Source organism: Schistocerca serialis, chromosome 3 (genome assembly GCF_023864345.2).
Source record: "Schistocerca serialis cubense isolate TAMUIC-IGC-003099 chromosome 3, iqSchSeri2.2, whole genome shotgun sequence".
NCBI classification, from domain to species: domain Eukaryota; kingdom Metazoa; phylum Arthropoda; class Insecta; order Orthoptera; family Acrididae; genus Schistocerca; species Schistocerca serialis.
The window spans coordinates 138,148,359-138,292,537 of record NC_064640.1 but is presented as its reverse complement, the minus strand read 5'-3'; positions in this window follow the sequence as shown (position 1 = coordinate 138,292,537).

Here is a 144,179-nt window from a genome sequence, read left to right as displayed (position 1 = left end):
TGTCGAACATGATCGTTTTGGTGACCCAGGTATTATGGTGGGGGGAGGCATAATGTTGCACATACGAACAGACGTCCAAATCTCTGAACACGGTACACTCACCTGTCGATATTATTGTTGCACTGTACTCCTTTCCCATGAGCGTCTCTTCAGGGCTGCATTCGGACCTGATTCCTTTATTTTCTTTTTTTGTGTGCGACAATGCGCGACCAAACAGGAGAGCGCAGGAACTCTTGGAACGACAGGATGCTCGATAATGGACTGACCTGCTCGTTTCCCCGACTTAAAACTCATCTAATACGTGTGGGATGCAGTGCGGAGAGATATTTCAGCACATCCACGTGCACCAATGATTATCCAGCAGCTGTCAAACATTTTGGTGGAGGAATGCAACGTCTTATTGAGCTGCGAATACATAGAAAGAAAGATCCTTTATCATTTAGCTACAATATAGCAGGTCAGCAACTGGAAGCAGTTAATTCCATAAATTATCTGGGAGTACGTATTAGGAGTGATTTAAAATGGAATGATCATACGAAGTTGATCGTCGGTAAAGCAGATGCCAGACTGAGGTTCATTGGAAGAATCCTAAGGAAATGCAATCCGAAAACAAAGGAAGTAGGTTACAGTACGCTTGTTCGCCCACTGCTTGAATACTGCTCAGCAGTGTGGGATCCGTACCAGATAGGGTTGATAGAAGAGATAGAGAAGATCGAACGAAGAGCAGCGCGCTTCGTTACAGGATCATTTAGTAATCGCGAAAGCGTTACTGAGATGATAGATAAACTCCAGTGGAAGACTCTGCAGGAGAGACGCTCAGTAGCTCGGTACGGGCTTCTGTTGAAGTTTCGAGAACATACCTTCACCGAGGAGTCAAGCAGTATATTGCTCCCTCCTACGTATATCTCACGAAGAGACCATGAGGATAAAATCAGAGAGATTAGAGCCCATACAGAGGCATACCGACAATCCTTCTTTCCACGAACAATACGAGACTGGAATAGAAGGGAGAACCGATAGAGGTACTCAAGGTACCCTCCGCCACACACCGACATGTGGCTTTCGGAGTATGGATGTAGATGTAGATGTAGGTGTAGCCAGCATGAGAGCACGTTGCAAAGTGTGCATTGCTGTTCGTGGTTATCACACACCCTGTTAATAACTATGTCCCGCCTTATTTAATCTCCAGGGGGGCCCTCAAAAATCGTGATGGCTTCAGTATAATTATTAACTTTGAATAAAAGTGTCATTTCTGTGGACGAGCGGTCCTAGGCGCTTCAGTCCGGAACCGCGCTGCTGCTACGGTCGCAGGTTCGAATCTTGCCTCGGGCATGGATCTGCGTAATGTGCTTAGGTTGGTTAGGTTTAAGTAGTTCTAAGTCTAGGGAACTGATGACCTCAGATGTTAAGTCTCATAGTGCTTGGAGCCATTTTTTTGTCATTTCTGTTCGGCTAATTGCATGTCTCTTTCAGTTACTGTCTGTATTACACTGAAGTAGTTCTTTCTATGTATGATCCAAGTTTCATCCAGCTATGTTACTTGACAGTGACGCATCATGTGACAGTTACTTTCGTTCTTAAGTTTTGCACAGCAGTATGTAACGGTGAGTCAGATTTCGAAAACAGATGTTAAATTACGAAACATATCCAGGGATAGGTATGGACTCTGATCATAACGTATTGGCTATTGAAAGACTGTAATCATAATTTTCTGGATGCAAACTGCTGATTAAAACGGAAGAAATTGCAGAAAGGTAGGAACTAAAGGACATGGGATAAGAATAAATTGCAACAACCGGAGATTATTAAGAGTTTGAGATGCCGTATTAGGCAAGAATTGACTGAAACACGGGAAAGGAGTGCATTAGAAAACGAATGGGTAGCTGAGAAAGATGAGACAGTGAAGGCAGCAGAGGACAGAATAGACAAAAGATACTGCCAAATAGAAATCCTTGGATAACACGCGAGACACTGAGTATAATAGACGAAAGGAGAAATTATAAAAATATTGAAAATGGAGCCTGCATAAGCGAATACAATTGTCTGAAAATTTCGATTAACAGAAGCACACATGACTATGGAAAAGATTGAAGCCGCCTATAGAAAACTGGAGACCTTTGGAGAAAAGGTACTTGTACGAATATAACAAGGTCAGATGTCAAGCTAGTATTAGGCCAAGAGGGTGAAACTGAAAGGTAGAAGGGCAATACAAGGAAACGAAATTGAAGAGAATATTATAGAAAAGAAAGAGGACGTATCTATGAGTGGAATGGGAGATACGATGCTACGAGACGAGTTTGAGAAAGCACTGAAAAATCTACATCAAAGCGAGACACCCAGAGTGGATGATATTCCCTAAGAGTTATCGAGATATTTGGAAAACCAACTATGACAACATTTCCTCATGATATGCAAGGGATATAAACAGGCAAAATTCTCTCATACTTAAGGAAGAATGTAATAATTCCCATTTTAAAGAAGGTAGATGTTGACAGGTGTCAATATTGGCGAACAAGCAGCTTAATAAGTCATGGAGGCAAACTGTTGGCACGAATTATTTTGCAAATAAATGGAAAGGTTGGCAGAAACCAATGTCAAGTAGATCGTGTTCGATTCCGCTGAAGTGTAAGAATATGTGATGTAATATTGACCCTACGACTTATCTTAGAAGATACAGTAAAGAGATGCAAACCTATGTCTATAGTTCTTGGAGATTAAGAGGAAGGCTTTTTACAACGTGGACTAGAATATACTCTTTGCAGTTCTGTAAATAGCAGGGATAAAATACAGATGGCGAAAATTTATCTGCAACTTGCATACAAATCGGATTACCGTTACACAATTCGAAGGACACTAAAGGGAAGTAGAAGCTAAGAAGGGCGTGAATCAGGGCTGTAACCTATCCACGATGTTATTCAGTCCTTAGATTGAACAAACGGTAAAGAAAACCAAGAAGAAATTTGGCAAGCGGATTAAGGTTCAAGGCGAAGTCTTCGCGGTTTGCCGATGATATTGTATTTCGGTGAGAGACGACAAACGAATTGGAAGATCATGTGAACGGAATGGGCATTGGCTTGAAAAGAGGTTATACAATGAATATCGACACAAGTAAAGCAAGGGTAACTGAAAGTAGTCGAATGAAATCAGACGATTCTGTAGGAATTAGATTTGTAGCAGTGGGCCTAGATGAGTAGAGAGGATATAAAATATAGACTAGCAACAGCAAGAAAATTTTTGCTGAAAACTAGGAATCCCGTTATCATCGAATATAAAATTAAGTGTTGGAATGTCTATTCTGGATATATTTATATTTAGTGTAGTTTTGTACGAAAGTAAAATGTGGACGATACTCATTTCAAACAATATTAGAATATAAACCACTAGTTTTCATTTATTAATTTCATCACATATTTTTTTTCCTTGACGATGGATAGAACATGACAACGAACACAATCAAATGTTTGGAATGTGGGAACAACACATGTCGCAACTGAATACTTCGCGAGAACTTCGTAAATTCTCTGTATAATTAATCAATTGAATCTGGACAGAAGTGACAACATCTCCTTTCCTGGCTGTATTGCGTGTAAAAGAGAGTTCCCCCTGAACACGACAATGAACTGTTGACATCCACTATCGAAAGAACATTACATAATGCAAAGCACCTTTAATTTGTTAAGGAAATGCTACAATTGTCTAAACACAATAATCATAAAACATTAGCACTTCCTTCCAGAAACAAACTGAAGGCCGAGTCGCAGTGGTATAGTTTAGTGCGAAGTGATGAATCGATGTTCCCGTAAATTTGAAACCGCTGGAAAAGAATTTGTGCAAAAGCCACAGAAGCTGCTAGTGACCCCAGATATATTAGAAAAACAAAACTTTGATGGCGGTCATGCCAGGTTTATGAGAATTTATTCGTTCTGTGGTATTAGGCCAATAATACGAAGTGATTGCACAATGACTGCTGGAATGCATAAATGCATTTTGCAAGATGTTAAACTACTCTACATTGCTGTGGCTATTAAGAAGATCTTTGATAAAAATAAATTTCAGTTGTTGACTGGCGATCCCAAGGCCTGTATTTAACACCCACTGAAAATCAGTGGAATAGCATCGACCAAGGTGTTGATCCCTCAAGAACTAAATAGGTTGCTGAACTCTAGGAGCAAGTCCAAAAAAGTTGATATTCGGCTTCGGAAGGTGAGTACAATCGTTAAGTGAATTTCACGAATGGAGAATATCGAGTAGTGTAGAATAATGAAGAATTCCCTGTTTCTTCCTAGTGTGAAACAGGATAATTGCGTTAGATGGGTCTGTTGTTATATTGCAAAGCAATGGGCTTACATTTTGGTGCAGCTTGGTTTAATGTAAATAATTATGTGAATGATGGAAAACAAGATAAATATCTCTTAAAATTTATTTTAAAATTTACAAATTGCTACTTACAAAAGATTCTAAGATGAATCTCTGTTATTTTTGCTTTAAAATTAATAATTCTGTTTGACCGCCACTGCCTGAGCTGGACGTTACGAGTACTGAAAGAACGTGTTGTACGGAAGACTTTTCTTAGTTGAAATTAGATAAAGTTGTAAATCTTAATGACTTATTAAAATTTTGAATTACTTGTCGATTGTGCTCCATGTCTTGACGACCAGCTCCATGGCTTGACGATCAACGAATCGTGTTAGTATTAGATAGAATATTCGACGAGATAACGCGCTCTTTCCTTGCATTGGTCTCATTTCTAGGAAACGGCCTTTCCTAAAATTCTTCATTACAATCACCATCAAAGCGACGGAAATTGGTGTTGTACGTTCCACGAGCAGAGCTATAAAGGTGAGTGATACAACGGTGCGATATATTTATTAGGGATAATTTGCCTACAAAAAGTCGTCGCTACAATGAAGTCGCGTCCGCTCTACGATATAATTGCCGCGCTGCCGCATTTAATAGCAAGCCTAAACGACGCCGAAACGGAGATGAGAAAAGCGCGAACGATTTATTTCGGGAAAGACTGTACAGTGGGGGACGATATCAAAACAATAAAAAAGACACAAAACGTGTGTCCTTTCCAATTACCTGACTTGGAAATTCCGTACGAAACACAGTAATTTTTATCCCCTATACTTACAGGAGTCCTCTCATCATTCTCCACGATTCCTCTTGTCTTTTTCTTCAATCTTATAAGAAATGCAGCCAAGAAATAAGAAAGAAGGGAAAGCGAAACGTGTGTTTAATGGAGGACGTGATACAATTTCACATTATATTCTCTTAGATGATGTAACATTTCTTGATATGGTGGTCTTCCTTTCTTTTTCTCATTTTTATTGCAGTCATTTCACAGCGTCGACGGGGCACCAAAATTGGCCGGTATAACTAACCAATACAGGCCCGCGGCATTACCAAAACTACAGCAAGTCGTAATAGCTGACCAGTTCTTTACTTACATACCTTCTATAGGATGGCTTGCGGCCGAGCAGGCGTCGCCGAGAAAAAATTTCCTCTGCCGATTGCAAATAACGACCTCACCTGATGTTTTGTTTGATTCCGTACGAGTGTAGATGTTTCTATGACACAGAAAGAAGACGAGAAGGACCGATTTAGAAACGGAAGAATTCCTCTTGTTGGAAAAGCTTGAAACGTAGAAATATGATACTCTCACTTGGAAAAAACTCGAGCTGTGTGACGCTTTAAATGTTGTTACATAAGTCTTTTTATAAGACTAATCAATCGTTGAACTAAACGTTTAACACCATTCATACGATTAATTAACACAGTGAGTGTTTGAGATCTCGTGAATAAAGACCAATGGTATTTTGTCACTATAGCATGTGGATTTTGTCAGAGTCCAATGTGATCGTTTTACGACCACGGTATTGAGTAAAACAATGTACCATACGTGTAAGGAACATTTTCCATGCAGTGAAAAAAAGGTGTTAACAGAAAATGCAAATGTTGAAACCGATGTTTCGACAATGAAAGTTAAATGGCACTAGAAATTTCAGTAGCTGCCCCCGTGTCTGCTATCTCTGATTCGGCTTGACGTAGAGTTTCTTTATCCGGAGGAACCCGGATTCTAATGGAAAGGTGTTTAAATATCGGAATTCGGTGGACAAGAGGGGTTACGGATGAAGTGACGAAGTGGGGAATGATAGCTCATAGTTGCTGATCAGCCGAACTCTTCCGTTAGCTCATAGCTTCTCCCAAGCGTCATTTCGAATTCCACAATTCCTTGTGGTCCCACTGTCAACTACAAAATATATCCTGAAAATTCTCCATGGTCCTTTAAAACGGAGCAGGCAACACTCCGACGTAGATTTTAGGCCCTCCCTTCATTCCTTCTCGTACTAATGCATAGTAACATAAACATAACTTTAACATGCACTCCTCTAAAGTACATATCTATTCTTCCGTTCTATCAAATATAATCTCTGTTGAATTAAAGATGTTTCCATCAGGACATTGCTCACTGAACAACGCCTTTGCACCATCGAAAATGTATAGTATGGACGAAGAGTGGCTTGACCTTGATTTATAAGATGTATCGATCGCAGTTGACCCAAAAGGTAGCTCCAAGAGTGAAAAATCAACACCTCGATAACAGTGCGAAATAGTTTTCACGGATATGCATGGCACATTTTTAAATATGAAACGTGAAATTGCCGGTGTGATTCATTTTGCACCAATAGCTGAACAGCATTTATGGAGCGTAGCGTTCGTTAGACATATTTACTGAATTTTTAAGTTAGATTTTTGCAAAACTGGAAAATAATATTGTCTATTATATGGTCTGCAGAAGAGCGAGGAACACTTTTCGAGTAATCGAAGTATAAATGTGCATAGAAACCTCATCGGCATGACAGAGAACCTTCATATATTTATGGAAACTCCTTTGCGACAGTCTGTGGTGTTACCACGCTGCGGATTCGTTGCATTATTCATAATTAACTTTTTGATTCTCGTGGAAAGCCATAGCTGCATAGTTCATATTATTTCTACTATCGTTGATCGTTACGCGGAAAGCTTAAGAGATAGAATTATTCCCCCTTTGCAGGAGAAGAAAACGTTTTGTAGCGCACATTTATGGAGGACATAGCCTATCAGCACATAACATGCCATGTCTAGCAACATATTACTGACATTTCACGATAACCGTGTCCTTCATCGTTCTTTCCCGTACGAATGACCTCCAAACCACACACGAAGTGACTTCAGCACTGCGGCTGCTGGAAATCACAGGTGAACTATGTAGGTCACTTGCGATGTTGAAAAAAGCTATCCCCCACCATGTGAGACGCCTAAAAATTTAAATCTTATTCACGCATAAAAACTTAAACCTATTCAGTGCTACACGGAGCGTTGCTCCTAGTCTTAAGGTTTTCCTCACAACAGATGGCCGTCGCAATTAACATTTGTGTCTTACAACTACCCGCGTAGTGAACTGTAATTCGCCGCTATAAAACTGTTCGTTTAATTGAAGGCTACTTGACAGAAACAGTGAGGCAATAAATTTTTCCATCATAAGAAAGGTCATACCTTTTTGCGTATTTCTGTGAAAGTCACATCGTTCCACTGGCAATAATTTCTTAATTACTGACGTCTCGCTTCTACCGTTAATTTGGGATCACCAGGTATATTTCCTTGGAACCAGTTTACGGGAACAGGTTTCCTAGCAGATTCAACCGGTATTTTTTTCGCACGTACCTCACTTCTTGGACTGTGCCCACTAATTAATGCTGTTAGCGAGGGATAGCACGTTCTGCTAAGACTTGCATTCGGGAAGACAATGGTTCAAATTCTTGGCCGGCCATCAATATTCAGGTCATTTATAGTTTCTCTAAAATCACTTAAGCGGTAGATGTCTTTCCTCAAACCGAGTTTGCGCTCCGTCTCCAGACGATCTTACGTCTACATTTGATATTACTGTGGGTGGGGTGAAAACGATCCACGCTGTATAAAGTGAACATTAATAAAACAGACAAACTGCAGGGACGGATTTCTGACAGAAAATGGAGGAAAAAAAGTCCTATGAACATGTCGTGTCACCGCCAGACATCACACTTGCTAGGTGGTAGCCTTTAAATCGGCCGCGGTCCGTTAGTATGCGTCGGACCCGCGTGTCGCCACTATCAGTGATTGCAGACCGAGCCCCGCCACACGGCAGGTCTAGCCTAGAGACACTCTCTGACACTCGCCCCAGTTGTACAGCCGACTTTGCTAGCGATCGTTCACTGTCTACATACGCTCTCATTTGCAGAGACGAAGGTTTAGCATTGCCTTCAGCTACGTCATATGCTACGACCTAGCAAGGCGCCATATTCAGTTACTATTCTGAACAGATAATATTGTGAATCATGTACCGTCAAGAGCGACGTTCATCATTAATGGATTAAAGTTACGTATCAAACTAATTACGTCCGCTTTCTGAATTCTCATTCCTTGTCATGTTCCAGACCTCGCGTCAGTATAGTTCTTCCCTCCTCACGCCAGCCTGCGTGACCTAAAACGCGTGCCTTTCGGCCTCCAATCGTAACACGGTGTTGGCTCTTCTGCAACACAACAGAACATGTATCCGGAAATGCATCGTTGCCACGGTAGATGGCACTGACGAGTGACAGTTCCTCTGACCACGTACCGTGTGTTCCTCGTGTGTTGCAGGCTGTGTGATTGACGCAGCGTACTGTAAGCAGCAGGATGGTCCGGTATTCATGTCGAGAACAAGCCGAGATGGTGTTTGTGTACGGCGAAACGGGCGGAAACGGTCGAGAGGCAGAACCGGGTCCGCCAAGTTTGGTGTACGCACAGCGCGCCCCCTCCTGCACGCTCGTCTGTCTGAAACGGCCCTTGATCTCACAACTGCCCAAAGAGGGCTTGAAATGTTGTCCTATGTGCTTGGTGTCTGTGATGGTATAGCCGTGCTGCCTCCCGACCGCTTCCATCTGCTTGGCCGTACATATACACCATCTCGGCTTGTTCCCGACATTCTGCTGTTTACAGTACATTGCGTTAATGACAAAGCCTGCAACACACAAGAAAGACACGGCGCGTGGTCTGAGGAACTATTCATTCGTCAGCGCCATCTACCGTGGTAACGATGCATTTCCGGACACGTTATCATAGGACCAATTTTCCTCCATTTTCAGTTATGCATCCGTCCCCGCAGTTTGTAGGCTTTATTGTCGTTTTTAGCCGGCCGTAGTGGCCGAGCGGTTCTAGGCGCTACAGTCTGGAACCGCGCGACCGCTACGGTTGCAGGTTCGAATCCTGCCTCGGGCATGGATGTGTGTGATGTCATTAGGTTAGTTAGGTTTAACTAGTTCTAAGTTCTAGGGAACTGATGACCTCAGAAGTTAAGTCCCATAGTGCTCAGAGCCATTTTTTGTCGTTTTTATTAATGTTCACCCTGTATATCACACATGGAAAATAACAATGCTGTGTTGTGAATAGTTGTAAGGTTTTGTTGTCTTTTGCTCGTACACGTTAGCTGCTCTAAGCAGATTTACGATTTACGAATATATAGGAAAAAATATGAACGAGAATAGTAAGCGAGTAATAAACTGTGCCACAGAGACAGTTTCTTTCGCTGTATGAATTAATAGCCGTATACTCCCAAATGGTTGAAATGGCTCTGAGCACTATGGGACATAACTTCTGAGGTTATCTGTCGCCTAGAACTTAGAACTACTTAAACCTAACTAACCTAAGGACATCACACACATCCATGCCCGAGGCAGGATTCGAACCTGCGACCGTAGCGGTCCCGCGGTTCCAGACTGTAGCGCCTAGAACCGCCCGGCCATCGTATACTCCCAGCTAGGACCACTGTGAGCAGGCAAGTGCCCACGACCCTCAGTACCTTGCGTTAGAGATCACCTACCTATCACACAACCATAATCGTAGTACAGGTACTTATTTACCTAATACCCTAGCAGTACTCATCCGTAGAACAATAATAGTCTCCAGCTCGTTCCCCGGTGCTGCTGTTCACTTCTGGAGCAATCTACATTGCGTTCTATGCACAATTCAGTAACGTCTTGCATTTAACTTCAGACCGAACAGCCTTGGAAGCCCAACGGTACTGCCGACCGCCGTGTCATCCTCAACCAACAGACGTCACTGGTCGCAGATATAGAGCGGCATGTCGCCAACACACCGCTCTCCCGGCCGTTGTTAATTTTCCGGACCGGAACCGCTACTTCTCAGTCAAATAGCTCCTCGGTTGGCCACACAAGAGCTTAGTGCCCCCGCTTGCCAACAGCGCTCGGAAGACCCGGGCTGTGACTCATCCAGTTGCTAACCAGGCAAAACAGCGCTTACCTTCAGTGGGAACAGGAGTTACCACTGCCGTGAGGCCGTTGGCTAACCCCTTGCATTTCAGAAGAAGCTGAAACAGTTCCTTTTATGCACTTATTTCTATTTCTCTTCGATACAATCACAGAACACGATTACGACGATTACCGGTTTCGGCCATGTATTGACCACCTTCAGAATGATTGAAGAAATGGGGAATGTATTACTTGAAACTTCAGTGATTGTAAACACGTTCTGTGATCATGTCTTAAAAAACAAAAAGAACAGTGTAATACGTCAGTCCTTTTCTCCATAGGCAGAATGTTTTTCGCATAACACTTTCGTTTGTCATCGTCCTTAAAAAAACCTCACTCCCTCTCCGCCGAATATTAGCTTACACGACGAAATTTCTCTGTTTAATAGTGAAGCAACGCTCTTGTCTTCAACTACACTTCATTTTCTTTTTCTTTCTGTCACTCACATCGTTATTTGCTTTCCACAACTTGCGAGGTGCCGGAGTGGAGAAGAGTTTGCACCTCTTTAATTCAGACGAATTTTTGCAGGAGAACGAGACATGCACTCGACCCCCTCCTTATCTACCACCTAATTAATTATGCACACAACGGTAACGGAAGAAACTGATGGTGGACCCTGCTAGTTGGTAAAATAAGGAGTGCACACTCACAATAATTTAACAAAAATCGTAATCTGCTCAGAAGAAAAGAGAACTTTATCATAATAAACAAGAGGAAATGGGATTCTGCATATATCTACGAAATGATATGCGGCTTAAATACTACAATGAGATTTATTATACATCAGAACATAAATGCACATGATTATCGACACTAACAGTAGGTTAAAGGATGGGGTATACTGAAATATTATAAGAGTTGGTTCGAGAACAAGGGGCTCCTACTCTCAGTGATGCAATAGATTGACGATAATGACTGGAGGCCCTAATGAATCAAATATTAAGCCTCCGACTATATAGCAGTATCGCAATTAGTAGTGAGAGCTCAAATGGACTGACATGGAGAAACGAGCAATGTGTACTTGTAGCAAAGTGGGCGTGCGTGCTGCTGAGGGATTCAGTATAAAATTGACAAGGTCCTACAATGCCGGAGCCGCAAAATACTGTACCAGTAATGAAAACTGCAGCACGTCGTCGGGAGGCAGCGTCCTGATGATGTAGACGCCGACTTCTGTCGTGCAGCAACTCTGTGTCAACCCCTGGCCTCGAAGGCTGTCCGAGAACTCTAAGTTCTTCCGAAAAAGAGCGACCACGTCGCAAGACTGTCCGACTCCGAGGAAGATCAGATCCCGAATTCCACTCTGTGATGCGATGCAAGAGCGAAGCCAGCATTGCTCAACTCCCTACTCTCCTCGAAAAACCGCGAATCAGCATTCAGTGCAGATTCCAAAATTCCCCCACACTGTCTCGGAACATCATTCGCGCCAAAAGCGACCGTTCCCTCCAATTTCGAGCAGGGCTCTATGACGTCATCTAGCCTCAGTTTAAGTTGACCAATCATGCCTCTGCTATTCAGCAGAGGACACAATCTGCCATTTGACCGGCTACGAAAACAACCTGCCTAGAACACCGACCATCCGGCGCCAGACAGCCCCACCCAGCAGGGCACGGTCCACAAGTATTCTCAGAATCAGGAGGACAATGCATTCAGTCGGTGCCAGGAATCTTCGTTTCGGACGCGCCGGAACGGTAAACACATAAACTGCGGCGACACTCAGACGTCTCGCAGGTCGTTTCACCCTGCAGGCAATAGGCGAAACTCGACCGACGTCAGTCGTTCCGCCAGGCGCTTAAGCCTATTGTACGAACCGCTCAGAATTCAGAGAAGTGCAGCCCCCAACCGGAAATGCTGTGTGCCACGTCCTGCGATGCTTGCCTCGCAGAGGCCACCCAGGGAACTAACCAAACATCTATAGGAATCAAGTGAAAAGTATTTTTTGAGCTCTCAGTACAAATACCCTCATTACAATAACCTTATGCGGTCTGTCACTACCGTACAATGACATATAACATTAATAAAATTGATGAAAATGAAAGGAGACATGCAAAAGAGGGCATGGAACCTCTCGAACTTCGACGATGCTCCTCTCTCTCTCTCTCTCTCTCTCTCTCTCTCTCTCTCTCTCTCTCTCTCTCTCTCTCTCTCATTCCCCTTCTCTCTCTTTCCCCATGTCCACTGCTGCTATACCTATTAGTATATTTATTATTTTCGCCGTTTCTAAGTGTTATATTCCATACTAAATACATGACCTACTTTAACACATCTGTCATAATGAAAGTAATTATGAAATATGTAGAGTACCTGTAAGAGAGCGTCTTATCGCTCTAACCTTGCCAGGATAAATAAATTAGTAAACAGAAAAATAAAATAAAAATCATCATCTTGTACCAGTCCCGAGCACCAGCCAGTCCAAAAAATAGCCAGTTGAAAATTTCAGATTACTGTCAGGATATGACGCTGTCGTCAGTTTAAAACTATGGAGGGAAAGAAGCACACCAAGAGAGTAACCCACAAGCATGATATTTGTTTTTGTATTTATCGTTTCATCCCCCACCTGCACATGGAGGAACAAGCATATTGCTTTCTTATGGCTGAATGTTGTTAAAAATATATACAAACAGTTTTTTTACAGTTACAGTGATTAATATCATAGGATTAAAATACAACAAAAAGATTTGTTTTGATGATTTGATATTAAAACAGGTATGGCGATTGTATGGCTGCCTCTAAGAAGATGATGCTACTTCTGGCAAGTCCTTTAAGATCAACTCCCTTTAAACGCAGTGAGCCTGGTAAGGGAGGATGGAAGGATGAGGGGCAATAGGGCAACATAGATACACGGATCGCTATGTCTGGAGTGATCGTTAGGGAGGAGGGGGGCGGGGGGGGGGGGGAGGGGGGAATTGGCTATGATCTGGGAAGTGCGAATGTGAGTGCAAGCTGGAACATGAAGAAGCGTGCGTGGGTCGGAGGTTGAGAGAGGTATTCAAACGTTGATCTGAGGAAAGTACATGGAGACCAGGGCTATAGCTGTTTGGATGAGTAGATGTGAGGACGGATTTCTAGGCCATGAAGAGGGAGCCTGCTGACCTTTCTTTAGAATAGGGTTGGAAGGTGTGAAGGTGGAGGGAGAGTCTGTTCAAATGGCTCTGAGCACTATGGGACTTAACATCTGTGGTCATCAGTCCCCTAGAACTTAGAACTACTTAAACCTAACTAACCTAAGGACATCACACACATCCATGCCCGAGGCAGGATTCGAACCTGCGACCGTAGCGGTCACGCGGTTCCAGACTGAAGCGCCTAGAACCGCACGGCCACAACGGCCGGCGGAGAGTCTGTCATTTGTTGGCAGTGGTCTGGGAGTTAACGAGGTCAGCCCGCTTGCTCTGGCTGGCCTTGTGTTGGGGACTCAGTGCCACCTCGTGTATCAGTGCCTGAGTTCTGCCCCACCTGGGAGCAGCCAGTTCTTGCAGTTTTATCTGATAAGTCGTATGTTCTTCCACCACAGCTTATTCCTGTTATTGTCTGACCTCCTTATAGATGCTATCGTGTGATGTTTTTGGATCATGAAAAAGAGTAGGCTCCAAAACAAGAGTGGATTCAATATTGTGAGATTTACTCCATTTTTCATTGTCAGTACGGAACTTTCAACTGTAGTGCATTTTGCAAAATAAGTCCTTGTGGTTCTATTCAGTAGCATCATTTTACGACCTACTTCAGTCTGTTGCAATCATTGACCTCACATCAAGAGCGAGGAAAGAGAAGATTCAAGGCCTGGATGCAATTAATGTTTAGATAGGTTAAATACTGACCCACCAAATGGTTTCTTACCTCGTGATACCTCAAAGTGAAAGTTAGTTACAGGGCAGGATACATTGATATATGGGCGAGAGTCGAATTAGTTATCCTTAGGAAAGGAGAGGTAGGAGATAAAAGATAAGATAACTTGTGAAAAGGCTACCAGAGTGCCGTTTCTACGAACGCACTTACCTCGCTGTTGAATCACAGAGTCAAGATGGTGTTGTTGGTTTGGGTGTACGGCAGTCAGGTCTTTAGCCTGAACCCAAATCTATTATGAGACGAATATACAGAGCCAAGTACGAATAGGAAAACGCCTGGATTAGTATGACTGACAATAAGCTTTAACGGTTAAACCTCACAATAATCCCTGTAGTACCTCCATCCAGTCGTGAAGAGAAGACGAAATTCCTTTTACTCGTTGGCCGTACTATGTTAGTGAAAGGCTACCTATTCCTTTGCGAGGACCTGCCTTTGGGTGATGCACATGTCACGTTGCCATCAGTGACACATAATATAACTTATTTTAACGCTGACAGAAATGCGATCCTTGGTTCGAACGAGCTCTTGCTTGCCAGTTAGGTAGACTTAAACATACATATTTTGTCAGAACCATTTTCTTAAACGGTAGGAGCGGCCTAGGTCATCCAATAATAATTTACGTGTTCAATCAGTCACTTATAGTTAAATAACCTACATTTAACTTCCCTTTTTGTGGAATGTTTTCTAATTCAAAATTTTTTTAACCATCGGCGCCCCTTGTGACGTCATTTGTGGCACTTCTAGTTGCCGCAGGGCTCATGAACTCGTCAACAGGTGGCGCAACTTTTGAATAACGTCTCACTTCTCATCGGGGAATAGTCAGTTGAGAAAACAGCGACCTATGAAGACCATTTCTCCTTCTACCTCCACTAAAGGTAAAACCGAAGGGTTAGGCAAGTGAGAAAAAGTCCTATGTATGTTACTCCACTGACTAGAAGTTTATGTTACACACTTTTAGACGAACTAAGTGTAGATGATGGTAAGCATTTCAGTTGCCTTCGAAGTCGAAATTTCCATTTTACGATTTGCTTGTTTACATACATGAAGATGACATGGAATAAATATAGAACGAAACAAGTGTTTTTCAGCAGAAGCATAACTGGTCCTCATACTGAGGAAATTCTTCCCATATTCGTTACTACATTTGTCATAATGTAACCTTTTAATAATATATATAGTTTTGTGTGTTGCTGTCCTTAGCGTTAGTTAATTTAAGTTAGATTAAGTAGTGTGTAAACCTAGGGACCGATGACCTCAGCAGTTTGGTCCCACAGAACTTACCACAAATTTCCACTTTTTTCCTCTCTCTCTTGTTTTTGTAGTCATCAGACTTTCTACCTGTTTGATTACCCCTGACACTTCCTGTTCCAATTTTTTCCTCTTTATTTGCTATTTGCTCTTATACATCTGTTTCATCAAAAAATGACTCATTTCATCGCTAAATAGTAATAAATTTCTAACAAAATTCGAGTCGAGAGGCTACAAAAGGTAGTACTAAGAACCAAAATTATAGTTGTCTGGCTTGTGAAGAAACATTGAAACTTCCTAAAGAACATGCATAAAAACTACTGTAAACTGTGAAATGAAACAATATTCAGTGGATAATTCTCGGAGATAGACAGGGCACAATAAATTGCAGTGGAAAGAACATTTTGCCCTACTTAATTCTCCGGTTTGACTATAGAATTAAATTAACAACTAAATATTTTTTCAGTTGAGTGAGTAAAATGCGATATGGTACACGCTCGAGGGCCTATTTAAGCAGCGCAATCCAAACAGAATTACAGTTCTCGGCCACTCTTCGTCTTCAAAACGTTGTCTGAAGACAAATGAGCTGTGTTGATAACTTTCAACATACTTTACCACTGCCGATAAAGGCACCTCAACTGGTAACAGCTCACCACTATAAACGATCGCTGACGACATGTCACCGTAAAAGAATGGCCCAAGTACACACCGGTATTCAGCGGGTCCGCGATAATAGAAGCTACAGCAGTAATCTAACTTCTTAAAAAAAAAAATGCCAAGAGTTACCACTCAGTAAGTGTTGACAGTAGCACTGAGGACGTGAATGAAGTGCGAAGTTAAATGTTCGGAAGTTATTATCAAACATTTTAAGTTAATCAAGCACTAAATCAGGATACAAAGTTTTCGGCTGTGAGCAGAAGGCGAACGCGGAGAGAAATACTGCACAACATTCAATAAATAAATGAAAAGAGAATTTTTTCCTTTATTAGTCTGGAAGCCTCTCTTGGGATGGGGCCATTTTAGAAACGACGGGCTTTTTGTAATGGTGAAGCAGGCAGCGTGAATTATGAGAAGCTGTGGATCTGGCCGCAACAGTGGCACTCTGTTCGATGGGAGAGCAGGCGGCGCTTGAAATAAGACAGGTACACAGAACGTGATATATTAAGCCGCCACTGTCAGCCTGCCTAATGGCAATAAGCGCCGCCTCCGTCTAGCTCTTAAAAACGTCGTTGATTCCATTTGTAATGAAACGTCTCCGGTTTCTGAATCGATTAAAGCTTCCTTAAAACTCCGGTCTCTGTCTGTGACATCGCTCCAAACTTTTGCATTCGATCTACAAAAAGACGCAGTTTTGGGTTTGCGAGAACAGAGAGTCGATACGTGGTCTGGAGTCACAGTATGCTGAAATAACTTCATAACTCTGCTGGAAACTGAACACAATCTGCTGTTTCAGTCATTACAGTTTAGTGACTAAATGACTTGTTGAGTGAGTCTTTCACTCTGCAGCAGAGAGTGTGCTGTTTTGAAACTTCCTGAGAGATTATACACTATCTGATCAAAAGTATCCGGACACCCCTAAGTAACGTCGAATTGACCTCTAGATGTCACGATAGGAAGACCCGCCAGTATAAAAGGAGGCAGGGTGTACTAAGTTGTCAGTAGAGAAGCAGTAATAGCACAATCTGTCCATCAGGAGAGGTCACTGACCTCGAACGCCGACTAGTCATTGCACAGGGTGACTATTACTGAACTATATGGAAAAAAAACTAACGTGTGTACACACTTTATTCAACATGGCCGGCCGGGGTGGCCGAGCGGTTCTAGGCGCTACAGTCTGGAACCACGTGACCGCTACAGTCGCAGGTTCGAATCCTGCCTCGGTCATGGATGTGTGTGATGTCCTTAGGTTAGTTAGGTTTAAGTAGTTCTAAGTTCTAGGGGACTGATGACCTCAGAAGTTAAATCCCATAGTGCTCAGAGCCATTTGAGCCATTTTTATTCAGCATGTAAACGTCACTGCAGATATTCAGATTTAGGTTATGACGTGTCCGATATGGCTGCCATCATTGGCGATGATGTGGCGCAAACGTATAGCGAACTTCTGCATGACTCTCTGAAGTGTCGGTACGTCGATGCTGTCGATGACCTCTTGAATGGCTGTTTTCAGCTCAGCAATAGTGTAAGATGGCAAGAACTATGCCCCTTACATGAAGTCATTAAAGATCACCTAACTCACGTTGAGCGAACAGTAGGGCTGAATAAAAATGACTGACAAGGCACAATGCATCTTGTAGAGGGTATAGTATGGATGTATTGGAATAATTAATGTTGGGTGATGGTTTTAAAGTAATTCACACGACATGAAAAACTTTGTGGAAATGCATCGATTTACTGGAGGTTAGTTTAGCCCAGGCAAGTATACAGAGTTGACCGCGGCGCGCGGCTGGGGAGCAGTGAAGGGAAGCAACAATTGGCAGCTTAGGGCGGCTCAAACTCTTGAGAAAGCGGTAAAGTGGCACGGCCTCCAGCCTCCTTAAGATGAGTGACAGTGAGTAGGTGGTTGAGCCCATGCTGGTGTACCGGGAACTTGTACACCTGTTGATAAATGTCCGTCGTCCCATTTTCAGTGAAACATGCGAGAAAGCCGCGCAAAGCTGCGGTGGAGCAGTCAACAGAGGTCAAAATATGCGTGTTCGTGACTACAGCAACTTCACGCTGAATTCACGGTCCGCAGAGTCTGAAGTAAATCAGGTGAAGAGCGACAGCATGAAATACGCCGTCCTCCGATGGGGACGTAGGACCAAGTAATCTGAAGTACTCTCCTGGGAGTCAGAATTCCGGAAAGCTTGGTGTTTGTGCAGACGCTAACCTTGATGGGTAGCCTGGAAGGAGCTGTATAGCAGAAGTTGAGAGGAAGGGGAATTTGTTCACTTCCCAGAGCAGGCATTGGTCAGCGCTGGGAAGCGACGCATAATTGACACGACTTGCGCTGCAATTGGCGTAAGTGATTTTGCTGGAGGGAAAACCAAGGTGAAGAGCAGACTGTGAGAAGTCTCCATAGAGGTCTTCTGTTCCCAGCGTGCTTAGGGTGTGGACGTGGCGTTCTTTACTCAGCTTGCCTGAGAAAGAGTGAGCATCTCTGCAGTTTAGGACTTAGCAAATGGAACGATTGAGCTTGGAGATAGAAAGTTTTGGTTCCGCTATGTACTGAGCAAGATAGCTAGGAGTGAATAGACGAGTGCAGCCTTGCAGCACCACGAGGTCGGCTGATGTCTACACAACGACGCCACTCCGCCACGCTGTATTCGGTGATATTGCACCTGCTTCAGCCACTGATTAATTTGTTGGATCACGTCGGCAAAGATTCCATGAGGGTTTCATGGGCCATGTACTGTAGAATTCTTCTCGCACTTCGCATTACGCCTGGGTCAGTCGAAAGGAATTACTTTTGAGTTATCGAGCTTTACTCCACGCAAACGCCGGCCGGTGTGGCCGTGCGGTTCTAAGCGCATCAGTTTGGAACCGCGTGACCGCTACGGTCGCAGGTTCGAATCCTGCCTCGGGCATGGATGTGTGTGATGTCCTTAGGTTAGTTAGGTTTAAGTAGTTCTAAGTTCTAAGGGACTGATGATCTCAGTAGTTAAGTCCCATAGTGCTCAGAGCCATTTGAACCATTTGAATCCACGCAAACGCAATTTATTACCACTGCCTGGCAGGAGAGTCATGTAATGTGATGATTGAAGGTCGTGAGTTAAAATAAATTTGTGATAATTGACTGCATCTGTTTTCAATCAAGTAGTTGAAATCCCAAGTCACTTTCTTAATTAATTTTATGTTCAACATTTGCATCTGGTGTTCAATAGCTGCACATAACATCAATGTGCACCCCTTTTTAATTAAAAGTGATCAATTCTGAATCAATTAATGTCAACACTGCCACCGCAGTTCAATCAGGAGTCACAGGGCCTTATTACTTTCTTTGCGTTATCCAATATTGCGGCAGTTTTGCACTCTCTGTTGACCTGTTAGTCAATTAGCTGGGGTGAACACACGCCAAAACCAGATGACGGGTGGGGTGTTACAATAGTTTTGGGGTTATTTCTGTACACCTTGTCTTTAGTATAACCCCACAAAAAGAAGTCGCTTGTGTTCAGATCCGAAGAATATGCGGGCCAATCGAGGCCCATGCAAGTGGCCTCTGGGTACCCCAGAGCCAGAATGCGGTCTCCAAAGTGCTCCTCCAGGACATCGCTCTCCTGCTACGGGTGGGGTCGAGCTCCGTCTTGCATGAACCACATCTTGTCGAATAATGAGGATGAAATCATCTTTCAAAACCTTCACGTACCGTTTGGTGTCATCAAGAAATATCGCCCCGATTATTTCGTGACTGGACATTGCACCCGCTGAGAGTGAAGAGACTTCTCGATAGCGATATGCGGATTCTGAGTCTCGTAAATGCGCCAATTTTGGTTGCTGACGAATCCATCCAAATGAAAGTGGCCGCCAACAACTAGGCGCTTGCGTATGCGCATACTAATTCCTATCATGCTCCGCGTCCAACCGTCCAGTTTGAACCTCGTAACTCAAACCGTTCAGAAGTTATGACTATTACATTTCGTACAACTCAATAACTGTCACCCTATATGTAAACCTGAGTGACAAATATATCAGGGACACGCCAGCCCTTCTAAAGCTGTCCAAGTCGACTGGTATGGTAGTGAAGTGGAAAAGCCAAGGGACAACCACAACAAACCTAGACCAGACAGACCTTATGTGCTGACGGATAGGGACCTTCGAGCATTCCGGTGGGTAGCTGTAAAAAATTGCATGAAATTACCAAAGGAATCACTCGTGAGTTCCAGATTGGTACGAGTTGTCCAGCTAGTACAGGTCCTGTACGTAGAGAGTTAAAAAGAGTGGGGTATAATAGCCAAGCAGCTCACCAGAAGGAACAAATTTTTGTTGTCAGTGCTAAGCGAGGCTTCAGGCACTGTAAGGAGCGACGCCACTGAACAGTACACGACTGGAAACGAGTGATTTGTAATGATGAATCACACTATACCTTGTGACAATCCTGGTGGGGGTGTCTGCATTTGGCAGATGCCAGAAGAATGTTATGTGCCATCATGCGTAGTGCCAACAATGAACTATGGAGGAGATGGTGTTACGATAAGGGGGTGTTTTTCGTGGTTGGGGTGTGGTCTCCTTGTTGCGCTTTAGGAGACACAAATACAGAAGGTATGTTAAGGTATTGTGTACTGTCTACAGTAAAGGAACAGCTCGGAGGTAATACTTGTAGTAAAATCAGCACTTGTGAGGTAGTGGTTTATGGATAAAACATCCTTGAAATACACTGTTCTGCCCCGTGTCCCTACCTGAGCCCAATGGAACACCTTTGGGCCGGCGGAGTGGTCGAGCGGTTCTAGGCGCTACAGTCTGGAACCGCGCGACCGCTAAGGTCGCAGGTTCGAATCCTGCCTCTGGCATGGATGTGTGTGATGCCCTTATGTTAGTTGCGTTTAAGTAGTTCTAAGTTCTAGGGGAATGATGACCTCAGAAGTTAATTCCCATAGTGCTCAGAGCCATTTGAACCAACACCTTTGGGATGAGTTAGAACGTTGTCTTCGCTTCAGGCCCCAGCGCCCAACATCAGTATCTTCTCTGGTGTCGGCTCTTCAGGAAGAAAGGGCTGCCATTCGTGCACAGTGATTCGTACACCTCACTGGAACTGTCCCCAGTGTAGCTGAATTCGTCATGAAGACGACGGGTGGACACATCTCATATTATTGTCCATTTGTAGATGTCTGGATGGATTTGATCAGACAGTGTAACTGTGTGTCAGAATGACACTCGAACCTGAAACTTTGCCTTTAGTCAGTACTGCTCTAATTGAATGAGCTCTCCAGGTACGCGCCACTTCATAGTGAAAGATTTATTCTGGAAAGAATCGGATAGGCTCTGACGGAGCCATTTCTCCACAACATCCTTCCTTCCAGCAATAATCCAACACAGGGAGCAGGAGAGCCTCTTTGGAGTTTGGAAAGTGGAGGAGAGGTATTGACAGAAGTGAAAGGGTACGACGTGAGTAGTGCCTGGATAGCTTATCTGGTGAGAAAGGAAAATGTTCCGAGATTTTCGAGGGATATAAGGAGAGGAGGCAGTTTTTTTTTTTCGGACGCAACGACAATATTCTGTGCTCAGCTCGGGTTTGATCGTTGATTACACAGAATTTGTTTTTGTGTACACGGAGTGTTTCCAACGAGAAAGTAAATACTGACCGAAAGAAATATTTAAGTTGTCTGAGCTCTGTAATTATGGAAACGTGGTTCTGCCTTGAGCAACCACACGTCATTCTCGTTTAACATCCAAACGTATTTTGGAGAAGTTTCTCCATCATCAGTGAATTCATTTATTCTCTATCAGATAACACGTAAAGAGATAACAGTTTTGATGTTATGGTAATTACATTTATAAGATTTTTAACAGATAAATACCCACAGAAAATATACGTGCTGATGGTTATGCGCCTGTCTGACATTTGAAGTAAAGCTGATATTTTGCTCCAGTTTGTCATCTGTAATTAATCAGCGTTTTTCAATGTTATGCTGCACGTATTTGGCAAAATGTTAGGCCTAAAACAAAACTATTGCTTTTTTCACTTGGCTGATGTTAGATTATAGTAGTCCTTCTACATGTGACACTTCTCTGAAACATGTCTGGGTGTTCAACAAGAAGAATTTGTCTTTGTCCAAGACACAACCATACTTCCATAATTGTATATTAGTAAGCAAACAGGAACAAAATAAGAGTTTCAACAACAGGTCGTTTTCGGTTTCTTCATACTTTAAAAGATTTTGTTTGGAACAGGAACACTGAACACATGATCACTGAACACAGAATGAAACAGAAGAGTTCTCTTGAATAGTTTAGAGCAGAGACAGCCAAGAATTCTGTATGTGTGCAGTGCTCTCGCTCGCATGCAGAGCTCTGTCCCCCGACTGCACTTTTCTCCCCCAAGTACGCCACGTAGTCTGATCCAAAGCTGAGGGAAGAGGAGCAAAGTACGACAGCGCCGCATTTAAATGGCAATGGCAGTGTTGTCATGTAAGAAACACTGAACGTCTTGCATGCAGCTTGATTTCATATTTCGTGTTTCACAACAACATATATCAGAAAGAAAACAAATTTTCAGTATTATTTAATTATTTTTGAGTGCTGGTACAAAATGTCGGCATACGGATAGCCACAGATAATGGCACAGGTTTTCGTCACTCTGGTTGCCACGTTTCATAATCGAAAAAAGCTCTTCACACACATACGTTGATCGATACATTGTATCACGCTTGCAGCATCGTTATGGAGAGGTGCAAAATCTTCCTAAGGGAAACAACGTAGACCTCTTGGACAATTCTGTCGTTAAAGAATGTGTACGTTACACAGATTACATTTTAGATCGATAAGTGCCATTTGCAAAAGCAGAGGGGCGCTTTCAACTGAAACAGCAAACGGTCTCCAAATCAGCTCAAAACCGGATGTAGGACTGGCAGTGTCCTCAAAACGTTTAGAAAACTACCCTTTTAATTCCTTCAAGATTGCAGCGAATTCTTCAAACCTCGCGTTTTCTTAATAACGGTGAGTTTATGGATATGGACCGCGTTTTTTGTCAGAATTTGTCCCTTCCACAATGCGATTTTCTTTTTAAATGCATCGTCATCAAATCAGAAGTTAGTTATTTCTCACCTTCCAATGGGCAATGTGCAGTCAACTCCACTCAAAATGCAAGTTCAGCGATCCGTTATCGATGTTCTAGTTTTTGTTCCTGATTTCATTTTTCCTTTAGAAGTTGATAAATAGCGGGTTTAAAATTGCAAAATTGTTTCAGGCGTACTTCTTGAGTTAACGAACGCACTTTTTAGTAATACACAAAGTCTCCTACTCTTCGTTCAGTTCCATCAAAAACTGTTACAATTGACAGTATAATAATGTGTACGACTTTTATAAAATTTACTATTCGAACTACCAGTTTCTTCATGTGTCCCATGATTGTATATTTAGCACAATATGCTTCTTGATGTGCAGTACGATGAATGCCGTACGAATAGTTTGTCAATCAGATAATGACATGATTATTAGAAACATGCACCAAAATAGCTGCTTATAGTTATTAATCTTTATTCACGACAGATTGTTTTGGGATTTATCGTCATTGTCCAGTACGTCTAGACTGATGTTACATCCATAATACGTCGATAGTGAACTGTCTTATAATTGTCACTGTTTTGATAACGTAAGCATATCGAAAATAAAACGTTAATTATGGGAAGACAGTAGTTTGACGGTCCCACATTTACAACGCTGTATGTTTACAAAGATTATGCATAATCGGACATACGTCATCCTGCTGACTCTAAAGAAAAAAAAAAAACGTTGACAATGTCGTTTGTAAATCATTGTACTTTTTTGCTCTTTCATCGTCGTACTAAATCTTAAAATTCCTTCTGCATGCTGCTGTAATGACGTTCCTTAACAAATCTGGGTTACCCATCAATTATACGACTGTATAATAGATACTGATAATTCTCATCCTTCTTTTTTGTGATTACCAATCATTTTAAAAGGTTGTGACGACACATTGCTAGGCTGCCTCCTTCATACCATGAACCAACGACTTTGAAAGTAAAATTTTGTCAATCGTTCTGACTAAAAACACTAAGAAGTTCTGGACTTATGTAGGATCCGTAAGCGGTTCGAAATGATGTATTCAGTCACTCGGTGGCCATAACGTGACCGAAACGGAAAATGACACCCAAGGAAGTGTAATAGGACCGTTACTGTTTACAGTGCATGTAAATGATATGCTAGAGTGCGTCGGAAGCTCTTTAAGGCTGTTCGCAGACGCTGCGGCTGCCTATAAGAAGGTAGCAACGCCAGGGTACAGTACCGATTTGCAGGACGTATAGAGGATTGATTATTGGTACAGGGATTGGCTGTTGAGCCTGAACGCAAATAAATGTAACGCATTGCGCAGATACAGGAAAAGAAACCCACTACTGAACAACTATACTATCGATGACAAATTTCGGGAAACAGTAACCACCGTAAAATATCTAGAAGTACCTACACGGAATGACCTTAAGTGAAACGGCCACATAAAACAAATGGTAGTAGAAATAGATGCGGGACTGAGGTTCGTAGGAAGAATCTGAATAAAATGTAATTTATCCACTAAGGAAGTGACTTGCAAGGCGCTTGTTCGACCGATTCTTGAGTATTGTTCGTGAATCTTGGACCATTACCAGGTAGGACTGATAGAAGAGGTAGAGAAGGTCCAACGAAGAGCGGCGCGTTAAGTTGCGGGATCGTTAAGTCGGCGCGTGAGCGTTCCACAAATGCTCAAAAAATTACAGTGGGAAACACTGCCAGAGAGGCTTTGTGGATCATAGAGAGATTTACTATTGAAATTTCGAGTCCTCCCACCTACGACTGGCGAAATGACCGCTACGAGAAAATTCAAGAAATTAGATTCAAATGGTTCAAATGGCTCTAAGCACTATGGAACTAAACATCTGAGGTCATCAGTCCCCTAGACTTAGAACTAACCTAAGGACATCACACACATTCATGCCCGAGGCAGGATTCGAACCTGCGACCGTAGCAGCAGCGCGGTTCCGGGCTGAAGCGCCTAGAACCGCTCTGCCACAGCGGCCGGCCAAGAAATTAGAGATAGCACGGAGATTTGCCGATATTCATTCTTCCCACTCCATACTCGCCATTCCGGAATGGTACAGGAAAGGGGCATCAGTTAGAGGCACCAGAAGTAACCCACGCCACACACCGTCACATGGCTTGTGGAGTATTGATGTAGACGTAGATAAACAGCGCTGACATCACGATTCTGCTGAACTGAAGAAAGTTGTGCCGGCTGAGAAATGTCTCGCCGCACTGCAAAATGAAATGTACTGTGTCGAGTACTTCCGTGCAGCGCCGAAGCCGAGACGCACCGAGCGTTGCCAAAATAGGCCGAGCCTCGGAACGCACAAGTACAGTTTTGTACACATGTGGTCGACCATGGTTTAGAGGATACGAGTTAATACAGGAGAACATATCCAACCTCGCGACACACAAGGTCACCACTTCTCCGTGAAATTGGTTCAGGAAGATAGCGAAGAGGAAGTGGAACTGCCACACACCCAATGTAAATTACACATATTGAATGGATATTTAGCTTAAGCTGTGTTTCCCTTAACACTTTCCACACTGAGCCGTTTAGACACGTTTGGCCCTGCGGACTGGCACTTTTCAAGCAGTGTCATGGGCTTTTTATAGAAGATACGAAGATAATGCAAGGAGAGTAAACCATTCACACTACAGTTTGAAACTTCTCTTTCTAATGCTTTATACATTTTTTTCCTGACCGTAAATGATATTTTTTTTAGAATTTTGAAACTCGAATGTTTTCCAAAAAAAATGAAAATTCAGACTTCTAAAACTCATTATGTTTAATGTTTGAAGGAAATAAGCATGTACAAAAGAACATATGTTATTGAAAAAACAAGTGTATACAAGAGAAGTTCAATACAGAAGTGCAGATTTTTTATATCAAGCGTAATTTATTTGGGTATGGTACTCTTTGAAACAGTCGGGTACGCAGAGACCCACATTACATTGCTTACACCACCATCGTGTTTCTTTTCTAACTCTTTTCCCAGTTTCTTTTTTCCCTTTATCTGAACACGCTTTATAGTGCAATATAATAGAGAAAAGCAAGTACTTTTCAGGTATCTTTACTACTGATCACCGTTGCCACATAGACTTCCTTTTCATAGACTTCTTATTCATTTCATAAATTTTTAGTCCTGCATACCTGTTTGTTTCAACGTTTTTTTTATCATCTCACTGTCGAAAAACGCTGGGAATCATTCAAATTCGCTACAGGTTTGATCCATTTACAAAGTTACACCATTAGCACTATTGAACACTGGTGAATCAGGCTGGTTGCCAACTCAAATAACAGTACTAGAACCCTCATCTTCATCTATCCATAAATAAATAAATAAATAAATACACATATAAATCGCTATAAACATATCAAAATAATTTGAATCAATATTTGATTCTATAGTAACTTTAATATTATTTCGTAACGATATTTTTCGATATTACAGGTCCGTACCTGAACTGTTGGAGGTTTCAGAAAATACGTCTAAAGGTTCGTATTCAATATGCACGTCAGAGTTGTCCTCCTCTGATCCGGACGAACAACCAAAAATATTCCATGCTGCTTACACAACACAAACACGCAAAGTGCACTAGGTCCAAATCGGAAGTTATGTGACTATGCCCGTGAAAGCCGATCGTGTGTTGCCTACGCTCAAGCTACATGCTCATAGTGACTTTGTTTGAAAGTAAATGAACTACTCTTGCCGTCAGTTCAATTGACGAAACGTACAGCGTACGTTTTCGCATTACAAACGCGCGATATACAAAGCAACGTACGGCACATGGATTCAATCCAAAGAGGTACATTTACTAGGACGTAATGCGTACGGGCTTAGTGTAGAAAGCGTTAACTGAAGGACAGAAGAAGAAATGACAGAAATGTCTGAATAACTTCCAATCAGAAACAAGAAATATCTTTAGTTGCGTAACAGAGATTTCTAGATAGTAAATAGTTGTAATATTTCTAGATACTACACAGCTGATTAGTATCTGCTGAGAATATTCTTCTTGTTTGCCAACTCCAGTTCCAAACCACACGTATAGTAACTTTTAACTTCACTGTACGAAAGAAAATACTTAAAATGTTGGCTGTCGGCATCTTTCTTGCTACACCCTAACATTACAAAATTTCTGTTAAACTTCCTGTTACAGTCTCCTATTCGCTAAATAACACATTTAGAATTTCATAGCGAAGGGATGTATCATTGTAGGTCGAGCTGCAACAAAAGCTTCTAGGCGTTTCAGCTGCATCAACTTGTGAGATTTTGCAACATTATCATCAGCACATTCTCTTTCCCATCTTTTCAGAGATGAGAAGAGAGAGTAAGCTATTTTAATAAATGCTATTCGTTTAAATACATCAAGTCTGCAAAAAATTGTATAAATTCATTCTGAAGTAACTTTTTTCAGAAAGCACACACTTTGCAGCCACATTTCCTTTAACAATAAACGTATTGTGTGTACTCTGTACACTTTATGACCGCGGTCATCCCATTAATAAAACTGTTTCTATTAAATACATATCTTAACAGCATATTCGGTTGCTCATGTTCAGGTCTGTTTTCTGCAGTACACGTGATAGATTTACGTAGTTTTCCATCTACAACTAATAAGAATTTTTAGGTTTCTATACTTTTTATGAAATGCCAACTTAGGTCTAAAACAGAATCATTTGTGTTTGAACTATTTTCTATCATTATTATGATTTTTTTAGTTATTACTGCTATTTTCTTGTTATTATTTCTGCTAAACTATTGTTTTAATTATGTTTACTTCCCTTTCCCTCGTTTGAACTAATATTTTTGTATTTGTTTGCGAAAATAAGCTAGTTGTAAATAAGCTGACATAAAAATCTTTTCCCAAGCTCACGAAGTTACAAATTTCAGCTCGCAAGAAAGCACATTTCCTCACGCTATTACAAAAATCGTAGTACAAGCGACAAAGATAGAAATAAAAGTAATTCAGATGTCAATCTCACAGATATAGCAACGAGTGAATAGACGTAGCCGGCCAGTGTGGCCGAGCGGCTCTAGGCGCTTCAGTCTGTAACCGCGCGACCGCTACGGTCGCAGGTTCGAATCCTGCCTCGGGCATGGATGTGTGTGATGTCCTTAGCGTAGTTAGGTTTAAGTGGTTCTAAGTTCTAGGGGACTGATTACCTCAGATGTTAAGTCCCATAGTACTCAGAGCCATTTGAATAGAAGTAGTAAGCAAACAACCAGAATTCAGTGATAAAATATCTCAAACACCAGTAGTTCGATTTCAGACTTAAGTTTCCGTCTGATAGAAAGTGGGTATACTGGTAAACATAGCCTCATCATGAAGTTTGCTTTGAACACCACAGAGCTTTTTTTTATTTTTTATTTTTTTCCTAGGCATTGTCTTATTAGGAGCGATATGCAGTTGCCTTCATCCGACCTTCGAACTGACTTATCCAGCTTGTTGCTGTGGATCCTACAGTTTAACACAAACTACGAACTTCTGGGTAGCTTGTCATTTTTGACATTAACACGTAATTTCCAGATGTATAAGAAGCCGTGACTGATAGAAAAAATCTCGAACGAACCTTAGCCCCACTCCCTTTGTATTTGTCTGCCATTTTTCGACGGAGCCATCTAGAGCTCCGTAGGAAATACAGCAACCTAAAATAATCTTCGTAAGTTGGCAATAAGAAACAGTGTACAGCTACATCTTCTACTGCAGAAGACAGCCAGCAACATGTACAACCAAAATTGCTGTAGTGTGTGTATGTATTTGTAGAAACATTTTTGGGAATTTGATAAGCGTAATGTCAACAAGTTTGTATTTTGTTCAGTGTTGCTCACGTTTACAATAAAATAAACAGAATACCAATGCAGATGATGTAGATAATATTACCGAAACAAATACGAGAAATAGGCAACAACAAAAATTATCTTTTTCTCGAGACGGAATCCACAAAACATATTTAGGACTTATACAATCTCTTTGTATGGGACAAGTTAAAATTGCGACGATCATGAAGACAGAGAAAGACGGAATTCACAGAACAATGCCGATCCGAGCGCGTTTAAGCGCTAGCGTATTGTGGGCGCTAGTGGAGCCTGGAGACAAACGCCGTGGGCTGCCAGACACAGGCGCCCCAACCTCATCGACCAGAGGACTAAAAGCAGGCTGTAAATTTTATGACCCTGTGGGCATGTAGATGTGTGTTGATCCTGGGAAAAGTCTTCAGTCAAATGGATTTTTACTGTTGGACAGTTTTAGTGGAGAATGTTTATAAATGAACGTGAGGTCGGGAAGACGGACGTCGCCTAACACGACGACCAATTTTACAAATAAGAGATGACTTCAAAAAGAAATTTACACATTATTATGGCAGGCCAAGTAGCTTTTATTGAATTCTGCACTAAATGTCAAAGCTATACAGATATATGACATTGTTTTACAAAATAATTACCAAGTCTCCGTAAACAACTATCTGAACAGTCTACAAATCGATCAATTCCTCAACGACAGAAATCCGTTCCTTGGACGTGGAGCCATTCGAGAATGCTGTGTCAACGTACTCATTTTTGGAAAAATCTCTTTCCCTCCAGATGTTCTTCCGGCTTGCCGAAAAGATGGAAATCGTGTGATACAACATCTGGACTTCCCGATCAGCATCGCCCACGCCTAGACTGCCTGTGACAAATTGTAGGCACCATTTTACTACGGTTGGATGCGACGCAGCATTTGGTCCACATACTGCCAGAATTTCATGTTAAATGGGTGTAAAATTTAGACATTTTATCCACAAGAATCGTATGGGGTGTTCAAAAAGTTTCTCCGCAGTGCCATATGATTGTTAGCCGCTCGTGCCGTATGCAGCAGTGAATATACCGAAATGAAACTCAGTGAACTACAATTTATTAATTTATTGAATATTCATTTTCACTTACAAATTTTCACATTGAATGTTGAAAGTGTCGTCCCTCCCCCCCCCCCCCCCCCCCTCCCCCCGGTTGTTGAATACACAATTCTAATCATGTTTCCAAACACAAGCTGTAACATTTCTTCTGTAACAGAAGCAGTGAAAGTGGATATTACAGCTTTCAATTCATCGATGGATTTTGGACGGTTTTTAAAGACAGTTGCTTTCGCTGCACCCCAGAAGAAAAAGTCAGGTGGTGTTCGGTCAGGTGATCGTGGAGGTCAAAGTCCCTGTGAAATTATGCGATCACCAAAAACATCAGCAAGCAGTGACATTGAAATGCGAGCTGTATGCGCGATTGCACCATCTTATTGAAAATAACCGTGCCGTATTTCACTTAAGACAAGTTCTCCTATGAATGGGTACAGAATATCACTGCAGTATCGTTGTGCGTTTATTGTTTCGTTGAAAAGTACGGGAGTCACAATCCGACGTCTAGAAATTGCAATCCAAACTCCTATTTTCACAGAATGAAGTGGTTCCTCATGAATACACAATGGATTTGCAGTACTTCACATACGAGAATTTTGCGAGTTCATCTACGCGGATAAATGAAACCACGCCTCATCAGTGAAAAACGTTTCATTAAGAATATCCCTTCCATTTTGTTGAACGACATTTCTGAGCCATTGACAATAATACAGTCTCTTGCCATGATCAGTATTTTTCAGATCTTGCACGACTGTCACTTTGTATAGGAAAGTTATAATTTTTTCCTTACAGCTGTGTGAGCCGTTCCGACACTAACATCGACTTTCTGGGCGAGTTTTCTTACTGACTTGTTCGGACTCATGGACATTTTATCGGAAATATCGAGTAGTTTATCCTTATACAAAACGCTAGGTCGACCACTTCTCGGTGCATCTGTCACTGAACCCGTACTTCGAAATTTATTAATCAAATCTCGCATAGTATCGCGATGTGGGTGTGTTGTCTCCGGGAAAACTGAATTAAATGTTTGACGTACTGAAACTGTGTATTTACCGCCAGCTTTAAACACTTGTTCGACTAAAAACACACATTCTTCAATCGTTAGCATTTTAACAATGACAAAAACGAAACAAACCAACAAAGGAACTAAACTTAAACGTTCACGCCAGTACGTAACGACACACACCAACGATACTACTGACGCTGGCTGAGATAAACGAAACAGTGGGATGTTGGGAGAGTCCACTTGAAGGGAAGTAACCCAGGCAGGCGAACAATCATACGGTACGCGCGGCTAACAATCATACGGCACTGCGGAGAGACTTTTTGAACACCCCGTACTATCCGACATATGTCAGCTTTGGAGTACGTTTCCAGTTATCCATTTCAACCTCACACTACGTGCACCTGTCATCCGTACCGCACCAGAACTGGTTCTGCAGAAAACGGGAACATGTATTCTATTCTGACAATGCCTCACTCTTGTTGCGCAGTGTTCTTATCGTGCGACAGTATATGTAACTTATACACGAAAGATATTCGCAGTTGCGAATATGGACAAACTTCAGCTGTGTGATGGAATGGAGATAATGAAAATTTGCGTCGGACAGGAACTCGAACCTGGATTTCCCGCGTATCGCGAACGGTCGCTTTACCGTTGGACTATCTGAACACGCGCCACGGGCAGTTCCAAACTTCCATATTTCGTCAGCCACGTGTCTACAAACTGCACTCGTACATGAATTATGTATATTCCCATACAAGGAAGACATTTTAATGGATAGTCGCTTGCCCTGTGTTGGGGGATAAAGATGATATTGCAGTGACTGTGTTATTCAGATGTATTGTTTTATTTATATTTATACGTCAAGTTCCGTAGGACCAAATTTAGGAGCCAATCTCCAAGGTCATGGAACGTGTCAGTACACGAAAATACAACATAAAAGTAATAACAGATAAAAATAAATGTTTATGAACCCTAAAAAAAGTCAGTCCATAAGTTTAAGTAAACGCAATCAACAATACAATAAGAATCAGCTTAATTTTTCAAGGAACTCCTCGACAGAATAGAAGGAGTGACCCAAGAGGAAACTCTTCAGTTTCGATTTGAACGCGCGTGGATTACTGCTAAGAGTTTTGAATTCGAATGGTATCTTATTGAAAATGGATGCAGCAGTATATTGCACACCTTTTTGCACAAGAGTTAAGGAAGTCCGATCTAAATGCAAGTTTGATTTGTGCCGAGTATTAACCGAGTGAAAGCTGCTTATTCTTGGGAATAAGCTAATATCGTTAACAAGAAATGACAGTAAGGAATATATATATTGAGAGGCCAATGCCAGAATACCCAGACTCATGAACAGGGGCCGACAAGAGGTTCGTGAACTTACACCACTTCTTGCCCGAGCCGCCCGTTTCCGAGCCAAAAATATTCTTTTAGAATGGGAAGAGTTATCCCAAAATATAATACCATACGACACAAGTGAGTGAAAATAAGCAAAGTATACTAATTTTCGTGTCGAACGATCATTCACTTCTGATACCGGTCGAATAGTAAAAATGGCAGTATTCAGTCTTTGAACAAGGTCCTGAACGTGGGCTTTCCACGACAGCTTACTATCTATCTGAACACCTAGAAATTTGAACTGTTCAGTTTCACTAATTATATACCCGTTCTGTCAGGTTTTGTTGAAATGTGTGTTAGAAACTGTAAAGACTGAGTCTTACTGTGATTTAGCGTTAGTTTATTTTTACAAGCCATGCACTTAGATCATGTACTGCACTATTTGAAACCGAGCCAATGTTGCACACAGCATCCTTTATTACCAAGCTAGTGTCGTCAGCAAACAGAAATATTTTAAAGTTACCCATAATACTAGAGAGCATATCATTTGTATAAATAAGGAACAGGAGTGGCCCCTACACTGATCCTTGGGCACCCCCTACTTGACAGTACCCCACACAGACCCCACATCACAGCCGTTATCAACATTGTGAATAATAATGACCTTTTGCTGCCTGTTGCTAAAGTAAGAGGTGAACCAGTTGTGAGCTACTCCCCGTATCCCGTAATGGCCCAACATCTGGAGCAATATTTTGTGATCAACACAATCAAATGCCTTAGTTAAATCAACAAATTATGCCAAGTGTTGAAACCTTTTGTTTAGCCCATCCAGTAACTCACAGAGAAAAGAGAATATAGCAGGTATAACGCAATGTTCCTTTAGACATGCATGCATGCATCGTACTTCTGAACAACACAGGCACTGCGATATCGTATCGTGTGAAACTTATTTCCGAAAACTGCCTGTTGGTTTTTGTCTCGTGTTCTTCAGCCGACGTTCGTCTGATGATTTTTCCCACGTTTCGCCAGTACGAGTGGCTGGCATTGTCAAAGTTTTGCCCTTCATTGCTGGCGGTGGACTGGAGCCGAGCTCGCGATCGCAGACTATATGTACCTGGCGCGCCAACGTCCAAGTGCTTCTCTGCGGTCATTTCCGGTGCGGAGAAGCCCTCGCACGTTGGCGCGCCAGGTAAATGTAATCTGCTGCCGCGAGCTCGGCTCCAGTCCGCCGCCAGTAATGAATGGCGAAACTTTGACAATGCCAGCCACTCGTACTGGCGAAACGTCAGAAAAATCGTCAGACGAACTTCGGCCGAGAACCCGAGACAGAAACCAACAGGCAGTTTGTCAACAAGTGGCCACGAAAGCCTTAATAATTTTGTATGATTTCCGAAAGTTCCGCGTAATTTCATTAGTAGGAGTACTAATGAAAGCAGTCCAGCAAATTCCATACACGCCCTATGTGAGATGTGACTAGACGTGACTAGAACACCACGCGCGTTAGGTTGATGAATTTTGCTCGAGATTTAAGATATGCATGTGAGCTCTGATGGGATCGCAGGCATCACTGATATACGAGGGGCGTTTGAAAAGTCCGTACAAAAACGAAAACTACTTACTTGTTTGGGGTAAACTTTTCTTATTTTTCGACATACTCTGCTTTTAGACTTATACACTTCGTCGAACGCTGTTTTAATTTGTTGATCCCTTCTGAATAATAGGAATTGTCCAAGTCTGCAAAATAGCTGTTAATTGCTGAAATCACCTCGTTTGACTAAAATCTTTGTCCCGCAAGCCATTTCTTCAAATTGGAGAATAAATAGTAGTCAGAGGGAGCTAAGTCTGGAGAATAGGGGGGATGTGAAACGAGTTGGATCCTATTTCCTTTAATTTTGCGACCACAACTGCTGAGGTGTGTGCTGATGCATTGTCGTGATGGAAAAGGACTTTTTTGCGGTCCAATCTCCGGCGTTTTTCTTGCAGCTCGGTTTTGAAGCGGTCCAATAACAATGAATAATATTCGCCTGTAATATTTTTCCCCTATTCCAGATAGTCGATGAGTATTATCCCTTGCGAATCCCTAAAGACAGTCGCCATAACCTTTGCGGCCGAAGGAATGGTCTTCGCCTTTTTTGGTGCAGATTCTCCCTTGGTAACCCATTGTTTAGATTGTTCTTTGGTCTCAGGAGTACAGTAATGTGTCCATGTTTCATCCACAGTGACGAAACGACGCTTACAGTCCTGCGGATTCTTGCTGCACAGCTGCAAACCATCCTGGCAACACTTCACACGATTCCGTTTTTGGTCAAGCGTGAGCAATCGCGGAACCCATCTTGCGGATAGCTTTCTCATGTCCAAATGTTTATGCAAAATATTATGTACCCGTTCATTCGAGATGCCCACAGCACTATCAATCTCACGCGCCTTAACTCTTCTGTCATCCATCACCGTATCATGGATTTTATCAATGAGTTTTGGAGTCGTAACCCCCACAGGGCTTCCAGAACGTTCAGCATCACTTGTGCCCATATGGCCACTCCGAAAATTTTGTAACCACTTATAAACTGTTCTAATCGAAGGTGCAGAGTCACCGTAATGTTTATCAAGTTTCTCTTTACTCTCTTGAGGCGTTTTGCCTTTCGTAAAGTAATGTTTAATCGCCACACGAAATTCTTTTTCGTCCATTTTTTGGCAATCACTCGACTTCCTTGATTCACACTAATGCCAAGCACAAAGAAATAGACCAATATGGTTGATACTTGGTGTGCGGTCTTTCCAAAGATGCTACTAACTAAACATGACCTCGATACGCACCGGACTTTGCACAGACTTTTCAAACGCCCTCGTACTTCCTATGAGTTTTGTGCGAGTCAGAGGTGTTGATATGCGCCACCTGCTCCAAACGTCGACCGGAAATACCACCTCATGACAGCCGCATATCACAACGCGCAGCAGACATTACCGTCACCACCCGATAGTACAACGCACTACTTCAATTGAAGTTATCAGGGATAAAATTCAGGGAACGAAAGACTATCTACAACCTGTAAAGATAACGTAATGCAGTCCTAAGAGTCAGGGAACCCGAAAGGAGGGCAGTAATTCGGAAGAGTGAGAGCCAGGGTAGTAGCTACCCCTCGTTATTCAGTCTGTCTTTTGAGCAAGCAAAAAAGAAAATGAGGAGAAATTTGGAAAGGCAAATAATAAAGCGACGCTGAAGTAAGTCGGTTAGGGAATGAGACACTGAAAGCAGTAGACAAATTTTTCTGTTTGTGCAGCAAACTTCACCCACCCAGTCTCTTTATTGTGACCACCACTTATGTTCGACATCAAAATTCAGTAACCACTTATACACGGCAGGTGGCGACGCTAGCAGTGGAGGGTATATAAAATGTGCCGGGGGGACGCGGAAAATAGTGCAGCCTTGTTGTAATGCGGAAACGGAGCTATTTATTTTACTTTCAAAAGGGCATATTCATTAGTTTTCGGGCCAAGGGTGAAAGCATTTCCGAACTGAGTACGCTCGTTAACTGTTCGTATGCCACCGTGGTTAAAGTATAAAGCCGGCCGCTGTGACCGAGCGGTTCTAGGCGCTTAAAACCGGAACCGCGCTGCTGCTACGGTCGCAGGTTCGAATCCTGCCTTGGGCATGGATCTACATCTACATCTACATTGATACTCCGCAAGCCACCCAACGGTGTGTGGCGGAGGGCACTTTACGTGCCACTGTCATTACCTCCCTTTCCTGTTCCAGTCGCGTATGGTTCGCGGGAAGAACGACTGTCTGAAAGCCTCCGTGCGCGCTCTAATCTCTCTAATTTTACATTCGTGATCTCCTCGGGAAGTATAAGTAGGGGGAAGCAATATATTCGATACCTCATCCAGAAACGCACCCTCTCGAAACCTGGCGAGCAAGCTACACCGCGATGCAGAGCGCCTCTCTTGCAGAGTCTGCCACTTGAGTTTATTAAACATCTCCGTAACGCTATCACGGTTACCAAATAACCCAGTGACGAAACGCGCCGCTCTTCTTTGGATCTTCTCTATCTCCTCCGTCAACCCGACCTGGTACGGATCCCACACTGATGAGCAATACTCAAGTATAGGTCGAACGAGTGTTTTGTAAGCCACCTCCTTTGTTGATGGACTACATTTTCATGTGTGTGATGACCTTAGGTTAGTTAGATTTAAGTAAGTTCTAGGAGACTGATGACCTCAGCTGTCAAGTCCCATAGTGCTTAGAGCCATTTGAACCATTTGAAAGTATAAAGTGAATTGTAAAATGGCGCAATACAAAACATGCGACGAGGCAATTCTGGTGCACCACAGGCCATAGATGACAGGGGTGAATGGCGACTGTAGAGATGTGTATGGGCGAATAGACGTGCAAATGAGTAACTAACCGCCCACATGAACGATGGGACTGTGAACAGTGCCTCCTCAACGTCCGTTCAGCGAACGTTGCTGCGTATGAGCTTCCGTGACAGGTGTCTGGTTCATGCAGCCATGCTGACTGCTGTTCACCGGTGTTAAAGACAGGAATTTGCAACTGGACATCCACTGAGTGGCGAAAGGTGGCCTTTTCAGATGAATCACGTTTCATGCTTCATTGGAGAAATTGCAGCTGGCGTGTACGGCGTGAAACATTGAGAACAACATCCTGCAACAATCGTCGGAAGGGCCCAGGCCGGATGAGGGAGCGTTATGGCTTGAAGAATATTGTCGTCGCATTCCCTGGGTGATCTCGTCATTCTGGAACGCACAATGGATCAACACAAGTATGCATTTATCCTTAGGGGGCCATGTCCACCCCTATTTGCAGTTCACTTTTCCTACTCACGAAGGCATCTTCCAGTACGACAACGTCACGAGCCACACTCGCAGTATACGTCCGTGGTTCGAACAGCACCAGGATTGAATTAAAACCCAACCGGGAATGAGTTCGACCATCTCGATCGAGCTGATCGCACCATGGATCCTCAGCCGAGAAACCTAGCACCGCCGCCCACGGCTCTAGACTCGACAAGGCTCCACATTACTGTCGGTACCTTTCAGAAACTCATCGACACTCTTCCTTCACGTCTCGCAGCGGGTCGTGCTGCAAAAGATGTTTATTCAGTGTTTTGACAGATGGTCACATTAATGTGACAGGGCAGTGTAACTCGTAACGTCAGAAATAAAGCAGATATAAGATACGGACAGGCAATCGTATGACAATTTACCTGTACAAGAGATACAGGGTGAGAATTATTGAACTATATAAAATTAAATTATCATAATTTCTGAACGGTTTGCGTTAGGATGTTCAAAATGCACGGTTGGCCGCGGGGCATGATGCGAATTAGTATGCGCATGCGCACGTTTGGTTCAGCGACGAAGCACACTTACATTTGGATTGGTTCGTCAATAAGCAAAATTGGCTCATTTGGGGGACTGTGCATCCGCATTTCACAATCGAGAAGTCTCTTCATTCTCAGTGGATGACTGTGTGGTGTTTAATGTCCAGTCACGGAATAATCGGTGCGATACTCCTTGACGGCACGGTGACTACCGAACGGTGCGTGAAAGATTTGGAGGATGATTTCATCCCCATTATCCAAAGTGATCCTGATTTCGACAAGATATGGTTCATGCAAGACGGAGCTCGACCCCATGGAAACAGGAGAGTGTTTAATGTCCTGGAAGAGCACTCTCGGGACCGCATTCTGGCTCTAGGGTACCCAGCGGACACTGGTATAGGTCTCGATTGGCCCGCATGTTCTCCGTATCAGAACACATGCGACTCCATTTTTGTGGGGCGATATTAGAGGCAAGGTGTACGCCAACAACCTCAAAAGCATCGCTGAGCTGAAAACAGCTATTCATGAGGTGATCGATAGCATCGATGTTCTGACACTTCAGCGGGTCATGCAGAATTTCGCTGCGCCACATCATCGCCAATGACGGCTGGTATAGCGAACATGCCATAACCTAAAATCGATTATCTGTAGTGACGTTCACATGTTGAATAAAGTGTGTGCACGCCGTAGTTTGTAACTAATTTACGTTTTTTTTCCATATAGTTCAATAATTGTCACCTTGTAAATGATAACACCGAATATAAATTTAAGTTCCTGGAAATCTTTTCTGGAAATATTTGTTTGGAATGAAGCCTTTATAGCAGTGAAACGTGGACGATAAGCAGTAGAGATCAACCGAGCTTCTATAGAGTGATGCTACAAAAGAATGCCGAAGTTTAGAAGGACACACCGGGTAACTAATGAAAAAATACTGAAAAAATCGAGAGGAAAAGAAATATATGACGTAACTTTTCTAAACGAAGGTATTAATGAGAAACATTCTGAGGCATGGTGGAATGGTTAACTTATTAATGGAGGGAAGCGTCAGTGGTAAAAATTGTAGAGGCAGACCATGGGCCGGCCGGTGTGGCCGAACGGTTATAGACGCATCAGTCTGGAACCGCGCGACCGCCACGGTTGCAGGTTCGAATCCTGCCTCGGGCATGGATGTGTGTGATGTCCTTAGGTTACTTAGGTTTAAGTAGTTCTAAGTCTAGGGGACTGATGACCTCAGATGTTAAGTCCCATAGTGCTCAGAGCCATTTGAACCAATTTTTCGAGCGGATCATGGTTTGACTGCAGTAAGCTAATTAAGAGGCAGTAAGACGTAATGGTTATGCAGATACGAAAAGGCTTGCACAAGATAGACTAACGTAGACAATTGCTTCAAATTGTGTCATAGTGCTCGTCGGAATGAGGACTACAATAACAGCACAAGTGCACTTTCTCAGAATTTTTCTTTCGAATGTTACGGCTTTGGCTCATAGTTTTATCGTCTAAGGCCTAGGTAAAGGTACCCTGTACCGTGAACGGAAGGAGGAATTATTTTATTAAATGTTAAAGTCTTTAACATCTGAACTACGGTGAAGGTAGTTTATCTAGTACTGGACTGATTTAGAGGAATAACCTAGTAAAATTTAACAACTGTCTAAACCTTAAGTCAACAGTTAATTAAAAATTAAAAATTCAAGAAAACAAAATAAAAAAATCACTAAAAAAACACCAAAATGTTTCCTTACAGACATTGGTCTCGTAGAAAAGTTAGCAAATGCTGTACTGGGTAATTTCCGGGGCGCGACTATCGGTGAGTGCTGGTCGTCATTGTTAACGACAGTGCCGGTTTGCCAGTGTTCGTGGGACTGCGGCTATTCTGTAGCCTGTAGATAAAGGACTTGGCTTCCTCTAATCCGGCTAACGGGTGATGGGCTGTCACGACTAGCTGGTCATCAAAGGCGAGTATGTTTCCCTCAGAATTGCTGGCATCTCCTAGTACCCTACGTGGCAGAACTCCTGAGGGTGTCGGCAGACGGCAGCACCTCACAGTATGACTATGAGCGTACGCAAGCAATGGCCAGTCCCGTGCCTGCTTTCTTCTCTGCAGGCTGATTGGCCAGAACCTCTGCATGTGAAAAGATTGTCGTGGAGTTGCGAGAAGATAGCAAAATATAGATGTCGGTCGGTGACCCTGGTAGGATAAAAGACACGAGTCTGAGGCCTCTGGGGCGAAGGTGGTGTGGAGGCGTATTTCGAAAGTTCGTTGTCAGGGAGCTGTAAGGTTGTTGCTCTACACGTAGAAAATTCAGAAGTGTTCGAAAGCGCTTTCCCTTTCACGCGTGCGGGAAACTTCTTACTCTATTGCTGATTTTCGAGGAGGGTGTAAATGTTGGCGAGCGTACACGGGCTGTTAAGTAAGAGGGTGCCGCGCGAGATTAGCCGAGCGGTCTCAGGCGCTGCAGTCATGGACTGTGCGGCTTGTCCCGGTGGAGGTTCCAGCCCTCCCTCGGGCATGGGTGAGTGTGTGTGTGTGTGTCCTTAGGATAATTTACGTTTAGTAGTGTGTGAGCTTAGGGACTGATCACCTTAGCAGTTAAGTTCCATAAGATTTCACACACACAAGTAAGAGGGCGCGTAATGGAGGGAGTGGCAACTGGTTATCTGGAGACAGTGACTAACGAAAAAGTTAACTCGGCGAGGGTTATTAGAAGAAGGCTGTGTTCCTGTGTTGTTTAAAGAAGAGATGGGAGAAATCTGTTGGTGATGGTGTAATGACTGATTGTGGTGCTTGTTGTCCAATCCAATGGTCAGATATGGGAGCTTTTGAAGGTAGTCGGATGGCTTCAGGGCATTGAATTGTGGCATAGCGAAAGGAACTGTTTTAATTCTGTCTCGCGGGTCTAACTGAGGCAGGCGGCCCTTATTTGGCTTTATAGCGTAGGTGCAGCAGGATGTAGAAATTATCAAGGTCCGCTAACAAACGTCTGGGAGGGAGTCTACGGAGACATACGACACGTGATTGGTCTCGCGCATCGAACGGTCCTAAGAATTGTTGGACTCTGGCCGCGGCCGCGATGAGTTCAAATATCTCTGAGCACTATGGGACTTAACTTCTGAGGTCATCACTCCCCTAGAACTTAGAACTACTTAAACCTAACTAACCTGAGGACATCACACACATCCATGCCCGAGGCAGGATTCGAACCTGAGACCGTAGCAGTCGCGCGGTTCCAGACTGTAGCGCCTAGAACCGCTCGGCCACCCCGCCCGGCGCAGCGATGGGAATTCACCAGACGCAGCAGTAGCTCCGAGACGGCAGACGAGAAGGAACGTGCGAATATCGAAATTAAATAAGTCAAGAATACTGATTAGAAAAATCTGCTATGGATGAAAGAATAAACAAATGGGAAGAGCGTAATGAATATTGTATTTGCATCTAAAAAAAATGTAAAAATAACGTACTACAACGTGGTAAGGAAACGAAAATGTCTCTACCCAACCAAATATCTAGCAAAATGTTATGATTCAGGTAGACTAGAAGTGTTAGAACAGTTACGTACAATAAGAACAGTTACGTACAATAAGAAGTTCTGAACCCTAGAAATACATAAAAACATCGAAATAATGAGAAGGAAATTAAGGAAGATATTTTATTACAGTTTTACAGAATTAATTACAACACGATAACGTAACAGATCTTCAAGTATTTCTACAGACGGAAACTGACAACGAGTTGGATCTGAGAAGTTAAAAAAGATTTTGAAATGCACTACTTAAAAGAAGTACGGAAAGAAATGTTTTATTGAAGAAAATATTAAAATGAAAACGATTCCAAGAGATAAGCAGTACGGGAAAGGGGATGATCTCAGGAATAAGAATAATTGTGGCGAAAAGATGATGGAGTACTGCAGGAAACTAGAACAGTAAAAGACAAAGAAATAAAATGGCCTGTCAGGCCATAACGAAAAGAAAAACTGTATTTACAATATACATTCCTATGCCAGCAGCTGGCGCGTGCTATCCTGTTCGTATATTTAACAGCAAGTGTCACATTCAAGTTCACATTTTATTGTACTAATTAATTAACATTCGATTGGAATATAACACGATTAACCAGCGACAAACTGAAATGACCATTGTGCAACTAGCTCCCAAATGTGGAGATGGAGCATTTTAACAATCCACTGATTACATAGTTTGCTTCTCAACATGAGACAAAACAAATCAATCTCCACACAACAGTGGCATAAAACAAATCAACCATAACGCTCTGTGCTGCACTGGCATTCGAACATGGACCCCTCCAGTAATCGTACATGGATCCCACCACTAGCAGCTCAGTCACCCATCCGAACCTTTCTCACAGACTGATTAAGAACTTTAACTTGTTACTGGGATCATTCTTACTTTTAATGCTGTTCATAATTTTCAAGCAACTTAAATTCGAAGAGTGTAAAGAAATGCTTTCAATGGTCCCTCTCAAGTAGAATAAATTGCGTGAATATATTTGAGAAAAATATAAAATCTAGTTTCAGCATAATTTTGAATCTAAAAATGGACGGTATGTGAATCACAATTATTGGTTTTTCCATAATATATGATCAAGTTTGTTTGTAATGGTAGAGTTGAATAAATTACATGAATATTTTTGAGAAAAATATAAAATCTCGTTTCAGCATAAATTTGAAAGTGAAAGACAGTATGTGACTCACAGACACTGGTTTTAACGTAATGTAGGATCTAGTTTGTCTGTAACGGTACAAAATGTGATCTCAGCATGTTGAAAATGGAAATGACTAATCAGATTGTACAGATAGTGATAGTAGTGAATCTGTCAGAAGTTTTCTATATAATCCACCATAACCGAGACGCCTGAAAAATTTTCACAATAAATGCCAAAAGTTGCTACGACAAATATTAGACAAGCTGAAAGACAGCCTCTTATAGCTCATTGAGAATATGTAATAATTCACATCAAGTACTAAAGCAAATCTGAATATATCGGCGATCTCAGATAAATGAGGTACATCCAATGGCAATACAATATTTCAATATCTTTAAAACTACAAATGTTAATATTTCACTTAGAATAAACTTTTTCGTAATTAACCTGTGAATTAACAACTTTTAAACACTACATGCAATTTCAACATATAATATCACAGATGATATCGTTGCACTATAGCTATCATCCATGAAAACTACATGAGGCGTAGCGCCTTCGCATCGCTCCTGTCACTTGTTAGGACGATATCGTTATAGGCATGAGTCATCGACAGATGTCACCAGCTGACATGGACCAGAGTTACAGAGCTGCACGTAGTTGTACTATTAGGCGGCAGAGGTCACCAGTTGGTGGACAGTGCTAGCAGTCATAGTCAAAACAATGTTGTAAAGTTATGTTTGATTAATATTTAAATGTATTTGCATAATTACAATTGTTTTATATGTGTAGTAATTAGCAGTGTGAGTGTTGTATGAGTGAAGAAGAACAGAATTAAATGAAAATTGTTTTGTTTATTCACGAAGTACCAGTTAAACTATACAGGGGATTTACTATAGATAAATGGTACTAATAAATCGTGAGTAGAACACAAATTAATCGGTAATTTCAGAAGGAGTAATTTTATATTTGATACTTTCAAAATTTATTTATTTACCAATTGCCATAGAAAGAAATGTTTTACTATGATTGGTCATTGAAGTAAAGCGCGGGTTAGCGCGGGATAATACTGCAACCTGATGTGCTGTTTGTGATATCAGCCAATCAGAAAAATGCAGGCTCGCGCCAATCTATGCTGGGAACAAAGCCTTTGGTGTGATCTAAGTCAGTCGGGGCTGAGGGTTCGAACTAGTAACATGTCATTGAAAGCAGCTCCGACGAAAGTACTGTAAAATCGCGGAAAAATGCTAATTACAAGTTCGCGAAGTAGCACAAAGTGTATTTAAGTGAACGGTATAGTGGAATTCGTGTGGAATTTCGGACGGAATATAAAAATTATTGCTTTTGAGTGTTAGTTAAAACCGTGTGGCGTGTTTTGCTATCTAAGACTGGAACAGGTATTACGTGCAGAGCAGAGTGCACAACATTTGAGCGAGCATTTTCATAACTAAACGATCCAGTGAACTCTATTAACTTCGGTAACGGGTGTAAATACCATAAACTGGCTACGTGTGTGATTGTGGTGTGTGTGTGATCTTTACATTGTGTTGCCACTTAGTACGGACTTGGCAGTATTAACTGTGCTCTTTATCGTAAAAATACATCTGAAAATTTACATTGCCAAGTTAAAACTTTTATTTCAGTACTAGCCACATCCCGTTTACCGGACAATTCTATGTATGTTGCGACCTGCAGTAGACAGTAGTGGTCTAGTATTTTCTACTACAGCTTTTAGCTAGGCAAATGAACATTGCTGGACACTGGTAGGGTGGTAAAAAGTAACGTGCTGCGCCGCATACACATCTGAATTTATTTTATTTCATGATTTATTACATTTTTTGTATGTTTTCATTCTACAAATGTTTGTCAGAACATCGTATCCTCCACAATTACACGGTAAATAAATACTGCATGAACTGTTTATATTTTCCCGGTAATCTCATTTAAATGTTGATTGCAAGTGTTATTAAAAAACTGCACTAATTTAAAAGAGGTCAGTTGCCTGTGTTAGCAGACATCACAGTTGCAAAGAGAACCAAAATACACTTCTGCTAAATAGGCCTAAATAATGTATATGGCCAATCTGTTGTCATTTATCATGAGTGCACTTGCAAAAGAATACTGGCTTATTTATTTATGAAACTACAATTACTTATGTTTATTGTAAATGATCTTAGCGTAAACGAATGTTTATAATATCCCTTTATTTATATATTGTTGTAATATATTAGTTTAGTCCAGGAAGTGGTCAAGCGAATCAAATGGCCTGTGTAGAGCTAAGAATGATGTATTTTGGTGGGCTTCTCCAATCGAGGAGCAGACAGTAGCGGAACACTATGGGAGTCAAGAGGAGACTGAGACTTTTCGAGTGAGGAGCTCAAGGGAGAGACTGTGGATACTTTTACGCGAGTTCTGGAAGAAGACAAGCCTATCTAGAGTACATGCGCGATTCTTCCATCTAGGTGATTGATTCTGGCTGGTGAACAGCCACTACTGTACTCTAAGACATGAAATGTATTTGGAGTTGCGAATATAGAGTACCATTAGCTGTATAATGGAACGGCGACAATTTGTGCCACACCGGGTCTCTAATTTTGAATTCAAGCTAATTGCGAGCAGTCTCATTACGGTTATCCGAGTACAGCTCACGACCAGACCCAAACTTCCATATGTCGTCAATAATGTGTCTACAACCTGTGCTTGTGCATCCATTATGTATATTTCTGTACAGGGGAGATATTTTATTTGAAAGTAGCTTGCCCAGTGTCGGTGGATAAATACGATGTTGTAATGCCTGTATTACTCCAAATTACCATACAATGCTCGTTTGGACATGCATGGATGACCAAAGGGACACTGCATGGTAATTCGAAATAATACAGGCACTGCTGTATCGTACAACACTCCGCTTAGATTATGCAACTGAGGACAGGCAGAGTAAGGGTTACTATTCTTTGTATTGTGCATGTTAATTTGTGAATCATCGCGTTCAACCATGAACTGTTTTGAGGTGGTGAATATTTCGTGTATTGTGATTATGAAATGGACTTAGTTTTCGTGTATGTATGATGACTGTTTAGTTTTGGATTTTGCTACCATTATCGTGACTGTCTCAACTTAACTTTATTGTGTTTCAGAAAAGTATTTATGTCTGTATTATAATTGAAGGGCTTATTTCAATAGTGGTACAAGTCAATTACCTCCACTTTTCTGCCTATAATGCTTCTGAAATTAATGATCCAAACAAACAGAAAGTTTCATCTCTAGCAAGAAGCCATGTGGTTGAATATTTCTGGTATCTCAACTACAGATTTTTCAGGGCTCATTTAACTTTAGGACTCTGTATTTCAGAATGAGCAAAAATGGACTTGTACCACAATTGAAATAAGCCCTAAAATTGATTATCGTAGGACCACTTCCCGTTTATTTGAGATGACCTTTCTTGAATAAACATTTTTCAGCATAATTCTCTGTCGTCTACATCAGCTACAGACGTTAGACTAGAATCCTTGTTACTAAATTAATCATTTGTCTTTTATTTCATATTTCTGTGTGTTTTATTAATTCGCAGTTCTAGCCAATGCGCAAACTATTTGACTGCAGGATAACAGCTACTGGTTATTATTTGCAGCAAATTAGCTGTGTGGCATGAAAGCAGACGTGCACGGCTCGATGCTATGACTACATCAGGCTACTCTTTTCAAACAGAGCTGTGCATAGCTCAAGTACCTACAGTACGAGTAACCACAGGTAAAGACGCAACTAGTTTACTCTTATAGGATGTTGTGTGGAAGAGCAGCTACATACCTGTAACCGTCAGCTATAGTCGCAAGGTCGCACATACAATGCACCCATACTTCATTAATTGGCACAAATTCAATTAATTATAGAGCTACAATCCCCTGAGTAGTGGGAAGAATTAATAAATGTGTGTGGCTACAGCAATTTGTAGTTTAAATCGATATTCATAACGGTCACAATCAAGCCAACCTAAAAAGATTCTGTTTAAAGAAAGACTGACATTTACAGGCTCTGGTATCGAGAAATGGTTTTAACTTTTTACGAAGTTTCCGTAGTTAAAAACTAGTCTCCTTGGGAAGGCACTTGCGTTCACTAAAGTTACTAATTTCATTTGCGGTTCCTGGTTTTTTTCCAGTGGTTTGCTATGGGGAAAAATTGTTCCATGAGGTGAGAATTGTTATGAGTTAGTCATATACTCTGTTTGACATTACGTGCTCGCTTGAAATCCATCTTCGTGGCTGATGGTTCAGAAGAGCTGCTTTGCAAATGGAGGGTACAGGTGCGACCCCAGACCCACCAAAAAGTTTCCCTTGATGCAAGAAAAGGAAGGGATTCACACGTAACGACAGCTAAGGTTCTACTTGCAGAAAAAGTACCCACTATGTTTGTGCAAGTTAACGAGAAGTGTATAGAGCAATTTCTGACGATACGCCGCTACAGTACAGCCATTCAAAGTCATAACAGAGACTGAAACTACGCTCACAGGCGTTATTTCGGCCGGAACTCACTGGAACAAGTCAGCACCGGAGATTTTAAACAGTACACGTGTATTAAATCGCAACGTAACTATACTGTATCGCTGCACGACACCAGTGAATGTGACAATGGGGGACCAACGCGATACAAGGGGTAGGGGTCGAGGTACTGTACGTGTTTTATTGTTTTGATTATAAGACATTATGTTTTAAAAACCTAAATTTCAGAAAAGTATTTCGTAAGCAAACGATTTCTCATTGTAAGTTTTATCACAAGTTTTAAAAAATCGAAACTTGTGATTTTCATGGCTGGGGCAGGGGTGAGGGAGGGGTTGATCGTTGAAAAGGTTCATTCTGGCACCTAAAATTTTAGAAATTAAGCACTGTCACCGTTAATTTCATATTCTTTTGAAGCGTGAACTAGTGGTGTCATGACACAAGGAGAAGATATAAGAATTTATTTGCTATGGGTTTGAAATCTGGTGTACAACCTGTTATGTGGTGCTCTATAAGCGCATTTTGGTCTTGGAATTACCGATAACGTTGATATTCATTATGATCGTTTACAGGCAGTTTCAATCATTCACTGTTGGATAGAGGTTTCCTCCAGACTTATCCACACGTTACAGTCTTCAGTTGGATACAATCATGTCACCCGTACATGATCTGTAATGCCTTCTAACCACTTTCCATTACGACCTCGTTTCGGTCTTTTTCTATCTTTTTGGAACCCAATGAAGAATTTTCTTGGTCCTTCTATTGCCCATTCGCTTTGCTACATTTTCTTCCTGCCCTCATTCGATACTCTTTACATTCATAATCACGTCCAACCTCTTCCCAAATCCAGTTTTCCCGTCTCTCCCGTAATTCCCAACACGCCTCTCTCCATTTCAAGTTCATTGACTCTGTTTCCGACAGATCATCGCATGAAAAGTCCAAACTCATTGCTCTAACTCAAGATGGTAACGCACACTGATCGTATACTTCTCTTTTTAGATACATCGAAAAATTGTTTTTGAGAATCCTGTTTAGCAAATTGCTATAGAATGTCTTTTATCTGATCTTTATTTCTTTTTCTGATCATCTAGTACTTGTCTTTCGCTGCCCAGGACATAAAAATTCACACAATGTTTCTTTGATCTTGTCGATAATATTTACTGTTTGCTTCTCGATATTCCTATCATAATATGTTGAACATATGGAGTAAAGTTTTACTGATGGACTGTTCGTGAATGGATGAGAGTGAAGTTCATATATGTTAATCCTTGTTTCCGCGTCATACTTTCGTTCCTTAAGCTGATGCTGCGCTACAGGAAATTTTACCACAACATAATTTAGATTTATGCATTTTACATCGTATTCAGATATTTCACTGAAAAAAAAATGGAAGCAATTTTTTTTTAAATCAGGCAAATCATAAAAGAAAATGATTAAATATGGTAACAGAATTGAGAAAAACAAATTTGTGGCCCAACTTAACTAAAAAAGAGGCTTGATTGATGTGACGCACCCTGAGTTATCAATGAATCGTCAATTTGGTAACTGAAGCAAATGTGGGCGGTAGAACTTGCAGGGGAAGACAAGGTCTGAAATACAGTAAGCAGGTTTAGATGGTTCAAATGGCTCTGAGCGCTATGGGACTTAACAGCTGAGGTCATCAGTCCCCTAGAACTTAGAACTACTTAAACCTAACTAACTTAAGGACATCACACACATCCATACCCGAGGCAGGATTCGAACCTGCGCCGTAGCGGTCGCGCGGTTCCAGACTCTAGCGCCTAGAACCGCTCGGCCACCCCGGCCGGCCAGGTTTAGATGGATATAGGTTGTAGTGTTAGTGATGTGAAGAGGCTTGTACAGGATAGACTAACGAGGAGAGCTGCGTCGAACCAGCATTAGAACTGAAGACCATAACCAGAAAAAAATACGAAATAAGTCACATCTTTTCTGGTTTATATCCTTAGTTCCTCTGTCACTAACAAACACAGTTAACAGATATGTCATTATGTTCTTATCACAAGTCTTAACTCTCATACATGTTTTCTGTCAGACATAGGCTGTAACGTTATGGGTATTTAGGCGAGCTAGTTGGCGCCCAGTGTTGGTACTAGGTGAGATGAATTTGTTGTACAGCTGAATAAAAGCGGGTCTATATCTAAGAACACACCGCGGTAGTTCGAGTGAATCCAGGTACAAGGACCAGCAGCGTGACCGGATGTGGGTTAATCTCAGTACAGGGAATTTTGGCGACGGACGTTTGTCTACGAGGACAGACAATGTTGCAAGAAATGGCAGAGTGTCAGACAATCTTAAAGGTGGCGAAGTTACGACTTTCTGAATTTCGACAATAAATCACAGGTACATATTAAATGGAATCTGAATACATCGGCAATCCCAGAAAAACAGGGCACATCCAAAGTCACAACAATATTATCTTAAAAAATACAGCCGTTAATATTTCACAGTGATAACGTTTTCACACTGAACCTCTGAATTAACAATTTTTAATCGCTTCATGCAATTGTAACAAACGGTATCTCAGATTGCAGTATAGCCATCATCTCTGAAAGCTACGTATCTGTATCTATTTTATTTATTGATTAATTACGTTTTTTATGTCTTTTCTATTACGCAAACGTTTGTCAGAACATCGTATTCTCCACATTCAAACAGCAAAAGATCGCAGCATCAATACCTCATATTTCGTCATACTGGTATATTTATTTAATGAACAGTTTTCTATTCTACGAGTAACTTCATTAAAATGTTTATAGCAAGAGATGTTAAAAAAATTGCGGTAATTTGTAAGTGGTTTGGCGCATGTGTTAGTGGACACCACGATTGAAAAGATAACCGAAAGATGTCTGTATCAAGAAGGCATAAGTAACTGTTTAAACAATACTTAAGGACAATCTGTTGTCATTTATCATGAGCACACTTGCCCAAGAATACTGGCTTCTTTATTTATGAACAAACCCTTGTTTCTCATTATTGTAAAGGACCTGAGTGTAACCGAATGTCCACTACAAATCTTTACTTAAATACTGTCTTAAATACAGTTGTAATATATTAGCTAAGTCGAGAAAGTGGTCAACTTGAATCGAATCATGTCTGTAAAGCTTAAGGACGTTGTATTTTTGATCAGGACGGTCTTCATCCAATGGAGAAGCAGATAGTCAAGTGAAGATCGAGACTTTTCGAATGACTAGCACAGGAGAACGATTCTGGACCATGATAACGAGTGCTGGAAGAAGACAGACCTGTCTGTGGTAACATGCATGATTCGATCGTTGAGGTGTTTGATTCTGGGTGTTGAACGGCAACTATCATACTTCTGAAGGCATTGTTGGCCGGGAGGCCCCATGCGGGAAAGTTCGGCCGCCGTATTACAAGTCCTTTTTAGTTGACGCCACTTCGGCGACTTGCGAGTCAATAATGATGAAATGATGATGAAGGACACATAACACCCCGTCGTCTCGAGGCAGAGAAAATCCCTGACCCCGCCGGGAATCAAACCCGGAACCCCGTGCGCGGGAAGCAGGAACGCTACCGCAAGACCACGAGCTGCGGACAAGGCACTTTATAAGTCGAGAACCTGAATGTGGTCCAGAGTAGGACTCTTTTTTTTCACTTGTAATACAGAATTGCACATAGAGTATAAGCTACGATTCCTTGTATCACGTGTGATAATTTGTAAATCATCAGGTTGGACTCTGAACTGTTTTGAGCTGGTGAATATTCTGTGTATTGTGATTACGAAATGGACGTAGTTTTCGTGTATCTTTGATGACTATTTAGTTGGGGATTTTGGTATCACTCTCGTAACGCTCTCAACGTAACTTCACTGCGTTTGTTAAGGGCAATTTTTTGTCTGTATTTTAACTAAATATGGTACGACCACTTCCCGTTTATTTGAGATGTCTTATCTTGAATAAAAATTATTCATCGTGATTCTCTGTCGTATAAATAAAATACAGACGTCAGAATAGAACCCTTGTTATTAAATTAATCATTCATCTTTTATTTTATATTTTTGTATAATTAATTAATTCGCAATTCTAGCTAGCGCGTACACTGTCTGACTGCAGGATCACAGCTACAAATCATTATTTGTAGCGAATTAACTGTGGGGCATGAAAGCAGACGTGCACAACACTTACCCTAAAACTACAATAAGCTAGTCTTTTTAAACGGAGCAGTACATAGCCCAAGTACCTAAAGTACGAGAAGCTGCAGGTAAAAACGCACCTGGTTTGCTCGTATAGGATGTTGCTTGGAACAGCAACTACTCAGCGCAATCATAAGGTACCGTTGCAAGCCCTAGGTCTGGAATAAATCTAGCGATAATGGTAATTCTATGAACAAACACGACAATGTTGTTGAACAGTCGCTCTCAAATTGGCAGTGAGCCCCAACACGTTGTGCATATTCCGGTAGGTCATCAGAAAGATTAATGTTGCCATCTGTCGACAACGTGGGGAACATTTACGTTATTACAGACACTGTGGGTCGGAACTGTCGCGCACCAGTTCTGCTTAAATGAAACAAGCAGTCAAACAACAGCAAAAAATTGTTTTCTGAGATTCCCCTTCTCCTTTCACTTTAGATCTTCACAAATATGAAATTTAAAAGTCCTGACAGTAATAAAGTGTCCCAGATTTTCGGTCAAACGGCTGAGCTTGGAATCCTCCATAAAAATTTCCAGTGTTATAAATATTACTTAGATTCCTTGTCTGTTAACTCCCGTTTCGACTTTCCAGCCTTTCCCTTGTCGCCGCAAGGAGAAATGTTATAGCTCATAAATTAAAGCGGCGCCCTATTTGTTAGAGATATCCGTTAAAGGAATACGCAAAAAGCAGTGGCCAGGCTTCCGGAAAGCCGTAAAATCCGCCAGCCGGCGCCGACCGGTTCTGCGGGCGTTGCATATGCTGGGTCTCCATCCTAGAGGCAGAATCCACTCCTCTCCAGAAAGCAGGCGGACGAGCGCACGACTTTCGAGCTCAAGTATTAAAGTCAACTCTTCCCGGATGTGCCTCGCCTCCAAGTGTGAATAGAAACTGCCTCCTTCTATTCTGATATGTATGAGATACAGTCATAAAGTTTTTGTTCTCACCTGGAGGAAATCAAATTGTGACTATGAAACTTGGTGATAGTGTTATCCTTTCCCTACAAATTCACTCTTCAGTGCGATCAGTTTTTCTCAACGATGGATGACTTGGCAAAGATCTCGGTTGTACACGGTCCAGTCATACTAATGTAACACCGCCTATGTTCGACGTCAGCGGGCAATAACCACTCACAGACGGCAGGCTCAAATAGTTCAAATGCCTCTGAGCACTATGGGACTTAACATTTATGGTCATCAGTCCCCTAGAACTTAGAACTACTTAAACCTAACTAACTTAAGGACATCACACAACACCCAGTCATCACGAGGCAGAGAAAATCCCTGACCCCGCCGGGAATCGAACCCGGGAACCCGGGCGTGGGAAGCGAGAACGCTACCGCACGGCCACGAGCTGCGGACCAGACGGCAGGTTGCAACACTAGCAGTGGAGGGTATACAGGGTGAAAAGTATTTAAACCGACAAACTCTGAGAGGTTGTAGGGGACATCAAAACAAATTTTTTTCCTTAGTATCATTCTTTCCTATGAGGAGTATTTAAACCGGTAGAGGAAGATTTCTCTAGCTGCAAATTAATTAAACCAACAACACTTTTCCATTTTTATGACCAAGAGACAACACATTAACACAACCCAATTTCAATTACAGTAGTTTTTCAAAAATGCCTCCATTGACACGTAAACAAAGGTTACACCGTCGGATCATATTCTGTCTGACACGGGCAGAAACCCCAGGAGTATCCTGAATTGTTCCTGCTGCTGCTACTATCCTGGCAACCAGATCCTCTTCTGATGAAACAGAAGTTGCGTTAACAAGGTTGCGCATCTCTCCCCACACAGAAAAGTCCAGAGGGGACATATCTGGGGATCGAGCAGGCCATGGTACAGGAGCACCTCTGCCAATCCTCGTTTCTGGGAACCGTCGGCCCAGGAATCGACGCACACGGCGACTGAGATGTGGCGGTGCCCCGCTATGTTGGAACCACATGCGTTGTCTTGTAGGACGTCTTCCAGCAATTTTGGCAATGCTCTGGCGAGGAAATTGTAATAGTGCCTGCCATTTAATGGCCTAGGTAGCAGATACAGCCCAATTAAAGTCCCCAACAACACCGACCCACACATTAACGAAGAACGGCACTTGATGAGCGCTAGTAACTGTGGCATGTGGGTTATCCTCACTCCAAACATGCGAATTGTGCATGTTGAAGACTCCATCACGCCCGAACGTTGCTTCACTGGTAAACAACACAGAGGATGGAAATGTGGGATGCATTTCACACTGTTACAGGTACCACTGCGAAAACTGTGCTCTGGGTGGATAATCAACTGATTCCAGGTTGTGGACACGCTGTAAGTGAAATGGACGTAACAACTGCTCTCGAAGGACTGTTCTTACATTCGTCTGATTTGTCCCCATGTTACGTGCAACTGCACGAGTGTTGATTGAAGGATCCGTCTCCACATGCTGCAAGACAGCTTCCTCAAATTGCATCGTTCTTACCGTGCGACGGCGTCCGTGTCCAGGTAATATGTTAAAAGACCCGGTCTCACGTAGACGTTGATACACAGCAGCAAAGGTCGTATGATGCGGTATACGGCGATTAGGATATTGTTGTTGATAAACCCGCTGTGCAGCTCGTTCGTTGTGGTGCAATACGTAGTACGCACCAACCATATCAGTGTACTCACTCCAGGTGTATCGCTGGATTAGTAAACAGAGACATTGCACTACTACACTGGTGGACAGCAGTTGCCTACAACTGAGGAGCGTAATACGCCCTCTAACAACTGAAGAGCGTAATACGTCCTCCACCGGTTTAAATAATCCTCACAGGAAAAAATGAGATTAGGGAAAAATATTTGTTTTGATGTCCCCTACAACCTCCCAGAGTTTGTCGGTTTAAATACTTTCACCCTGTATAAAGCTTGACAGAATGATGCAGACAAAAGCACAGTCGTTGTATTGTTGCGGAAACGGAGCGATTTGTCTAATGTCCAAAAGGAAATGATCATTGCCTTTCGGACGATGGGTGGAAGCATTTCCGAAATGGCAAAGTTTGTAAACTGTTAGCGTGCCGCCGTGCTTCCAAGTGGCAAAATGGTGCTATCCAAAAATGGCGCTGAGGTAACTGTGTTGCACCGTGGCCATAGATGGCAGGGGTGAACGGCGGCTATGGAGATGTGTACGGGATAAAAAGAAGTGCAACTTTTGAGCAACTGACCGCCCAGATCAACCAAGTGGCTGCCAAACATATCTCTCAAGTACCGTTCAGCGGACGTTGCTACTTATGCGTCTCTTTAGCAAGTGACTGGTTCATGCACCCGGCCTGACTGCTGCTCATTGGCGACGAAGACTGGAATTTGCACGCCAGTACTGCACCTGGACATCCAATGAGTGGCGACAAGGTGCTTTTTCAGATGAATCACGTTTTATGCCCCAGTGGACAGATAGCTGTTGGCGTGTACGTCGTTAAACGTCTGAAACCAAACACGCTGAAACGATTGTCGGAAGGTCCAAACCGAAGGGGGGAGCGCTATGGTCGGGGAGTGTTTTCGTGGCATTTCCTGGATGAACTTGTTATTGCGAAAGGTACAGTGGATCAAGACAAGTATGCAGCTATCCTTGGCGACCATATTCGGGCTTTTGACAGGTGGTCACATCATCGTGACTAGACAGTGCAGAAGTCTGCACATCGGCTCATCAGCAAACGTTCCATCTCTTAAATCACCGTTTTTTCGTTCTATAAATGTCTGCTACGCAATGATTACTTCATCTGAGGAAAGAAGAAGGGGGACGGGACGGCTATAGAGGCAAAATGTGTTAGCCCAAGCAGCAGCAGGTATGACTGTGTCGTCTGCAGTATGAGTTGGGCCACTGTCGTGAACCAGAACTCCCCATTGGACAGCTTTCCGCGACGCTTCGTCTTCACAGCTTCTCCCAGTCTCATTAGAAAATTTCAGCTACCTGCTCCTGTTACGGTTTGAGCCTTATGGTCATAATCAATTAGCACCTCACCGAGTCAGCCCCAGTAACCAATCAACATCATCTACCTCAATCACATTTGTGTCTTTTCCTTTCATGGTGGTGGTGATAACATAAGAAAAAAAAATGCATAGGTGGCGCAGACGCATCTAGCGCGTTCAAACAAATCGAAATGATGAAAAATGAAGCGGCCGACCATCTCTCTGTGAAGAACCGGGAATCACAAAAAAAGTGGAGGCCTTGTGCTCGAAGACCGGTGTGTCATGGTCGGGGTGACAGTGGAAAAACTGCATATCTGTCATTGATCAGTTCTGAACATCTTGCACGACACTATAGACATGAAAAATTTCGGCAGCAGCTGAATTCCGTGACTGCTCACACAGATTCAAGAAGCCCTCCGAACCGAGGCGTCAGGAGAAATGTTGGAGCTGTGTCAGGCCATTTCAGATTATTTCCTAAGCGGCTTAATCACCATCAACGACTGCTGGGGGTATCACTATCACCCAGACTCAAAGGAGCAAAGCAAGCCTTGGAAACATACACCCTAAGACTAAAATAACTGACGAACCCTGAGGGAATTATCCGAATACGACGGAAATAGGGGTAGATGTGATGTACATGTACGGACAAACAAATATTACAATTTCAGAACAAATGGATGATTTATTCAAGAGAAAGGGCTTGACAAATTGGGTCAACAGCACGATGGTCCCGCTCTGGCTGTTATGCGAGCAGTTATTCGGATTTACTTTGATTGACAGAGTTCCTTGATGTCCTTCTGAGGAATATCGTGCCAAAGTCTCTTCAATTGGCGTGTTATATCGTCAAAATCTCAAGCTGGTTGAACGAGCGGGGTAGCGCAGTGGTTAATACAGTGGACTCGAGTTGGGTAGGACGACACTTCGAACCGGCGTCCGGCCATCCTCATTTAGGTTTGTCGTCATTTCCCTAAATCACTTCAGGCAAATTCCAGGATGGTTCCTTCGAAGAGTACCGTCACGTTCCTTCTCCATCCTTTCCTACTCCAAGCTCGTGCTCCATCTCTAATGACCTCGTTGTCGACGGGACGTTAAACATTAATCTCCTCCTCCCCCTCCTCCTAGCTGGTTAGAGGGCGCTGCCCATAATGCTCCAAACGTTCTGAATCAGGGAGAGATACGACGACCTTGCTGGCCAAGTTAGGGTTTGCAAACATGAAGACTATCACTAGAAACTCGCCGTGTGCAAACGGGTATTATCTTGCTGAAATATGAGCCCAGGATAGCTTGCCATGAAGAACAACAACACATTGCGTAGAATGTTGTCCATGTACCGCAATGTTGTAAGGGTGCTGCAGGTGACAGGGGTCCTGCTACGGAAATAAATGGTATTCCTGAACATCACTCCTACTTGTCAGGCCTCATGGTGGGTGACAGCATGGTTGGTATCCCGCCACTATCCAGGACGTCTCTAGATACGTCTTCGGCCCAGAATCTCATTGACTGGAATGGAATTGTCTTCAGTGAGGAGTCCCGCTTCGAATTGAGCCCCAGTGACCAGCCACTGGAGACTCCTTGGACAGCAGTGGGCCTGAATGTAACCCACAATACGGCCCGACAGCTAGGAGAGATGGCCTGAGGTGGAATTTCGTTTCACGTCAGGACCCCGTAGGATGTTATCCGCTGCACCTTTACAGCACAGCGGTACGTCTACAATATTCTACGCCCCGTTTTTTGCCCTTCATGGCAAGCCATCCTGGGCTTACATTTCAGCAAGATAACGCCACTCTCACACGGCGAGTGTTTCCACTGCTTGCCTTCGTGCTTGGCTAACCCTACCTTGGCCAGCAATGTCGCACGATGACTCTCCAATTGAGAACGGCTGGACTATTATAGGCAGCGCCCTCAAAACATCCCTTGATTTGAACGATCTAACACGCCAATTGGACAGAATTTGGCACAGTATCCCTCAGGAGTACATCCAACAATTCTCTCAATCAATGCCAAGCCGAATAACTGTTTGCACAAGGGCCGGAAATGGACCAACGAATTATTAACTTGCTCAGTTTGTGAAGCTCTTTCTCTTGAATAAATCATCCAATTTTTCAGAAATTACAATCATTTGTGTGTCTGTACATGTACATCTCATCTACCAATTGCGGTCGCATTTGGATCATTCCTTCATGGTGCATCTTTTTTTTTTTTTTTTTTTTTTGTCTTAGGGTGTATATTTCCAAGGCTTGCTTTGCTCCTTTGAGTCTGGGTGATAGTGATCCCCCAGTAGTCGTCGCTGGTGATTAAGCTGCTAAGTACATAATCTGGAATGGCCTGACACGGCTCCAACATTTCTATTGGCGCCTCGGTTCGGAGGCCTTACTGAATCCGTGTGAGAAATAACGGAATTCAGCTACTGCCGAAATTTTTCATATACATAATGTCGAGCAAGATGTTGAAAGCTGATCAATGACAGATTTCCTCTTTTTCTACTGTCTCCTCAACCGTGACCCACCAGTCTTCGAGCATCAGGACCTCCACTTTTCTTGCGTTTCTCGGTTCTTCACAGAGAAATGGTCGCCCACTTCTTTCTTCGTCATTCTGATTTTTCTGACCGCACTGGATGCGTCCGGCTCCACCTAAGCATTATGTCATACTCTGTATGATGCATCATTGTCGCCATACAATTCCACCAACTCAACATGGATTGCTGCAAAGCTGTTCCTCTTCAAGTTCAAAAAGCTTATTACAGCTCGGCACTGGTCGTGCGGTTCTAGGCGCTACAGTCTGGAACCGAGCGACCGCTACGGTCGCAGGTTCGAATCCTGCCTCGGGCATGGATGTGTGTGATGTCATTAGGTTAGTTAGGTTTAATTAGTTCTAAGTTCTAGGCGACTGATGACCTCAGAAGTTAAGTCGCATCGTGATCAGAGCCATTTTGAAGAGCTCGGTACTCCACTTAGCAATAGGCTACACCATTTTCCTTTGGCTAGTCTAGCGGTGTGCTACGGCATCGATGCGCGTAAATTTCAATGTTTAATAGGACTCCAAAGATGTATCTGCAAACAAATAAAAATATATTATGAAACTCCATTTTTGAGAGGTGATAGCCAAAACTTTACGGCTTCCTGCCGTAAGTTTCTTGCACAGGCATAAACGTAAAATAATGGTTTCCGCGTGGAACTTGAATAAGAGGTAAGTATCAAAAGTATGGACTGATTGACTGGCCAGTATGAATCAATTATTCATTCGCAGTCACAGATAAGCAGTGAGCGAGTAACACAAATTCCTCATAGTCTTGTTGCTTTGTCTTTGTGCGGTGGCGATTTAAAAGTCTGCGAAAATAAACAGTCCCACTCCGAGGAATTTATGAAGATTGATTCTATTTATCTCTGTTAAGCGCTTAATTTGGCTGAAGCTCAACGTAATATCTAAGGACCTTAGGCACTGAGAGAAGGAATAGTAAGGTAAGGTAACGGTACTATGCAAAATTAGTTCGTAGTAAAAATATTTCTGTTGCTGATAAATCAGATATATGTACAATATTCAACAATCCTTTTCTGAGCATGGCTGACGAATTAAATAAAATTGTAGTTTCTACAGGGAATCATATAACTCCCTTGGCAAATGCATTTCCGAGATTGATGTCTGAAATACTCCTTTGTCATACAGACAAGGGGAAGATTGAGTCAATAATTAAATCACTGAAGACTAAGGACTCTCATGGATATGATGGAGTGCCTAGCAGAATATTAAAGTACCTTGCTGCACAAGTTATCCCTGTGTTTAGCCATATTTGTAATTTTTCCTTTAAGAATGGTCAGTTTTCTGAGCGATTAAAGTACTCAGTAGTAAAGCCGCTTTATAAAAAGGAAGAAAGGGATAATGCAGATAATTTTAGACCTATTTCTATGCCATCAGTGTTTGCAAAAGTTATTGAAAAGGCTGTCTATGCAAGGATAATTCATCATTTTATATCACACAATTTGCTATCAAATGTACAGTTCATCTTTAGAAGTCGTTTAACAACTGAAAATGCTATATTCTCTTTTCTCTGGTGAGGTTCTGGATGGGTTAAATAATACAATTCGAACGCTAGGCATATTTTTCGATTTAACTAAGGCGTTTGATTGTGTTGATCACAAAATATTGCTGCAGAAGTTGGACCATTACGGAATATGAGGAGTAGCTCACAATTGGTTCACCTCTTACTGTAGCAACAGACAGCAAAAGGTCATTAGCCACAGTGATGAGAATGTCTCTGATGTGGGGTCTGAGTGGGGTATGCTCAAATGAGAGGTGCCCCAGGGATCAGTGTTGGGGCCACTCATGTTCCTTATTTATATAAATGATATGCCCTCTAGCATTTCGGGTAACTCTAAAATATTTCTGTTTGCTGATGACACTATCTTGGTAGTAAAGGATGTTGTGTGCAACATTGATTCGGTTTCATATAGTGCAGTTCATGGCATAATATATATTATACGTTGGCGTGTTGGAAGTCTGATCTGGAAGCTGGAGAGATCTGTTGAGGTTGAATAAGAGTCCCTAACCGTTCTTCCCACCAACCTGTCCTCTGCTAAAGTTGTGTTCACAGCGCAGAAGACAGCTCGTCGGTCGTGGGATCTTCTCTCGAACTTGAACCTATGATTGTGCTTTTTATGGGATGCCACTTGCCTCGGTATCTACAGAGGGCAAGATCTGTAGTACTGACAATGATGATAGGCGACATCTCTCATTAATGTATCCTGTTTGTTTATATTTTAAAATACACTTTTTACCCTACCTTCTACAACACTCGACATAGCATTCTTAATAGCACGGTAGCTTTTCTGACAACTTCCTATACAGAGTACGACATGTCCGTCCGAAACAGAGATACACGTCCGGCTGACCGGACCTCCAGAATGCCCGGAACAGTCTGACTAGCTAGCACAGCCGAAGTACTTCATCTCCCAGGCGCGCCAAAGTGACCCGAAAGTGTCCGAAGCACTCCGGTTGCAATATCGTTACTCCGATGTTTCTTAAATCTGGTGAAATTTAATAAACAAAAACGATAAACTCGTACGGTAACCATAAGAGATTGTCATACTGAAAACAGGATTAAATACAATGAACAGTATATAAATAATTAATAAGAGAAGTTAGGACTCATGCCAGCCGGCAGGCGGACATTGGAAGCGTCGGCATGATCAACTCAATTACCGTGGTCAAGCGTCAGGTGTGAACATCCTGTCCGAAGCTTCCATGGGTTAGAATAACATTTCGTGAGAACGTGTCTGAATCCCATGGCCGGATACGGAGAACACGGCTAGGACTGACAATTTATCAGGCGTTTGGCGACGTCTGTGGGCCAGAGCCATCACAGCATCGTAAAAGAAGTCTCAAATAACGTTCAAAGAGTTCTCCGCCGGCTTTCGAGTTGGCTTGCAACGGAGCCTTTGCCCCCAGTCGCGGATAAGATTATATACCTCTCTTGTTAAAACCTACTGTAGCACTTTTTTTTTTTTAATTCGAAGCACTTGTATTGGGTAATACCTACAATTCGGCAAAAAATTTGTGTGTTGAGACTTGCTGGTCTCTGTTTGAAGTTAGATTTACCTCTCAACTGGTTTACTTTCGTAGGACGATAGTTAGTTTTCCAAGTTAACACAGCTACTCTCAGATTCTCTTTATTTAGTGATACCCTTAGTCTTGGGTAATTTCTTTACGTTGCTCCAGTTGCCAGACCTCCCCAGGATCTCACAGCTAAGCTGGGTTAGAGGGCTTCCAGATGATCTACTGGCTTAGAAAACCAGATTCTTTTTTTTTTTTTACATCACCCATCAGTCAGTGAAATAATTCACTTTTACAGCTATGTAGATGATACTGTCCTACTTTTCTAGGGAAATGAAACTAAGTAGAACAATTACGTTACTTTTTCAGCCAGTTCCATTCCAATATAAAAATTCAACATTCAGCATGAAGTGGGAAAGACATCAAATTTCCAGGGCCTGACAACCGGCATAAAAAAAACAACGGAGACACCTTTACCGTGTGCAGGAAGAAAACAGCTACAGATAGAGCTACTCAAAACAGCTTTACCGCCACACTACACAAATACTAGCAGCAAATATAAGGATTAATATTGATATTGGTGATGAAATTGTATTAATCAAACAAATAAATGGATTTCTACCGCTCACATTTGATCACGTACTTAATAACATGAAAAAGAAGTAAAACCGAAACGAAGCAACAGACACTAAAACTAAACAGACACTAAAACTAAAAATGTTTTAGAATTCCATTCATCAGAAAAGCCTCTAATAGAACTTCCAAACAATTCAGAAGATATGGCTCAAAATGAGCTATTACACAAAAATAAAATAAAGCATGTCCTTCCCTACAGTTGTAACAAACTTGACAAACATAAACAACCAGGTATTTACAAGAACACATGGTTAGACTGTCCCAGTTTATATGTAGGTAAACAGGCATATCGTTCTCCAAATGATATAATCAACACATGTCAACTTTATGTTGAAATGTATATCATAAATCTGCAATGGTAACTCGCCTTTACAAGAACAAACACAGCCTGGCAGACATCAATAAAGATCTCACAATCTGCCATAGGCGATACCCTGGCACAAAACTAAACATATAAGAGACAAAGTATTTTTCAACTCACCGACGTGAAGAATGAACAGACAGATGGCGAATACAATTCATTACTTTCTGTATTCAGTAATGACTGTCTGTTAATACAACAGCCTCACAAGAAGTAATGGACGCAATTCCCTTATCCCTTTCTCAAACATAAATACACTCTCTCATATCTGCCTCACTCCCTTTACTCTGGAATATATATATATATATATATATATATATATATATATATATATATCTTTTTCCCCTTTTTCAGCCCCTTCTCCCCCTATCACTAACCACCATATCGTACTCATGGTCACTTTGCAGCATTTCATTAGAATGCATAAACTGAATAATATGATATTATTACTAGGTTATAATCTCGAGAAGTATAAATTATATACTTAGCAACAGCAGCAGTAATTTGCAAAGAATATTTTGAGTCTCTCTCTATGTTAATAAGCATGTGAAATCCCGTATTGAATATGTATGAATGTAAAACAAAATTAACTGTCACTCCTTTAAGGGCTTTTTTTATATTTTATTTCGTCAATCTATTAAAACGAAAATAATCAACACTCCATCACATCATTGCAATATACGTTAAATAATCATCATTTAAGTCGGATAGTACTGTCATAAACGTGCTAAATCCTTCTAAATATAAGTGCAAATGTGGAAGTGTCTCACCAATGCACGAATGTTACGTAGTCAAACATAGGTAATATGTTCCATTACTTTATTTCCCTATTTTATCCCGCCTGAGACAGTTTTCTTGCAAAACTAAAACCTGCGTCATTCTGTTCCTGGTAGGTGAAAAACTGAAGTAGGTGCTACGCCCGTTATCTCTATACAGTCCTTCAAAGCGGAGTTGTAGCTCCTAAACGCGTAGGTCAGTAATTACAAAATAAAAATATTGTCTCTTAAGACGGAATATTATAAGTAAAAAGTATGCCAAATATAGAACTTACAGTCACTAATGTATAGTAGCAACGTTAGTGTAGGAGAACATGTGCACCATGTTAGAAAATCGTAAGTAACAATTTAGTGGCAGCCAACCGTGTCGTTCTACGTTAAGGACTGAGAAGCATGTGATTGCTGATGGAGGAGGAAAAAATGTCGAGGGACGAGAAAGAGGTTATAATCGGACACAGAAAGTGGCAGTGTTGTAGTATGTACATGGCGTGCGAGAGTCAGAGAGATGGCGTAAGTGAAGCCATGACAAGTGCAGACACGAACCCGCGACCAGCCCTGAGATCGTAGAATGGCAAAACACTGTTATGCAAGTATTTTTGGGTGGAAAACACTGCTGCTTTCTGGCGTAGGGACGAATATAGTAGTAAAGAGTTCCGTAGCAGACTTCAATCGAAACAGCATACTGAGTATCCAATAGCAGAACAAGAGAGGTGCGCTATCATTGAAATACATGTCCCGTGCTGAGAGAGCGTTCGCTAGCGTGGCGAAATCTTTATTTGGTTTTCCTAATTTAAAAAATGTTAACTGAAGCTGAATAAATAAGCACACTGGACAAAAATTAGTGACCCCAAGACACTGTATCACCTCGGTTCAGTTTACAGAGATAAAAGCTATAGAAAGAATAATTCAAAATTAAGAATAGACTTTTTAGAGGGGAAAATAGTGTAGAATCAGAGTTCGGTGATTGCAGATCAAATTTATAGTATATCAGCAAGTAGTTTAACGTCTAAGTACAGCAAAGCTACGGAAGCTCCGTCATGGAGGAGGCAGTGACGTTAAACTCTTGTGATGAAAAGCCTATAAAAAGGTCTGATCGTCATTATTGCCGCCTTTTTTCATTGATTGTTTCGTTAAAGGGCGGGAAACCCGTGTCAGTTTGCGAGACAATAGTTAGAGTTGACTTTATCGTGTTAAGATTCACGATAAACTGTTAAAATATTACGGAGATTAAAAGTGATGTAGTGTACGATCTCTGACTGTTGGTAGCAACGGAGTATAAGGGTATTTTAGGACTTTAGTGCTAGATTGGAACTTTACGGACATATATACGACAGAAACTCAAATTATCTGCTGATACGAATGAATTCAGAGGTACTGGTATTCAGATTGACTTTTGAAAGTGCCGTGTGCCGTTAGTTGCGAATCTGAACGTAGACTGCGTGCATATCGGCATTTGCGGACTATTTAGATTCCTCCAGGTTAGGAACCTTTTAAATAGACCATCATCCATCACCATCTTAATCCTTGAATATAGAGTGAAAGTGAAATACAAGAGTGCTGTACTTATTTCATTTGCCTAGCACTAATCAGTGAAGGTTTTACGGAAGCAAAGCTATTCAGCAATAAGTCAGCACCATCTGGCAGAAAGCGCAGGCATTAACTAACACGCTAACTGAAGTGAACATTTACGTGTTTTACGGACTGCTTAATATGAACCTTTGTGACTCTTTGACGTCCCCACTCCCTCCGAAAGGTGGCGCAGGCTGTCTTAATCATAAAAGGGGAGAGTTTTAGCCGGGCAAATTACTAAATAAAAGTGATATTTACAAGACTCGCCGTAATAGCAAAACACAAGGCCCGCACCTCATCGGAGATTCGTCGCTGTCACGTTGGGAAGTAAAGCCGGAAAACCTACCGACGATACGTATCTACGAGCAGACGTCGACGTGGAGTACCTAAAAAGGGAACCACAAGAGAGTTGGGGATGCTTCAACACATAACGTTAATGCCGCGAAACATCGCCCCTAGCCTAGATATTGACATCAGTTCAGTGAGGAAAAGATTCCACTTGTTTCTTCAGGTATGCCATATCCAGATGAAGCCATTCGTTGGTGATTAAAACCCACGGACTTACCAAACTGTGGGAATGCTGACAGCCACGATTCACCCACTGCTCCCAAACGTCACAGACATTTTCTACTGGATTCAGTTCGGGTGATTTAGCGGGCCATTCCTTGTACGATAGGGTACCTGAGTGTTAATCAAATCAGGAACACATACATGCAGCGATGTGAACTTGGCTGTTGTCATCTCGGAAGATGGGAGTGTCCTTAGCACATTCATCATGAAGGTGTAGAAGGAAGGAAAACACCTAATCACCGAGAATGTACAAATAAACATCACGGTTCAAGGTCGCAGTAACATGAAGAGAGACCCCAAGTCAGGGCACGGAAAACACCCCCTAAACTTCACAGAACCACCTGTGCCCTGAACGAAGCACTCAGCACACTGTAGGTGATATTCCTCTTGGGACCATCGGTACACTCGATGCACGCAATCAGCTGCTTTCCACTTTCAGTGTTGTTTAGCCCATTGAAGACAACCAGCGTAACGTGCTACTACAGGAAACGGTCTCTTGAGAGGTGCTCAGCTCCAAAGGTCCAAATGTTTCCCTAAAAAGGTTGAGATTAACTTGCTTTAATTGACTGCAGCTATATCTGATGGCCTTGAAACTGAATGTCACTGACAAGACGTGACACTATTCTCTGCTCCATGTAGGTTAGAATCATTTTATGATCATTCCCCTTAAACCATGTTACATGATCGTGAGTGGAACACCATTCTTTGTGGACGCGTTGGACAGTCCACGTTGATACACCAACAATCGGGCAACCTCATTCATGGTGTGCTCATGTGTACTTCCAAGTACGATAGCTCCTTTCTGCCATTTTGTCAACTCTACATGTTGACCCATATTACTGCGATGAATCCATACAATCGACTGGTACGTACTCATCATTTCACTGTCATAGCTTGTCAGCGTCATCTCGCCATCTGGTACGGGTTCTATGGCATTTTCAGCGTTCCAAATGGACCAGTGTGCTCATTGAAGGGGGAGACTAATATTTTTATGATGAGCTTATTTAAAGAGGCGATCAAAAAGTTTAGGTTTGAGGGCGTTGCTGCAGCGCATATGCAATGTAGCGCGGCTCCGGTGCGGGTAAATAAGCACCGCCATGTGGGCAAGGGATTATTGTAGCAGTCGTGTCTTTCTGATGCACATGTGTTAAATGCGAAAACGTGAACTATGGAGACGTGATTACCAAATGCGTTAGAGCAGGAACAACGTGTTGTTATTCTTTTCTTGGCTGCCATCACAGAATGAAAAATGTGTATGATGCAGCATGTGTGTCGAAAACCACAGTTGTGGAATGGTGCTCCAAGTTCTTTGCTGGTTGTGATTCGACAAAAGACGCCAGTCGATCTGGCAGGCCAGCTTCACGTATTACTGATGACACCAACTCAAATGGGAGAAATGAAATGATAATTAAATGGACACCCTAGCTGCAAACAGGCGTTGATGTACTTCATTGGAGACACGTTGGAAATGGGGGCCCCGACCGGGACTCGAACCTGGGATCTCCTGCTTACATGGCAGACGCCCTATCCAGTTGAGCCATCGAGAGCACAGAGGATAATGCGCCTGCAGGGACTTATCCCTTGCACGCTCCCCGTGAGTAATGAGTATGATGGGCAAACATCTATTAGGCGCACTACGAATGTAGTGGTGTGGACATGTTGGGAATGTGGGTCTCACGGGGAGCGTGCAGGGGATAAGTCCCTGCAGGCGCACTATTCTCTGTGCTCTTGGTGGCTCAGATGGATAGAGCGTCTGCCATGTAAGCAGGAGCTCCCAGGTTCGAGTCCCGGTCGGGGCACACATTTTCAACATGTCCCCAATGAAGTACGTCAACGCCTGTTTGAAGCTAGGGTGTCCATTTAATTATCATTTCATTTCTAGCAAATATGCATGGTCATCTACGGTAACTGTTCTTCCGGGAACAGATTCTACCGTCATATATAGTCAAATGGGAGACACTAGTGCACCTGCAGTATAGCCCTGATCTCTCCCCGTGCGATTATCACGCCTTTGATCCCTTAAAAAATCCTTCAAGGTCGACGATTCCTTCGGACGATAATGTGCAACAGGCATTTACAGACTTCTTCACGCTGCAAGACACACTTTTTTAGCAAACGGGTATGTTCAACCTGGAGTGTGGGTGGGATGATTGTTTCAGTGCTCACGGCGAGTTTGTCTCATTGGCATAATGATTCTGACCGAACGACCTCCAAACGGAAAATGTTTGATCGCCTCTTACATTTTGTAGTTGTACTTACACCGACAAGCCAAAATATTATGACCACGACCCATTCTGATGTTGGCTGCGGCCTGGTGACGTCGCGGGCACGTGACCCAGTAACAAAAGTTTGCAAGCGGAGCAGACACGGACGGGGGATCTTCCGAGCGAATATAAGGGATGTAAATTGGGAAATCCACTGAGATAAGCGACTTTGACAAAGAGCAGATTATTATTACGCAAAGCCTGCGAACGAGCAACTCGAAAACGGCGAATCTGGTCGAACTGCTACTGTCGCGAGCATCTACGGAAAGAGGTAGAAGGACAGCGAAACTACCACGGTTGGACGTCCACGACTCTTCACAGATCGTCGGATTCGGAGGCTTGTCTGCTCTGTACAGTAAAGAAGGATAGATGGTGACCTGTGGTATCCCTGCCGAAAGAGCACAACAGTGGTGCATACACAAGTGTTTCGGAGCACACTGTTCAGTGTACGTACATTGTTGAATATGGAGCTCCGCAGCAGATCACCTCTACGTGTTCACATTTTGACCCAATGACATCGTCAATTACGATCGTGTGGGCACGGAACCATAGAGACTTGACGGTGGATCATTGTAAACGTGTCGGCTTTTCGGGTGAATCCCATTTTTGCTACACTGGGTCCATGGTCGTCTCCACAAACGCCGCCATCGAGGAGAACGGCGGCTCGGAACGTGCAGCGCACCACGGACGCAGGCTGATTGGAGCAGTGTTATACTATAGGAGACATTCTCTTGCGCTTGCATGTGACCTGTGGTATTAATCGAAGACACCCTGACATCTGCGAACCACCTGCATCTCTTCATGCTTGATGTCTTCCCCGACGGCGATGTCATCTTTCAGCAGTATAATTGTCCGTGTCTTGGAGCTTGAACCGTGCTACAGTGGTTTGAGGAGCACTATAGTGAACTCATGTTGATCTGTCTGCGACCAAATTCTCCTGATGTAAATCCTATGGAACTTATCTGGGTCGCTATCGGGCGCTATCACCGCGTATGCAAATCAGTGGCCCGCTATTTCCGTGAGGTACATGACCTGTGCGTAGACACGTAATGCCACATACCTCCATAAACCTACCAACAAAGTGTCAGATCCGTGATAAGCAGAATCAGTTACGTATTTCGTTCCAAAGACGGACAAACAAACTATAAAGCAAGTGATCATAATGTTTTGACTCATCAGTATATATTCAAGTGCTTCTTTCCCAGAAGTTAATCCATCGTTTTGATTGCATGTTTTACTGTAGTCTGCATTCACCAATCGAACAAATGAACTGTAAAAGTAGTCAAAGAGCGTACGGAAAGAAGTCTAGAAGACTGATAGTCGTTATTTCTCATGGTTTTGAGTGGTGTGTGAGAATGACGACTCTGGTTTAGATCAAGGGGCGGGAAAGAAGAGATACCATACACCTAGTTTGAATCCATGTATTACCTCAAATTCTTCTGTGGTCATATGATCTGTAACTGGGTTCACTCAGACTCGCGAGGGAAAATAAGTAGCTGCTTGAATAATGACATCGAAGGACCTTCGCCAGGCCAGAGCCACAGAGCATCTATTTATTTCGACCGAGCCTTAATGACTTCCATTACATGATTCGCTGTTGCGAATATGAGCAAACGTCAGTTGTATGATGGAATGACGACAGTGAAAATGTGTGCCAGATCGGGACTCGATCTGGCCAGTGTGTCCGAGCGGTTCTAAGCGCTTCAGTCTGGAACTGCGCGACCGCTGCGGTTGCAGGTTCGAATCCTGCCTCGGGCATGAATGTGTAATGTCCTTTTTAGGTTAGTTAGGTTCAAGTAGTTCAAGTTCAAGGGGACTGATGACCTCAGATGTTAAGTCCCATAGTGCTCCGAGCGATTTCAACCATTTTTCGGGACTCGAACCCGGATCTCACGCTTATAGCGAGCTGCGCCTTACTACTTATTTTATCTCATTTTGTTCTACATTGTTCGTTGAATTCGCTGGGGGCGCACATCCAATTACACCCGTTCACGTTCGTCGTTGATCCGTTCACTCAGTTTTTTTTTCTTTTTTTCATTACAGAGGGTAGCTAACCCTCTCACCGAACACGTTGAGCTACCGTGCCGGCACCATTAGGCTATCCGCGCACTCTTCAGGGCCAAACCCAAACTTCAAGCGTCGTCAACCACGTATTTGATTTCCATCTTCTAAATGACAAAGCCGCGCGGGGTAGCCGCGCGGTCTGTGGCGTCTTGTCACGGTCCGCGTGGCTCCTCCCGTCGGAGGTTCGAATCCTCCCTCGGGCATGGCTGTGTGTATCGTTCTTAGCGTAAGTTAGTTTAAGCTAGATTAAGTGGTGTATAAGCTTAGGGACCGTTGACCTCAGCAGCTTGGTCCCATAACACCTTACCACAAATTTCTAATTTTTAAATGACAAACATGTGACATTCTCCGGTTTTCTAGAGGATTTCTAAATGCGTCATACGCAAATGTTAAATATTGGTCGCTATTACGAGAACAGAACCGATGACCTCTCGCGACCGACTGGAACGCTTTCGTATTGCGCCACATTTCTCAATAGTTTGCGACTAGCGGATAACAACAAGAAACCCGCGTTGCGCGAAAGCTATTCCAACGCAACAGAGACCTCCTGAGCTAAGAGTTACGCCCGCGCCGCTACATGTCGTAAATCTAAGGCGGTTGCAGCCCAGGGAACTGTCAGGCAAAACTCACAGCGTCCGCGGTTAACTCGCTCCGTGTACCTTTCGTAAGGCGGCCACTCGCCTCGTAATTTGCGAAGTGCGCGCGGCGTGCGTTGTATGGCCGCGAGCAGCGGCCGCCTGATCTCACTGCCGCCTATTATGAAACATTTTTACGTCGCTACTCGCCTCCCCTACCCATTCATGTGGTCGGGTAGCTTTTTACTCGTGTGCGGGTGGAGCGCCTCCATTCACGGGTAACATACTGGAGCTCTACGCTCTTTCTTGCACACGTAGCACTTCCGTACTGCGTGTCGGAAAAACTGCTTCATTCTGGGGATCCTACTCCAGTTCACGAGTCCAATAGAAGGATGAATTCAGAAACGCTTTGAAACACAGCGAAATTTCGGATTTTAACTGTCAAGATATGAATGTTTATTTCTTAAGACATCTGATGGTCTCCTTACAAATATCAACTGTAGTTTAAGTTGATAGCAAACTAATCATAAATATACTTTGGCTTACAGTAGATATGTGTCTGTAGTACACACATGTGATGTCGCACGTTGGGCGCTGTAATGGTTGAGCAGGACAAAGAGACACCCTATTTTGTTTTTAGTGGCCATTTAAGGAACATCAGTGAATTCCAAATGATAGAACACAGCAATCAGTCCTCCTTTTCTTTCAGGTTTTATTAGGCAAATATAGATTTCGGCTAGTGGCTCGCTCAAGACAGTCTTGAATGAACTATGACAGAAGCCCAGACAACAGGGGACTGACGAACTAGTACATGCATTGATACCAAGAAATAGTGCATCGATAATGGCTAGGCATTACACGAAATCTAGATTTGCCAAATAAAGTCTGAAAGAAAAGGACGGCAGATTGCTGTGCTCTATCATTTGAAAGTCGTATCACAGTCGTTGCATGCAACCACGTTCCTAATGTAAGGTAATTTGATGAACATCAGCGAGATTCGGTTTTGACCTACGGTAACTAATAATTTATTCTTATCTCTCCAAAGTATTTGCCAGTTTTTTTCCTAAAACTGTTGTACAACACCATAATCGCCTACAGAATTAAATCTCATATTGGGAATTATAATTAGGAATCCCAGACCGGTTGTCCAGCTGTCTAAATGAAAGGATTTTTGCGAAAATTCGGTGCATTTTATGGTGACTGGATGTTTCTTGCTTACGTCGGTTTCGACCAGTTACCCGCTGAGTGCATATTCTGCATTGCACTGTCGTTGTGTTACTTCTTTGAACGATGTAGTTGTCAATAATGTTGTAGTGTATTCATACAATCGGTTTCGAATCAATTAAAACTCATTCTGAAATGTGTTAGGTGTTGACGCCGAGGACAACACGGGTATATACCAAAATGTATAAACTCGGACGTCCTGAATCGTAGCCAGACTGAATAAAAATTGGTGGTCACTTAAGACATTTGAGAATGAGTTGTAATTAAGTGTATTTAAGTTGAAGTTGTTTGCGTGGATAAAACTATAACATGATGAGCAATTCTAATATTTTATTTAAACAAACATGCGAACAACATTTATGGTAGAACCCTTGCACTTCAAGGAGTAGCGACTCAGTCGCTCTGCTATTAATTATTATTGTTAATACACAGGGTGTACCTGAACTTTACCGACAAAATTTTGGAGGTTCTTCAGAGACATTTGCTTAGAATTCTAGTATTTGGGACCTGTGCTCTCGGTGGCTTGTAACAGAATAACTGCGTTTCGTTTTGTTACTTACCCCCCACTAATTTTTGCATCTGTATTGCAGTGCATACATACAGGACGAGACAGGAGGAAAGGTACATGCCTTGAGGGATGCTAATATTAGTGATACTGAACAAAAAACGTCGTATGAACATTTGTCCTATTGGTAACAGTTTCTACGGTGACCTATCCAACGTGCAGGATTCGTCTCAGTGGGGTATTTTGTCACTGGCCGTACGGATGTGCAGGAGCTGCGTCGTGCTGAAAGTCCATACGATTTCGTGTTGCCAAAGAAATATCAACCAGGTATTCTGGTAACACATTTTGAAGGGAATCAAGATACCGTACTCCATTAAGATGGTTATCTAACGCAACTGGACCGATAAGCTAGTCATGTGCAAGTGAAGTGTGCATTGAAATGGCCAGCGACAACAACACTATGTAGTCTAACGACCGAGCGAGGTGGCGCAGTGGTTAGCAGACTGGATTCGTATTCGGGAGGACGACTGTTCAGATCTGCGTCCGGCCATCCAGATTTAGATTTTCCGTGATTCCCCTCAATCGCTCCAGGAAAATGCTGGGATGGTTCCTTTCGAAGGGCACTGCCGATTTCCTTTCCCATCCTTGACACAATTCGAAACTATCCTCCGTCTCTAATGGCCTCGATATCGACAGGACGTTAAACCCAGTCTTACTTGGTTTCATAGTATAATGTCGCTTTGGTTGTATTCGCATATGAATGCTGGTGAAAAAGCACATGCGACTAATGCGAGCGATTTGCAAACAGCTGTATATCGGATACAGTAAAGAAAAGGCCATATATTCATTCGAAATTTTTTGCTCAGAATTACCCATACTATCGCCCCTCAAAGCATATAACTTTCTTCCTGATTCACCCTGTATGTACAACAGCGCAAATGTCATCAGTGTGCACTGTGTGTGTTGTTTGGAAACAAACTTGCACCATGAACTCTCTCGGTAACTGCTGTTCAATTGTAATGCCCTCATTTACTCTTCACCCTGAGCTTTGCATTAAACACTGCTCGGTGTTATCTCGGGGCTGCTTTTTCCGGCAGGCTTAGTTGTACGTTAACAGTGATAGACAGCAGTATGAATAGGTTTACTGATGAACAGTTGGCAGGCATGCTCCTCGTGTATGGGTTCACACACTGAAGAGCCAAAGACACTGGTATGCCTACCTAACATAGTGCAGAGCCACCGTGTGCATGCTGAAGTGCTGCAACACGATGTAGCATGGACTCGACTAACGACTGAAGTAGCGCTGGAGGGAACTGACACCATGAATCTTGTAGGACTGTCCCACAAGACTGTCCACAAGAGTACGAGGGTGTGGTAATCTCTTCTGAACAGCACGTTGCAAAGCATCCCAGACATGCTCAGTAATGTTCATGTCTGGAGAGTTTGGTGGTCAGCGGAGTGTTTAATCTCAGAAAATTGTTCCTGGAGCCACTCTGTAGCAATTCCGGACGTGTGGGATGTCGCATTGTCATGGTGGAATTGCCCAAGTCCGTCGGAATGCGCAATGTTAGACAAGATGCTTACGTACGTGTCACCTGCCAGAGTCGGATCTAGACGTATCAGGGGTCCCATATCACTCCAACTGCACACACCCCACACCATTACAGAGCCTCCACCAGCTTTAATAGTCCCTTGCTCACATGCAGCGTCATTGGATTCGTGTGCTAGTCTCCATACCCGTACACGTGTACCCGATCCATACAATTTGAGACGAGACTCGTCCGACCAGCCAACATATTTTCAGTCATCAACAGTCCAATATCGATGTTATCGATGTTGACGAGTCGAGGCGAGGCGTAAGGCTTTGTGTCGTGCAGTCATCAAGAGTACACGAATGGGCCTTCGGCTCCGAAAGCCCATATCGATGATGTTTCGTTGAATGGTTCGCACACTTGATGGGCCAGCACTGAAATCTGCAAACAATTTGCGGAAGGATTACACTTCTGTCACGTTGAATGATTCTCTTCAGTCCTCGTTGGTCCCGTTCTTGCAAGATCTTTTTCCACCCGCAGCGCTGTTGGGGATTTGATGTGTTACCATATTCCTGATATTCACGGTTTACTCGTGAAATGGTCGTACGGAAAAATCCCTACTTCATCGCTGCCTCGGACATGGTGTGTCCCATCGTTCGTGCGCCGACTACAACACCGCGATCAAACTCAATTAAATCTTGATAACCCGCCAGTGTAGCAGCAGTAACCGATCTAACAACTAGGCGTTTCCGAGCACAGTGCCGTATTCTGCCTGTTTACATATCTCTGTATTTGAATACGCAAGCCTATACCAGTTTGTTTGGCGCTTGAGTGTATGTTATCGGTTGTGTACAACTTCATTTTCAATGGGAACGAGAGATGGGATACAGAATAGTGCAGCGACTGTTGTCGTAGGAAAGCTGGACAGGAGCAGAAATTATTAGCAAAAAAATTGACACAGTATACATAAGATTTATAGTTCCCCAACCATATGAACACTCATTACAAATAATGCAGCAAGAAACAGAGTCCATCTATCACAAAGTCAACAATGAAGAGGCTTGCTGCACTAAGCTCGAACGATGGTCTCGTGGTGAAGAGGCTCCAAGTACAAGTGGGGTGAATGGATGCTGACTGCCATCCTGCGTCGTGGCGGCCATTGGAGGTGTGACTCAGCAGGTGTGCGCCATTGGGTCCTCCAGGTCTTGCACAGTCGCTAGGAGGCGTTGGAAGAAAACTGGCACTCCTGTTGCCAACTTCATGATGCCCATTGAATTGTATCCGTATGTGATGCCTCATTATCTTCCCACCATATGTCTCTACATATTGTTCCTCCTAAACATTTGTATGACGTGACTAATGAGTCTCGATTCACAGTCCCAATATTCAAAGGGCACCACACTTCTCTCTTATGTGAAGTACACAGGTTTACATTTCTCTATATTGACAGTTAGTTGCTGGCACTGGCACCAGACTAACATTTTGTCCAGACCTATCTTGCGACTACCTAAGTTTAGAATTATTTCAAGTAGTAGGGCTACCCCAATTCTGGTGTAGTCTGCATTGGTGCCAGATTTCTCCGTCCTCCCTTAACATCTTAGGCTGCTGCCAGAGTATCCCCCACCCCTCTGATGTAGCCAAATTGCTCTCTATATTGAGTGTCAGGAAATTAAAAATACTGAAGCTTTTTTGCAACTCCTATAAATCCCACTGTGGAAATAAGGTGCTTATCGTAAGTGTAAATTGGTGGTAAATTCAAAATTTGCAGTTTGCCATTTATCCTCTTGCTTTAAAATTTGAAATGTCAGAAGCAGGCCGCTTGCGCTAGGTATCGAATTAAAGATGGCAGATTGTGGAATATTATTGCAGCCTGTATGGCTATCAGATTTCATGACTTTTCCCAATGTGTATGATGCCTGAATTCAGGATAGCTGACCTGGGGAGATTAGTGCAGACGTTAACGCAGAACAGGGAATCAGCGATCATAAAGCGGTTACTGCATCGATGATTTCAGCCGTAAATAGAAATATTAAAAAAGGTAGGAAGATTTTTCTGTTTAGCAAAAGTGACAAAAAGCAGATTACAGACGGCTTAACACAAAAGTCTTGTCTCAAGTACAGATAGTGTTGAGGATCAGTGGACAAAGTTCAAAACCATCGTACAATATGCGTTAGATGAGTATGTGCCAAGCAAGATCGTAAGAGATGGAAAAGAGCCGCCGTGGTAGAACAACCGAGTTAGAAAACTGCTGCAGAAGCAAAGGGAACTTCACAGCAAACATAAACATAGCCAAAGCCTTGCAGACAAACAAAAGTTATGCGAAGCGAAATGTAGTGTGAGGAGGGCTATGCGAGAGGCGTTCAATGAATTCGAAAGTAAGGTTCTATGTACTGACTTGGCAGAAAATCCTAATAAATTTTGGTCTTATGTCAAAGCTGTAGGTGGATCAAAACAAAATGTCCAGACACTCTGTGACCAAAATGGTATTCAAACAGAGGATGACAGATTAAAGGCCGAAATACTAAATGTCTTTTTCCACAGCTGTTTCACAGAGGAAGACTGCACTGTAGTTACTTCTCTAGATTTTCGCACAGATAAAAAAATGGTAGATATCGAAATAGACGACAGAGGGATAGAGAAACAATTAAAATCGCTCAAAAGAGGAAAGGCCGCTGGACCTGATGGTATACCAGTTCGATTTTACACAGAGTATGCGAAGGAACTTGCCCCCCTTCTTGCAGCGGTGTACCGTAGGTCTCTAGAAGGGCGTAGCGTTCCAAAGGATTGGAAAAGGGCACAGGTCATCCACGTTTTCAAGAAGGGACGTCGAACAGATGTGCAGAACTATAGACCTATCTCTAACGTCGATCAGTTGTAGAATTTTGGAACACGTATTATGTTCGAGTAAAATGACTTTTCTGGAGACTAGAAATCTACTCTGTAGGAATCAGCATGGGTTCGAAAAAGACGGTCATGTGAAACCCAGCTCGCGCTATTCGTCCACGAGACTCAAAGGGCCATAGACAAGGGTTCACAGGTAGATGCCGTGTTTCTTGACTTCCGCAAGGCGTTCGATACAGTTCCCCACAGTCGTTTAATGAACAAAGTAAGAGCATATGGACTATCAGACCAATTGTGTGATTGGATTGAAGAGTTCCTAGATAACAAAACGCAGCATGTCATTCTCAATGGAGAGAAGTCTTCCGAAGTAAGAGTGATTTCAGGTGTGCCGTAGGGGAGTGTCATAGGACCGTTGCTATTCACAATATACATAAATGACCTTGTGGATGACATCGAAAGTTCACTGAGGCTTTTTGCAGATGATGCTGTGGTGTATCGAGAGGTTGTAACAATGGAAAATTGTACTGAAATGCAAGAGGATCTGCAGCGAATTGACGCATGGTGCAGATAATGGCAATTGAATCTCAATGTAGACAAGTGTAATGTGCTGCGAATACATAGAAGAACAGATCCCTTATCATTTAGCTACAAAATAGCAGGTCAGAAACTGGAAGCAGTTAATTCCATAAAATATGTGGGAGTACACATTAGGAGTGATTTAAAATGGAATGATCATATAAAGTTGATCGTCGGTAAAGCAGATGCCAGACTGAGATTCATTGGAAGAATCCTAAGGAAATGCAATCCGAAAACAAAGGAAGTAGGTTACAGCACGCTTGTTCGCCCACTGTTTGAGTACTGCTCAGCAGTGTGGGATCCGTACCGGATAGGTTTGATAGAAGAGATAGAGAAGATCCAACGGAGAGCAGCGCGCTTCGTTACAGGATCATTTGGTAATCGCGAAAGCGTTACGGAGATGATAGATAAACTCCAGTGGAAGACTCAGCAGGAGAGACGCTCAGTAGCTCGGTACGGGCTTTTGTTAAAGTTTCGGGAACATACCTTCACCGAAGAGTCAAGCAGTATATTGCTCCCTCCCACGTATATCTCGCGAAGAGACCATGAGGATAAAATCAAAGATATTAGAGCCCACACAGAAGCATACCGACAATCCTTCTTTCCACGAACAATCCGAGACTGGAATAGAAGGGAGAACCGATAGAGGTACTCAGGGTACCCTCCGCCACACACCGTCAGGTGGCTTGCGGAGTATGGATGTAGATGTAGATGTAGATGTACATGACTGCAAATCAAAGATGGTGATACAAGATGAACACTGAGGGTTCTCCCCCCCTCCTCCCCCCCCCCCCCCCCCACCTGCCACCCCTCCCCATCCTCCTACTCCTATGATGGTAGAAATCAAGATGGTGACACACAGGGATGCTGGTGCACTCTGCATGGTTGTCAGTTCACTTGTGATAAGCAGAGAGTCCAAAATTCTTGACCTTGGGATACACGCCCTGCGTCCGTCACTGTCAGATTTCACGTGCATTCTAAGATTATAGTCCTATCTTACGTACAAAATTTTGGGTAAAACAAAAATTCTTGGTTTTCTCCTCATTGCTATGATGTTACAGTCGTGCTTAAGTGTCCACTTGCCTCTAAGTTTAAGACTCATACAGCTTATGTGTTTAAACAGTTGCCACCTTACGTTTGGGGCTGACTTGTCCTAAGTTTAAATTAATTTGTGCTACACTCATACATAATGTTCAAACAAATTCCACCACTGTAAGGACAGTATAGGAAAGTTTGTTGTTATTTAAACTAAGCTGCAGGAGGCTCTGACCTGTGATCTCCTGATATGCTGAAATCAAAGTTCATCACACCAACTCATGTCACCGGTAGTGCTGCCAATACGGCCCCACGCCCTACAGCACTGTGCCACTGCCAGAGGCTCAGAGCCACGAGCATCAGTTGCCACTCGCCAGCTGGTGACAGTCCTGCACACAGGGATGATGAATGCATACTGCCGATTTGACTGCCTAACATGAAGTGAAAAATGGTAGTTCCGATTTACGCCACTAGTATGTTGTTTGTGTTGGCGCTACCATCACAGTCTATGTCTTAAAATGACACTGAAATTTGAAAAGGCAAGAAGCATATTCATACTTTAACATAAAATGAAAAATGGTGGGAAATTCAAAAATCTCGTAAGTTTAAAATGAACAATAGGCCACAAATACATTCAACAGGGAAATTAAAAATCATAGAATTACAGGGTTATTACAAATGATTGAAGCGATTTCACAGCTCTACAATAACTTTATTATTTGAGATATTTTCACAATGCTTTGCACACACATACAAAACCTCAAAAAGTTTTTTTAGGCATTCACAAATGTTCGATATGTGCCCCTTTAGTGATTCGGCAGACATCAAGCCGATAATCAAGTTCCTTCCACACTCGGCCCAGCATGTCCCCATCAATGAGTTCGAATGCATCGTTGATGCGAGATCGCAGTTCTGGCACGTTTCTTGGTAGAGGAGGTTTAAACACTGAATCTTTCACATAAAGGCCATGACATGAATTGCTGATCATGATCTCCACCACGACCGATCCATCGGTTTTCCAATCTCCTGTTTAAGAAATGCCGAACATCGTGATGGAAGTGCGGTGGAGCACCATCCTGTTGAAAGATGAAGTCGGCGCTGTCGGTCTCCAGTTGTGGCATGAGCCAATTTTCCAGCATGTCGAGATACACGTGTCCTGTAACGTTTTTTTCGCAGAAGAAAAAGGGGCCGTAAACTTTAAACCGTGAGATTGCACAAAACACGTTAACTTTTGGTGAATTGCGAATTTGCTGCACGAATGCATGAGGATTCTCTACCGCCCAGATTCGCACATTGTGTCTGTTCACTTGACCATTAAGAAAAAATGTTGCTTCATCACTGAAAACAAGTTCCGCACTGAACGCATCCTCTTCCATGAGCTGTTGCAACTGCGCCGAAAATTCAAAGCGTTTGACTTTGTCATCGGGTGTCAGGGCTTGTAGCAATTGTAAACGGTAAGGCTTCTGCTTTAGCCTTTTCCGTAATATTTTCCAAACCGTCGGCTGTGGTACGTTTAGCTCCCTGCTTGCTTTATTCGTCGACTTCCACAGGCTACGCGTGAAACTTGCCCGCACGCGTTCAACCGTTTCTTCGCTCAATGCAGGCCGACCCGTTGATTTCCCCTTACAGAGGCATCCAGAGGCTTTAAACTGCGCATACCGTCGCCGAATGGAGTTAGCAGTTGGTGGATCTTTGTTGAACTTCGTCCTGAAGTGTAGTTGCACTGTTATGACTGACTGATGTGAGTGCATTTCAAGCACGACATACGCTTTCTCGGCTCCTGTCACCATTTTGTCTCACTGCGCTCTCGAGCGCTCTGGCGGCAGAAACCTGAAGTGCTGCTTCAGCCGAACAAAACTTTATGAGTTTTTCTACGTATCTGTAGTGTGTCGTGACCATATGTCAATGAATGGAGCTACAGTGAATTGAGCATTGACACAGGAGCCAAAGAAAGGATTTGGGTTCTATGTTTACAAAATTCATTATCAAAATTTATGTGTGGGTTGGAGGCCAGCTGTTAAAACAGGTGGTTAACATGTCTTCATCATAGGGTCGCCACAGCTCTTTTATAATCCCAACAATCTTATATGCACCCACCACATATCACACACATTTGAGAATGAAACATGCTTATATTTATTTACAAGGTGAATCACAGTCATCAAAAATGTGGCAAATGCATCAGACGGAAAAAATCTACACTTTATGACAGTAGTTGTCGATAGCCTTCGTGTACACTGTATTTCAACACGAAAGAACTATCAACAGTGGTAGGTGCAAGACCCAGGTGCCTCCTATCAGATGAGAATTTATCTCTGATGTGCGGAGTGGTACAGCAAACCGGAGCATTACCTGCACTTCGGGACAGTACGTGATGCAAAAACACATGCTTCTGTCAGTTACAAATGCATCTTGTGCTGTGCCACATGACTGCATGGTTTAAGCACACTGCCGTATATGCATTCATCTGTCCTCTCGCTAAGATGCCCAGACATGCTACATCTTTTAATAGCTAAGTAAGAATCTATGCACAAAAAATCTGAAAAGGAGTGCAGTGGTATAAGGGCTTGTTAAGATCTTTTGTAATGTAGCTTCTCAGAAAAATACAAAACATAACACTTTCACATCTACCCCTAAATAAATACAATGTGGTCAACTTTCTAACGAGAACAGCCAACTACCATTAGCAATATAGATGTATAACCGTTTGCATCAGATCAGTGACAGTTCTTGAAAATACGAATGACTGCTTGATAGTGTGTCAGTGCACAGCACAATATAGAATCTATGTTATACAAGTTATTAATAGGTTTCAGAAGATACAGGACTGTATTTACGAAATTCACATCAGATTCCAGTTCAGCCATTAGGATTTAAGCATTCAAACAAGATGTACAGGATTCTTGAAAAGTTGGAGAATAGATGCCAGTGAATTGTAATTCTTGGTGAACGACATAGATAGCAGAACAGAAGGAAATCAGCAGCCAACAGTTCTATCCACTGAGTTACGAGGGTAATCCCAGAAGTAAGGTCTCCTATTTTTTTATAAGTACATAGACCTGTTTATTTCTACAATGGTTTACATCAGTTTACAACTTGAACATTTAGCTATTTTTCGACATAATCACCGTTTCTGTCGATGCACTTTTGTAGACGCTGTGGCAGTTGGTATGAAATTGGCATACAAAAACTGCCACAGAAATGGTGATTATGTCGAAAAATAGCTAAATGTTCAAGGTGTAAACTGATGTAAACCATTGTAGAAATGAACAGGTCTATGTACTTATAAAAAATAGGAGACTTTACTTTTGGGATTACCCTCGTATCATGTCTAGGGTGTCCTCATTTCTATCATAGTGTCAAAACGGCTAGAACTAGGAAGTTAGAAGTTCCACGTATGTTTATTGCTGGTGTTAGTTGCTTTGAACTGCAGTGTATAAATCTATACCTGTGGTGTAGATATCCCATGTTTTCTGATGAACACAGGTACGCTTCCTACAACAAAGTGCTTATGTGGGAAGTCTTTTCCTGGTAAAGGTTGTGGGTGGTCGTAATAGAGAGGTTTACTATTATAACTTACACTGCACTCCATATGCAAGCTTACAATTATAGGCAGACGAATATGCAGACGGATCAGCGCTACTGTGGATTCTTCGAGGTTTCTAGAGGTATATGGTTTTGCATGTTTACGCAATACCCATAAACTGTGGATGCAGAGCTTACATTATTCTTTAAGTCTTATACCACAGTCAATTATAAAGATACTTGTAAAGGAAAATAGGCTATAATAGCTTATAAAGGCGTGTGGTCAGTGTGGTGTGGTTGGTAGAATATTAGCAGTTGTTGAACTAGTACATTCATTCCATAGATTCAAACAGTAATGGCGAATTCAATGAAGTAATAGAAGTATATTCTTAGTATAGATTCAGGTAGGATCCCAGCTAGATATAGTAGTAGAAGTAGTAGTAGTAATAGTAGATTCATAGCATAGTCTTAGCTAGCTGTACCATAATGACACAATGACCACACATTTTTCTGATAACTGACTGTATTATTCTGTAACTAACACTGATTTTCGCTGTGGGTAGATTTTGGTGTGATGGAAATTTGATACCAATATGGAAGATATGTAAAACTCCAATCACCCCTCTTATAAATGGAAAGCAATTTAATGTTCAGTCTAAGATTGAATTTTTGGGTGCTTTTTAAGCGATTACTCACATAAATTGTAAGAATTTTACATTACATATAAGACATCGGTCATTCCCAGAAGATTACCAAATGTTGTCAACTGAGCAAACTAAAAGTGTGAGCAGTATGCAAAAGGCTTTCGTGATTGTAATCAATTGTTGGTTTAGTGAGACTTCTGTCTGCAAGCTTACACGATTCCATAGGATTTCTGAATCATTTTCTGATGATTTCCAGTATGGTTGCTTCAACAAGGAGAATTGTGAGGGAAGTCTTCTGCCGGTCAAGGCTGAGGGTGTCAGGAGATTGGCAACGAAACAACAGCACATAAAAATTGGGAGAAATTCATCTAGTTTGTGGGACATTGAAATATGTTTGAAAGTAGTTAAATGTTTTCGAGAACCATAGAACATAGGGTTATTCCGGTTCGTGGGGAATCCGGTTTTATGAAGGCTATTCTCAAGCATTTTGGATGCAGTTCGCACTTCGGACATTTCATATGAGACGAGAATATGGCAGGAAATTGAACAATTCATTCATTTATCAATGGAGTCTACACAACACTTTACTGCATACATCTACCTGTTACAGCAAAAATTGTAACAAAGTTCCCCATATTATAGTGATACTGTAACAAAATACCCCATGGTTCAGGAAAAAGTTTATCACAGTGTTCCAAGTTAAAAGGAAATTGTAACAGCAAAAATTATAACAAAATACCTGTGTTCCTATAAAACTTGTAACAAAACTTTCCCATCTTACAATGAAATTGTAACAAATTGCCCCATGTTACAGTGAAATTGTAACAAAAGTCCCTTGTGACACTGAAATTGCAGCAAATAACCTCATGTTACATCTGAACTGTAACAAAGTTTCCCCTTTTACAGTGAAATTGTAAAAAAAGTCCCTTGTTATACTGAAATTACAACAAATAGCCTAATGTTACATCTGAACTGTAACAAAGTTTCCCATTTTACAGTGAAATTGTAACAAAATACCCCCTATTACAGTAAAATCGTAAAAAAATACTCACTCTTATAATAAACATTGTCAAAAATTACCTAATACACCACTATGTTACAGTAAAATTCAGAGAACAGCTTTGAGCTGCAGAGTTTTGTGAGGGCTGTAGGACAGACTGAACAAGAGGGCCCGTACTGGTTCTGCGTTACACACATTCTGATCAGGCTAGTATGGGGCTAATAATAAATGCAACGTCATAGCTTTTACAAGCATTTGATACTGTTATCAAAGACCTCACAGCTCCGACACAGATGTATATTACTGCGTTTTTCCCTGTCAGCACGGTGAAAGTAAGTTCCCTGTAAAAATCGAAGAACGCGATCCAGGTTGGCAGACCCATGACATCACAATTGAAGACTGTGATCCAGGACATCACTGATGAAGTGAGAGTCCAATACGATGGTAGAAGTGGCTGACCTGGGGATACAGGTCCGGTCTGTGTTGTTACCAGTCCAAACTAACTGCTTCAATTTTTGTGTTGAAGCAGTAGCATTTCCTCACCACTTATCATCAGTGTCTATGCTTATTAATCATTAGGTGGACTCAACTCTCATATTCAGAACACCTTAGTCATCATAATGTGACATCAGCGATTCACGGCCCTCAAGCCGAATCAAAAACAAAGTTACATAGCTGAATACAAGTATTAACCCCTCTCAATGTTTATTATTATTATTATTCATTGTGTGTATGTGTGTTTTCATAGTATACATGTATTATTTCTACCTCAGCAAGGTGCCCATCTCACAGTGATGATGCTGTACCTAATACATCTGAACAGCAGCAGAATTCAACTCAGTACACAGACAGGCTCCCTGTATATCGGAGCAGGACATAGAATTCTTTCCAGATTATGATTTTCCTATACATCCAACATCTGCACTGATCATCAAACCACAAGCATTACATAGAGCACCTGATTTATTGGAGAAAATTCAAGTCAGCATGCAGATTTCTTTCCTGATTTTGAGTTTCCACTGTCACTAACATTTGCACCATTCATTCAACCACTGGCATTGCATAGTGCACATATGAATGTGGTTTTATTCGCCGCACGGCACAAGCTGAATGTGAGCGACAGTGAATGTATTGTCGTAGGCTTGGCATCGGATCATGAATTCAGTGTAGAGGTGTTTCTCAAAAATCTATGATTTAGGAACATGAAAGTAATGCTTTAAGGCCATGAATGATACTAATTATTTTAGGATTCAATGCTCAAACCCTGCAGTGTTACTGGGTTGTCGTACAATATGTTATTGGGACTATATACGAACAATGAAATCCTACAACACTCAAAATACTTTGTAGTGCGCTCACTTTCAGGAATCTGCATTCAGAAACTGGAAATGTGCTAGCTAAGCCATCCAGTGTGCTGTGTAGTAGCGTCTTGGGTGGTGGCTTTATGTGTACGGATTTTATGGAAATGTCTCAAATTTACTTACAGATCTCACCCATTAGGACACTTCAGAATAAGACCTTGCTACGAATTTCGACGTATGTTGTGCTTCAGCACACACTATGTATAACACAGTATCAATATATGACGCTGGTGCAACATTACATGCATGTTTGGATTTACTTGTATAATCTGCTATGTTAGCCAAAATTTAAAAAAAAAGTGAAAATAAATGACTGTCTATCTTTCTAAACTGTGTTTCATTCCACCAAAACAAATATCAGACATGTTAACAAAAAAAATGCAGTTAAGATTACTACAGTACACATGCCAACTAGAATGACTTATGTGATCAGTAATTCAGATAAAGAAGCAGTTGAATCATATCTCAAGCAGAAACTGGAAAGATTTATCTATGGGGAGGAGCATGTAGAAGAAATATAACTCAAATTTAAACGAATGATTGTCTATGCACAGGATACATCTGTATCTAGTAGATCATTTCTGATCTGAGGGACCATGGGTTTAAACTACAGTCATTACTATGTCAAAGAGTTTTAGTACATTTTTAAATGGAATGAAACTTAACCAATTAGCTGTTGCAATGTCAGAGAGTATGAGGGGGTTGTAACCAAATACACTGTGTTACAGGAAAAATTACAGCAAAATATACGATATCACAATAAAATTGTAACAAAATGCATCGTGTTACGGTAGCACTGTAATAAAACGCTGCATGTTACATATGCCTATGATATACAGCTTTACGTAGACAACACTAAAATCCAGCTACTTCAGTCATACAATGCTTAGAACGTTTAAAAGTATAAGACCACACCTAGAGACAGACTTTAGAGTCCAAGTCTTTTCTATGTCGATGGGACTTAGCATAGCGATGCAAAGTCAGAGAGAGTGAGAGACTCAGCAGTTCATGAACTTTTTCAGCTATTGTTGGACCTAACATCTCATTATTAGAAGAAAGTCTCGTCATTTCTCGAAAATTAAAGAATGAACAGGGGAATCATAGGGGATATCTGTGAGTAGTCTTCATGAAATCAGACTCCTCATGATCTTGAATAACTCTATCTTCTATGATTGTCGGAAATATTTCTCTACAGTTCATTTTCAGTATCCCACAAACTAGCTGTATTTCCCCCAGTCTGCATGTACTATGATTTCACAATTCATCTCCTGTAACCCACAACGTCGCTCAACAGAACACCTCTTGCACAAGCGGCTTTCTGAAGGGACCATACTAGCAATCATCAGAAAAGGGTCTAGAAAGACTATAGAAGTGTGTAAGCCTTCCGATAGAAGTCTCACTTAATCACCAATCGATAACGATAACGAAAACCCTTTGTAGATCTCTCACACCTTCAGGTTTCTCAACAGCCACCATTTAGAAATCGACTGGAAACGTTAGATGTCGTATACATGACGTAAAAAACTCACAGTTTATGTAGGAATCCCTTAAAACAACTTAAAATTCAGTGCTAGCTTGATCGTTAGACAACTTTCCAGGAGTAGTAGGAATGATTGGAGTTTAACGTAGCATCTTCATTGATATCAGATTTCCATCGCTCCGTGGCCTACCTATAGCGAAAACGTGTGTTAGTTAAAGAGTAATACTGTCAACTGACAAAAAAAGGTATGGTCGTTCCGGTACATCTACCCGAGAATCTATGGCATGAACCTACTATTACTGTTACTACTATTACTACTACTACTACTAGTACTACTACTACTACTGCTATATCCAGTTGGGAACCCATTTGAATCTATAGTAAGAATCTACTTCTACTGCCTTATTGATTTTGCCATGGGAGTTACTGTTGGGATATATGAAACGAATGGACTACTATAACAACTAATAATATTCTAGCAACCGCGCCACACTGACCACATTCCTTTATGAGCTATTATAGTCCATTTTCCTGTACAAGTATCTTTATAACTGACTGGGATATAATACTACAGTGGTTTGAGCAGCACTCCAAGTTCACCTGATCGGAATGTATCTGGGATGCTATTGGTCATGAGCTCTAAACGCATAATTTACGGGAATTGTATGAACATATATGCTAGCTATCTCCATAAACCGTGAAGAAGCCGCTGTAGCACTAGATCATCGGCACACTCGATCTGCCAACAATTGTAGCATGCATATGGAATGAAGTGTAAGTTGTAGCATAAGATCTCTCTATCATGATCACCTGCAACCTTGTCCAGCAAAAGACTTCAAACAGAAGAGCCTTATGTTGAAGGAAGCACATCTGTATTCGTCAGAAACGATTTTGGAATCTTGTGAAATAATGCTATGTCTATACCGCACTTATAGGCGTGTATCCAGCAAATCAAAACAACTGAAACCAGTGTTCATCAGAAATAAGTGTGGAACTTCCAGCTTCCTAGTTGTAGCAGTTTGTAGTCCGTGATGGAAATGGGAACACCCTTGGCACTACTAATATCCTACGGTTCTGACGTCTGTGTTACCCTCTAAGAAATATATTTCACTGATGTCCATTCTCCAGCTCTTTCAGTATACTATGCATTCTGAGTGAATGAATATCTTAATGACTGAACCGGAATATGATGTGGATTTCGTAAACATAGTCTTATACTTCACAAAACCTACAAAGGGCTTGTGCAAGATAGAATCTACACACATCAAAAAAAGTTTTGCATCACCCCGGTTCCCAGAACTCCTCAAGATAGACGTTGACTGTGGATATTGTATCACAGACACAGTCCCTTCGATTGTTCAGAGATGTCACTAAACCCGCCCAAACATGTACACAACCATGCACGAACAGCTCCTATTAGACAAACGGGATCAGACAGACGATCAGTTCCAGTCATTCCACCAGGAAGGAGGAACACGGCTCGTGTTGTCTGTAATTCAACCATGCCTAGACAGTCAATACCAATGTTCAACCGCGTCTGCATTGTTACTTTGTAACAGGAAGGGCTCTCAACAAGGGAAGTGTCCAGGCGCCTCGGAGTGAACCAAAGTGATGATGTTCGGACACAGAGAAGATACAGAGAGACAGGAACTGTCTATGACGTGCCTCGCTCAGACCGCTCAAGGGCTACTACTACAGTGGATGACTGCTACCAACGGATTATGGCTCGGAGGAACCCTGACAGCGGCACCACTATGTTGAATAATGCTTTCCGTGCAGCCACAGGACGTCGTGTTACGACTCTAACTGTGCGCAGTAGGCTGCATGACACGCAACTTCACTCCCGACGTTCATGTTGAGGTCAATCTTTGCAACCACGACACCATGCAGTGCGGTGCAGATGGGCCCAACAACATGCCGAATGGAGCGTTCAGGATTGGCATCACGTTCTCTTCACCGATGAGTGTCGCATATGCCCTCAACCAGACAATCGTCGGAGACGTGTTTGGAGGCAACCCGGTCAGGCTGAAAGCCCTCGTCACGCTGTCCAGTGAGTGCAGCAAGGTAGAGGTTCCCTGCTGATTTGGGGTGGCATTGTATGGGGCTGACATACGCCGCTGGTGGTCATGAAAGGCGCCGTAACGTGAATGTCATCCTCCGACCGATAGTGCAACCATACCGGCAGCATATTGGCGAGGTATTCGTCTTCATGGATGACGATTCACGCCCCCATCGTGCACATCTTGAGACTGACTTCCTTCAGGAGAACATCATCGCTCGACTAGAGTGGCCAGCATGTTCTCCAGACATGAACCCTATCGACAATGCCTGGGATAGATTGAAAAGGGCTGTTTATGGACGACGTGACCCACCAACCACTTTGAGGGATCTACGCCGAATCGCCGTTGAGGAGTGGGACAATATGGACCAACAGTGCCTTGATGAACTTGTGGATAGTATGCCACGACGAATACAGGCATGTATAAATGCAAGAGGACGTGATACTGGGTATTAGAGGTACCGGTGTTTACAGCAATCTGGACCACCAACTTTGAAGGTCTCTCTGTATGGTGGTACAACATGCGATATGTGGTTTTCATGAGCAATAAGGAGGGCAAAAATGATGTTTATGTTGATCTCTATTCCAGTTTTCTGCACAGGTTCCGGAACTCTCGGAAACGAGGTGATACAAAACCTTTTTGATGTGTGTACATTGTCTTTCGAAGTGACACGCTGTTAAGCAGCTATTCCTATTTTCAATAACTGTCACCAATCTGATTCACACAACTAGAGGGTTATAGCGCTAACGTTAGTCATATGTCCTCTTTAGAAAGTAAATCACGTTACATTTAAATACCAGTATATGTAAAACTGCTACATTTTGATAGTTCCCCGAGAACTTTTATTGCAAGGCATTTTTTTCCTTTATTGTTACTTTAAAATCTTGTACAAAAGGTAGCCCGGCAGTGGTCTACCTACGCCGCTCTTCGGCCATAGAAAACCAGAGAACAGATAACGTGTAGACAGATATACAGAAAAGATGAATATGAAAAAACAGGTGACACATATAATGATAATAACGAAGACGTTCGAACTGAAGACACTGAATTGCATAAGCAAGTGCAACCATACACGAAGGCACAATGAGTACACTGTCGAATCATGGAGGACACTGAAGAGACACAATTGCACTGGAACAGAGAAACACTGCACAGAAAACATTGACGATGATCTTCGACGCACTGCACACACTATTACACGAAATAGAGGGGGGGGGGGGCTGCCACAGGCAATAGGGAACGGTAGGAGAGAGGTGAGGAGGACACCAGTGGGAGAGGAGAAGTGAGGGGGAGGGGAAAGGGTAGGGTTGGGTGTGGAAGCCCAGGGGTGGGAGGAGAGGGAGAGAGGAGGGGGAAGGAAGTTAGGAGGGAGAGAAGGGAAAGAGCCCTGGAGGAACAACTCATCAGGAGGAAGGGGAGGATCGAATCTTGTAGGAGGAGAAGATGGAAGGGACTAGGGCATCATCCGCGAGGGGGAGTTGGCAGAAGCCACCTTGGGTGAGGGTAGGGAGGATGGTAAGATGGAGTGTGAGTGGGATGCAGGAGTACAGGTGCAGCAGCGGATTGGGGTGGAAAAGGACGGGAGAGACAAGTGGGTGAGGGGGATCAAGTTTACGGGAGGTATAAAGGATCCGTATCGATTCAAGGAAGAGGAGGAGGTGTGGGAAAGGAATTAAGTTGTAGAGGAGCCACTTGAGGGATGGGAGGCAGATGCGACAGACGAGGCAGAGTGCATGGCGTTCCAGGATTTGAAGGGACTTGTAGCAACTAGGAGGGGCGGAGATCCAGGTGGGATGGGCATAACAGAGGATGGGGCAGATGAGGGATTTATAAATGTGGATGACAGTGGAGGGGTCCAAACCCCCCGTGCGGCCAGAGAGGAGTTTGAGGAAGCAGAGTTGGGAGCGTGCCTTGGCTTGGATTGTCCAGAGATGGGGGGTCTGGGAAAGGTGACGGTCAAGAGTGATGCCAAGGTACTTGAGGGTGGGGGTGAGGTTGATAGGATGGCTGTGAATAGTGATATAAAAATCAAGGAGACAGAAGGAAGGGGTGGTTTTGCCTACAGTGATTGCCTGGGTTTTGGAAGGATTGACCATGAGCAGCCACTGGTTACACCAGGTGGTGAACCGGTCAAGATGGGACTGGATAAGGTGCTGGGAGCGTTGCAGGGTGGGGCAAAGGCAAGGAAGGCGGTGTCATCGGCGTATTGGAGAAGGTATATGGGGGTGAAGGCGACAGCATGTCCGCCATATAAAGAAGGTAGAGATGAGGGGAGAGGACGGAACCTTGGGGCACACTGGCAGAGGGGTGGATTCTGTGTTATGGATGGTGACATAGGAAGAACGTTGAGAAAGGAAGGAGGCGATCAGACAGACGTATTTAATAGGGGGGGAGAAGGTTTGGAGCTTGAAGAGGAGACTGGAACGCCTTACATGGTCGTAGGCATGTTCAAGTCTGAGAGAGAGAAAGATGGCTGAGCGACAGAAATTTAGTTGTTTAGATGAAGGAGAAGATCATCTGCAGAGGAGAATGGTCGATAGCCACATTGGGTAGAGGGAAGGAGGCAGTGCAGGTGGAGGTGCTGGTGGATGCGTCAGGTGAGGATGGATTTCAGGACCTTGCTGAAGACTGCGGTAAGGCTGATGGGATGGTAGGAGGAGACAGCAGACGGTGGTTTGTCTGGTTTGGGGAACATCAGGATATGGGAGGTTTTCCACAGGTCAGTGTAGAAGCCGGTGGACAAGATCACATTATATAGTCTAGCCAGGGTGTGAGGTGATGGTAGGTAACATGGTCGTGACCAGGATCGGTGATGCATTTCGTTCATAGTGTAGCTATGGTATCTCGAGTGGTGATGGGGGTGTTGAATTCGGTGTGTCAAATGTTGACCAAGTACTGGAAGCCAGGAGCGAGTGTAGGGGCAGAGGTGTCTGTTCGATCACAGACATCAGGGAAGATTGTGTAGCTAAACTGGGGATCGTCAGGGGTGGTAAGGATATCGGAAAGGTATGAGGCAAAATGGTTGGCCTTACTAAGGTTATCAGGAAAGGGGTAGTCATCATGACAGAGAGGATAGTTGGGGGAGGATTTAGACCCAGTAAGGCAGTGGAAGGCTGACCAGTACTTTGATGAGTTAATAGGTAGAGTAGCACTGAGGCAGGTGTCTGTCCCGAGTCCCGGCATTTCTTGGCTGTGAGCAAGTTTCGTAAGTGACTTTGAAGTTGCTGGTGGCGTTGCAGTGCATCCCAGTCCTGTGAGGGGAGGAATGTATGGTAGAGATGGTGGGATTGACGATGGAGGAGGACGGCCTGTCTGGGTAAGGTGGGGCAGTGCAGGTGGATAGCGGTGGTAGGGATGTGAGCCTCAACAGCCTCAGACGAGGTCTGCTGGAGACAGGAGGTGCTATGGGTTAGGTCATCGGGGTGGTGGTAGGTGAGGGGGTGGCTATCGATCCAGGTAGCGATCCAGTTGGCTTGGGAATAGCCATGGACATATTTCAGGAGAGGGTCCATGTGAGGATCTGGGCAGGGGCGACGACCATCTGATACAGTGAGAAGGACAGGGAGATGGTCACTGCCAATAGGGTCGAGGACATCCACCATGATGCGTCCAAGGAGGTTGGGGGAGACCAGGATGACATCGGGAGAGGTATTGGATTCGGGGCAGGTGTGGTGGGGAAGGGGAAGGAGGCTACCTTGGAGTGTGGCGATAAATGGATGCCACTGCCGTAACTGGCCAGCGGGATGACTATGGATGTTGAGGTTGGCGGCAATCATGTAGGAGGAGAAGGTACAGTCGATGTGGGAAAGGAAGTCAAAGGGAACAGGGCTAGAGGGATGGAAATAGATGGTGGCGCAGATAGTGGTAAGGCCAGGGAAGAAGAGACTAAGGATCAGGTGTTCTGAGGGGGCGGGAATGAGGGGTTGCAGCCTAACAGGGATCTGGCAGTGGTGGCCAATGGCTACTCCACCACGCGCTATTGGGAGGGGATTACCGGAATGGTGAAGGAGGTAGGGTGATGTGTGAATTGTACAGTGGGGCTGGAGAAAGGTTTTGTTTAGGAGGAAGGCATCCGTGCAGTGGGTTGTGAGGGTAGAGCACATGTTGTTGAACAAGATATAGTGCTGTCGCGCCATTATGGGAACTTAGAAGAGGGTGTCGAGAAAGGTGAAGGTAAAGTGGGCCTGGTTATAGGAGTAGGTGGCAAAGGTATTAAGGTGGAAGACTGGGCTGAGAGGGAAATCTGTTGAAGGGTATGGGGGCTTTGGAATGGATGGACGTTTTGAAGGGCAATGGTACTATAATGAATGATGCCCTAGGTGGTGGGGGGGGGGGGCGGCGAAGGGAGTTTCCAGGAGGGGTGGGGGCATCCAGAGGTCAGCCAGGGATGGTGAGTTCAGGAGTGGAGGTGGGAGTCAGTCCTTGCACTTCTGGAAGTAGGTGGGGTGGGGTAAGTTGTAAGTGTTACAGGATAGGGGGGGGGGGGCTGGAGGTTGGGACACTGCCGGAGGAAGTGTGCTTCTTTGCAGTGTGGGCAGACTGGGTCCTCCTGGCAATCAGATGTTTGGTGTGCATTATATCACAAACACCTCTGGCAGTGGACAGATTGGGGAGGGGAACGGGAGGGGTCAACTTTGAACGTGTGGTGGAACAGGAGGGTGCTCTCTTTGCAGAGTAGGACGATGGAAGGGACGTGCTCTGATAAGACCCGCGTGAGGTGGTGGGGCCGGCAGGATTATAGATGCGGCAGACGGCATGCACGTCCAGGTACTGATGCACCTGGAGCTCCGGCAACACCTCGTCCTCCGTGATCACTGGACTAAGCCGAGTGATCACAGCAGTGAGAGTCAGCGGGTGACACAGGGGTTGAGGTTGGCAGGAAGAGGAAGGTGGAGGAGCAGGGGCGAGGGAGGCATTGGGGCCAAAGTGGACAATAGGAATTGGTTCAAAATGGCTCTGAGCACTATGGGATTTAACTTCTGAGGTCATCAGTCCCCTAGAACTTAGAAGTACTTAAACCTAACAAACCTAAGGACATCACACACATCCATGCCCTAGGCAGGATTCGAACCTGTGACTGTAGCAGTTGCGTGGTTCCAGACTGTGCAGCGTAGAACTGATCGGGCACTCTGGCCGGCAACAGGAATTGGGAAAGGATATCGGTATGGGGGGGTGGGGCTAGGTGAGGTAATGATGATGGAGTCCCTACGTGGGGTGAGGAGGGCGATAGGGGCTCCCAGGAAGTATTTGCAGAGGAGCAAGGTGAGGTTCTGGGCCTCTAGGAGGGATGGGTCTGAATGGGACAGGAGGTATTTATGGGAGGTGGGTGGAGAAGAGGGGGCAGTGGAGAGGGGGGCAGAAGTGGCTTGTGGGGAAACATCCATGGCCTCATGGAGGGGAGGAGGAGGATGTGGGAGTGGCTGGGATTTTTTGGGAGTGGGTGTGGCAGTGGAGGAGCTTGGTCACTGGTGGGTGAGGGAGGGGGCGTTGGAGGGGGACTGAGGGACGGGGCTTATGGGGAGGCGGCGGGAGGCGGCAGGTCCCTGTGACGATGGAGCATGTACAGTTGCTCTCCTGGCGGCCACCTTAACAGGTCGCTCAGGAGCCAAAGTTGAAGAGGGGGAAGGGGAGGGGAAGGATCAGGGGTGACAGAGGAAGGTGGCTGTGGGGTCGCAGGAGCAGGTGCAGTGCAGGGAACTGCTGTGGCTATGATGAGGAGAGGTGGTATATACTATGGCGTGAACACACTTTATTCAACATGTAAACGTCACTACAGATATTCGGATTCAGGTTATGACATGGTCCATATGCCTGCCATCATTGGCGGTGATGTTGCGCAGACGAATAGCGAAATTCTGCATCGCCCGCTAAAGTCTCGGAACATTGGTGTTCTTGATGACACCCTAAATGGCTGTTTCCAGCTCCACAATGGTTTTGGGGCTATTGCTGTATGCCTTGTCTTTAATATAGCCCCGCTGGCCGCGGTTGTCTAGCGGTTCTAGGCGTGCAGTCCGGAACCGCGCGACTGCTACGGTCGCAGGTTCGAATTCTGCCTCGGGCATGGATGTGTGTAATGTCCTTAGGTTAGTTAGGTTTAAGTAGTTCTAAGTTCTAGGGGACTGATGACCACAGTAGTTAAGTCCCATAGTGCTCAGAGCCATTTGAACCATTAAATATAGCCCCACACAAACAGCAAAATATGGCGGCCAATCGACACCCTTTCCAATGGCCTCTGGGTACCCCAGAGCTAGAATACGATCCCCAATGTGCTCCTCCAGGACATCAAACACTTTCCTGTTTCGATAGAGTCGAGCTCCTTCTTGCACGAACCGCATTTTGTCGAAATCACTATCCCTCTCTGTAATGGGGACGAAATCATTTTCCAAAAACTTCACGTTCCTTTCGTTAGTCTCCGTGCCATGAAGGAATATCACACCGGCTATTCCATGATTGGACATGTGCGGCTGGTCCCAGCAGAGGTTCGACTCCTCCCTCGGGCATGGGTGTGTGTGATTGTCCTTAGGATAATTTAGGTTAAGTAGTGTGTATGCTTAGGGACTGATGACCTTAGCAGTTAAGTCCCATAAGATTTCACACCCACACATGATTGGACACTGCGCACCACACAGTCACCTGTTGAGAGTGAAGAGACTTCTCGATCAGAAAATGTGGACTCTCAGTCCCCCAAATGGGCCAATTTTGCCTATTGACGAACCTACCCAAATGATAGTGGACTTCGTCATTAAACCAAACCACATATGCGCATACTAATTCCCATCATGCGCCGCGACCAACTGTGCAGTTTGAACGTCCTAACGTAAACCATTGAGAAGCTGTGACGATTTTATTTCATATAGTTCAATAACTGTGACCATGTATTTGCAGCTCTCTGCCGCTAGAGGACTCCCAATTGTAGCGTCTCACATGGCGGTGGGTAACGTAACTATGTCGATGCGTGAGAAACAGCGTGATGTAATGCAGTTTCGAATTCGAAATGTTCGTCCACATTTGGAGCACCCTCTTCTTCTGCATTACAGTGCCAGACCACACAAGAGAGCTATGATATCTGCAACAATCTGACGTCTTGGATTCACTGTCATCGATCCTACACCATACAGTCCCGACTTGACCGCACCCGATTGTCATCTGTTTCCATAACTTACAGAGCACCGTGGACGACTTCAGTTTGTTAGGGATGAAGCAGTGCTAGCAGAGGCGAGGATGTGGTTCCGTCAACAAAGTCAAACATTCTGTAGTGACGGTGGGAACAAATTGGTCTCTCGTTGGGAGAAATGTGTTAGACGCCAGGGTGAATACTCTGAGAAATAAATATGTAGACGTGAAAAATAAAAGTGTAGAATCTCACTGACATTTGTTTTATTTAAAAAAGTTTTAAGATTTTTCAGATTAAAAATTAGGAGGCAATACATTTCAGCACGGTCTCGTAGTAGCGCGTTAAAACTAAAATCAGCTATTAATCCGCGTCAGTTAGTAGGAAGGTCATTACAGCCAGAGAAGCAGCTCCGACTGTGGAATTGTAGGAAAATAAATCGGGTGCGCACTTTCGAACGAACGGTCCCGACATTCCCTATAAGCTAATTATAAAAGCACAGAAAACCTAAACCTGGATGTCCGGACGGGGATCTGAACCGCCGCCCTTCCGAAAACCGAGTCCACTCCACATTAATCAGACGCCAATCTTCAGCATAAAGCAGGCTAGTTACCAAAACACAGAAAACCTAAACCTGAATGTCCGGTCGGGGATTTGAACCGCCGTGCTTCCGGAAACCGAATCCACTCCACTTCAGGCAGGTGCCCATTTTAGCATAAAGCCGCAATACAGTATTATAGAATTAAGGAAGAGTGACCTAGAACAATGGACTTATTCATCTATACACTATCCCGTTTATCACTAACAAATGGAACGTCCAGAAAAGAGCAACTATCTGCAAACTGCCGTAACTTCGTCTTGTAATATTGTGAAGATTGCCTGACTTAACAATCCCGGACACAGCCAAGTCATTATTACGCTAACGATTGGCCTGGACTAGTCATTGCGGTGGTGGCCGGTGACCTGTACCCGTTCTTTAAGACGAATACTGTACATGAAAACCAAACAAATCAGTACCATGTGAATTTCGGGTTTTTCATTTCATTTCAGCTCACAGTTCTACTAATCTTTCTCGAGAGTCCGAGCGTACTACTTGCATTTCAGTTGTCTTAAAATCCTCTGTCTCCTACGTTCCTTCTTCTCTCGTCAGGCTACGACGGATATACGAAACAAAGAAGTAACATTGCCAAGATATCTGGAAAACTATGTGAAAGCACAGGAAAAAGTGAAATTACTGCTCATGAAAAAATGTGGACATACAGTTTTAAAACAGAGTTGTTACACTCATAGAATTCTAGAAATTTGTAAAAATCAAACTTACTTACCCCAAAAAACACTCGCAGTACTTTTTCTGTAACTAATAATCGGCTTTACATTTATGACCTGTAGAAGTTTCGAAATCTTGGATCACTAAAGCAGAAAAATACGTTCCGATTCACTAACTCTTACTACGTAAATACACTCCTGGAAATTGAAATAAGAACACCGTGAATTCATTGTCCCAGGAAGGGGAAACTTTATTGACACATTCCTGTGGTCAGATACATCACATGATCACACTGACAGAACCACAGGCACATAGACACAGGCAACAGAGCATGCACAATGTCGGCACTAGTACAGTGTATATCCACCTTTCGCAGCAATGCAGGCTGCTATTCTCCCATGGAGACGATCGTAGAGATGCTGGATGTAGTCCTGTGGAACGGCTTGCCATGTCATTTCCACCTGGCGCCTCAGTTGGACCAGCGTTCGTGCTGGACGTGCAGACCGCGTGAGACGACGCTTCATCCAGTCCCAAACATGCTCAATGGGGGACAGATCCGGAGATCTTGCTGGCCAGGGTAGTTGACTTACACCTTCTAGAGCACGTTGGGTGGCACGGGATACATGCGGACGTGCATTGTCCTGTTGGAACAGCAAGTTCCCTTGCCGGTCTAGGAATGGTAGAACGATGGGTTCGATGACGGTTTGGATGTACCGTGCACTATTCAGTGTCCCCTCGACGATCACCAGTGGTGTACGGCCAGTGTAGGAGATCGCTCCCCACACCATGATGCCGGGTGTTGGCCCTGTGTGCCTCGGTCGTATGCAGTCCTGATTGTGGCGCTCACCTGCACGGCGCCAAACACGCATACGACCATCATTGGCACCAAGGCAGAAGCGACTCTCATCGCTGAAGACGACACGTCTCCATTCGTCCCTCCATTCACGCCTGTCGCGACACCACTGGAGGCGGGCAGCACGATGTTGGGGCGTGAGCGGAAGACGGCCTAACGGTGTGCGGGACCGTAGCCCAGCTTCATGGAGACGGTTGCGAATGGTCTTCGCCGATACCCCAGGAGCAACAGTGTCCCTAATTTGCTGGGAAGTGGCGGTGCGGTCCCCTACGGCACTGCGTAGGATCCTACGGTCTTGGCGTGCATCCGTGCGTCGCTGCGGTCCGGTCCCAGGTCGACGGGCACGTGCACCTTCCGCCGACCACTGGCGACAACATCGATGTACTGTGGAGGCCTCACGCCCCACGTGTTGAGCAATTCGGCGGTACGTCCACCCGGCCTCCCGCATGCCCACTATACGCCCTCGCTCAAAGTCCGTCAACTGCACATACGGTTCACGTCCACGCTGTCGCGGCATGCTACCAGTGTTAAAGACTGCGCTGGAGCTCCGTATGCCACGGAAAACTGGCTGACACTGACGGCGGCGGTGCACAAATGCTGCGCAGCTAGCGCCATTCGACGGCCAACACCGCGGTTCCTGGTGTGTCCGCTGTGCCGTGCGTGTGATCATTGCTTGTACAGCCCTCTCGCAGTGTCCGGAGCAAGTATGGTGGGTCTGACACACCGGTGTCAATGTGTTCTTTTTTCCATTTCCAGGAGTGTAATTAAATATGTTCTGTTCAGATGAAAAGACAGTTTAACCAGAAGCACTTAAAGAGTTCTCCTTGGAAAGGTAATAGCTAAAAATGATAGTACGGAATAATTTATAAATTCGCATTCATGATAGTTTCTTAATAGCGCTTGTGGCTGATGTAACGCTAACAAGCAAGCAAATATTCCAAACCCGGCCTCATAATTTGGTGATAATCACTGCCAACATCTACGTTATCATCGGATCTATTACAAAACCTGCAACAGGCGCGGAGTGGCCACGGACGCGTTTACCTTTTAGAGCTCTGGTGCGTACTGCAGCCGAAATATGGACCATAATAAAAGCAACGTACGAGCTTACGTTATTAAGCACTAGCAACTAATCATCGCAGTAAAAACTCGAGCACATGCGCATGATGACGCAACCCAAAGTGTTGCGGTGTAAATCAACATATTACAGTTCGAAATGCAATGACACCTAAAGCTTCTGACATATTTTCATTTTGTAGCTCTGGATTTTTATGTATGGAAGGAACGAGAAACATACAGCTTTAATTTCCCATTAAACACTCATTGATCTAGAGGCAGGCAGTAATCGATAAGCTGAAGTGTTGTAGTGAGTGTGACCTTGATTGAGCTGAAGCTACCTTTATTATATTGGAATAACATTACAATACGTAGTTAAGAAACGGTGTGTCCGTGTTTCCGTTGGTTAAATTTTCCATACGGTGCTGCAGTTATAGTAACCACGTGTCTGATTGAAGTAAAAGGCAATCAGCAAATAACATTGGAAAAACTAAAACAGTCAGTTACCGTCCATTACCTTGCTTCATAGTAATCATGTTTATGCAAACCCCATCGTATCTCGTAATGAATTTTTCTGTCCTTGATGAATGACGAGGCGAAGGGGTTATGAAACTGGAACGTCTTTCACGAGGAGCGGGAGCCAGAAGCGCACGTTTTGGTTTTTTTCGGTTTTTCTAAACAACTTAATGTGAATGCTGGGATTGTTCCTTTGAATAGGACGTAGTTGATTTTCTTTCTCATCTTTGCCCAGTCATAATTTCCGCTCCATGTCTCATAACATAGCCGTCAGAGGCTGGAGCGAGGTGGTGCAGTGGAGCACTTTAATCTGCCAGGAAGTTTCATTATTATTCTTCTTTTTATGAGCAATAATACCTTTCAAAATAGTGGACACTCTTTTTTTTAAATTTACGTTATACACCAATGCAATATCTTCCATTAGACGTCGTCGGGATAGTGGTAAATTCAAAATCGAAAGCGAATGAGGTAAGAGTAGTATACCTGTGGGATGTTTAGGCCACAGTTCAAGCGTTCACCGCTGGCTGGAGTTGCAGAAGCGAAAAAATGCAAGCAGTGGTGCCGACAAATTTAAAAGTCCAAGTTGGTGCTAGTGGTAAATTTAAAAAAAATTCAAGATGGTGTTGACACGAACTTTTAAAATAAGATCCAGTATAGCAGAGCTAGCTTATCTGTGCTAGTGGTCATTATGGCGCCATGTTAGAAAGTATCCAAACTATCCGTATTCTTTATCATAATGTTTAGGTCAAAAATGGTTCAAATGGCTCTGAGCACTATGGGACTTAACAGCTATGGTCATCAGTCCCCTAGAACTTAGAACTACTTAAACCTAACTAACCTAAGGACATCACACAACACCCAGTCATCAGGAGGCAGAGAAAATCCCTGACCTCGCCGGGAATCGAACCCGGGAACCCCAGCGTGGGAAGCGAGAACGCTACCGCACGACCACGAGCTGCGGACCTCGGCAGAGCGAGAGAGAAAGAAGTCATACCGATGGGAAATTCATTCTATTACGATCCATCATTTTCATTATCGGCTTGTGTCCACCATGTTAAAGTACCCATCAAAGCCAAAATTTTATGCCTTTGCAAACAATAGCTTGGAACCTACTAGCTTTTAATCAGTGTTTGAAATGAAACGGATCCGAGATACGATTAAAGTTAGAAATACCGAACTTGGTATGAGGGCTTAATTATACATTGTGTTCATAGGCTAAGTGTCATGTTGTGCGTTTTTTGAGTTTTTTTTGTGCAAATAAACTGTTGGGTGGCTTGTTTACCATTATAAGAAAAAGTGCATGGCTTTCATATAATGAACTAGACAGCATAAATAAAATTAAAAAAACTCATGTGCAGCATGCAAAAAAGGCCTGTTCTTGTAAACTAATGACATCTAGATAATATTTTTACTAACAATTAATTGAAACCAGCTCCTTTGAGAAAGTAATTAATTTTGATGTGAGAGTTGATTTTTTTTAGAACTATGCCATTGGAAGTGGTCACGTTGTAAGCCGACCACAATTCCCCCAGCGGGTAATGGTAAAATTCGCAACCTCTGTCCACAGATCGTCGCAGGCCCGTCGGTTCTGCCCGACTACTGTGTCATCCTCTGCCATTTTAGTGTCATTGGATGCAGTATGGAGAGGCGTGGGTTCAGCAGACCGCTCTCCTGGCGTTGTCAGTTTTTGGGATCTTGATTACCTACTACTCAGCCAAGTAGTACTGCTCAACTAGCCTCATGAGGCTGAGTGTACTCTGTTCCAGTCCTCCCACCAAGGAGAAATTCCTGGCAGCAGCAGGAATCAAACTCGAGTCCTCTGCATGGCAGTCAGCAACGTTGGCCACTCACCTACACAAGCAGAGAAGGGGTAATGGTGGTGAACGTGTAAACAGACCATTATCACCAACCCCTAAGGTGGTAATGGTGGTCACCTTGTAAACAGACCATAATTGCCCACCGCCATCGTGGTAATGTCAACTGACCATCATTGACCCCTCCAACCCAGAGGTTCTCCTTGAGGTAAGGGTGGCCATCATGCAATGGAGTGGAACCTATCGAAATTTCATTCACACAGACTCTTAAAAGGAAAGAAGGAAAAAAACACTGAACGGATCGGAACTTCATTCACACAGACCACTAAAACGGAATAGGATCGGAATTTCATTCACACAAGCAGTCAAAATAAACAGAACAAAATAGAAGATAAAAAGGTTTCAAAATGAATTTCATTTGCACAGAATGTTAAAACAGAACGGATCGGAATATCAAAAAGCTTCATAAAGCGTTTCATTCACACAGGCCGTTAAAACGGAACGGAATGGAATGGATTGGTATGCCTTCCCCTTGTCAGATTGACCCAAGAATCGAACAAATTTGGGTCGGAAAGCATAAGACGCTAACCATATCTACTTACGGTCGGAAACTAGTCTTTGGAAACTAATGTCTTTAGAACCTCAGGGAAGTAAAGTCTCGCGATAAGAGTAAAAAAGCACAAGGACTAGACCCACAAAATTAAGCACTCGGTTTCGTCTTAACATATCTTGCAGGAGGATGGTTTCATCGAGGTACTTAAATTGTGAAACTAGTTTAATTTTGCCACATTTCGTCTCCGTGAATGTTGGTGCTTGGTTGTAGCAGTTAATGTATTCTGTTTTCTCAAAAGATATCTGGAGACCGACTCTTTCTGCTGTTTCTTTCAAGAGTTAAGTCTCATTTTGGGCTAATAAAACGTCCCGCGTTATGACTACTAACTCGTCTGAAAATGCTTGGGGCCGGCCGGGGTGGCCAAGCGGTTAAAGGCGCTACAGTCTGGAACCGCGTGACGCTACGGTCGCCGGTTCGAATCCTGCCTCGGGCATGGATGCGTGTGATGTCCTTAGGTTAGTTTGGTTTAAGTAGTTCTAAGTTCTAGGGGACTGATGACCTTAGAAGTTAAGTCCCATAGTGCTCAGAGCCATTTGAACCATTTTTTGAAAATGCTAGGCATTCTATAGACAACTTGTCTCTGCCTGAAGTAACTGGGTGCTCTCTTTTGAGGATTGATTTCTGCTCGCACCATTCTTGTACCACTTTCTCAAGAACGCAGAGTGGAACAGCTCGTGGGAAAGACCAGTCTAATTTTATGATGATATGTTTTGATATTGGACTATTGCAGAGAGTATGCGTTGAAAATGATGAAGCATGGAAAATTTGTTCTCCTGCCAAACGTGCGGACACTGCGGTGAAAAAAGTCATGGGATACCTCCTAACATCGTGTCGGACCTCCTTTTGCCCGGCGTAGTGCAGCAACTCAACGTGGCATGGACTCAACAAGTCGTTGGAAGTCCCCTGCAGAGATACTGACTGAGCCATGCTGCCTCCATAGCCTCATTCCACAGAACTGTCCAGAATGTTCTTCAGACCAGTTGCGAACAATTGTGGGCCTGTGACATTGCGCATTGTCGTCCATAAATATTCCATCGTTGTTTGGGGACATGAAGTCCAAGAATGGCTGCAAATGGCCTCTAAGTAGCCGAACATAAACTTTTCCAATCAATGATCGGCTCAGTTGGACTAGAGGACCCAGTCCATTCAATGTAAACACAGTAGCAAGCCGGTGTGGCCGTGCGGTTCTAGGCGCTACGGTCGCAGGTTCGAATCCTGCCTCGGGCATGGATGTGTGTGATGTCCTTAGGTTAGTTAGGTTTAAGTAGTTCTAAGTTCTAGGGGACTGATGACCACAGATGTTAAGTCCCATAGTGTTCAGAGCCATTTGAACCAGTTTTTTAAACACAGTTCACACCTTATGGAGCCACCATCAGTTTGCACAGTGCCTTGTTGGCAACCTGGGTCCACAGCTTCGTGGGTTCTGCGCCATACTCTAAACCTACCATCAGCTCTTACCAACTGATATCGGGACTCATCTGACCAGGCAACGGTTTTCCAGTCGTCTACGGTCCAACTGATATGGTCACGAGGACAAGAGAGGCGCTGCAGGCGTTGTCATGCTGTTAACAAAGGCACTAGCGTCGGTCGTCTGCTGTCATAACCCATTAACGCCCAATTCAGCCTCACTGTTCTAAAAGATGCATTCGTCGTACGTCCCATATCGATTTCAGCGGTTATTTCACGCAGTGTTGCTTGTCTGTTAGCACTGACAACTCTACGCAAACGCCCCTGCTCTCGGTAGTTAAGTGAAAGCCATCGGCCACTCCGTTGTCCGTAGGGAGAGGTAATACCTGAAATCTGGTATTCTCGGAACACTCTTGATTCTATGGATCACAGAATCTTTAATTACTTATGGAATTCCAAAATGGAATGTCCCATGCTTCTAGCTTCAACTGTCATTCCGCGTTCAGAATCTGTTAATTCCCATCGTGCCGTCATAATCACGTGGGAAACCTGTTCACACCGATGACAGCTCCGCCAGTGCTCTGCCCTTTTATACTACCGCCATTTCTATACGCGCATATCACTATACCATGACTTTTGCCACCTCAGTGTGCTCTTTCATTCCGCTATGACCAATACAGGAAGAACGTACAACAATGCAGGAACTTCTGTTTTGGTAAATATAGTTATGAAGTACTGCATTTTTAACATATACTTTCTCATGCAAATGTTCAGCTCTTTGTCAAATGGTAAATCTTAATGTTGTGACTTGGCAAGACAGCCAAGCCACTATGAGGTGAAGCCGAAAGGCACGCGTTTAAGTTCACGCAGGCTGGCGTGAGGTCTGGGACAGTTAAAGGAGGTGAGACTAGTAAAAAAAGTACGTAGCTTCTGTAATACTTAACTTTAATCCATAATTGGTGAACATCGGTCTGACGGTACATGCATCACAAGATTAATAGCAAATGATAATGGCGCCTTGCTAGGTCGTAGCAAATGACGTAGCTGAAGGCTATGCTAACTATCGTCTCGGCAAATGAGAGCGTAATTTGTCATTGAACCATCGCTAGCAAAGTCGACTATACAACTGGGGCGAGTGCTAGGACGTCTCTCTAGACCTGCCGTGTGGCGGCGCTCGGTCTGCAATCACTGATAGTGGCGACACGCGGGTCCGACGTATACTAACGGACCGCGGCCGATTTAAAGGCTACCACCTAGCAAGTGTGGTGTCTGGCGGTGACACCACACTTAATCTTCGTACATCTGTTGTACATAAATCCAAAATTTTACAATAAATGTCCTTGATAGGTGGTAGAGCAGACACGCCTCTGTATGTTAAAATCATTTTTATGTTGATTTATTAATCTGAGATTTCCCTTGCCAGTACACTGTTTATTCGTTTCTACAGACCCTGTTCCTCACTTTCACAGACAATAGCAAAGTTAACAAGTAGTTACTGATACGTGAGGCCTGAGTTTCTCCCGGGGTGTATAATGTTCAAATAACTTACGGGAATGCAGCCGGGTAACGTCATAGACCATCGCCGATATTTCGACAGGTGACCATCCTGTCATTCTCAAGGTAATACTTCAGCAAGTAAGCGCTGTACAAGGGAATTTCAAACCTCAGTTTGCCGAACGAAGACTTCGAGTAACGTGCCTTCGAGTCGGTGGCCTTGAAACCTGCGTGTTTCTTCGGATATGTAGACGATCCCTTTGTTGTTTGACCTCATGGGAATGAGAATCTGAACGACTTTTTAGAACACCTGATTCAAACCACCCGAATATTTATTTCACGATGGAAGTGGAAGAGGCTGGCTGCTTTCCCTTCCTTGATGTAACGGTCTGGAGTAAGGTTGACGGTACGTTGGGACATGCTGTGTATAGGAATCTTACACTGACTTGCATCTACTGGATGGTAGCTGTCACTATCAGGCTCAGCGTGAAGGATAACTTCGTACCTTGGTTCACAGGCCTCACGTGCCTGAGCGTTTGCCAGCATACTTAGTCCATCTTAAGGTCACCTTTCGTCAGAAAGCATATACAGGGTTATTACAAATGATTGAAGCGATTTCACAGCTCTACAATAACTTTATTATTCGAGGTATTTTCACAATGCTTTGCACACACATACAAAAAGGCATTCACAAATGTTCAATATGTGCCCATTTAGTGATTCGACAGACATCAAGCCGATAATCAAGTTCCTCCCACACTCGGCGCAGCATGTCCCCATCAATGAGTTCGAAAGCATCGTTGATGCGAGCTCGCAGTTCTGGCACGTTTCTTGGTAGAGGACGTTTAAACACTGAATCTTTCACATAACCCCACAGAAAGAAATCGCATGGGGTTAAGTCGGGAGAGCGTGGAGGCCATGACATAAATTGCTGATCATGATCTCCAACACGACTGATCCATCGGTTTTCCAATCTCCTGTTTAAGAAATGCCGACCATCATTATGGAAGTGCGGTGGAGCACCATCCTGTTGAAAGATGAAGTCGGCGCTGTCGGTCTCCAGTTGTGGCATGAGCCAATTTTCCAGCATGTCCAGATACACGTGTCCTGTAACGTTTTTTTCGCAGAAGAAAAAGGGGCCGTAAACTTTAAACCGTGAGATTGCACAAAACACGTTAACTTTTGGTGAATTGCGAATTTGCTGCACAAATGCGTGAGGATTCTCTACCGCCCAGATTCGCACATTGTGTCTGTTTACTTCACCACTAAGAAAAAATGTTGCTTCATCACTGAAAACAAGTTTCGCAATGAACGCATCCAATTGTAAACGGTAAGGCTTCTGCTTTAGCCTTTTCCGTAAGATTTTCCAAACCGTCGGCTGTGGTACGTTTAGCTCCATGCTTGCTTTATTCGTCGACTTCCGCGGGCTACGCGTGTAACTTGCCCGCACGCGTTCAACCGTTTCTTCGCTCACTGCAGGCCGACCCGTTGATTTCCCCTTACGAAGGCATCCAGAAGCTTTAAACTGCGCATACCATCGCCGAATGGAGTTAGCAGTTGGTGGATCTTTGTTGAACTTCGTCCTGAAGTGTCGTTGCACTGTTATGACTGACTGATGTGAGTGCATTTCAAGCACGACATACGCTTTCTCGGCTCATGTCGCCATTTTGTCTCACTGCGCTCTCGAGCGCTCTGGTGGCAGAAACCTGAAGTGCGGCTTCAGCCGAACAAAGCTTTACGAGTTTTTCTACGTATCTGTAGTGTGTCGTGACCATATGTTAATGAATGGAGCTACAGTGAATTTATGAAATCGCTTCAATCATTTGTAATAGCCTCGTAGTGAAAGACAGATCAGACTTGTGTTGGGCTGTAGACCTACCGTGCACCTTGCGAGTGATAATGATACCGAGTTGGAACTAAAGTCTACATCCCTCTTGCCTTGCGCAGGAAATATTTCCAATACGATTGGTTGTATTTTGCGGAAATATGATATATATAATGTGTTTTTCGAACTTCATCTAAGATTAGGGTTCTTTTAGGTTCCGTTAACGATGATCTTGGTTTGCGTAAGGCTGGTGTCTATCGTATTCCTTGCAGTTGTGGCATGTCATATAACTGTTAGATTATCAGGACCGTGGAGGATCTGTGTATTGAGCATAAGCGTCGCACACGCTTACGACAACCGAGTAAATCTGCTACTGCAGAACACTGTCTTTGCACCTGTCATTCTATTTTTTTTTCCTTTATTGATTTTCGATTCCCCCCAAAGGGGACGGGCTGGCAGCAGCTAAGCACGCCGCTCTTCAGCCTACAGAATTTTTAAAACATAAGAAGAAGATAATAAACAATAACAGCAGGTGATAAAACGGTGACTTGAATAATTGTAAAACGGCGGAAAATTGTGGAAAGTTAAAACAATAAACAAAGGGTTGGCGATGCTAATAAAATACACAGGAAGCAAACAGGTAAAATAGTAGACAGACAATTAAAAACACGGCGACAGTCTGGTTTCTGTTCGCAAGAGATATAAAAAGCACACCCAGCGGCAGTATGATTTCCGTTCGCAACACTTCGAAAAAGACGCACAACACTTAACACTCACTGGAAACACTGTACTAAAAAGTCGGCACGAAGACGACACACCACAGCCATGAGCAAAGGGGGGGGGGGGGGGGGGGGGGCTGGACAGATGAGGGGAAAAAAAGGGGAGAGGAGAGGAAAAGTCATTCTATGGAATATAACAAAACAGATTCTGGCATGCAATTCCTTCTATTTAGATAGTGTTATTAAGGAATCTGTTGAAATTAAATTAGCAAGTAACTTGGTAATTAGAGACGCAGGGTTTTGCTTAAATTCTGCTTTGAATCCTGCTCTGTCCCCTGTCAAAAAACAGAGGGACAAAGTTAATGTTACCTCACCCTTGTCCAGTAATTTTTACTATCAATAACTTCTGACGTCTGTCATACTTTATTATGGTGCCGCTAGTGTTTACAGTATTGTGTGTGTGTGTGTGTGTGTTTGTGTGTGTGTGTGTGTTTTATCATTCAGGAATTGCTCCGCAAACCGAGGTTTTAAATTCTCTTGCACAGCGCATACTTGCTGCAGTTTAGCCTTGAGAGCGACGGGGTGGTCAACTGTCGAAATACCGGCGATTGTCGAAGACGTTACCCAGCTGCATTCTCGTAAATTATTTGAACGGTTACTGATATGTTAAGTCTTTGATCGAACGGAATTGTAACTGGTTGCTGTGTTTCTGCCGGTTTTTTTTTCTGTGAATGCCATGGTGTGTAGAATGAAGCAGTAATGAGAGACGTGAGCGAAGCATCCACAGCGGACGCGCCCGTCGGTAAGGCACGGGCGCAGGCTCGAGCCGCCCACTGCCTCTCAAAGCTTATCGCGTCTGCAGCACGTCAGGACTCAGCCGTCACGTGCTGCTGCTCCTGCTCTTAGCAGCCTCCATACCACACTGATGTCATCTAACACGGCTCTCTTAGCCGGAGCGCTATTGCCACACATTCCACTGCTCTACTGTCCCCCAAATTTTATCGCCGCTCTTCGTCTCTTTAAATCGCAGCATCTTTCGTTATCCACACACGTACATCCTAAAACTGTTCAACGAGACCCAGTCGCAGATTCGAGTCATTTTCTTCGTACAGGGTACCACAGTCGTGAATTTATTAATAGTTACATTAATCTGTGTATACAATGCTCTCTGTTTTCAGGCCGTATCATGTCTGTGTTAAAACTAGAGAACTGCAAGATATTGACCATCTTGATCGTCAAGAGATGACTGATTGTCAACTCCTGACGAAGAAAATGGCGGAATCTTCGAAAGCTTGGGTGTTAGCTCAGACATGGCGTGGCCTTAAAACGAAAAGTGTTATATACGAATGTCGCCACGGAAGGCTCCAAAGTCGTATGTTAAAGGCGTTTGACCTTAGCTGTTTACTTTATCTGCACAGTTTTAATCCACACACATACACTGAAAAGTTCCTTTCGCCTTTGTCGCGCGAAGCAAGAGCCCACACACTCTTTGTGAAGTGTGCCGCGCGAGACGAATTTATGCAACGTATTGCTTCGAAGGTTAACAATGAAATGTTTATCGGCTGCTAAACTATTAAAACCAATGTAAATAGTGGTCAGCAGCCTCGCTTCGATCTGAGAGACATGATTCAAATTGCCACTATTCCTACACGATTAACACACGCTCTTCAAAAATTTAACTACCTTTAGAAAATGCTGAGATACGCTCAGCGGAATGGAAAACAGCCACTATCACTTCATACATAAACTCCAGCTGCCTACTACCATCTTTCGCCGTCAATACCTACTAAAAACTAAACAGGATAACATTTCAGAATCTACAGGGAAAAACGTCACACCAAAATACCAAATTTCGAATTTTCCGAGAAAGACAACATTTATATTTGCTTCAGTTAAACCGCGCCAAGTGCGCCGGTTTTATCAAACACTACCCGCAGTTAGCTACTGGCTCAGCGCTCTGGTGTGAGGTCCATTACTACTGGGCACTTGCACAGTCACTGAACTGCCTCTCTCGCTCAGAAAACCGGAAACTGACTAAGCTGAATTTCACGCCGGTAGACAGGAACGCACTTCTGAATACTTATAGCCTTCTCGTTAGAGAAAGGTAACATTTGTGATCTCCAAGGGTCGCTGACTTCCAACTCCAGAACGTGAAACACTCTATTGTACCACCATCCCAAAGAGCACACCTATTGTCGCCTACAATCGCGAAGGCAGTCGGCTGACCTGTCGATTTCAGGAGTTCCTCACAACTACACAAATATGTTTAAACGTTCTGGGATTCTAGCCAACTAACTTCATTAGCAGAATGCAAGTATTCTCTCTGATCAGTTCATGTTAACACGACAGTCAGCAGTTTATTTTTAGTAGGAGCTTCAAAATCCATGTCTTCGCAGGAAAATCACTAGCCCCGAAGTTGGCTTCGACCACAAACCACTTAGATGGCTTAGCGAGAAGACCAAACCAACGGCTTGAGGCACGAGGAAGGCCACACTCACCGGGTTACAGGAAGTGGCTGCGGTGTATAAAATACCATTGGGGGGGGGGGGGGCGGGGGGCGAGCCCACAGGTGTGGCTAGGAATGGCATATTACAACACGATAGGCCAGTTTCGACTTAGTACGGCCCCATGGCGTTTACAAGTGTCGTACGTATATTTAATAAGCATGACAACGAAAGCACATTCAAAAATTGGCTCTCAATAATCGGCATTGTACGTGGATGCACAGTTAGTATATACTGTATTCCTGAACTGGCCTATTAGGCCGAAATATGCGAGTCACGTATATGCTTTGAATCAAATTTAGCGTGTCAAGTATTAAACAACAAAAATATGGTTCAAATGGCTCTGAGCACTATGGGACTTAACTGCTGAGGTCATAAGTCCCCTAGAACGTAGAACTAATTAAACCTAACTAACCTAAGGACATCACACACATCCATGACCGAGGCAGGATTCGAACCTGCGACCGTAGCGGTCTCGCGGTTCCAGACTTTAGCGCCTAGAACCGCTCGGCATTAAACAACAGAGACGAAAACAATAACCTGCTCATTTAATAATCTCGTAACCGGTCCAAACGAGATGGAGCAGTGATATAAGTTAGAGCGTTCAAATTCCCGTCTGCTCAACCATGCTCACGTCTTCCATGGCTCTCCTCAATCACTTAGAGCAATCCTTTCTCTTCACGATTGTTATGCATTGTCAATGATAAAATCCGCTAAAGCTGGTAAAATTATTTACTTCTAAAAAGGGAAGCTACCCTTTTCAGCCGGCCGGAGTGGCCGTGCGGTTCTAGGCGCTACAGTCTGGAACCGAGCGACCGCTACGGTCGCAGTTTCGAATCCTGCGTCGGGCATGGATGTGTGTAATGTCCTTAGGTTAGTTAGGTTTAATTAGTTCTAAGTTCTAGGCGACTGATGACCTCAGAAGTTAAGTCGCATAGTGCTGAGAGCCATTTCCACCCTGTTTCAGGGTGTATGTCCCATCTTGAAGTGCATGTTAAAATGTGAGTCCACAAAGCATATATAACTAAGGTTAAAACAGTTTGAAACATGTTCAAATAGTGGTCTTCCACGCAGGAAGACAGAGAGGCGGTCATTCGAAACAAGCGCTTGATAGACACCCATCAGACCAGTACTACATGCAACCCATAGTTCAAAAATGAACTATTTTAATATATTTTAACCGTAGATATGCATCCTTTGTTGACTCACATTTTAAGATGCACTTGAAGATGGGACATACGTCCTGAGACTAGGTAGTGCTTCCCTTTTTAGAAATAAATAATTTTTACAACTGTATCGGATTTTACCATTGACACTTAAAGAAAATTCTGTGATTATTTCAGGAAGATCAAAATCTGGTCCTTCCCTCATCCTCGTTCAGTGCATTGACTCATCCCTAAAGAAAATGATCTAGCGTTTTCATTAAATTTTAATTTTCCTTCATTCTCATAATCGCACACGCTGGCTTATATTCCCGACGATTGTTTTAAAATCAGTCAAGGTGAAAGCTCGAATTATTTCTTTTCCATATCTGGAGACGATGGCACCCCAGGAGTGGAAGAGCAGTATTTTGGCTTTCCAGTAGAGGTCCTAGACTAGTTTCTTGTCAACAGATACCACAAATCTTTATGGCTATACAGGATATACGGCTTTGTAGAAGTACAACTTCTGAGAGTGACATCCTAAAACTATGTGTTCCTCTGGAATGCTCTTAAAAAGAACGTGAGTTTTTAGTGGGGGAAGAAGAGGGCGTTACTCAACAGCAACGAAATTTGCTAACAAACACCGGCTTCAAGATACCGAATCGCGATTCAAAAATAAAGATTCAACAAGTGCGAATTCTTGGAAAATGCCGCTGAAGAAAATAGACCTCAATACCCCAATGGCGAAACAATTAGTTGAACCTTCATACTTTCAAGCCCATTGTGAGTTATGTCGAATTGATTACGTTACACTGATAATTTCTTTTAGCAGCTATTGTTCATTACATCATTATCAACGCAGTTATTAGAAAATGTTACGGAGCTCTTTACACAATATAAAATTAAACAATAACGTAAATCATACAAGGAAATTAATGAATCGAATGCCACTGCAGTAAGACTAGAAATAGAAAGTAAAATTAATATTTATTTTCATTCTCCTTTTTTAATTTATTCAATAACGCTATCTATTTACATTCATTGGAGAGACTATCAATAGAAGTAGAGGATAAAAACAGTGAAAAGAAATTAAAGTTACGATGAGTGGATCCTTCAATATGATACTAGTGTAATGCAGAGCATTGACTAATTACTTATACACACTGACTGACAAAACTAGTGAAGCACTCAGAGGGCATGGTACGATGTTAATGTAACTTCGTACATGTACAAACCATCGGGCAAGTAAATGATTGTAGTTGCAGCACTATGCGACAGGTGGAACGGTCAGCAGAGTGCATTAGTGTTATTCGTGTTTAGTGCTGTTACCAGGCTTGGTAGGGCATACAAGGGGCGTGAACATCGTCAGGTGATGAGTGATCACTGTGAAGGACTCGGAGATCTCGCCTACTCGTATGAGACAGCGTTATCAGCACGTGACAGAGGTTGAAAGGGACTTGGTCGTGGATTTCAGTTTGGTCCTCTGGTCTAGCTGTTCAGTATGCAGAGTTTTGGGGTTTTCGGGAAAGACAGTGGCCCGATCTTGCACTGTGTGAGAACGTGATGGTAAGCATACTTCTCGTCAAGGTTCCGGTAGACCACGTCTTATCACTGCAATGGAGCATCGACGAATTGTGCACCAAGCACATCGTAGCCCTTTTACATCTTTGCCTGCCATTGGATGGTTCAAATGGTTCTAAGCACTATGGGACTTAACATCTGAGGTCATCAGTCCCCTAGACTTAGAACTACTTAAATCTAACTAACCTAAGGACATCCCACACATCCATGCCCGAGGCAGGATTCGAACCTGCGACCGTAGCAGTCGCGTGGTTCCGGACTGAAGCACCTAGAACCGCTCGGCCACCACGACCGGCCCTGCCATTGGAGAACAAGACATTGGAGTCCCTGTAACACGCTGTGTCATCCAGTGTCACTGGTCTGAGGCTAGCAGCAGCCAGAATAGTGAATTACCATCCCACGTGTAGGCTGCCGTTAACACCACAGCACCGACGGTTGCGTTTGGTGTGGCTCCGTGACTGGGAAGTGTGGGATAAATAGCGTCGCGGTGTGTTCAGCAATTAACTGCCGTTTTGCAATACACCAGATGACCATCGTCGGCGAGTACGGTGGCGACTTGAGAAGAGATCCCATTCTTCTAATGTTCTGGAAATCACAGTGGTGCTATTCCTGGAGTCACGGTGCAGGGACCCATCAGGTTTGAATTCAGGTCACCATTGTTAATGATTGAGGGAACTCTGACAGCACAACGGTACGTCACGGGCATCGTGCGTCCTCATGCTTTACCTCTCATTCAACAATTTCGTGGTGCCATTTTCCAACAGGACAATGCTCGTCCACTCATGGCATGTGTCTCTAAGAACTGTCTGCGTGATGTTGAAGTACTCCTGTGGCCAGGAAGTTTCCCAGATCCGTCCCTGATATGACATGCGTGGGACCATCCTGGACATCAACTCCACCCCAGTGCCAGTATCCAGGATATCAAGACACAGTTACAACAGTCGAAGGCCAGCTTGTCTCAGCAGAGTATGATGATGATGGGGGCCTATACTCCGAGAAGCGTAGGGGACGATGCGGGAGACCCGCACCGTGGTATTAGGTAAAGTCCTAGTGTAGGTGATTTACCATTGCCTTCCTCCGACCGTAATTGGGATGAATGATGATGGTGTAGACGACAGAACAATGTCCAGTCGTCTGGAGGCAGAAAAATACCTAAACCCGCCGGGAATCGAACCCGCGACCCAGTGCGCGGGAAGCGAGAATACTATCGCAAGACCACGAGCTGCGAACTGGAGAGGATGAAACGGATGTGTGTGATGTCCTTAGGTTTGTTAGGTTTAAGTAGTTCTAAGTTCTAGGGGACCGATGACCTCAGATGTTAAGTCTCATAGTGCTCAGAGACATTTGAATCATTTGATTCTTTCACGTATGTGAGGAATGTGTCCTGAAATGTTCAGCCGTACGGTTAAAAGTAGCGTCGATACAAACAGGGCTTGGGAGCTGGGTTGCCAGCAATACGCTGAAATCTGAGCTCTTTCTTTACATTAAGGAATATGGCAGCACTTTTATCAACAACTTATTTATTTATTAAATTAAGGAAAAAGCTACAGTCGCTTGAAAACAATGAACGCTAATGCATTACTAAATGCTCAGAATTTCGTGTCACTCACTGTTCACCATTAAAATATGCATACGGAATTCAAGGAACATCAAATTTTCATGCACTGTACTACACGCTTGGACATGCAAATGATTAGCACGCCAGCTCAACCGCACAGTGGATGTAGAAATAACGCAATTTACATTCAGTATACCGGATGCTCAGAAATAGTCTGAAAAGCATATGGGAGTGTCGCGTTGTAGGTTTTACGGAGAAATAATTGTTAAGAAAAACATTCCATGCGTTGCGCCGTTTCCGAGTTAATGAGACTGAAGTTAGCCAACCAAGTCGCTGTGCGCGGAAATTCAAGCGGCCCGAGACAGATTGTGTCGCCAAAGGTATTCTACGTTTGGTTTCCTAAAACCGAGCAAGAGAGCGATACGAAAGTTTCATGTGGGACTGCAGGAAGGATTGAACAGAAGCGAAAGGTTGTTCTGTCTCTTGTGCTATCGCCTATGCTAGGAGAACAGCTGACACTAACTGTATCTGTCAGGCCGCTTTAATTTGCAAGCAACGGCCTGACCGGCTAACTTCAGTGCTAATTAACTCGGAAACGGTGCAACATATCGAATTTTTGATAACAATTATTTCCCAGTCCAACGTACCCTGCAATATCCTTACCCACGTTTCATATTGTATCTGACCAAACTGTATAAGGAAACATTACGTAGCGTCTTTATGATTCAGAAATCGCATTTCAGTGTTGTTTTTTTTTTTTTGTGAAAAGCCCATGTTATACGATGTCTAGGAAAGAAAAAAGGCTGTCAGCATCTGCCCGAATTAGGAAGCTGCAGGATCGAAGCCTATCGACAGTGCAAGTTTGTCGTTGCACTACGAGGGCAGTTCAATAAATAATGCAACACATTTTTGTTTCTGAAACAGGGGTTGTTTTATTCAGCATTGAAATACACCAGGTTATTCCCCAATCTTTTAGCTACACAACACTATTTTTCAACGTAATCTCCATTCAATGCTACGGCCTTACGCCACCTTGAAATGAGGGCCTGTATGCCTGCACGGTACCATTCCACTGGTCGATGTCGGAGCCAACGTCGTACTGCATCAATAACTTCTTCATCATCCGCGTAGTGCGTCCCACGGATTGCGTCCTTCATTGGGCCAAACATATGGAAATCCGACGGTGCGAGATCGGGGCTGTAGGGTGCATGAGGAAGAACAGTCCACTGAAGTTTTGTGAGCTCCTCTCGGGTGCGAAGACTTGTGTGAGGTCTTGCGTTGTCATGAAGAAGGAGAAGTTCGTTCAGATTTTTGTGCCTACGAACACGCTGAAGTCGTTTCTTCAATTTCTGAAGAGTAGCACAATACACTTCAGAGTTGATCGTTTGACCATGGGGAAGGACATCGAACAGAATAACCCCTTCAGCGTCCCAGAAGACTGTAACCATGACTTTACCAGCTGAGGGTATGGCTTTAAACTTTTTCTTGGTAGGGGAGTTGGTGTGGCGCCACTCCATTGATTGCCGATTTGTTTCAGGTTCGAAGTGATGAACCCACGTTTCATCGCCTGTAACAATCTTTGACAAGAAATTGTCACCCTCAGCCACATGACGAGCAAGCAATTCCGCACAGATGGTTCTCCATTGCTCTTTATGGTGTTCGGTTAGACAACGAGGGACCCAGCGGGAACAAACCTTTGAATATCCCAACTGGTGAACAATTGTGACAGCACTACCAACAGAGATGTCAAGTTGAGCACTGAGGTGTTTGATGGTGATCCGTCGATCATCTCGAACGAGTGTGTTCGCACGCTCCGCCATTGCAGGAGTCACAGCTGTGCACGGCCGGCCCGCACGCGGGAGATCAGACAGTCTTGCTTGACCTTGTGGCGGTGATGACACACGCTTTGCCCAACGACTCACCGTGCTTTCGTCCACTGCCAGATCACCGTAGACATTCTGCAAGCGCCTATGAATATCTGAGATGCCCTGGTTTTCCGCCAAAAGAAACTCGATCACTGCCCGTTGTTTGCAACGCACATCCGTTACAGACGCCATTTTAACAATTCCGTACAGCGCTGCCACCTGTCGGAAGTCAATGAAACTATACGAGACGAAGCGGGAATGTCTGAAAATATTCCGGTTTTTTCAACCAAAATTGGCCGAGAAAAAAAATGTGTTGCATTACTTATTGAACTGCCCTCGTACATTGCAGCTCGCATTGATCGAGATCTCACGATTTGAATGTGAATATGGAATCGACGGGTTCATGAGGGCTATACACAACGTCATGTAGGCATTCAGTGGCCCCTTACGACTAGCGCCCTAGAAGACAGACGTATTATTCGTACAGCTCTGGAGTATCGTACAAGACGCCACGCACCTTGAATTAGGAAACAGACTTCTCTGCAGTCTTGCTGCGACGTCTAGAGCACCACGGATTGCCGGCACGGCGATCGCTATTGCCGCTTCCCTTGGCGCGGCAGCAGAGACAGACGCGTCAACAGTGGTGCATCCTGTTCAGCACACAGCATCGTGATGGTAGTGTCCGTCTGCACAGACTCCGAAGAGAACGAACATTGCCACATTAAATTCATCATCCTCATACGGGAGCATCACGTGGCGTTATGGTGCGAAGGAGATGGAAATGAGCGTATGGCATCATTGGCCGGGAGGCCCCATCCGGGGAAGTTCGGCCGCCAAGTGCAAGACTTATTTCAGTCGACGCCACATTGGGCGACTTGCGAGCCGGTGATGAGGATGAAATGATGAAGAGGACAACACAACACCCAGTCCCCGAGCAGAGAAAAATCTCCAACCCGGCCGGGAATCGAACCCGGGCTCGCTTGCAGTGGAGACGAGCGGGTTGCCACCCAGCTAAGCAGACGGACGGTGCGAAGGAAAGGATAGAAAGTTGGGTCTGACGTCCCGTCGACATTGAGATCATTAGGGACGTAGCACAAACTCGGATTGTGTCTACGATGGGGAAGGAGATCGGCCCTGTCCTTCCAAAGGCACCGTCACGGCATTTGTTTGGAACGATTTAGGGAAATCACGGAAAAACCTAAATACGGATGGCAGGAGGTGGATTTGAACCGCCGTCCTCCAAAATGTGATTCCAGTGTGCTAATGACTGCGCTATCTTGCTCGGTCGCTAAGGTGCGAGTTTTCATTGAGTACACAGCATGGTCACCTCTGGCTCACACAGCCAGCAATTTGGACTATAGCTGTTACATTTGTGACGCCTTGTGAGAAGTGCCTCTCCCCTATCTTCGAGATCTCCGTAACGTTAGCTTTCAGCTAGAGAACTTAAGATCATATGTGCTGTCCTGACTTACCTCAATCCAGACTATTGCGCTCTACAGGACGTTCCCCCTCCCATTGAACCATTCAAAACATCCTAGGAGATATTGCCACCGAGCGAGGTGGCGCAGAGGTACGCACACTGGACTCGCATTCGGGAGGACGACGGTTCAAACCCGCGGTTTTCCGTGATTTCCGTAAATCGCTTCAGGCAAATGCCGGAATGGTTCCTCTGAAAGGGCTCGGCCGACTTCCCTCTGCATCCTTCCCTAATCCGAGCTTGCGCTACGTCTCTAATGAGTTCGTTGCCGATGGGACGTTACACACTAATCTCCTGCTCCTCATCCCGCATAGAGTGCCGTTACACTGGCGCGAAGCCACTCATCAGCTACACTGACTGAAAACGTCTGGCATAGAGGTGCAACGTGCAAGTATCAATCATCCTAGATCAGCTCGACTCGAAGTCCAACCGCATTAGAGTCATTTTTGGTGCCAGAGGTAGCATCTCTGTGTACTAAATTTTGCACTCCTAGACAGCAGTTCGTGGTCTTGTCGCTAGCGTTTAGGTTGCTGATACTCGATCACGGGGCCCCAGGTTCGATTCCCTGCCGGGTCGTGATTTTGCCCGCTCGAGACTGTGTGTGTGTGTGTGTGTGTGTGTGTGTGTGTGTGTGTGTGTGTGTGTGTTGTCTTCACAATCATTTCATCATAATCGACGCACAAGTCGTCGAAGTGGCGTCAAATAAAAAGACTTGTACTAGCCGGTCGCAGAACCCCAGGTGGGGTTCCATGGTCACTAACGTCATGCTCATCTCACTGTACTCCGTATAGCCCCAAACCACCTACAAATTTAATAATGTATTCTTCCCGCTATAGTATGCACGCGCAATACGTAAAATCTCATTGTCGCTATCCTTACGGGTGTTGCAGTTTTAATGGCCAGAAGAGTATATTGCTGTGTTCGTCATTGCTCCTCTTCGTTTCAGGGATCAAGTCGTAAATCTTGAGCCTGATGTTAAAATACCCTGTGTATGCGCTTTATCGTCTGTTTTGTGACGAGAAGGATGCCGTAGGAAGAGTCGAGGTGGCAGGCTAGAGAGAGCGCGCTGCTGGCCGCGCTTCGTATCACGCGCCTGGCCGCTGCTTCTTGCCGATAACTACATTAGCGCTTTTCTTGTTGCGACGGATCTCTGCCGGTGGCTGCGGGGCCGCTTCGCTCACTTTCAGGCTGTTTCACGCATGAATCCTCGCGGAGGCTACGTAATGAACCGTTTCGCCAACCGTGTTACGCGACTGATGATATACTGGATAGTGACAGTCTCCTACAGATGTCATCCTTATCTTGCACTGCGGCACTTCTAACGTCTTACACAAACATGCACGTGTTTTATTCGTTTCTCTTATAACACTAACATTATTCCAGAATGAGATTTTCACTCTGCAGCGGAGTGTGCGCTGATATGAAACTTCCTGGCAGATTAAAACTGTGTGCCCGACCGAGACTCGAACTCGGGACCTTTGCCTTTCGCGGGCAAGTGCTCTACCATCTGAGCTACCGAAGCACGACTCACGCCCGGTACTCACAGCTTTACTTCTGCCAGTATCTCGTCTCCTACCTTCCAAACTTTACAGAAGCTCTCCTCGCAGGAGAGCTTCCGTAAAGTTTGGAAGGTAGGAGACGAGATACTGGCAGAAGTAAAGCTGTGAGTACCGGGCGTGAGTCGTGCTTCGGTAGCTCAGATGGTAGAGCACTTGCCCGCGAAAGGCAAAGGTCCCGAGTTCGAGTCTCGTTCGGGCACACAGTTTTAATCTGCCAGGAAGTTTCACTAACATTATTGTCATCACAGTCTGAGACATTCAAGGTCCGGTCTGTTTGTCACTTTTTCGCTGTTTCTATGCTGTCATATTTTGTTTGTGTCACTAATCGAATCTTAGTAGGTATATTCTCCCTCGTCGGAATCCTGTTTTACGATGGCTAGTCAATTATTATCCGCAAAGTAGTTATAAAATTTTATTGTAATCAAATAGGAAACTTACAAGAACATCATTTTTCGACACGGTCTCCTTGTTTTTCAACGCACTTGGTCCATCGTTGTACAAGCTTCCTGATGCCATCATAAAAGAAGGTTCTCGGTTGAGCTGCGAGCCAGGAATGCATTGCATTGCTGCTTCGTCCGAGGCAAATCGACGGTCCCTTAATACCTGTTTGAGTGGACCAAACAAGCGATAGTCAGAAGGGCAAGTTCGGGACTATATGGGGATGATCCAGTACTTGAAATTTGACTTTCTGGAGCGTTCCAGCAGTGTAGGCAGCAGTATGCGGACGGGCATTGTAGTTCAGCAACACAACACCTTTTGACAGCAATTCTCGGTGTTTTCGTCGCATTGCAAGCTTTAGCCTGGCAGGAATCATCTCACTGTGACGTATACTGTTTATTGTTGTGCCCCTTTTTCCATTACGTTCCAGTACTGGACCTTGTGCGTCCCAAAAAACCGTAATCATCAGTTTTCCTGCGGACGGTTGGGTCTTGAACTTTATCTTGCACGGCGAATTTGGATGTTTCCATTCCACACTCTACCGTTTACTCTCCGGCTCGTAATGATGGATCCGTGTCTCGTCATCAGTAATGATCCTGTCTAAGTTGCCCCCTTCTTTACCATAGCGATCCAAATGTTTTTGCAGAGGTCCAAGTGCGTTTGTTTATGCAACTGTGTGAGTTGTTTTGGGACCCATCTTGTGCAAACTTTATGAAACCCAAGTCTGATGCGGATGATTCGTAGGCAGAACCGTGACTAATCTGCAGACGATGTGCCATTTCGTCAATAGTTAATCGTCTGTCTAAGAGAATCATTTCACGTGAACGCTCAATGGTTTCTTCATTTATGGCGGTAAACGGTCGTCCGGCTCCTTCATAGTGCGTAACACTTTAGCGAACATTCCGGTATTTTTCAATCCATTCGTAGACACTCCTTTGTGACAAAACACTGTTCCCGTACTGTACCGAAAGTCTTCGATGAATTTCGGCCTCTGATACGCCTTCCGACCACAAAAAACGGATCACTGAACGTTGCTCTTCTTTGGTGCAAATAGACAGCGGAGCAGCCATGATTAAGAGCACGTCAGCGATACTAACTTAGCAGCTTGAAAACTTCAAAGATATAACAACAAATAAACAAAGCCTGCATCGTCAACGTCAAACGACAGTATGGGGTCTACTACCAAAATAAAAAAAAAGTATCACTAAATTGCGGATAAAATGTGTGTGAAATGTTATGGGACTTAACTGCTAAGGTCATCAGTCCCTAAGCTTACACACTACTTAACCTAAATTATCCTAAGGAAAAACACACACACACATGCCCGAGGGAGGACTCGAACCTCCGCCGGATCAGCCGCACAGTCCATGACTGCAGTGCCCCAGACCGCTCGGCTAATCCCGCGCGGCAGAAATTGCGGATATTAATTGACTTACCCTCGTATATTCCCCTGCACGTCTGAAGGTGCACAGCTTCCTCTGACAACACTCACAAAATACCATTTCGGCAATTCTAGTCAACAAGATCATAAGTCCACCTGCTCAGCTGAGTGGTGGAAAAACGGTCTGGTCTCATCTTAGTCTTCCTGTATTTCCGATGGAGATTGCTTCAACGTGCTATAAGGTCATTCACCGTCTGATACCTACTGGTGATCGTCATTTTCGTATTGGCTCTCGTCCGAATGATCAGTATGAGGAAGGTCATCAAACTGACACCTTACTTCACAGGCTTGTTACTTGCGGGCGGAATCATTGACCCTGGGTCCACCGTCAAGTAGCTTTCCTTACTCGAGGGCCTGAAACCGTTTTCCCAGACGACATTCTCCTACATCCGAACATATCCTTTTTTCCTCAGACGAAAACGAACACGATTGTCTGGCTCTCGGGTTACTATGTTCAATATGTCGTTGAAGGCGAGAATGACGCAGATCAACGCGTTTTTCGCTATTATCTGACAACTGCGCATTGGAAATGGCAGCTGTTGCCACGATACCGAACGCTTTTTGCGAATATGCTTTTTCTTGTGTTTAACCGTCAGGGTGTTGGTTAAGCTCTCCTGTGATCCCTGTTTCTTCCCTGAGCTCGAGCCCCCTCCCTTGTAGCTGTGTTTTGTCCCTTTTTCTCTTCCACAGGTATATAAAAAAATTGACAAGAATGGTGGGATAATGGGTTATTCTTCCTGTTCCGAATTTACACTACTGGCCATTAAAAATTGCTACACCACGAAGATGACGTGCTACTGGCGTGAAATTTAACCGACAGGAAAAAGATGCTGTGATATGCAAATGATTAGCTTTTCAGAGCATTCACACAAGGTTGGCGCCGGTGGCGACACCTACAATGTGCTGACATGAAGAAAGTTTCCAACCGATTTCTCATACACAAACAGCAGTTGACCGGCGTTGCCTGGTGAAACGTTGTTGTGATGCCTCGTGTAAGGAGGGGAAATGCGTACCATCACGTTTCCGACTTTGATAAAGGTCGGATTGTAGCCTACCGCGATTGCGGTTTATCGTATCGCGACATTACTGCTCGCATTGGTCGAAATCCAATGACTGTTAGCAGAATATAGAATCGGTGGGTTCAGGAGGGTAATATGGAATGCCGTGCTGGATCCCAACGGCATCGCATTACTAGCAGTCGAGATGACAGGCATCTTATACGCATGGCTGTAACGGATCGTGCAGCCACGTCTCGATCCCTGAGTCAACAGATGGGGACGTTTGCAAGAAAACAACCATCTACACGAACAGTTAGACGACGTTTGTAGCAGCATGGACTATCAGCTCGGAGCCCATGGCTGCGGTTACCCTTGACGCTGCATCACACACAGGAGTGCCTGCGATGGTGTACTCAACGATGAACCTGCGTGCACGGATGGTAAAACGCCATTTTTTCGGTTGAATCCAGGTTCTGTTTACAGCATCATGATGGTCTCATCCGTGTTTGGCGACATCGCGGTGAACGCACATTGGAAGCATGTATTCGTCATCGCCATACTGGCATATTACCCGGCGTGATGGTAAGGGGTACCATTGGTTACACGTCTCGGTCACCTCTTGTTCGCACTGACGGCACTTTGAACAGTGGACGTTACATTTCAGATGTGTTACGACCCGTAGCTCTACCCTTCATTCGATCCCTGCGAAACCCTACATTTCAGCAGGATAATGCACGACCGCATGTTGCAGGTCGGTATGGGCCTTTCTGGATACATAAAATGTTCGATTGCCGTCCTGGCCAGGACATTCTCCAGATCTCTCACCAATTGAAAACGTCTGGCCAATGGTGGCCGAGCAACTGGCTCGTCACAATACGCGAGTCACTACTCTTTATGAACTGTGGTATCGTGTTGAAGCTGCATGGGCACGCCATCCAAGCTCTGTTTGACTCAATGCCTAGGCGTATCAAGGGCGTTATTACGGCCAGAGGTGGTTGTTTTGGGTATTGATTTCTCAGGATCTATGCACCCAAATTGCGCGCAAATGTAATCACATGTCAGTTCTCGTGTGATATATTTGTCCAATGAATACCCGTTTATCATCTGCATTTCTTCTTGATGTAGCAATTTTAATGACCAGTAGTGTAACAATTGTTTATGCTTGAACTAATTTGCTGACTTTCTTTTTGCAGCTGATATTAAACGATGATTTGACTGTGGTTGTCTGATCTTCATGAAAATACCAAGTCAATCTGATAAAAAAAATTGGTTATGTGCTTGCTTCCCAAGCAGCGGGCCCGCGTTCGATTCCCGGACGGGTTGGAGATTTTCTCCGCTCGTGGAGTGGATGTTGTATTGTCCTTATCATTATTTCATCCTCATCACGGGCACTGGAGCCGCTCAATGTAGCGTAGCGTCGACTGTAAATAAGACTCGCACTTGGCGGCCGAACTTCCCCGGATGGGGCCTCCCAAGCCGGCAATGCGATAAGATCATTTCATTTTCATTATTTATACGCATCTTACATTTTCACATACACAGGGGTTGGACAAAAATATGGAAACACCGCGGGAAGTGCATGCCTGAACATAAATGCAGATGCTAGGACAGCTTGCAGCTTGCGCATTTGTATCTGATCAATAACGGCACCTGTGCAAATGTCAGTCGTGGTTCTGCGTAGTTGTGAGTGCATTATGTCGGAGCTAACTGAATTCGAACGCGAGCAAATAGTTGGAACTCGTATGCTGGGTGATTCCGTAGCCAAGGTAGGCCAAGTGTCTGGTGTTTCGAGAGGCACCAAATCTCAGTTTTGTACCGCATAAAGGCAAAGCGGAGAATCATCATCCGCTAAGTCACAACGTGGACGAAAGTGTGTATTGGATGATCGTGATAGACTGTCATTGAAGAGGCTTGTGACGAAAAATAGGAAGCTGGTACATGAGAAGGTTATTGCAGAAATGTATGTCATACTCATGAATTCTGACAACACTGAAAAACACGGAGGGGGTTCCGTAAAGCACTGCAGGGCGAACTGGAATTCCAGACCCACTCAACAGTGATGCAAATGCCTGTGAAACTTCCCCTTCGAAAAATTTATGAATGATTGTGCTGATAAACCCCTTACGTTATTTGATATTCAAACAGCAGAGCAAAACTGAACGTACTCAGACATTTCTCTCTTTACTTATTCTGATCATCATTAAACTGACACAATATTTTTAGCGCAACGTAATCTGACTTTCAATAATCCCTACAAAAGAATGGCCCTGACTAACAATAACCTATATCTTTCATGAGTCACTTACATCACAAAAGTCTTCGTTACTCGAACTACTGCAATACAGCGAGCGCCAATACTGCCAGCTAAATACAAGGTTCTCACTACTGAAGCCACTAACTACTGACAGGCACAGTTAACAAATGAAAGATTTTGAAAGAGAACAAACAATGTATTTACCTTAATAGTGTTCAAAAATCAGTTCACGACATCCAGTCTTACAAATTTACTGTCTCTGATGGACACACGTCCAGATCATCCGCTCTCAAAACTCTGCCATCTCTCTCCCCACATCCACCACTGCTGGCGGCTCACCTCCAACTGCGCAACGCTATATGCTGTTCACATCCAACTGCCCAACACTACAATAGCGAATATTTCAACAACGCCATCCAGCCAGAGACTGCACACAGCACAGCCAGTGATTTTCATACAGAGCGCTACGTGGCGTTACCAATATAAAAACCTAAACAGCCTACTTACACCTGTAATAGGAAAACGTGGAGCCTAATCCATTAAAAATAGATTGTGAAGCAATGGAAGAAAGTCATTTGGTCGGACGAGTCTTATTTCACACTATTTCCATCTTCTGTCCGAGCTGTGGGCAGCCATGACATAGTTGCCCATGGGTCCCTGCAAGGTCGCATTACTGCCAATGATTATTTGATCATTTCAGCTGATCAGCTCCCTCCTTTGGTACAATATTTGTTCCCCAATAGTGATTCTGTGTTCCAAGAAGACAGGGCCCCTTTCAGACAGCTCCAATCGCCTAGGACCGGTTTCGTGAACGAGAATGATTTGTCGCATCTCCCCTGGCCACATCAATCACCAGATCTCAATATTTTTGACCCTTTGAGGTCTAATTTCGAGACAACGATGCGTGATGTCTATCCACCTCCATCATTGTCACCTAAACTTGCCGCTATTTAGCAGGTATAACGGTAAAACCATACAGGATCTGTATTTATCCACTCCGAGGCGACTGGAATCTGTTCTGAATCCCAACGGGATTTGATAGACTGAGACAAAAGTTGTCATGAATGAAGGAAATCAGACGTTTTTATAGTTGTATCCCATTGCACAATGTCATTCATTGAGAAATGGACAGTCTAAAATGAGAGAAGTTTGTGTTTGAAAATTTTATTTTCGGTTCTGTTCAGCATGTTTTCCATCTGCAAAATCTTGACACCATCTCAGTCTACTTCACTTCTGTCCCTTATACCGTACCCCATTTCAGATGATTCACTTCCTTTCCTCATCGCAGCCTTCCTGTAAGAAAAAAAAAAGTAAAGAAGATTGATTGAAGCACCACAATGCAGCGCTTTAGCTGTACATGGTTACATTGAAGACGGGAAGCCCTTACCCTCCTCTGACCTGCTAACCGACTCGGGTAATCACTTTCAGTTGGTCGTGCTGGGCTGTAAGTCAATTTAAGTGCCATATAAATACTAAAGAGAAGACCCCAAACCTTTACAATAATAGTACGCCTCTTTCCTGCGCATGAAACAAGCCATACTGCAATAAAGTCCCTTACAAATTTAAAAAAGTAACTAAAATAAAAACCGTATTATGATGTCTTCCTTCTACATCCCGCTTAATATTTTTCTCGCTGTTGGCGACGCGTGTGAGTTTTGTTTCCTTGCTGGTTTGAGATGAGGGAAACCAGCAGCATGAAAGAGTTGACAGATCTTTTTTTTTAAAAGAACCTCTGCACATAACATCGAAGCTTGTCTCGATCGTGGTCCATAGTAGGGGCTTTAGCATTTCGTGCTTTTCAGCAAATGGAGAGGTTTTCTTCACTGTCATTTTTATATGATCTTACTCATAGTTTTCCAGGTACCTCCGAGTCGCCAGTTGCTTCTGTAATACGTGCGGACGACCACATTGCCACATAGCGATGATGAGACCTATACTTATCTCAGATAGGTAATGCAGCTAGAAAAAATCTTCCCCGTTTTTATTTTCTTTGTTTTTAGAAGGCTGCCGACGCAACTTATACGTGATATCGTAAAATGAAGAAAATCTCTCGCTACAGTGATGAAATTTCCGAGCAGGAAGAAACGCTGCCCATAGTCACGATTCGAAGATACATGTATTTATGTGACTGTACGAGAAAGATAATAAATAAGTTTCTGTGCATTTCGGAATAGTTTATATTATTCAGAAACGCTGAGAAATGACATTAGCTACGGGAGTCATCACCTAAAAAGCTAATTTCAAATTGGAATAGTATTAGAGACAAGTGAGACCTATCAGCTGTACATTTATTTAAGTTAAAAACTTTAATATTAATAAAGAAAAGGAGTGCAATTATCTATAAATTCAGCCCATAATCACGAGCCGATTAGATTTCAGACCGAAATGTTTGCGGAAATTTTTTTAGTAGTGCTACTGGAGCCTTCCTTGTGACGTCACTAACAATAACCTACAAAGAGTTACGTTTTATACGGACTACATAGGGAGAAGGACTGAACTGTGCTTGTAGTTTAAAATAACAACACCGATGTGAAGGAATTATAACACGTAAGGTGGAGAATGGCACAACTATTCTTAATTGCCTCTCCACGGTTGCCTACATTGCTTCTAATGAATGCCGGGGTGCGAGTCTGTTAAGCATTACCAAGAAGGTGTGACAGTCTCAGTATATGACGCGCATGCGTTACGCTGCACTTCGATCGTGTGGAACGTATTCTGTGGCGCAAATATCTCACTTTAAGTCATTGTATTTTAAAAACGGTGCTCGTCTTTAAACGGGGCCCGCGACTGATTTACACGAGAAGTGTCCCCGCGGTGTCATTCCGTTGCCTTGTCGGAAAGGATATAATGCACTCGCCCGCCTGCCACTGCGTCAGTTTTTGTGCTGGTCTATTTTAAATGAGCCATTTATAACCGTTCCCCAGCGTACTCTCAGTCTTACCAGATGTTTATTATATGGCGTCAAAGGGTGCGCAGATATGTTCTAAATATAAATGCAAGCAAGAGACGGGAAGGCCGTCCAGGTGAAGCAGAACCACAGCACTGCTTTCCATCCTGACCACTGATTGCTTCCTAACATTTGTCTCCAGCATCTAAGTAACATTCACGTCTGTCTTAAACATCTTAAGACAGCGAATTCCTATGATATAGTAAAAGGAGAACTTACAGAATTATTTTTCTTTTCTGTCTCATAACGCAGCGCTCTTTTCGAAACAATATGACAGCAAGCAAATATTCATGAAAAGATGTCAATAGCTCAGGATAGAAGGAAGATTAAGGTTTAACGTCCTGTCGACAACGAGGTCATTAGAGACCAGAACAAACTGTAAGTGGGGAAGGATAGGGAAGGAAAGCGGTCGTGTCCGTTTGAAAGGAACCTTGAGCGATTTAGGGAAACAACGGAAAACCCATATCTGGATACCTGAACGGGGATTCGAAACGTCACCCTCCCGAAAGGAACTTGCCAAACGGGCCGCAAACGTAACTACAGAATTACGTCACTCTACGAATTATTCTGCGGCACCGCGTAGACTACAAATAATGTCGGTAAAAACTGGATGACTTCATCTCGATTTCCTTCGATTCAGAAGTTTTTTTTACTGTGTATCGCCACCGACTGAAGTCGCGTAGCGGTTAATCGTTTGACTCCGAACTAAAGACAGTCCATGATCAGGACTAGGCTGCAGCATTTCGTTTGTAGGTTTTCTACATTTCGGTTTCGTAAACTGACACACGACGGAGAGAGCGGTGTGCTGACCACTTGCCACTCCGTATCTGCATCCAGTGACGCCTGTGGTCTGAGGACGACACGGCGGCCGGTCGGTACCTTTGGGCCTTCATGGCCTGTTCGGGCAGAGTTTAGTTTTTTTTTTTCTTTTCTACATCTATGCTTACATACATATTCCGCAAGCCACCATACGGTGCGTGACGGAGGGTACCCAGTAGCGTGACTTGTCGTTTCATTTCCTGTTCCACTCGCAGACAGAGCTCAGCATCACTACTCCCAGATATTTACATGACTTTACTATGTCAAGCAGGACACTGTTAATGCCCTACCAGAAAATTACGGGTTTGTTTTTCCTACTCATCTGGATTAAGTTACATTCTTCTACATTAAGAGCCACCTGCCATTCATCATACCAAATAGAAACTTTGTCTAGATCATCTTGTATCAACCTACAGTCACTTATCTCCAACATCTCCCTCTACACCACAGCGTCATCAGCGAACAACTGCAGATTACTGCCCACCCTGTCTGCCACATCATTGATGTATACAAAAAACAGTAACGGTCCTGTCACACTTCACTGGATCACTTTTGATGTTACCTCTGTCTCCGATGAACACTCGCCGTCGAGGAGAACATATTGGGCTCTATTACTTAAGAAGTCTTCGAGTCAGTTATCTGGGAGCCTATTCCGTATGCTGGTACCTTCGTTAACAGCCTGCAATGGGGCACTGTATCAAGTGCTTTCCGGAAATCTAGAAATATGGAATCAGCCTGTTGCCCTTCATCCATAGTTCGAAGTAATCATGCGAGAAAGGAGTAAGCTCGGTTTCGCACGATCGATGCTTTCTAAAGCCGTGCTGCTTCGTCGGCATTAGCTTTAGCGTCTCTGGGAAATTTATTATATTCGAACTCACAATATGCTGTAGAATTCTACAGCAATGTTAAGGATACTGGTCTGCAATTCAGCGTATCCGTTATTTTACCCTTCTTATATACAGGAGTCACCTGCGCTTTTTTCCAATCGCTTGGTACTTTGAGCTGGTCGAGAGACTCGCGATTAATGCAAACTACATAAGGGGCCAATGACGTAGAGTACTCTTCCTAAAACCCAACTGGGATTCCATCCGGACCTGGCGACTTATTTGTTTTCAACTCTTTCACTTGTTTCTCTGCGTCAAGGATGCCTATTACTATGTCATCCATACGGGACTCTGTGCGATGCTCAAATGACTGTTACGTTTGTACGATTCTCCTGCGTGAACGATTTCTTAAACGTGGTATTTAAAACTTCGGCCTTCCTTTTGTTATCTTCCTCTGCCAAACCAGACTGGACAACAGGTGACTGAATGGAAGCCTTAGCTATTTTACATGGGACCAGAATTTTTCCGGTTCTCCGCCAGATCCTTAGCCAAGGTGTGACGGAGGTAGCTGTTGTATGCCTCGGGCATAGATCTTTTCAAAGACGCACGAATCTTTACTAATCTTGGCCAGTCGTCATTTGCGCGTCCTCTTATGAACCGACAGTGCAACAGCCTTTGCTTCCTCAGCATTTTCCGAATCTCGTCCTTAATCCACTTACTAGGCACATACCTGTCCAGAGCATAATTTACAATCTGTTTACATTTTGTCCATAATACCTCTATGGCCATCATTCTGGAACTAAATGATTGCAGTTCAATGTCTAAGTGAGATGCTAACAACTGCTTATTTCCTCTTTCTTGCAGAAACACTCTCCTAGCCCTCTTGATTGATTTATTAACATTCGTAACCATAGTAGCTATGATGACATCATGATCGCTAATCCCTGTTTCTATACTGAAGCCATCGACAACATCCGACCAGTCTGTAGCTACAAGGACCGACATACTTCCATTACGTGTTAGTTGCCGAACTAGCTGCTCAAGACAGTTTTCGGAAAGCGTTTTCAAAAGTAGTTCACAAGATAGTCTGTCTCTCTGTACCTCCTGCAGTGAATCGTCTATACTCAGTACCACCAGCTAGTATTACATGATCTTGGTATTTATGCACAACTGACCATAGACAAAATCGGTCATTGGTTTCAAAAAATGGTTCCTGAGCACTATGTAACTTAACTGCTGAGGTCATCAGTCCCCTAGAACTTAGAACTACTTAAACCTAACTAACCTAAGGACATCACACACATCCATGACCGAGGCAGGATTCGAACCTGCGACCGTAGCGGTCGCGCGGTTCCAGACTGAAGCGCTTAGAACCGCTCGGCCACGGTCATTGGTTTCACATCAACAACCTGCATTTGCGGCTATGTGCGACTTAGTTCAAAATACTTCTGAGCCCCACAATTCATCTGCTCGGAGAGGTGCCTGGGTGCTCGGCTGGCAGTGGCTGAGCTTGACGATAAAGATGAGGCTTTGCAGTGAAGTCTGGTGGTGAATTTGGAGTCTTGTGATGAAATGATTTTATTCCATCTGCTTCTAAAGAGGGAGACCCGGGTACCCGTACGGGACCTGCAACATGCGGTCGTGCATTACCCTGCTGAAATGTAGGGTTTCGCAGGGATTGAATGAAAGGTAGAGCCACGGGTAGTAACACATCTGAAATGTAACGTCCACTGTTCAAAGTGCCGTCAATGCGAACAAGAGGTGACGGACACGTGTAACCATACCATCACGCCGGGTGATACGCCAGTATGGCGATGACGAATACATGCTTCCAATGTGCGTTCACCGCGATGTTGCCAAACACGGATGCGACCATCATGATGCTGTAAACAGAACCTGGATTCATCCGTAAAAATGATGTTTTGCCATTCGTGCACTCAGGTTCGTCGTTGAGTACACTACCGCAGGCGCTCCTGTCTGTGATGCAGCGTCAAGGGTAACCGCAGGCATGGTCTCCGAGCTGATAGTCCATGCTGCTGCAAACGTCGTCGAACCGTTCGTGTAGATGGTTGTTGTCTTGCATACGTCCCCATCTGTTGACTCAGGGATCGAGACGTGGCTGCACGATCCGTTACAGCTATGCAGATATGATGCCTGTCATCTCGACTGCTAGTGATACGAGGCCGTTGGGATCCGGCACGGAGTTCCGTATTACCCTCCTGAACCCACCGATTCCACATTCTGCTAACAGTCGTTGGATCTCGATCAACGCGAGCAGCAGTGTCGCAATACGACAAACCGCAATCGCGATAGGCTACAATCCGACCTTTATCGAAGTCGGAAACGCGATGGTACGTATTTCTCCTCCTTACACGTGGCGTCACAAGAACGTTTCACCAGACAACGCCGGTCAATTGCTGTTTGTGTATGAGAAATCGGTTGGAAACTTTCCTCATGTCAGCACGTTGTAGGTGTCGCCACCAGCGTAAACCTTGTATGAATACTCTGAAAAGCTAATCATTTACATATCACAGCATCTTCTTCCTGTTGGTTAAATTTCGCGTCTGTAACACGTCATCTTCGTGGTGTAGCAGTTTTAATGGCCAGTAGTGTATATGCACCAATTTCTTTCTCGCTCTGCGGCAGGGTGCATTCTTCGAAGCCAACACTGTTAATCAAAAAAATAGACGTTACTGTTACCAGGTGTTACTGACTTGTCTTACGAACTGCTGTTCTGGAATATTCTGTCCACGCAACATTAACAGTTGCTCATCAATAGTTAAATAAAAGAAATATAATACAAAAATAAATCAATGCAATCGTCAGCATGGTACGCTCACAACGCCTTCTCCGCTTGGGTTAGCTTTTCATCTACTGCCTCGCTCGCGGCCGGGCCGCTTCTCACGTGAAGTTTGCCCAGCAATTACCGTGAGAGAAGTAATCCAGCGGCCGTCTGCCAGCATGACGTGTAAAAAGAGAAGAAGGCGGCGCTAAGCGATTTCCGGCAGCTGTACTGCATCCCTGCGCCCTGCGCCCCACGACAGCAAGGGAGGACCTGCGTCGTGCGTCTCCCCCACAACCCTTTTTCTGCATTTCCTGTCTGCCCCACATGTGGCAGACGCCTCACTTATCATAAATTACGGGGAATATGCCACAGAATGTTAGCTGGCTGCCTGAGGAATACCAGACGAACAGGAGCTCTGAATCAGTCCGCCAGCTATTACACTTCTCTTTACTTTTTCTTTTCTTCTCCGTCTGCTTCTAGCTCCTGAGACTCTTTCAGAAACAATATTTATTTTCTTTTTTAAAAATTGTTCGGCTAAAGATAGAACCTCAGACTCCCCGAGAAGAAGCACGCCCCCTTAGGTACCGCCGTCACGCACCGCCTCGCATTCGTCAGCGACATTCCAAACAATTAGCTGCATATGACTTTACAACTCAAACGTCGGACGTATTTTATCCGACGTAGCAAACATCATTTTACTAAATTAACTTCGGGTAATCTAAAGTTTTGCGACTTCCTTAACAAGGACTACAACGAGAACGCTGCATAACGACCATCTAAATTCCACCTTTGTTAAAGAATTGAAGAGTCGCTATGGAAAACGTTCTAAGTGTCAAATCTGACATTAGTCAGGGGAATGAAAACAAAACACTGTATTTCTGTTCGTGCCTTACTTATTTATACTTAAAAAATAGGGAAGGTATTCTCACACCGCAGAATTATACTGTTCACCGCATCGCCGGAAAAAAATAATGAGACAAATTTGAAAATAAATATTTTATTAAGAACGTTCTAAGTGCCATACCAGGAAACTGACTGGTTCTAAATTCCAACAAAAAAGTTTTTACAAGTTGATTCTTGCAGCCGGCCGGGTGGCAGAGCGGTTCTAGGCGCTACAGTCTGGAACCTCGCGACCGCTGCGGTCGCAGGTTCGAATCCTGCCTCGGGCATGGATGTGTGTGATGTCCTTAGATTAGTTAGGTTTTAGTAGTTCTAAGTTCTAGGGGACTGATGACCTCAGAAGTTAAGTCCCATAGTGCTCAGAGCCATTTGAACCATTTTGATTCTTGCAAGGATTAAAACAGCAACGAGCAACTGTTAATAATGCTATTTATTTACACCTACAGCACCGTTACCCGTTTCGAAACGATAGGTTCATCTTCAGACAGCTGTTTACATATATATTATATTTGTTATTGTTTGCATGAGTTGTGGCTGTATTTTTCCAGCAACTAACATAAACAACAAAAATTTTAATACAAATGCAAAAAGTCGTTTGAAGTTGAACCTGTCGCATCGATACCGGTAACGGCGCTCTTTGTGTTAACAAATAGCATTGTTAACAGTTGCTGGTTGCTGTTTTCCTATTTGCAAGAATCAACTGGTATTTTGAGCGCAGTCACCGTCTCAGAAATGTCAGCTTTCGACAAAACAGCAAGAAGAAAGTATTTGTTCCGAGTGAAATTAATACTGAGGTACTTCGTTTTATTTGTGATAATACAAGTGCACAGAAATATAGCAGTAGGTTTTTGACTAATAGAATTGAGGTCAACAAAAACCATTTCCATACCTTTTAAATTTTGGAACTCTAAATAACATGACACATCTCACTGAGTGTATTGTCAGAAGTGTCTGCTCAGATCTCATTTCGCCACATTTTGTGTAAGTGCATGTGAGGTGAAGTAGTGAGCGGAAATTTATCAAGAATTGAGTGAAAGTAATGCACTAAATAGTAGCTGATTGAGACACCAACCAGGGACACGAAACAGGACGGAAAATTTAGCAGATGACATGCTGTCAAAAAGTCACCTGTCATCATGTGTAGTTCCAACAATGAATTAAAGAGGAGGTGGTGTTATGGTATGGGGATATTCTTCGTAGTTAGGATGTGGTTTCCTTAATTTGATTAAGAAAACGCTAAATGCGGGAGGAAATGTACACATTTTACAGCACTGTGTTCTGCGTGTACAGTAGAGGAACAGTTCGGAGACGATGATTGTTTATATCAGTCTGACACTGCACTCTCTCATAAAGCAGCACCTGTTGGGCAATGGTTTGTGGATCATAGCATTTCTGAAATGGACAAGCCTACAAATGGTTCAAATGGCTCTGAGCACTATGGGACTTATCTTCTGAGGTCATCAGTCCCCTAGAACTTACAACTACTTAAACCTAACTAACCTAAGGACATCACACACATCCATGCCCGAGGCAGGACTCCAACCTGCGACCGTAGCGGTCGCGAGGTTCCAAACTGTAGTGCCTAGAACCGCTCGACCACCCCGGCCGGCGGATATTAAGCACCCGAAAGCATTTCCAGTACGCAAACCACAACGCAGCATCACGCAGTAGAATCATATGTTATGAGAGAGTCCATGTCTATCGAAATATTAACTACGTCTCACACCCTGCATAGAGTGCCACCACTGAACAGTATACATACGCGGTAGCTTGATTATTGGGAAGATGAGTAGTGTTCAGACACTTCCACGTATGGCGAACAGCTCTACTGGAGGTTTCCTGATTTACTGTGATTAATTACGTACGGCAGATACTGTCCTAAAGTGTTATTACACCATATCCATGTAAGTATATAGTTCTGGCAATATCGGCCATGACCTTCCACTTCTGTGCTGATGCACACATATTACCCGAACTCTTACGGGACTTGGTAAGAATGTCTTCCACGAGTAATGAGTGTGTTGGGTAGGGACACTAAGAATGTAGTGTGTGGACATATAAGGTGAGAATGTGGTTCTCGCTGGAGGCGTGCGTGAGATAGTCCCTGCAGCCGCAGTATCCTCTGTGCCCTCGGTGGCTTAGATGGATAGAGCGTTTGCTATGTAAGCAGGAAATCCTGGGTTCGAGTCCCAGTCCGGACACACGTTTTCTCCTGTCCCCGTTGAAACGCCCGTCAGCAGCTGAAGGTATTAATATATAATTCTAATTAATCTTAAAATAATTTTCGAATGAAATCAGCACGAGTGTGTTCCCATTACATGGCAGAGTACAATGTCTGAATGGGCTAAAACTGATCAAATAGCTATTATCAATATAGTATAGCATTTCCTATTTGTCAAATAACAAAAAAGAAAGAAAACTGTCTATATTATTTTGGACTGTCGGGTAAACTGAATAAAACTTTTGTCCAGCACAAAGCTGCGTCTGCTATAATAGGAGAATGCAACAATACGGGTGTCGAAGGCTTTCGCCTCGCTCTCAGAAACGGTTGATCGTGTGGGAACAGCAGTGCAGCAGCTGGGCGTTCAATAATTCACCCCTCTGTCTGGTAATATATCCATAACGGTCAAGCACACCACTATAAAGATGACCATGACGTCATTCATGTCTGACACGGTCACACCAGGGAAATCATTTCACCAGGTGCAAATCAGAACACTTGTTGGGTGGAATCTGACTACAAAGAAAACAATTCTATGGCTGACGATTGAGAGCTATGTGGACCTATAAATGTTTCTTTTCAGCGCCGTAAGTCTATCAACAGATAGATCCATCGCGTACCGTACCTACAGCGCAGTCCAGTGGCAGCGGTTATATGTTTTACAGCAGGTTTAGGAAAAAAATGGAAATAAAAACAGGGTGGAAAATCCTGCAGCTCAAGCTCGCAATGGACCAGACTTTGGCAGGAAATCTCTCGTTTCATTTAGATAGGACGTATTCAGACATTTGCTATGTGTAGTTTAGGTGAACCTACTCGTAGATCGCCGGACGAGGATTTCAAGCTTGGTTCTACACAATTAGGGTCCAACGTCCTGACCGTTGCGCAAACTCTTTAGGTGGCTTAGCACAGCAATGACACATCAATTGGAGATCCGTGAGCCTCTTCGTTTTGCTTCACTCCCAACGGTGAGATAAACACGCCTGCAGAGAATACAACACACAGAATGTACATTTAATATTTATGCAAACCTTTCGTATTTGCCCCGGTCAAGCATCTCACTCTCATTACAATATACTTTAACTATCATTTTCACAAGTAATCTTTGTAGTGGAATATCTGGAATGTTGCATATATTTCCGGTCCCCCTTCTATCTTTCCCCCTCGATACAAAATATAAATGTAATCTTGTGAATTTCAAATAGGGTTTCTCCTGATCTCGCGCTTTCCTAGCTGACTTTATCACTCAGAAATGAATCTATTAGGTCAAATAGCCCCTCTCTCTTTATGAGACCACCAGAAATTATATTACACTCGCAATAAATAGAGGGCATCGGTGTAGTAGTTTTGTTTATTTCCTATTTATATTTTCAATTTTCTTCTGTTCTGTTAGAGTCTTACAGCATACTGGCAAACTGACAGAGCAAGATGGAGTGGCCAGTCAGTAAACTGACAGCAGTTTTCTTAAATTTACCAAACCATCTTTGGAAGGAGTGATTTTGGAAAATAGCACAATTCTGTTTTGTTTTGGAAGCTGTGGAGCTTCCGATTCCAAAACAAATATTTATGGGAGTCACAAAAATATTCTCCTTCGCAAGTAATGGAAAAGATCATGAATTACCAAAGGACCTAAATCAGAGTGAACAGACGTCAGAGAGGACTAATGTGACTTGAACCTGGTGGCCTAAAATCGGTCGCCATGATTTCGCAAGCGTGCCACTAATTAAATCATTGATGGCGGCACGTAAAAACCCAATCTTCCTTCTTCCCTTGAACACTGTGCACCAACCTGACATTGCTACTGTCATTCTTTGAAGAGAGTGACGGCCATGAATGTAAGAGAGTTATTACAACACTGCAATCAACTATTGCTTGGCGACTTCACACCATTAGGATTATCTCACTTCGTCACCTCAGCCGACGGGATGCAATGGTAGGAGAACAGAAAAAGTTTCATCACTTACACCGTCTATAAAGCTATTCAGTCAGTGACATCAGAACCTATGAGCAGCGGACTCGAACCACTGTGAGGTAGCAGGCAACATCTGAAGAACACACCACGAGACTCTGATAGGATATAATACTCTAAAGCAGACCTTTTCTCGATTCTGGGCAACACCACGAAATCAACTTCTATCTTTTTAGGAAACAGTGTACTTGTATTAGCATCAAACTCTTTAACCGTCACTCCTGTGTTATTATAAAGGCGATGAAACATTTTATGTTTATCTGTTGATCCCTCTAACGTTTGATGCACATCGTGAAACATAGCGTTCATCAGGCTTTCGGCTAACGCGTTTGTAACCATCATTTTTACTGTAATTAATGCGGCAAACTGTTGCCGTCTTTGTATGTGTGTATGTATGTATGTATGTGTGTGTGTGTGTGTGTGTGTGTGTGTGTGTGTGTGTGTGTGTGTGTGTGTGTGTTTGTGTCTTCCTTTCGCAAAGAAAAGCTTGCCTGCAATCTTCAACGCGATATACACTTTCGAGTCGTGACCCACCATAATAGGACCTCTCTAACACTGTGCTAATACTCCATAAAGAGCAGCACCACTACTCTTTGTCTTGAAAATTAAATGTGCTTACACAAGTTTCCCGATGAACTCTCAGATACATCTACATCTGACATATGGCATATTTGGTGTAGCGTACCTCGGGTCCAGTATGATTAACCCCCCCCCCCCCCCCCTTTCCTGTTACAACTGCGAACGGACTGCCAACGAGTGTTGACAACACTCTGTATGAATTCGAATTGCTCTGATTTAACAGGCACGGTCCTATCACAAGATGTATGTGGGGGAAATAAGATGCTACGTGTCTCTTATGGGAAGGCATGCTCTCGAAATTTTAGGATTAAACCTCTTCGCAAATGGACAACGCCTTTCTTAGCGCCACTTACCGCTGCAGTTGGGTGAGACTCTTCGTGACGTTCTCTCGCTTATTAAACGAATCAGGTACGAAATGCACTGCTCTTCTTTGGTCTTCTGTACCCCTTCCATCAATTCCGACTAGTAATGGTCCCAGACTGAAGAGAAATAATAGACCCGGTCTAACTAGGGTTTAGTAAGCACTTACTTCCGTGAACGATTTACTAAATTTCTGTGGTCGTTCCAATTTAGGCCATACCGAGGAATACTCCTTTTACAGCTGTGACTATTTCCAGTGAATGATCACTAATGGATCCGTCCACTTATGAGCAGTACGTTACATTTATTTACATTGCCAGTCACTGCACGAAGCGTCGTCCCATTACAGGTGTTACTACACCTCAAATTTTCTGCCGTTTTGGCTTTCTCACATGCAACAGTATTATTTGTGAGCAGCCTCTCAGAGATTCCAACATTATCCACTTATCATTTATACATACCGTGATCAGCAGTCTTATAACACTTCTACATCTGAAGATTTCGCCCCACTAAGAACAATGTGTTAAGTTCTGTCTGCTAGGAATTTATAAATACAACCACGAATACGGACAAAATTAACCGTCTAGAATTACATCCTTCTTCTTTAGAGTTAATCTTTCTTTTTCAATTTATTCGACCTGGTATTAATGTAATACAAAGGAAAAGATGTCACGAATTAGTCATACAAGCTAGTCTAATGGCCATTAGAACTGCAACACCATGAAAATGGCACTCAACAAACGCCAAACTACCACGAACTGTACTACACGCTTGAATATGCAATGGTTAGCATCTCTGCGCAACTGCACCGACCAGGTAGCAGTAATGCCTTCAAAATTACATTTAGAAGGAAAGCTTACGCAGTGGATTTCTCATTCAGAAATTTGAATTTAGATGTCTGTAATGTCGCACTTTCCCTAGTGTAAAGACCAGAGATTGAAAATACCGCTTCAGTTGTAAATTTCTCATAAGCCCATCCTCAGGTGTCACACTGGAAATAGCAAGAGACGGGAGATAATTTTCACACGCCGCAACACACATAAAAAACAAAACAAAAATCATAGAAATGGTTTAAAATTTTTAAAAAAACATTTCGAAACCGCCGGTCGGACTAGGTGCTGAGAAACCTATGCCAATACGAAAGTGACAAATGGCTCTGAGCACTATGGGACTTAACATCTATGGTCATCAGTCCCCTAGAACTTAGAACTACTTAAACCTAACTAACCTAAGGACATCACACAACACCCAGCCATCACGAGGCAGAGAAAATCCCTGACCCCGCCGGGAATCGAACCCGGGAACCCGGGCGTGGGAAGCGAGAACGCTACCGCACGACCACGAGATGCGGGCACGAAAGTGACACCTGACAGTACTACGGACGACTGCCTGGGTAGGGAAATATACAAATAATAGCAGGACACTTAGACTGTGCTGTAGCCGCCGAGCGCCGCGGTAGACGTGTACTAGGCGCAGTGTGCTACCTATGAGCGCAGAACAGGGAGTAGCGGATGCGAACGATGAAGCGAATTGGTAAGCTAGAGTGGCAAAACTGCTGCCATCGGGGGCCACTGCACAGTGTCCTGGTAGTATTTGTATATTCCCCTACTCAGGCAGTCGTCCGTAGTACTGTCTGGTGTCACTTTCGCATTGACATAGGTTTCACAGCACCTAGCACGACCGGCAGTTTCAAAATGTTTTTTTTTAACTTTTTAAAACCTTTTTATGAATTTTTTTGTTTTAACGTGTGCGGCGGCGTGTGAAAATTATCTACCGTCTCTTGCTATTTCCAGTTCGATACCTGATGAGGGGCTTATGAGAGCCCGAAACCGGTCGTGTAACAATAAAAGAAATTCACAACTGAAGCCGTATTTTCAACCTCTGGGCCGGCCGAAGTGGCCGTGCGGTTAAAGGCGCTGCAGTCTGGAACCGCAAGACCGCTACGGTCGCAGGTTCGAATCCTGCCTCGGGCATGTATGTTTGTGATGTCCTTAGGTTAGTTAGGTTTAACTAGTTCTAAGTTCTAGGGGACTAATGACCTCAGCAGTTGAGTCCCATAGTGCTCAGAGCCCTTTGAACCATTCAACCTCTGGTATAACGCTCAGTTGCGGATGTTCGCCCAACAGGATTGTTTCTAGTGTAAAAAGGAGAAACCTCTATCGTCATGTGTTGGAATCCGACAGCGGGAAGACCGGGTCTGCTGTTTATCGTTACGCGGTGTGGCTGCTTGCTCTGGCCGGAATCCAACGACTCCCAAGTGAATAATGAATAGACGGCTTCATAAGGGCCATGCTCAGCCCGTCTCAGCTGCTCCATCCGACTAACTCCTTAGAGATACAGTATTGTTCGCTCGGTCGTGAAGAATAGTACAGCCTCATCATGTACCTTTTGTCATGAAACGGGCTTGTTTTCAGCAAGACAAGTATATATACAGACACTGCGGTGACGTCGCAGCAGCAGGGAGCGATGTGCTAATAGTGGTGCATCCAGCGACAAAACTGGATTAAGGGATGGCAAAATGACGTCTTTTCAGAAGCGTCCCGAATCAGCGTACCGTATCACGAGGAGCGTATCCGCATGTGGAGTCTCCGAAAAGAATGAACGTTGAGAGATTGCACTCGCTACCGTCATAAGAGCCAATACCTGCTGTGATGCTGTGGAGAGACGCTGAGTACACAATATGATTACCTCTGTTTGACGTAGTCGGTAATTTGGACCATAGTTGTTGCTCTGATCCATCTTCGAGGGCTCCATGGCGTTATCATTCAAAGAGGCAACGAAACGCTGCATCGTGTTGCCCGTGCTGTCCTGACCTACCTCCATACAGAGGGTGTTCCACTGTTTCCCTGGCTAATACGTTGTCGAGATATTTCGTCCAATTGGAACATTCGGTCGTGGGTTGCCGTAAGACTGACACACCACCACTCACCAGTCATTACGCTTCGAACTCTGGCCTAGGGTTGAATCACCACTGAATGACTCAGCCATACGTGTCATCCATGTTCAGTCCGACTTGATACCTATCCATGTTATAGCCGGTGCTGCTGCCACATGTGGTAGCTTCAACTTAATGCTGCATCATGTATACCCTCAAAACCCCTACAAATTTAATCAGTTACTCTCCCTTCTGTAGTTTATAGCCAGCTGTAACTTCAGTTTCCAGCAGTGTACACGACTGAATCATCGACCGAGATGGTAAGACATTGGGTTCATAAGAGGGAGGAGCGCGGTTCAAATCCACGTCTAGCCATTCATATTTGGATTCTCAGTTGTTATCCAAATAGACTAAGGTACAAGCCAGGATGATTCCTTTGAAAATAACACGACACATTTTTTCCACATCTGTATTCATTCCGAGCGTGAGCTCTGTCTCTAACGACTCGTCATCGACACGACGTCAAACCCTAACCATTCTTCATTGTTTCGTTTCGCAATAAGTTTCAGTTCCTCGATTCAGTTTTTTTTAAATCGGTTTACAATTACGTTGAGGTATGTAAGTACGAGGGTTGGAAATTTATAGTGGCAATTATTTATTTACAGCTCGTAGAAAATAGATACGTGTTTCAAAATTTTACTGACCTTCTAGGTAGTCACCAGCATTGTGTATAACGCGTTGCCAGCGATATGGAAGTCGCAGGATACTCTTAGCAGTGCCAGTTGTGTTGACAGTTCGAGCGGTGCGGTCTATTGTCCGACGAATTTATAGCAGTTCTGAAGCGAATGCCGTGAAGTGTTTCCTTCAGTTTAGAAATCGAGTTGAACTCACGAGGGCTTAAGTCAGGGGAGTGCAGTAGGTGGTATAGCACTTAGCAGCCCCATCAGTCAAACAAATCAGTAACAGCTTGCACTGTACGTGCTTGAGCTAACCTGTTCGTAGATTGTGTTCCAAAAATGAACAGCATAGGCACAGAAGTGATGAAACTTTTTGCAGAACCTGACCATCATGTTGCAGGACAATGCTCAATCACGTACAGTGCAAGCTATTACTGATTTGTTGGACTGATGGGGCTGCTAAGCGCTATACCACCTACTGCACTCCCCTGACTTAAGTTCTCGTAAGTTCAACTCGATTACTAAACTGAAGGAAACACTTCACGGCATTCGCTTCAGAACTGCTACAAATTCGTCGGCCAATAGACCGCGCCGCTCGAACTGTCAACACAGCTTGGCCTTACGTAAATGATCCTGTCTGTCACGTCATTTTAGATAGATGCCTCTTCTATAAACGACAGTTTCGTCCGGGAAAAATCTGTAGAACTGGCGACACTACCGACTAAGACACTTAGGAATATTGTGAAAGGCAGTGGACCTACCACACTTTCCTGAGGTAATCGTAGTCTATGGTTTCACGTCATGTGGACGTGGAGGTCATTACAGACGGCGCTCAAGCTTAGAGTGGCCAATAATGGTTAACCACAGCGCCACACTGCTTAGTTCAGTTCCCCGAGACTCACATCACTGCCTTTGAACCTAACACGAATTAGTCTGGCGGCACGACTTTTACTAAAGGAGGCAGTCGAATTAAAACGCGGATAATGAAAATAAAGTAAGTAAAGTATTTATTATTTCAAAAATAATCGCCATAACTGTTAATATGAGGTGTGCCGGCCGCGGTGGTCTAGCGGTTCTAGGCGCTCAGTCCGGAGCCGCGAGACTGCTACGGTCGCAGGTTCGAATCCTGCCTCGGGAATGGATGTGTGTGATGTCCTTAGGTTAGTTAGGTTTAAGTAGGTCTAAGTTCTAGGGGACTGATGACTATAGATGTTAATTCCCATAGTGCTCAGAGCCATTTTTGTTAATATGAGGGGTGTTCAAAAGAAAAGGTACGAAATAATACTGTGGTTACAACTGAAATGTTTATTCAGAAGTAATCACCAGAGGACTGAGCGTAACTATTGACAAGAGCCATTCCTCCACTGTGTCCTTCAGTCCGTCGACCGAGTTGCAAAACATGGAAGTCGCTGGGCGGCATGTCCGGGCTGTAGGCCGGAAGCTCAAGCTACTACAATTTGTGTAGTATTGTCATTAAACTTTGTGTGGCCTTGGCGACGTGTGCACGAGCTTTATCGTGGAGCAGACTCACTCACTCCGTGAGCAGACCAAGCCGTTTGCTCGTGATGGACTAGGAGGAGGGAGGAGGAGATTAGTGTTTAACGTCCCGTCGACATCGAGGTCATTAGAGACGGAGCGCAAGCTCGGGGCGAGGGAAGGATGGGGAAGGAAATCGGCCGTGCCCTTTCAAAGGAACCATCCCGGAATTTGCCTGAAGCGATTTAGGGAAATCACGGAAAACCTAAATCAGGATGGCCGGAGACGGAATTGAACCGTCGTCCTCCCGAATGCGAGTGATGGACTAGCGTAGGATGTTGGCTGCTTTTTGATTTGAGGGAGGGGACGAAAGAGCGAGGTTAGAGAAGGATAGAGAAGGAAATCGGCCGTGCCCTTTCAAAGGAACCATCCCGTTATTTGCCTGATGCAGTTTAAGGTAATCACGGAAAACCTAAATCAGGATGGCCAGACGCGGGTTTGAACCGTCGTCCTCCCGAATGCGAGTCCATTGTGCTAACTACACAGCCATCTCGCTAGGTCTAGCGTAGGGTACGGAGTATCTCATAGCACACGTCAATGTTAATGGTTTTTCTGTGCTCGAGGAATTCGATGATTACTGGACCTCGGACGTCGAAAAGGACGCTGCGAGCACAGCGTCGAGTAGTTTAGGTTGAGGTGAAGAAACTACATTCGTGTCCCTAGATGTCTCACTACCAAAGCGACATACGCAAATTTCAACTGATTTGGTTGTTAGGACGTTTCGTACCTTTCCATTTGAACACTCCTTATACACCGAGGTGAAAAAAGTTATCGGATAGCGATATGCACATTTACAGATTAGGGTAGAAAAAAGGGCAATACATTGGCAGAGATGTCGTTTGTACGCGAGTGATTCGTGTGAAAAGGGTTCCGACGTGAGTATGAACGCACGATGAGAATTAACAGACTTTGAACGCAGAATAGTAGTTAGAGCTAGGCGCATGAGACATTCCATTTCGGAAATCGTTAGGTGATTTAATACTCCGAGATCCACAGTAAAAAGAGTGCGCCGAGAATGATAAATGTCAGGCATTACCCTCACCACGGACAACGCAGTGGCCGAGGGCCTTTGCACAACGACCGAAAGCAGCGGCGTTTGCATAGAGCTGCCAGTGCTAACAGACAAGCAGCACTACGTGAAATAACCGCAGAAATCAGTGTGGGACACGGTGAACGTATCCCTTAAGACACTGCGGTCAAATTTGGCGTTAATGGGCTATCGCAGCAGACGACCGACGCGAGTGCCATTGCTAGTAGCACGGCGTAGCATGCAACGCCTCTTCTGGGCTCATGCCCATATCGATTAGACCCTAGACTACTGGAGAACACAGGCCTAGTTCGATGAGTCTCTATTTCAGTTGGTAAGAGCTGATGGTATGTTTCGAGCGTCACACAGTCTTAAGAAGCCATGGACCCAAGTTGTCAGCAAGTCACTGCGCAAGCTGGTGGTGGGTGCTTAATGATGTGGCCTGTGTTTACATGGAATGGACTGTTTCGTCTGGTCCAGCTGAACCGATCAATAACTAGAAGTGATTATATTCGGCTACTTGGAAACCATTTGTAGCTATTTATGGGCTTCATACACTACTGGCCATTAAAATTGCTGCACCAAGAAGAAATGCAGATGATAAACGGGTATTCATTGGACAAATATATTATATTAGAGTTGACATGTGATTACATTTTCACGCAATTTGGGTGCATAGATCCTGAGAAATCACTACCCAGAACAACCACCTCTGGCCGTAATAACGGCCTTGATACGCCTGGGCATTGAGTCAAACAAAACTTGGATGGCGATTACAGGTACAGCTGCCCATGCAGCTTCAACACGATACCGCAGTTCATCGAGAGCAGTCACTGGCGTATTGTGACGAGCCAGTTGCTCGGCCACCATCGACCATACGTTTTCAATTGGTGAGAGATCTGGGCAGCAGCCGAACAGATTCGTCGTTGAGTACACCATCGCAGGCTCTCCTGTGTGTGATGCAGCGTCAAGGGTCGTAACACATCTGAAATGTAACGTCCACTGTTCAAAGTGCCGTCAATGCGAACATGGGGTGACCGAGACGTGTAACGAATGGCACCCCATACCATCACGCCGTGCGATACGCCACTATGACGATGACGAATACACGCTTCCAATGTGCGTTCACCGCGATGTCGCCAAACACGGATGCGACCATCATGATGCTGTAAACAGAACCTGGATTCATCCGAAAAAATGACGTTTTCCCATTCGTGCATCCAGATTCGTCGTTGAGTACACCATCGCAGGCTCTCCTGTGTGTGATGCAGCGTCAAGGGTAACCGCAGCCATGGTCCCCGAGCTGACAGTCCATGCTGCTGCTAACGTCGTCGAACTGTTCGTGCAGATGGTTGTTGTCTTGCAAACGTCCCCATCTGTTGACTCAGGGATCGAGACGTGGCTGCACGATCCGTTACAGCCATGCGGATAAGATGCCTGTCATCTCGACTGCTAGTGATTCGTGGCCGTTGGGATTCAGCACGGCGTTCCGTATTACCCTCCTGAACCCACTGATTCCATACTCTGCTAACAGTCATTAGATCTCGACCAACGCGAGCAGCAATGTCGCGATACGATAAACCGCAATCGCGATAGGCTACAATACGGCCTTTATCAAAGTCGGAAACGTGATGGTACACGTTTCTACTCCTTACACGAGGCATTACAATAACGTTTCACCAGCAACGCCGGTCAACTTCTGTTTGTGTATGAGAAATCGGTTGGAAACTTTCCTCATGTCAACACGTTTTGTGTGAGTGCTCTGAAAAGCTAATCATTTGCATATCACAGCATCTTCTTCCTGTCGGTTAAATTTCGCGGCTGTAGCACGTCATCTTTGGGGTGTAGCAATTTTAATGGCCAGTAGTGTATTTCCGAACAACGATGGAATTTTTATGGACGACAATGCGCTATGTCACTAGGCCACAGTTGTTCGCGATTGGTTTGAAGAACTTTAAACAAAAAAAAAAAAAAACTTTAAACGAAATGCTAAATTCAGTGAAAACAAAATACTACATACTCTTGTCAACACAGTGGCGAAGTTAATTTGATTACTCATTACAGTATTTTCAGTAATAACA